General features: G+C 26.0%; 5 protein-coding genes and 1 long non-coding RNA gene across 9 annotated transcripts; 3 read left to right on the forward strand and 3 right to left on the reverse strand.

Annotated features, from left to right (window-relative positions):
• Window positions 1-18,378: 18,378 nt before the first annotated feature.
• LOC129976718 (uncharacterized) lies at window positions 18,379-22,508 on the forward strand. The gene is made up of 2 exons (XR_008785180.1): window positions 18,379-18,628; window positions 22,317-22,508. It is a non-coding gene; the product is annotated as an uncharacterized LOC129976718 (long non-coding RNA).
• Window positions 22,509-35,113: 12,605 nt separating this feature from the next.
• On the reverse strand, window positions 35,114-51,771 carry LOC129975780 (galactosylgalactosylxylosylprotein 3-beta-glucuronosyltransferase I-like). Its single transcript, XM_056088995.1, has 7 exons — window positions 51,614-51,771; window positions 49,160-49,274; window positions 48,867-48,940; window positions 46,390-46,575; window positions 43,384-43,665; window positions 41,192-41,482; window positions 35,114-35,320 (listed from the first exon to the last, which is right to left on the reverse strand). The coding sequence occupies exons 2-7, from the start codon at window positions 49,245-49,247 to the stop codon at window positions 35,231-35,233; spliced, it is 1,011 nt and encodes a 336-aa protein (XP_055944970.1). The 5' UTR covers window positions 49,248-49,274; window positions 51,614-51,771; the 3' UTR covers window positions 35,114-35,230.
• Window positions 51,772-51,865: 94 nt separating this feature from the next.
• Window positions 51,866-64,929, forward strand: LOC129976695 (transcription initiation factor TFIID subunit 10-like). Of its 3 annotated transcripts, XM_056090402.1 has the most exons (6): window positions 53,621-53,885; window positions 55,164-55,308; window positions 55,422-55,486; window positions 60,616-60,724; window positions 61,946-62,066; window positions 64,409-64,929. In XM_056090402.1, exons 1-5 carry the CDS (start codon window positions 53,839-53,841, stop codon window positions 62,033-62,035), a joined length of 456 nt encoding a protein of 151 aa, XP_055946377.1. In that variant the 5' UTR covers window positions 53,621-53,838; the 3' UTR covers window positions 62,036-62,066; window positions 64,409-64,929. The 3 variants fall into 3 exon arrangements, with proteins under 3 accessions (XP_055946378.1, XP_055946377.1, XP_055946376.1); XM_056090403.1 differs by lacking the exons at window positions 53,621-53,885; window positions 64,409-64,929 and adding an exon at window positions 51,866-52,030 and having other exon boundaries at window positions 61,946-62,249; XM_056090401.1 differs by lacking the exon at window positions 64,409-64,929 and having other exon boundaries at window positions 53,623-53,885; window positions 61,946-62,255.
• Window positions 64,930-65,739: 810 nt separating this feature from the next.
• On the reverse strand, window positions 65,740-87,079 carry LOC129976494 (centrosomal protein of 104 kDa-like). Its single transcript, XM_056090101.1, has 23 exons — window positions 86,884-87,079; window positions 83,798-83,889; window positions 82,910-82,991; window positions 81,848-81,986; window positions 81,660-81,731; window positions 81,514-81,539; window positions 80,478-80,587; window positions 79,542-79,597; window positions 78,720-78,875; window positions 78,588-78,642; window positions 78,390-78,507; window positions 77,264-77,396; window positions 76,248-76,415; window positions 75,298-75,359; window positions 73,199-73,271; window positions 72,998-73,063; window positions 72,119-72,243; window positions 70,500-70,713; window positions 69,687-69,796; window positions 69,373-69,481; window positions 69,048-69,186; window positions 67,414-67,560; window positions 65,740-66,316 (listed from the first exon to the last, which is right to left on the reverse strand). Exons 1-23 carry the CDS (start codon window positions 86,994-86,996, stop codon window positions 66,288-66,290), a joined length of 2,394 nt encoding a protein of 797 aa, XP_055946076.1. The 5' UTR covers window positions 86,997-87,079; the 3' UTR covers window positions 65,740-66,287.
• Window positions 87,080-87,337: 258 nt separating this feature from the next.
• Window positions 87,338-95,371, forward strand: LOC129975722 (mediator of RNA polymerase II transcription subunit 6-like). Its single transcript, XM_056088899.1, has 8 exons — window positions 87,338-87,685; window positions 90,255-90,414; window positions 90,500-90,591; window positions 91,177-91,259; window positions 91,340-91,379; window positions 93,402-93,470; window positions 94,320-94,451; window positions 94,798-95,371. The coding sequence occupies exons 1-8, from the start codon at window positions 87,631-87,633 to the stop codon at window positions 95,088-95,090; spliced, it is 924 nt and encodes a 307-aa protein (XP_055944874.1). The 5' UTR covers window positions 87,338-87,630; the 3' UTR covers window positions 95,091-95,371.
• Window positions 95,372-104,445: 9,074 nt separating this feature from the next.
• Window positions 104,446-120,510, reverse strand: LOC129975999 (ena/VASP-like protein). Of its 2 annotated transcripts, none has more exons than XM_056089324.1 (11): window positions 120,304-120,510; window positions 116,785-116,950; window positions 115,952-116,123; window positions 114,893-114,983; window positions 113,055-113,119; window positions 111,987-112,294; window positions 109,756-109,847; window positions 108,452-108,476; window positions 107,565-107,680; window positions 106,949-107,076; window positions 104,446-105,131 (listed from the first exon to the last, which is right to left on the reverse strand). In XM_056089324.1, the coding sequence occupies exons 1-11, from the start codon at window positions 120,306-120,308 to the stop codon at window positions 105,103-105,105; spliced, it is 1,197 nt and encodes a 398-aa protein (XP_055945299.1). In that variant the 5' UTR covers window positions 120,309-120,510; the 3' UTR covers window positions 104,446-105,102. The 2 variants fall into 2 exon arrangements, with proteins under 2 accessions (XP_055945299.1, XP_055945298.1); XM_056089323.1 differs by having other exon boundaries at window positions 104,447-105,131; window positions 115,940-116,123.
• Window positions 120,511-127,043: the final 6,533 nt, after the last annotated feature.

The following is a 127,043-nucleotide window of genomic DNA, read 5'->3' on the forward strand; positions in this document are numbered from 1 at the left end:
AATATGTCGTCTTAGTATTAAAATGAATGCAATTGATACATCTGTAAATTTTATCGATGCTGTTACAATTAAAGCAATAGAAATGGAAGATTTATTAGAAGAATGGGACAACGACATTGCTGAGTCCATGCTATCTATTGACACTGGAGAAAACGAAAAACAATCGGAATGGCCCGAGTTACCTTCCCTTCCATTAGAAAAAATTTACTCCTTCCTAAGCCGTGCAGATCAGATAAATCTGTCGCAGGTGTGTCGTAAATGGTCTGAAGGATACGGTTCACCATCTGTGTGGAAAACATTTCGATTCTATTTGACAGATTCAGAGTTGTCGATGGACACCTGTCCCGAAATCAAATTTTCTCGAAAATACAGCAGCATGTTCCGGCATGTAGAAATCGTTTGCAGAAGAATTAATCTGCAATTGATTGACACTTCATGGAGACAACTAAAAGTATTCTTGGACATCTTGACCACCAACTCGCAACTTCTCACAATCAAGTTCCGAAATTTGGGTAACTACCTTCGACAGTTGGACACTCCAATCTATGATGACATATTTAGAGCCATTGCCAGTCTATTGGGATCGCAGCATCTTCTGAAAAGGTTGGAGTTCCATGAGTGTTTCTTTCGATTCCAAGAAGGTGTTGAGCTTCTGAAAGACATAACTGAAAACAGTAGGGAGTCCTTAACGCATCTCGTACTTCGTGGATTTATTCATGAAGACCCCATGGACCATGAACAGGATTCTAACGTTGCACAAAGCCTGCCTACATTCGTAAGTCAAAGATTTCCAAGGTTAACAACATTTGAAACAGACTATTCATTGATTTTCGACAATATGTTTGCACGCCAGTCTGCTGCTGTAGATGCATTGAAAAACTGTCAGATGCGATCCCTTTCGAAAATAATCTTGCATTGCGATGGTTTCAGACAGTCACATTTTCAAGGGTTAACCTCAGTTGCATGGAGTTTTTTGAAACAATTATGCCCGGATCTTCAAGTGGAATTGTATTTTCTGCCTGGTTCCCAATCACGGAGAGAGATGGAATTTTTCATTCTGCCAGAAATGCCAATTACGCTGCTGGATTACAGATTGGATCGACTGCATGGCTCTTCCATCATAGAAATCGATACGTTATTCAATCATCTTCTTGCATGCAAGGTCAACGATCATCTGGTTTCTTTATATTTAGTATGGATGATGCCTATCCATGACTTAGCCTCCACTTTCATTCCATTCTTTCAGGCTTGTTCGAAATTGAAATGCTTGCAGCTCTTCACGGTATTTCCAGCCAATGGTATTGATCTTTTGATGAGATCTTGGCTCGAAAATCGACCTGAGTCTCTGGAAGAAGTACTTATATCTATTTCAAACGTGAGAAACGAAGATGAATATATGAGCTTGATGACCTTAGCTGATGAATATGTTCCTCTCTTACAAGTGTTAGGATTAAATGCATTTCTGATTTTAGATCATGGTTGGCGATAAGAGAAATCATTTTTAAGAAACCGTAACTTGTGAGCTGCAGCCAATTAGCAAGCAGTAAGTTACTCGTATTATCTGAATCATTCATATTCACATTCAATAACATTTTTAGATTAATGAATGATTAATTAAATGACGTTAGAATTGTACTTAAAATTATATATAATACTATATCAATGAATAAGATTTATAATTTCATCGTGCCAGTGTTTAAAATAATAAATATATATAAATGACTTTCATTTCAATAAATATTTTTCGAATTTTTTATGCATGTTGATATTAATTTTATTAATTTTAATATACATATATGTAATAAAATAGAGCATACATTTTTTGCGCATCAGATTTATTACAGTTTTTTGTGCTTTCTTATTTAGTTCAATTACATTATCAATTGGGGCTCATCTGTTCATCATATATTCAATTTGACGCGTTTTAAATATTTATTAGGCATAACGGGATGCAAATAATGTATCCTTATTATTTGGCAACTTTTTGATTTGCTTCTTAATTTATTTTGCCAGTTTTTACATCCATAATCTTTTAATTAGCACTCTTATACTTTTAGATGCATTTTTATTGCTTACTAGACGCCTTTGGCGACCTGCCGGTTCGCCAGTCTTAATGGAAATGATTAATTTGCAATTAATATAATAATATTTTTTTAGTGAAACGAAGTATTTTTTTATGATATGATTACTGAAAACAGAGTCGCTGAGCATTTAAACCTTATGGGCACTAAAGAATTATCTTTCTTAATTTATGTACTATCTCAAGAATTTGTCAATAAGATTTTCTCAGATTCATCATGATCAGATCGATTAATTAACGATGTTTAATTTTAAACGCACCAAACACTAAGAAAATAAACAGAGTCGTTTAAAATAATTGGTCGAAAACAGGTTAAAAATAACTACTTAAAAAACGATGTACTTAAAATTATAAGCATATACAAAAAATATATAACTAACATAAATACAATTTAATTACAAAAGCATTCAACTAACCTAAAAATAATTGAAATCAAGTGCCGAATCCGTTGAAAATAGTTATCAACAATAAGAACACAATGCGCATGCGTAAATTTTCAACGCCAGTTATGGTAACGCACATGCGTAAATTTTTCTACGCGAGTTGGGATAACGTATGCAGATTAGAAATTTTTAATTTCCTTTATTCTGTTTTATTTTAATTCAAAAGTACTTCAGAATGAATCTGAAAGATCGATTAATTAACAATTTTTAATTTTGTTGTTTCTTATGGCACTTGCCAGGGACAAGGCCGCTGATTTAAGCCAGAAGGAGGAGCGCCTCTTGTTTCTATCGTAGCGCCATCTAGGGCCAAGAGAACGTCTTAGCTACACACACGTCACAACACTTTTTACGGACTTCATTAACGCAACCACAGATCGTAATTTAGACCAGAATCAGAGAACGATCGCCCCTGATCCGGTACCCCAGTGGTATTACTCTCGACATGGAGGACTTCGTGACCACGACAGATTTAACGCGCGTCAGCCACCAAGCACAAGGGGAATCTTCGGCCGGCGGGGTTCGAACTGGCAACCCAAGGGACGCTCTACCAACCAGGCTATCCCGGCCTCATTATTAATTTTTAATTTTAATTTGCCGCTTGTAAACGGCAATTCTCTTCGACTGCTTAATGCAGCAAGTCTCCGCGTTATGGAGATATCCCTAGTTGTTAAATCATCTGGGTCAGATCCTGTTTGCTCTGCGCGGCAGAAGACGATATTTCAACATGACACAAATTTGAGATCTGGTAATTTATCCCTAAATTCAATCGGAACTCGGCAATCAATTCAACTTCTAAAGCGATATTTTTAATTTTAAATGCATCAAACATAAAGAAAATAAACAGAATCGTTTGAAATAATTGGCCGAAAAATGTTAAGCCTATTATTAGAGTGGGAAAAAAAACCCGAAGTCTTACTCATTTGGTGGTGGGGAAATAAAGATTTTTTTGGCCTGGAAAGTTAGTTTTAATTAATAATTAAGATTCTAATTAAAAATTCAAAAAAAGGGACTCCAGGTGCCCATTTCCGACCTCCAAGGTATACATATACCAAATTTGGTAGCTGTATGTCAAATGACCTGGCCTGTAGAGCGCCAACACACACACATTGAGCTTTATTATAAGTATAGATAAAAAATTTGCCAATGTGGATTATACTATATCTCTTCCTAACTGGGATGAAATGGCAAGACTAATGAAGAACTACAAATAATCTTTGTTCTTGGAAGCGACGTGAAGCTTCCTTTAGATCTTTCTTAGGAAACTAATTTGCCATCTGAATGAGATCCGCAACACCAAGGAGCAATATTTTGTCGCATTCTTACCAAGCACGATAAAATCGAGCCAACCATTCAAATTCTCGCCAATAATCCATCATCTTGTATAACTAGCTATATGATATCAAACAACTTTTTGGATTGCAACAAAAAATTGAGGATATTACATTCAACAAGAAATCGACCAAAAGTAATTCGTCAAGGGATGGAATCTTTACTTCCAACATATCAGGTTCATGCTCAAGACCCTATTCATAATCTGGTAAACTTCTTAACTGGTAAACTGAACCCGCTCGTAATCTTTTACTTAATTTTGATTGGATTCAAATAACTGATTATTTCTATTGTAGTTTTATTTTTTAAATTGATTCACTGATGAATTTCAACTTTTAATTGTGATGGTCAATAATTGCATTTTACTCTTAGTATTATTCTTCAGTACATCTATGAAAAGCATCGAATTTAATATTAATTATCATGGGAGAACATGATGTTGATATTGGTTTGGTTGGAGTTTTTGAAGCCTCAAAATATACGGGTAGAAAGCTGGCTATTTATCGCTTTTGACGCCTCAATTTTTCTCTTTAGTTAGTTAGAAAAGGTCACATTTGGCGGTTTATCGCTAAAAAGTTGCAATTTGGACCGGATTCTCCTATCTGGCCAATAAATGGCAGGATCATGAGAAGTTATATCTTGAAGAAGCACAGAGAAGAAAATAGAAATGAACACGAAACAGTTAGGGGTGATATCGAAAGCTATATATATATATATATATATATATATATATATATATATAGAGAGAGAGAGAGAGAGAGAAATTTCTTTTAATTTTCAATTTTTTTAACTGGCATACAAAGTTTTGGAGATCGAGCAATTTTGAGATGGTCAAAAACGATTGTTTTTCTAAATGTTGGTGATTGAGAAATATGAGTCATGTGAGAACATGTTTTTCCATCTGATTGATACCACATGACTTTAAAAAAAATAATGTTCTCACGTGATAACTTGAAATTTGCAACAGCAGATTCCAATTTTTTATTTCATTTTCTTTCCTTCAATATATGTATTAAATATATAACAAAATATCTAAAGTAAATGTTAATTTATGAACATATTCTATAATGAATTCCACCGTTTGTCGGGAAAAATCATTAATTTTTTTTCAAAATTAAGCCACAAAAAGTTTAATATTTTGATACATATCAAATATTCTGGAATGCTTACAAAAATGTATTTTCTTTAATGATTAATTTATAATTGTAAATAAGTATTTTCAACCATCTGTATTCCAAATAAGAGAAAAGATGTCATAAGAGAATTCATTTTACAAAAATTTGTGAATTCTAAAATAAAATTTCAGCTGAATTTTCAAACCGGTTTTGAGGTTAAAATGATTTTCCTATTAATTTTAGAAACGCACAAATGCAGTTATACTTTATTTAATAATTGTAGGCTATTCAAAATTTAAGAATGATGCTTTGGGTGACAAATTTCTCTAAAACCTGCATTTTGGTGCAGATGAAGCTGATGTACAGTGGCTCAAATAATTGAGTGTACACCTTAATTTTACTTGATAAATCCGGCATCCAATGTAATTAAAAAAAATTACTTAGAAGTGCAAACATGTTTTTATTTTTACACATAAGAAAAGGTTCAATAACAAATTTAATAATAATTTTAAAAATAATTTAAATTTAATAATAGTTTAATAACACATAATAGATTTGGGTTTAGATAGAAATTTCATTTTGCAGCAGTACAACGACCCCAAACAGAATGCACGTAACGTCAAAATGTGGTGCCTTTTTCATTGTGAACAGCAGTTACACAACTACCACAATTCGCCAACATCAATGTTATTGAATATCTGTGTCACACTCGAAAGAGTGGTCCAAAAACACAAAATTAGAAACAAAACTCATTTAAAACAAGTGTTGCTAGAAGAATGGGGTAAAATATCTTGAGAAACCACCAAAAATTGGTCAAATTGAATTGATACCATGATGTTTAGAGGCCATTATAAAAGCCAAAAGACATGCTATTAAATACTGACACTTTCTTTCTATGCAAGATATTACAAAAATTTCATTGGAGTATTCGCAATTTCTTGAAACAAAAATCTGCATATGTTTATTTAAAATGCTTCTGAAACATTTCACTTTAAAAGCTTTTCGTTGATTTTTCGTTATTTTTACTTTAAATTAAACAAATTGTTATGTGTAAAAATAAAACCATGCTTGCACTTCTCGGTAATGTGTTATTTATATTGAAAATCGGGTTTATCAAGTGAAAGTAACGTGTACTCTCAATTGTTTGAGATTCAAGATTTTTATTGTACTGTATTGTAGATAGTTCAAACAATATGGATTTAATCAAGTAAAAAGGTAAGAGACAACTGATATTTTTATATCTATTAATTTTGTAATAATCATAAAAATTTAATAAAAACTTTCTTTATAAGTAAAATCTTTTTTAATAGAAACTATTTGATAATGGAACTCATATTTCTTACTAGCTTTCAGTTTATACACACTTATATGATCATAAGAAAAACAACTTTTATTATCAACGACTAAAAGGATATTTTTCAGGATGGTATAAATGTTAAAAATATAATTATTATAATCATTATCAAAATTCATTGCAGACTTGTTTATGTGATAAAATATATTCATTAAAATAGTTATTAGAAATTTTTATGCAATCTTTTATTATTAAAACTTTGAGCATAAATATTTCTCTTCGGTGAATTTATATTCCATCGCCGCAGTGTATAAACAACGAAACAAACAAAACCCCTCTTCAGGAAATTCGGAAATTCCTTGTGACGTGGAAGAGTAGAGATAAAAAAAGAACATTGGTCTATTGCCTTATGTTTCCATGGAAACCACCCTCGTTCGTGCACATAGCGGTTGCCAAAATGCATATCTTTGTTTTTGTTTTTTATTTTACTCCTTCATCCTCTGGATAATAAATGTCGTTTTGTTTATTTTTAAAAGAATCATTTAGAATTTCTGAAGAAAACTCTTGAAATGAATAGTTGTGCATTATGCATAAACTATTATCTAATCTGGTTTTTAAAAAGGGAATTGAAAAATTAATTAATCTCAGTTCTATTTCATAAAAAATTACATAGAAAAAAAGCTTATATCTCGTTTCTACGTAATGATTAAATTAGCCATTTCATATTTTTGTAACACATGATTTAAAAAAAAAAAATTGGAAAAAATTGAAACTGTAAAGATAAAATAAGAAGTATTTAATATAAATAAAAGAAAAATCCTTTCTTTAATTTTTTCGTATTTTTTTCATTAAATATTTCGTAACACTTAACTGAAGACTTATTTTACCTATATGGTATGCAATTAAACATTTTAAATTACCACCAATTAAAAAAATATCTAATTAGCATTTAAAATTTCCATTCTTTTAAAATATTATCACTTTGTCACTGATAATATGTTAATTAGATAATTTTAATGCTTTTTGGCGAAGTTTTTAAAATTATTAGCCAAAGAAAATAATTTTTTTTATATTTTACAATTTTTTAAAATATGTGTTCACAATGATGTCAGTTTGATGGCCATGCTGATTTTTTATAATTTCTCGAAATGTTATGCAGGATTCTAACAACATTTAAATAAGTTTACTAATATTTTCACTTGGATGAGTTCTTGCACTCAAGTAAATGGATGAAATGATTAAAAACTTAAGTAATTTAATTCGAATAATATGAATGAAGCTTGTAAATTCTTGTATGTTTGACTGTTTTTGTATATTTTCTTAACACATTGAATCAAATTGATTATTTATAAAAAAAACTTGTTCTTTCTGTGGACGGGGGGGGGGGGGGTAGGGAGGGGGGGGGGGGAGAGAGAATTGTCTTCTGAATAATATCTGTACTTTTGGAACTTGATTCCAAAAAAGACTAGTTGTACACTGAAAATCCTTATATACTTTAAGTCTGTTGTACGACAAATGAAACTGAAATTAAATGAAACTAGTCCAGGTGTTTTCCTTGGCCTCTGCACCATGTTCAAAATTCCAATATATGTCCTAAAATGTGCTAAATTTCAAAATCTATTCTAGATTTGAAAATTTAATGCTAATTTAAATAAAATAAAGTTGGCATGTTTTGTCCAAATTTAGGTATTGATCGATTATTTTGTTGTAAAGGAGACGAACCAAATTTCATCCATCTTTGGTATTTTGTGTTTGCTTACACAAAAATAAGTCCAAATCTGGTTTGAAGCACTGAGAGGGGGGGGGTGATATAATCCTCTAAGTTGCAAAAATCTTAAGGTCAATTATTTTTAAATATATAGAACACTATTTTTACTTCGTCAAAGGGAAAATAAAAGAAAATGTAGCCTAAAATATATTTTTGAGATGGGCACAAATAATAATAAATAATGAAACCTTAATGTAATGTTTTGCTACCAATAAGCATTTTATATATTTTTGTGGTCCATTTATTACTATCAGTAAGATTGCTTAATAAACCCCTATTCAATAATAGAAACTAGTTTTGATTCTAATTTTTATGCCGGAGATTCTATTTCTCAAAACAATTTACACGCGTGGGAACATACAAATTTGCACATCTTTATAGTCATAATCATTACATCAAACATAAATATCAAAAGCACTCATTTAACCCTTTAAAGGGCCATTTTTTTCTAGTCATATTATGTTAAAATATTTTTAGGCTTGAAATTAGAATAAGAAAAGATATTCATTTAGCTTATTATATAAATTTAATTTGATTCATTAATTAATTTGGTTAATTAATAACAAAGTAACAAATCAAGACACATCATTAAGTAACACATCATTAAGTAAGTAAGTTAAATTAAGTAACAAATCAAGACACATCATTTTGTGTGAGATAAAGAAAGAACTGAAGCATCTAAGTTTCTATCTTTCTAAAAAAATTTGTCAGAACTTACGCCAACCTACATAATTTCATACAAATATTGATAAATGTGGTGGGAAGCATACTTCCCACGGTCCTAGAAAGGGTTTTCAATACTGCATGCACTATAACACAATTTTATTCTTATTTAACTAGTATCATTGTATTAAAACACTAGTCACTTTTAGTGATCATTTAGTTTGCCGGGAATATTGGTTATATTTAATTTCAGTTAAATCACTGACATAATTTAATGTCCATGATTTTAACCGTGTTATTTTACTTGTCTTTCACATGTTCTGTTCATTATGCACATGAACCTTTCTATTGGAGACCAATCCATGATATCATAGGTGCGATAAAAAATAGAAATGTGCGGTTCATTCGTCTTCTAAATTTCATGATAACTTCACTTCTTGTAAACTTTTTACACATAATCCTTTTTTAAGCTTTCAACACTGAAAGAAAATCGCGCACTCTTATATTTGATAGCAATAAAAGGCGTTGAACTTCAGAACAACACTGTAATATGTTGTTGGAAATTGGACAAAAAAAAATATTTAAAAAATGTTACTGAATTTCAGGGTCAATTCGCACGACTGTTTAATTGATATCACTCAAAAGACAATTTTCAAAATCTTTAAATGGTGTAAAATTTATTTTTGTGCTAGTTTTCCAGATAAAAACTTCAAAAAAAAAGCGCCAAAATTTTGTTTAACTTTTTTAATAAATCAAAATTCCAATTTAAATTTTCAAAAATCGTTCTGAGATGTTCACTCCCATAATGCGTAATAGTGAATAAAATTTGGAAGCTCTTGGACCTATACAGATTCAAAGTACGCGTACAGACACACACACTTCTTCTTTATTACTTGTAGAAATAAGAAGACAGTAGTAGAATCGCGGGATGACTCGTGGCATAATGATTTGTAACTTCTCACATTGGATCAGTCGGGTTTCGCGGAAGAAAATCTTTAAACTCATATGGGAAAAATTAATTAAAATTCAATGAATAAAGATATTTTGAATTTTCTTCCATGAAATTAGCGAAAAATGTTTGAGTAACCACCTTAAAACATTTGGAGTGATCCCCCCAAAACTTTCTCGAATATTCTCTAATAAAGCTGATATCCCAGAGAATGCTTTGCTTAGCATTCGCATACAACAATGACGGAATATTAATTTTTTGTGTGAATTTAGCACTTTTTTAAAATTCTATCCTGTCGTCTTTGGCGATTAATCTCTGGCTAGAGGTTAATAGTATTTGGAAATCGAATAATCGTGGGTTAGACGCGTTTTTCCCAACCGATTGAAATAAAAACTTCACACTGACTTGTAGTCATAAAACCACGTATCAAGTTTGAAATATATACGTTATTACGTTTTTGTATTATCACGCTTACATGTTTCTGAAAGTATACACTAAAAGACGACTAACTCCTTGTTGAATTTGACTCAAAATTTAATTGGTGTCTACAATGTAGATCTTAAATCTGTGTACCGAATCTTATCTGTCTAGCTCTCTTCGTTTTGTTTTTATCATATTAACTTATATTCGAACGTTGCCATCCATAAATACGAATTCTGCGCCCATGGCGGCCCGAAACAAACGTACATGTTGTTCCACAATGATGTCCCGATAGATTTGGCCTGCCATGGTTTCAATTTGAATATGCAGGTCAGTTCTGGAACCCAGAATAAATCCTCCCCATACGAGCAATCCTACACTACCGTAACGGTGTCGTTCAATGATGTTTTCTTGGTGGTAACGGGTACCTAGCGCTCTCCATATGAAAGTCCGGCGAGAATCAGACTGCAAGCCAAACTTGGACTCGTCGGAAAACATCACACAAGCCCACTGTTGCGGTGTCCATAATTCATGCTCTTTACTCCAGGCTAACAGCAGGCGACAGTGAGTTGCAGTAAGTGGAACACATCTGACAGGCCTACGAGCATATCGACCAATCTGTTCTAAGCGTCTGTACACGGTCTGCCTTGAAGCTGTCGTACCAGTGGCTGAAGACAGCTGACGAGACAGGTCTGATGCTATGCGCTGTCTGTTTCTTTTGGCAGTAACTGCCAAATACCGGTCCTCATTCGGCGTTGTAACTCGGGGGAGACCTGAGCTGTAGCGTCTACTCATATTACCATCATCTTGGAATTGTTGCCAAAGCCTGGAGATGACACTCTGGACGATTCCAACTTCCTCGGATACTTCCAGCTGGGTACGCCCACATTCCAGACGGCCGATAATTCTACCACGTAAAAAAATTATCCAAATGCGTCCTTTGTGTCATATCTATGCGGTTATTGCACTGAAAGGCTTATAAAGCGCTTGCGAACAATCTTACTTCTTTGCCTGTATTCCTTACACATCACTCTCTTATACTCTCGTCATTGTGACGTCCTATCAGTGTCATCTGGTGGCTTCCTGCAATTTGCATATGATTTTTGAAGATGTGTGTAGTCCTTTTACGGCTGATATATGTATTTTAGAGTTCAATTTCCGCGTGACTCTGAATTATCCTTAATTTAGGGACATGAGTGTATACAACAGAAAAGAAAAGCAGTCTTTAAAAATCGATGCACTTCAAAAATGTTTCACCATTACATTAATTCTGAAGTTAAATTTTAATAACATGAGCAACAAAATTTTATCAATTCTATTAAAAACATGAAATTGTTGAAATGTTTAAATCTAATAAACATCAGAAAATAAACGAATCCTCATATTTTAATCATCAATAATGGAAAAAAAACTAGATAAATTATTTGGAACAATAATAAAAAACGATTGGTTGATTTATATAGTTATAGTGGAATATGTTGTTGTGAAATAAGTTTGTAAATGTTTTTAAAAATTAATTAAAAATAGGCATAAAATTATTGGTATCAATGTAAAGAGTTTAAAAAAACTTTAATTTGATTTAAATATCATTTTTGTGTTGCAGCATTTTCAGAAATATCAAAATTTCGCTTAATTTTTATTAATTAAATCTATAATTAAATTTTTTCAAATTGTTCAGAAATTGCTCATGTTCACTTTACAAAGTATATATATATAAAATTTTGGTAGTTTTCAATCAAGCTGCTTGGCCGAAAACGCACATACACGCACGTACTTTCATCTTCATTATTAATAGAGACTACTTGAAACCAACGGGAGTGGTTATCCCGAAACTTTCTAGCATTACTCTCTAATACACTTCTCATGCCAGAGAATGTTTTATATGGCATTGGCGTACAATAGTTACGAAATATTAACTTTTGGCGTGAATTTAGCATTTTTACTGAATCTATTGTATCATCCTTTGATAATTATTTGGCATGAGTTAATAGTATCCAGAAATCGTATTTATGCTTTAGACACGTTTTTCTCAACCGATTGAAACAAAAGTTTGGCACAAGACTTCACTTGCAATCCCTAAATTTCATATCAAATTTGATATATTTAAGTCATTGGGTTTTTGAATTATCGCGTTGACATGGCTCTAAAAGTACAGACCAAGAGACAGTCAACTTATCTTGCGATTTGGCTGAAAATTTCACATGTGTCTACACTACAGATGTTAATTCTGTATACCAAATTTTATCTATCTAGATCTCTTCGTTTTGTAGTTGTCGAATTAACTTATATTCGAACAGCCGGGTAAACGGACTTCCTCTGATCAGATTTTACAGAATTGAACAGATCTGAACAGAATTGCGTGAATGAAGTCCGCCCCGTAAAACGGGTTGTGACGTGTGAGCAGCTAAGTCGTTCTCGTGGCCCTAGATGGCGCTACTATAGAAACAGGAGGCGCTCCCCCTCAGGCTTAAATCAGCTGTCTTCGAACAGCGTGCTTGTCCATGGCAAGTGCCATAAGAAACAACAGATTTTACTCAAAATCTGATAGAAATCTGCAACTGCGGTGTAAAGACCGTATACCTAATTTTAACCGTCTATCTCAAAGCGTTTTGTGTTATCTTTGTCAGAGATAGACGAGCGTTTTCTAAAAATATGTTTTTCGATCTCAGGGAGGTCTGAACGTGGAGATTCGTCAAAATCTCGAATTCGAATTCTTTGATGGTGCAAAGATTATATACCAAATTTCAATCGTCTAACTCGAGTTTTTGAGCTATATTTGTCACAGACAGACAGGCATGAAATTTTTCAAAAACGGGCTTTTCGAACTCAGTGTATTTCGATAAGGCATGGATATTCGTAAAAATATCGAGTTCGAATGTTTTTGCAATTACTATATTTTTCCCATACTAAATATGAGAAAGTAAAAATGTAAACTAAAACGCACATAGCAGCTGTTGGGATACGTTCAAATGAAAACATCAATGTCAATCGGAACGCACGCAATGCGTGTGATTTCCTTTTTCGCTCTTAAAAAATAATTGAACTAACTTGAAATCAACGAGTACGCACATGCGCCATTCATACTTTACAGTTGCTTTATGCTCCCCGTTACCCGCGATGTCTCACTTTGATTTTCATAGTTGTTCTAATCAATAGTTATTCATAAAAAAACCAATCGCGAAATTTGACACGGGATTTTATATTTTCTTTCTCTTTATTTTAAATATTTACTTTAAATGCATTGCATTTAACCAGTATCGATTCTTCAAAATCAAACAATCAAAAATTGTTTAAGAATTGATAAAACCTGATATGCTGAAGCCTTTGATAAAAGGTAACATTTAACTCACAGGTTTAAGTAATGGAAGATAAAAACATATTTCCCCCTAAATATAGGATTTTGGGGAATTTCTATAAATATTCCCTAAATCATCAATCATCAATATACGAAGTGTCATATTCATCAATTCATTTTTACTGTCTCATATACGTAGTATAGCGAAAGTATAGTAATCGTCAAAAAATTCGAACTCGAGATTTTGGCGAATTTCCAGCTGTCTGAGTACGAAAAACATATTTTTAAAAAATGTCCGTCTGTCTGTGACAAGATAACTAAAAAAAAAAAAAAAAAAACTCTGAGCTAGACGGCTGAAATTTAATATTTGCTCTTTACACAAAATCTGTAGATTTCTATGAAATTTTGAACAAAATCTGTTCAGAAGTCCGTATGTTTGGCTGTTCGAATATAACACTATAATTACAAAATGCTGTTATCTAAATAGATAAAATTCAGTACACAATTAACATCGATAGTGTAGGTTTGCCTGTGAAGTTTTGAGCTAAATCCAACTACGGGGTGATTGTTTGTCAGTCTGTATTTTCAGAAACATGTAAACGTAATAATTCAAAAACGCTATGATTTAAATATGTATTTGATATGGAATTGTGTGACTACAAGCGAAATTTGTCAAACTTTTGTTTCAATTAGCTGAGAAAAATGTTGGATGCTATTAACGCATGCTAGTGATTAATCGCCAAATAACTCGCCAAAGATGGCACGATAAATTCATTAAAAATGCTAAATTCTCGCCAAAAACTGATATTTCGAAATTGTTGTAACTCAGTGCCATGTAAAACGTTTTCTGGTATAAAATATATATTAGGGAGTATGCGAGAAAATTTTGGGGAGACCACAACCGTTGGTTTGCTATCTGATATACGAGGTACACAAAGAATGATTGCGATCATCAGAAAGTTTTGATGTTTCTCCTCATTTTAGATCTCTCTGCATCCGAAAAACTCATTTTTGGCATCATGACTATCTGTCTGCCTGCAAATGCGATAAATCAAAAAGCCTTTGAGCTAGGCGAATGAAATTTGGTACATAATTTTCACACCAAACTTGCAGATTCCTGTCAAATTTGTAAAGAAATCCATTATAAGAAAGTCTATCTTTCCGGCTGTCCGAGTAAAAGTAAAAACGATTACTAGAATACGCAAAGAGTTAGACAGATAAAATTTGGTACGCAGGTTTGGCATTTATAATTTAGATCTGTATCAAACTTGAAACCAAATACGTCAAAGAGTTGACTTTCTATAGATTTGTATGCATAATAATTTAACAACTTAGGTAAATGGAATTTAATATGTGATGCAATTATAATTTTATATCAAAATTTAGTTTCAATCGGCCGAAAAGAGGCATTTAAAATACATGTTCGAATTTTGGATAAGTGTATAAACTGAATGCTAATAATTAATAGCTAGAGATCGCCCGCTAGATTTACGCCAATGATCTATATTTCATATCTGTTATCCCTTGTCAAGACCCTTGCATACCACGCAAGGGTGCACATGTGACGGTATGAAATAGAATCTTTGTGTGTACGTTGCTTTAGTTAAGATCATATTTAATATAAAATTTAGTCAGGTAATGCATTAATTGAAGTTGTAAAGAACAAGAAGAAAGTTGTTCAAAATGAACATCTTCGAAACCTACACAAAATTGCCTTCTTTTAATGACACTTGGGATAGGCGAGCAAATATTATACAAGGATTGCCTTTGTGAATTCGTTACCAAAATTCTACAGGACGCGTATTGACAAAGCCAATCTATCTCTTAATGCCAATCAAAACTGATCGAAGATATCGATCACCATTCAGCATGCTGTTTATAAAATGGAATCAACCAAATAATTTCTAAAAATAGAAATATATTTATAGAAAACTACCAATGATGATGAACTTCTTGTAGGAAAATGGATTTTACCATTTCAAAAAATATAGTTTTGAAAATTAATGTTTCTATCTCAAGTAAAGTAACATTCATCATTCCAAATTGCATTTCTTAGATAAGAAAGTTTTGATTTTATCTCAAGTAGGGATCAATTGTAAAATTCTAGATGTAACTGTTATCTTGGCAATGGTTCTTTGGTTGCATAATATTGAATTTAGTACTGAATGTTCATAAACTAGAATGACAGTAATTTGAAAAATAAAGCAAACTATCAATTTTTCATCATATTCCTCTCTGGTAAAGTAAGGATTCGGTAGTTTTTAATCGCTACACACACTTCCTAGAAGGATGTCAGGAATTCTGTAAACAAAGTTTGTATTATTCTACAGCTAGACCACCATTATGATTGCATACAGCATAAACAGTCAGCATTTTTAATTGTTACTTATTACTGAAATGTATCATTCTGTTAGAAAGTACACAAATGCGAACAAAGAACTTTATTTTCTTGCTCATCATTCCTATACTTCTCTCAGTTATCTTAGATGTTCAATTTCTCATCCCTTCTTTATGAAGTCGAAGTTGCGACTGTCTAGCTAATATGTGTGATTAGCAAATTTCTTTGAAATCGTGACAAGTATTTAAGTTTATCTATTATACATGTATTTAAGTATTACATTTTTCTGAATAAATTTGCATTTCTAAAAGAATTTTTTTCCTATTTAAATTTGGGACTAATCTCCCTAATTTTAAAAATGAGTATATCTTTACAAATTTTATAAATAAAAAGGGGATATTTTTGTGCATAGATGAATGTAAGAGAAACATTTCAGTGATTAACACTTTTACACTATGGGAGGTATAAAATTTAATATTTTTTTTTAACTTTTTACTATCAACCTCTATAGAAACTAAGGTATTTTCATACATTACTTACATTACATGATGAAACTTTGTAATGGGAAGTATGTGCCTGTGTGCAAGATTTAGAGAAATAGAGGCTTGTTACATTTCTTTTGGATACCCTGTAAAAGTTAATGCACCAAAACCGAGTTCTAAAGTGGTTAGAAGTTTAAAGAAAAAGTTCCAGCTAATTTGCGCCTTATTTAATTGACCATAGTTCAAAATTATGAGCTCTGCACCAAAATAGCATTCATGTAGCTTCTAAATGGAACTTTAATCTAACTATTATAAATTAGTAACATGTGAGTTTAAACAATTTGCAACTTTTTTTTTTTTACGAAAAAAAAACAAAAAAAAAAAGGTTGTAATGTGAAGTTCCCACACATGATTCCATTCACACTTTACAGTCTTTTTCAATATTTGGCATTTTTTTTTTTATTGAACGACATTCGTAGGACAAAAATATCAGTTTTGAAATACCTTCCCTCCCACACCGGGGAGGAGATGCCACGAGTATACTGATGAGAAGTCACCGGGTTAGTGGCGTCATTCTCCATATCCAGCGGACATAGTAATATCGTAGAAGTGAGTTGCTTCTGTTGCAGCAAAGAGATGTACATCCTATGAAGGGGTTACACCGTGACTGGAGATGATCCTCACTATTCTAATCTGATTTTCCGATTCATGCTGCCTCTGGGACAATTATTCTACTACCTGCGGCGTTTTGGTGATGTTTCAACAAAATCCTTTTTCTCTAGATTTCAATAATGGGAGAAAATTACACGATTAAATATTTGCTGGAGAAAATGGAAGCATTATAAAGGAAAATTTAAAAACGGTGTAAAATTTATCTTATCGCGGGGAATGTCAAAAGTTGCTTTGATTTTTAATTAATTAGGATTCTAATTAGAAAATTTTTAAATTCCTTGGAGGAACTCATTTTTATGCAGCTAGAGGTGCGATTTGATAGAATTCAATTCATTTATCAAAATATTGTATCCACTTCAAATTTAATTTCCACTTAAAATATGATAACTTCCGTTTAAGATGAATAACTTCTGACTTAAAGTGATTTTGTGGAAAATCACTAATAAAGATGATGGATATTCAGAAATATGGAACTTTTTTAATGTCGGACTAAGCATTCTCACGTCACATTCAGTGTATCGAATGTGACAATTAAAATTGCAAAATTTCTTTTATATTTTCAAGAAGGTACAGATTTTATTAAATATTAAATAAATGGAAAGTTAAAGAAAATGGATCGCACAAATCTTATCGAAAGTCTTTTCATTTAAAGAGGACTCCAGAAGCAATGAGTTTCGAAATTTTCAGTATATAATGTCTGGATTTGCGAAAACTACTGTAAAAGCTGATTTCTATTTTCATAAGAAGTAACATTACATTCATTTAATCAGCACAAAAGTAAATGTGTTTGATGCCACAATTTTCATTTTTTTAACATTATTTACAATTAGTTCTCTCTTATAGATGTTTATTATTTAAATTTAATCATAAGAGCTGCATTCTGTAATCATTATACTATTTATTAAATGACTGACGATTTAGAGCGAATATTATACTATATCGTTTCCAATATTATTAATAGAAAGCAGTGCGCACACCAGATCTGATAAATGTCCGAAGAATTTTGATAGACGGATTTGTCATCAATTTTGATTACAATGAAATCGGAATTAATGTGGTCTAAAATCGGGGAAGAAATTCAAAATATTTTTCATATAAATGTACATGCCCTCCAACAAGATAAACTTTTTTATGTACTTTAATCGGTTTTGGGGAAAACATTGTTAGAAATCAATAAAATGTATTCTATTATTACAAAATACCCAACGACATTTTTCGGCATTCAGAGTATCGAACCACTTGATGCGGATTTACCATGTATAATGCTGACTCGGTACGCTCTATTAGGAGCATAGTCTTTTATTCAGAAAAATTTCCAAGACTTAGTTCTATACCAAAATCCTTTAATTCAGATATTTTAGAGCGCTAGCTATTTTAACTTAAAGATCTAAATAAAAGAGATCTCAAAAATTAATTGAGGTCGATATTAATTTGAGGAGGATTCGCTCTGTTTCATTTCAAAATTTGTAAATACTGTAGGACATGGTGTAAAATTGTCGAATCTCATTTGAAGAGATTAGTTGGCAAATTATATAATTATTTTCTGAATTTCTGAGAAAAAGCTTAAAATTTTGTTTCACTGTTTTGTAAATCAGTTTTGGTTTTAATGAGCAAATGAAATTTATTCTGCGCGTTTTACTTTTTACTTATTTTTTCTTCTTTACTCACTTTTTTTTAAAGTTACAAAAATCAACTGAAATGAAGAAACGATTGATATTGATGTTTTTCAAGAAAGGTTAATAAATAGAAAGTAGAGAATGGTCAGCATTCTATGAATTAGGTAACAATATTATATAATTTGTATTGAAAATTAATATATATAGTTTTTATTATCAGGAAACAGAAATATCATTTATTCCTAATTCTATAAGTATTTAGCATTTTTTATGGCTTAATTAAGTTTTTGTTAGATCATTACTATCTTGAATAAAAATTTTCTCATTTCAACATTTGGAATCATGGATATAATGATTTACATATAATTTTTCAAAATGTATTTTTTTATTCTGACAGCATTTATTATAATGTAATGAGATTTAATTTTTAAAAATATGTTATTTTTAGAAAAACTTACATACTTGAGATCGTTTTAATAAAAACCTAATTAATCGAATGATCACTAACTTCCAAAGAAAGAAAATTTTTCAAAGTTATGGTCAGATTTGCGATTTGATTTTTATTTTAAAATCTTTTTTATCCTTATTGTATGGATATTTCTTATTAATATAAGCATTTTAAAATGCAAACGCATAGTAATATAAGTCATGATCTAACTAATATGAGTTCTGTCTGTAATGTAAATTGAACAAAACCTAAGATTAGGGTATAGCCTTTTTTCCGAGATTGTGAGCATTTATAAAATGGCCACCTTCTATAGCTTTCAAATGTAATTTTCGGGATTATCGTATTTAGTGAGTTAACGCTTGAAAAGAATTTAGCTTTTGAAAAAGTATTGTAATCTTGGGTTCAATTAATTAATAATATAAATATTTGAGGATTCTTAGAATTAACTAAGAAAAAATGTTGTCTAACAAGTTCTTTTTTTATAACATTTAAAAAAAAGCCATAGTGTACCTTGTTGATCTGATAATTTTATTCAAAATGCCTTCGCATTCTATGCATGCATGTCGAATTCAGAAATGTAAGAGTAAATTTATTTCAGAAGTAATATTCTGTTACCAAAGCGTCAGTGCTGCCGTTGTTTTGTTATCACTAACATTCATAGCTAAAATTTTGCAGTTTTTGTTTAAGGTTCTGTCTGCAGGAAAATACCATTAAAATAATTAGAAAATGTTGAATAACTAGAAAAAAAATATGTAAATGTATTTACACAAATATCAAAATACTGAATCTGAAGCAATTTTTAAGCTACTTAATTAAAATAAAATCTCAGGGTATAGAAATTTATTTCTGAAGAAAAAACAGGTATCAGATTTGGGAATACTTTTGGTTATTTTCAGAACTTTGAACAATTTGTTATAAATTTTTTTATCGCTTTTAAATTAGGAAATATTATTTCATACTTTGGTTGAATATTATTTAAGTTTAGACTGATACTTAAAATTTATACAAATAGATGAAGTTTGAAAAGAGAAAACATTGGATTTTTTCAAATTATAAATCTTGAATTCATTTTAAAGGATAGAATTTGGCACATGATACAATAGGTATATAAGTGAATAAATTAGCAATAATAAAGTTTATATTATTAGAAGAGCTAACTTTATTCTCTAGAAAAATTTCATAATAAAAATTGAATTTTTCTTAATGTAACCCTCCGAAGGTCATTAGAACTTAGATACTTTTAAATTTTTTAAGCTTCCAGTAATTATAATCTCTCCCATATTCTAAAAATAACTTGGTTTTGAATGCCTGATTTGCATTTAAAGTTCATTAAAGGTTTTTTAAAATTATCTTGTATTGCCTTTACAATAAATTCTTAGATAAATAAACATATATTGCTCATTATTCATATACTGTAATTTGCAATAATTTCCTATTCTTTCAAAGTATTTGAATCCCTGACAATTGCATTATAATTAATGAAATTGACTTTTAAACTATTGATCTGAAATGATGAGTCAATCTCGTCGTGAAGTTTCTTGCTTATACTGACAATGACCAGCTGAACTTGCCAGGAATTGAGAATTGATGCTTTGTATGAAAATAATCTATAAATTTCAATATCAATCCTTTCTTTTGAAACTAAGAGATTAATTAAAAATTACAAGTTAATGACTTCATTACAGACTTTTATGCTTATGATGGCTTTAGAAAAAAATCTTATAAAATTAAACATGTTTTATTGTAAAATTGTAAATTGTAACTATTATGTAGATTCAATTAAAATCCTCATATTAAATTTGAATGTAGGTTTCTACATAACTTTCCAAATGATAGTGTTATTACAGTTTTGTTCTGAAATTCATTACAGTACCTTTTATGTTATATTAATTGTGAATTAAGAGAATTTGAGAACAAAGAAAATGCATTGCAATTTTTAATTTGGCCGAGATGTATGATGAAGAAGCCTGACCAATTCATAATAAATATAAGGCTGTAATTTATTCCTTAAGGCCTTATATTTATTATGAATGTATTTGCCAATTAATTTCAAATACATTCAAATTATTATTAGAAATGTTCAATAGATTATAATTATACATCCAAAGCGTTTGTCAATTTAAATTATCACTAACTGCAGTGATCTTTGAGATTAGATACTATTGTGATGTTAAGTACATTTAAATCTTTGCTTTACAAGTATTGAAAAAATAGTCCTTAGTTTAAAATAATGTTAAGGAAATATTAAATAGTTATCACATCTTGCTTATAATTTCACTCTTATTTTGTTTTTACAAGAATAAAGCTGTTATTTAAAATTGCATTAGTTATTCCTTATTTTAATTTTATTTATACAATTTTGTTCGTTTTCTTTTTCTGTAAAAAGAAAAAAAGTAATAATAACATTTCAACAGATTTTTTTTTTTTTTATTGAACACTTTATATAATATTTTGTGTTTGTAATAAATTTGTTAAATTTTTGTGTTTGTACCAGTTTAGATTTTGTATGCTTATTTTGTTTTAAATCAGCAATTACAAAATGTATTTAAAGCTGATTTTTCAAAAAAAAAATCAAATCTTGCTTCAAAATATGTTATTAAGAATTATAAAATTGTTTTTTAAAGTTTAATTAAGAATTATAAGATTGATTTTAGTCTTAAAATTAATATAAAAAATGTCATTATTGTTTTTAAAAAATGCCATTCTATATCAGTTATAAATTTAGGAATAAATAATTATCATTCATGCACTTAGTCTGAAAGTAATATTATTTTTAATATTCTGTATAATAATTGCAATTTTAAACTATTGTAGTTGGCAATTTGTGCAGGCATTTCTCAAACAGATTGTAAAAGTTATGATATTCTGTTATTGTTTTATATAATTAAAGCAATTTTAATATGGCAGTTAATGTGTAAAATGCATGTTTTTAACAAATATTGAAATGATTTAGTACTTAATCTATAATTTAAAAGCATTAGCAAAATTTTCAATATATTCTTTTGCTTAATTTTTTTATTGTTTGTAAAAATTGAATTTTGTAATTAAGTTTTCCTCTTGATTTGAAATTGTTTCACACTTGTGTGCTATCATTTATAATACACTATTTCATTATTTTCGAAAAGTTATTAATTTATTGTTTTTTGGTTAAATATTATTTATTAGTGAATTTGAGTACATTAATTATAATTTCAAGATTCTTTATTATTTATAATAATTAATAATAAATTAAAGAATAAAAAGTAGAAAATAGTTGAAATAAATTTAATTTCTGCTTTTTAGTATATTAATAAAAGTTTATTTTTAAGTATTTTTTTTTTATTTTCAGTCATTGATAGTTAATGAAATACTGATGATAAGAAATGTTTGTAAAATTCAAGTGATTCTTAAACTGTTTTCCTTAGATTTTAATTGTTCATGGAGGATAATTCTCAACCTGGGAAGTTTTTGAAATACTGGTACACTTTAAGAAGATATAAGTGGGTAATTCTTTTCCCTACAGTATCATTCTCACTCATCTACTTCGATTTCACTCGCACTCTGAAGTATAAGGCTGAAAAAGCTAAGTTAGCAGCTGTAGCTTACTAAATTCTCTGGTAAGTTTTATCAGTTATCTAAACATATATGTGGAGAAGAATTTAATTTTGAGAAATATTTAATTTCATTGATAGTTTAATTTCATATGCACATTAAAAAATATGTATAAAAATATAAGATAATGTAAATATATATTAATTATAAGGTTATATAAATATTGTCTTATAATAATTATAATCTATGAAAATCTTATAAGAATTATAAGATTATATAAACATATATTAATCTTTAGATGTTTCTTAATTAACTACCTAAATGTGATAGAAAGGTGGACTCAATAACAAACAAATTTGCATAGACACATAAATTCCAGTACTTATTAATTAATGATGAAGGATTGGCATTTGTTGGTGAAAAAACAACAACAAACAAACGAGCTCTCATAGGGTTGTGACACCAATTTGGTTTTAGTGTTACATTTGACAAGTTTTGTCTTTTTCATCATTAATTAATAAGTGTCTAAATTCTTATCTCTCTTACACTAATAAAAATGCCTTTTATTATTCTAAAGGTCAATTTTATTCATATTTTTTTTTCTGAGTAGTATTTTATATAATGCTTAAGTATAATGTACTTGTTATTTAAAAAATGAATTAAGTTTAATAATTAAAGTTAATTATTAAACTTTTTTAATAATGGTTCTCTATATCCACTTTAAAGATACCTGGGTGATTTTCACTTACGCATTCCTTTCAGTTATATACAATTGTATATAAGCAAGTATTGATAAAATAACCTTATTGATTTAATAAAAAAAATGTACCAACAGTATTAAGCAAAACAATGAAAATAAAATAATTATTTATGTAATTCTTTATTTTAAAAACTGCAATGTAATAAATTTAATAGTTATTATTCAACTTTCAGATTTTTCAGTAAAGTTTGATTTTTTACTACCAGTTTGCATTTCTGTTAACTTTCTGCTTTAGAGTAACCCAGTTTTCATAGGAGATATTCTATTGCTAGGATTGGTTGGAACGAGTGTAAGCCAAATAGTTAAGAATCTAATTACAAATTTAATTTGTATGCCATTTAATTAATAAATTCTAATGTATTTTTTTTAAAGTATATTTTGTAAATTACTTATCAGGTGTGTTTTTATATGTCAATTTAGGATTATAATGTTTCAGTCACAATTTATGATTATCTGAAAGTAATTTGCATAAAATATTGTACAATATCTTTTTTAAACATTTTTTAAAAATTTATATTGATAATTAACTGTGAATATTTTATATGATCAAATAAAAATCTTAATACAATTATCTTTAAAAAATTTTTAACTAATTAAATTATTTTTTGTAACAAAAGTTTAGGCAAAATAGTATTTTCTTAATTCTAATAAAATGATAGTTTAGTTCCAGCTGAAATATAAAATGTGTCTGTTAGTAATATCATAGATATCTGGGGGCACGGCAGTGCCCCCGCCAAGTCGAGCAAAAACAAGCGGCACGGCCGTACTATCCTTTTCTCGAAGCAGTTCAGGCCATTTTCAACCCCTTATAACTTCGTTGTGGATAAAACTAGAAGCCTGAATTTTCAGTAACCAAGCAGGCATTATATAAACATGGTATATTTCAAATTTCATTAAATTTGAACCAGTAGTTTAAGAATTATAACTAGTCAAAGTTTGTGAATTTTGTCACTGACTGACTGACTGACTGACTGACAGATCATCAAAACTCTAAGGCACTTCTAGCAGACATAGAAGCTTCAAATTTAGAATACAATTAGTGTTTAGTGTATAAATCAAGGAAAAACTAAAATATCCATGTAATAATGGACGGATCGATAAATTTTTCGAAGTTTCGAGCATTATCCATTTTGTCGGCAAATTCGTCGCCAAATGGTCGCCAAGTTTGTCACCAAGCTCTCGTATCACTGGCGCGGCATCCGGCAGCATCCAATACAGATTACTATAAAACGGTCTTTCATATGATGACACTATTCTCGCTGGGAAAAATTAATTAAATCTCAAAATTACAGGTTTCTAACAATATCTAATTTGAAATAATTCAATTTGAAGCTGTGGAAGCTGCAAACACAATGGGTGACTTTCAGAAAATCAAAAAAGAGTCTTCGATATGATCACAAATAAAATGGACACAACCGATAATAACGCTGACGTTTTACGCTGTTTTGTGAGTGGAACTGGTGGCACTGGAAAGAGCTTTTTAATAAAAACTCTGAAAATTTGGGTTAAGACTTATTTAAACAAAAAAAGTGGCAGTTAGTACTCCAACAGGAATAGCTGACTATACATAGAATAGATTGACTATACATAGACTATTGCAACTGCCTGTAAAACACAAGCAAATACCGAAGTACAAACAACTTTCTGATGAAGTGCTCCTCCTGAGATCAGATTTGAAAGAAGTAGTGTTGTTTATAATAGACGAAGTGTCGATGATATCCAATGTTTAACATATATTTACTTACGCTTATCTGAAATATTCAACACAAGAGACGATCAGAATGGGTAGTTTGGAAAAAAACATCTTGTAGTTTTCGGAGATCTCTTACAGCGTCCGCCGGTAAGAGAAAAGTCACCTTTTGAAAAACTCTCAACTGCTGAAACTAACAAGTTATTAGGTTCCCTCAGTGTACCGAATCTGTGGACTGAACTGTTCATATACGATGAACTTACAATTAACATGGAACAGCTCAATGATTTTGACTTTGTTGAAATGCTAAATAGAATAAGATTAGGTGTGACTACACAAAAAGACCGCGACTTACTCTCGACTAGATTAATAACTCTCAAATCCAGTTCAAATGAAAACAGATTAATTGAAATAATTGAACCCCTCTCGAAACTTCCTGATGATATCGTTTGCTTATTATCTACAAAAAACATGTGTCAACAATTAAATACTGCAATGCTTAAATCTCTTCTACATCCCAAAATAAAACTTACAGCTGTAGATAGCATAAATTTCCCCAGATACCTAACAAAAAGAGCTCGTGAATGCATAAAAAAATATGAAGACAATGCTTCTATGACTGCAGGCCTGGAAGAGAAAATAATTATAAAAATAGGAGCAAAAGTCATGTTAAGGCGAAATATTGACGTGAGTCTTGGTTTAGTTAATGATTCTATCGGTATAGTGCAAAGAGTAAAGGTTGATCAGGAAAATACAAAAAATAATTAAGAAAATATACATTGCATTTAATAAAGAACATGTTTACGAGCTTAGTCCGGTCAAAACTAAATTTGAAATTATTAATAGACCTTATGTTCATCGCGAACCGTTTCCCATATGTATAGCCTATGCTATAACTATACACAAAAGTCACGGTCTGAGTCTAAATAATGCACTGATGGATATTGGTTCTGCAGCGTTCACATCCGGTCAAGCTTACGTGGCACTTCCGAGAGTTACAAGTGTGGACGGCTTGCAAAATCAAAAAAGTATCTAGAACTATCAGATTTTTTATAGGCAGTTTTCTAATGCTATTTATGCATATATATCAGGTGCTCTTTATTATTTATATTCAAAAACTAATGTGGAAAATAATTTTTAAATAATGTTTTGCATGTTAAAAAAAAATCTTGATCATACTTCGGAACTTTAAAAGCTAAATACCAATAAAATTCTTGATTTTTTTTCAAATAAATTTTTAACATATAAATCAGCCACTTCCTTTATATATGGAAAAAGATATTTGAAATATGAATTATTCTCTTTTTTCAACAATTAAGTTTATATGAAATAAATAATGCCATCAAAAACATAACTTGTAAAAAAACCAAGTCTCGCAACTCAGCTCTTCTATCGTAAAAAGTTGTGAGATCCATGTAATACCAAGTCGGTCTATTTATTCAGTCCCTACTTAAGGGTCCTTCTGTCTTAAGTTATTACGTAATTAGCTAACCTAACAACATCTTATGGCAACCATATCAATATTAAAAATCTTTTATGGTTTAAATAAATAGATTGACTTGGCAATCGCACTAAACAATCTAATTTAATATAATATGTTAATGTAATCTAATTTAATGTAAAGATACATTGTGTTTTCATGCGATGGCCAAGTCAATCTATTTATTTAAACCACAAAAGATTTTTTATATTGATATGGTCACTATAAGATGTTGTTAGGTTAGCTAATTACGTAATAACTTAAGACAGAAGGACCCTTAAGTAGGGACTGAATAAATAGACCGACTTGGTATTACATGGATCTCACAACTTTTTACGATAGAAGAGCTGAGTTGCGAGACTTGGTTTTTTTACAAGTTATGTTTTTGATGGCATTATTTATTTCATATAAACTTAATTGTTGAAAAAAGAGAATAATTCATATTTCAAATATCTTTTTCCATATATAAAGGAAGTGGCTGATTTATATGTTAAAAATTTATTTGAAAAAAAATCAAGAATTTTATTGGTATTTAGCTTTTAAAGTTCCGAAGTATGATCAAGATTTTTTTTTAACATGCAAAACATTATTTAAAAATTATTTTCCACATTAGTTTTTGAATATAAATAATAAAGAGCACCTGATATATATGCATAAACAGCATTAGAAAACTGCCTATAAAAAATCTGATAGTTCTAGATACTTTTTTGATTTTGCAAGCCTTCAAATGAAATTCTTTAATATAAGATTTTTTTTTTGTTTCAAAATTAGAGTAATTGTCCATACAGATGTTAACTAGCATTTTTATGTTAATGTGTTTATTTTAGTATAAAATAAAATGTTTTATAATTTTCTTTTATTTTCAGTTTGATATTTTTCTTAAATCATCGTTTTAATTATTTCATAATTTATAAATTTGAAAATTATTTAATTTCAGTTGGTTAACTGATACTAATTTTTTTTTCCTTTGTACTTTTGGATTACTTTGCCAGCCATATAAATTCCTGGGTAATAGCACTAAGCATAATAGTTGTATGTAATAATGAATATGATTTTCTCCTTAAAAGTGTAAAATCATCATAATATTTAACATTCAGCTGGGCACTTGTCATATTAATTAAAAAGTGATTTTGTACCAACATTTGTACTTAACTATATAATGAAAAAATATTCTTTTTTTTTTCCTCTGCTTTTTCAGATTACTAAAAATGCTAATTCCTTTCGGTAAAAAAAAAAAAAAAAAAAAAAAAAAAAAAACCTATGTTTGAGTGCTGGGTGTTTAAAATGATTTTTTTCACTACATAAGTCAACCTGTATCTTTCTAATTGTTTCCTATTGCAGTTATTCAATTAATTCATATTCATAACAGTAGAGGTTGTGGCAGAAAGCAATAAAATAATTGTAATATGCCCCCATGTTACACAAAAACAATAAAATAATTGTCTTTTTTCATCTCTTAACTTTAGGATGAAAGAGACATCACCAAATTTAATTTTACCTCTTCCGCAACTTTGTCAAAAGTTTTATTAAATTGGTAGATATTCAGCATTTTGATGTGCAAAAGTTTGGGTGCATTGATATACAAGTGGTGGCCAAAAGTGTGGACATTTTTTGAAAGTTTCATGTTTTCCAAATTTGCGTACTTGTAGAATATATTAATTTTCACTTTAATACAAATGTTTATATATCAAATTGAAGGTAATTTTTTGTAGAATTTAATAACAAAAACAGTATTATAATATCTGTATTACAAAAAAAAGTTACGCTCATTTTAGTAGAACAAACAAACACAAATAGTTTTGAATAATGACGTGTTTTGCAATAAAAGCGTACTAGCCAATCACAAACACTGTTCTGAGGACCCCATCAAATGTCTGTAACTATAGTTTAGGTTATTTGGTATGTACATCGAAACTGTCCTGGAACCAAAATTGATACTTTCCATCAGGGATTTCTTCCCCAACAAATCACCATTTATTTTTCAGCAGAATTCAGCTCCATGCCACACAGCAAAAGTATGCAAAGCATGGTTTCAAAATAAAGGCATAGATGTATTACCATGGCCAGGAAACAGTCCTAATCTCAATCCAATTGAAAATTTGCGGCAACGTTTGAACAGCTATATGTATAATTTGGTAAATTACCAAAATAGATTTAAAAATATTTTGATCACCATGTTTTAATATTTGCATATTATGTTTAAATATGCAATTTGTTGCTGAATCTAGAAAAATGACTTTACAGAATATTATCATTGCACAGTTTATTAGATTTAAAGCAGGTAATAACATTTTAATATTTTAATACATGATTTTTCATGCTTATTAATTTTTTATCAAATAGGTATTGTGTAATCCTATTTTACAGGATAAAAAAAAAAAATTAAAATGCTAATCAAGTGGATGAGCATAATGAAATACATGAAAGATTAAAAATATTATTGCATGTAATATCTACTTCCTGGAAAGAAACACACCTCTAGTATGAGAGAGAGAAGTTTTGCATAAGATAGGAGGTATTCAGTTTCTCCATATCTGTAATAATATCTCCATATCCATATTAATAGTAATGAGACCACTTACAATGGTATCATTACCATTAATGTGCTACAGCCAACAACTGTAACTTTCTTTTTAAGGTTCATTGTATAGGATACTTATAATGATGTTTCTTTCTTCTGGCTTTTAGTTATTGCATTATCTGATACAATTCAGTTTGTTTTTTAATTTTTTTTCCTGTACATGCATATAATAAGCAAGACATTTACTCCTTTTGATTACATTTAATTAGATGCACTTGAAAATGTAATGGCAAAAAGACTCAATTGAAAGTAGTTTGATTTTTTAAAATTATTATAATGAAAGTGCAATTAAAAATTATATCAAAGCACTAATACAAAAACTATCTTAGGATTTAATTGTTTTACTGAAAATGAAAGTTGTACATTATGAATTTCTTTTTTCAAAGGAAATAATTTATTATTAATGAAACTAGGGTTTTTTGGGTATTTTAATAGTTTATGAAAAAATGTTGACTGATATTAGGACTGATATTCATAAGCAACAAAAACTAAAGACTTTTATTTATTTTTCAATGTGCATAAGCTGTTCTATTTTTTTTAAAATCTTTAGTGAGATCTTTAATTACAGTTATTATTGAATATGAAACTTGCAGATTTTTAGACAGTATAAGGTAACCTTTTATAAATATTTCATAAAACAAAATTTCAAAATAACCTATCACTAGCGAAAACGAAATGGGAATTTGAATTATACAGTTGTAGACTCTACTTCAAAAATTTTATTATTAAAATTTGTGAGCATTTTGTATGTTACTATTAAAAAATAAATTTATTTCTTATTACAGCATATTGTAAAATGAGTAAAAAATAAACAAATAATCTTTTAGAGTGTGTTTAAAACTTTATTTTAAAAATAGGACAATTTTTTAAAAATTAAAATGTTAAGCTGATTAAAAATTGACATTTTCACCATTTAAAATGGTATTATTGAAAGTGATAAATAAATGAAATTAACTTAATTGTAATGCAATTTCATCAGTATTTTTCCCCCTTCCTCAAGCCTTGACTACTTCAAAGAAAATGCACAAAATTCAACTTTTAATAAGTTGTAAGTCTTGAGGAAAGATTCAGATTAATGAAATCTCTAAAATAATGTAATTTTATCTAAAACATTGCATTTATCAATTTGTAATATTACCCTATTATATTTTCATAAAACTGATTGATGAAATATATGAATTTCTCAAAGTAATACATTTTATTTCTTAATAAAATTTATTAATCTTTCCAGAAAAATGGTGAGTACCAGTTTCCTTGTGAAAAGATACTGGGTGTTTGTTTTACCAGTCGCTGGCTTCTTTTTTGGAAAATATCTAGATGATTCAGAAACTGCAAGAATGTCAGATTTCCGTAATACAAGCAAATTTTATGGTGCAAATCGTAAAGAAGGGGATCCTTCTCCTTGGGATGCTTATATAAAATAAGCTATATATATGCTGTTGTGAAGTAGAATGAATAAACCATGATTTATTTCAAAAATTGTAGTTTGTGAGTTGTAAATAAAAAAATGTTACAAAACTGTTAAATGATTTTTTTTAATTTGCAAACTTAAAATTTATAATTAATAAGCTTCTTTGCATTCTGTTAAATGATATATTTTTTAAATGTGTGAATAGATATTTTTACTAACATGCAGCAAAGATATATTATAATCTACTAATTTAAACAATGACCTTTTTTTAGATTGGAATATTTAATTTGCTCTTGCTTTTATTTACTCCATTGTTACTTAATGCTGTAAAGTGCTGAAATCCTTCTGAGAATGTTTAATGTGTAACTTTCTGTAATGAATGGTCATCTGATTAATTACTGCCTTTCTTCAGCAATCTAGCATTCTTTATAATAAATTTTTAATTCTAATTTTAAATTGTATATAAAATTATAGACAGAGAATATCGCGTACAAGGTAATGAATTTCTTTTATTTTAATGCTGTGATTTGTTAAAGAGTACCCTTACCAAATCTTCTCTACCATAGCAATTATCTTGGTTCATTTCTAATCTTTGAAGCAATATATTTGGTCATTCATTGTTCAAGGAAAAAATAATAATAATAATTTGAAGTCGTCATAAATGTTACCAAAATAGGAATTAATATATTTAATGCAGTACATTCCAAATTCAAAATGAAGTCTTATATCCTAAAAAAATTTCCACTTAACAAACACAAAAGAATGTTGATCAAAATTTCAATGCTTACTAATGTTACTTGTTATAAATAATGGATTTGATTTATTCAAATGATTCTTATAAGATGCCAGAAATGTTCAGATTCTGATATATATTGGTACACTTTTAGGGAATTAAATTCTTTAAACATAAAACCCATAAGAAAGAAGAAACCTTGAAAGTAACCTTAAAGAGTATTGTGACTTTTTGAAATTTCATTATCATAAGAAGAGATGAATGAATCATTATCATATCATAAGAAGCTGATCAATGTTGCTAACAGCAACATTAATGAAATTTTTGGAAATGTTTCACTTTTCAAAAAACAGAGTACACCTGCTCTCAACACAAAATTGCAATGATGCCATATCTTTATATATTAAATATAATAATGATACTTTCTCAAGGCAACAGTAATACTGAGAGAGGATTTCCAATAAATAAAGATTGTTTATGGAAGAATATAAAATAATAAATGTTCATTACAAAAATAATTTTTTTATGACAGCATTCAAGCAAATAGTGAAATAAATAATTTTAAAGAGTTAAAACAATTCATAAGTGAGAATTTATTAAGCCAAATGTGAAGAGTTTAAAGGAAAAAAAGAAAGAAAAAACAATGCAAAACTTTGAAAAGAAAAAAAATAAAAAATAAAGAGAATTAAAAGCAGAAGGGGAAAAAAAAAAAAAAAGAGTTCTAAGAGCTGAGGAAGAAATTCCAAGCCTCAAAGGTTTGCAAAAATACAGTTTGAAACTTATTAATTCACTTAAAGTAAGATTATTTTTTTTATTATTACTTTAATAATTCATATTTCAATTGTGAAATTATTAATTGATTATTATTTTTATATTTTAATTATAATGGGTAAGAATTTGTTAGTTATCTTTAAATTAGGATTTTACATCTAATAATATTTGTAATAAAAATAAAAAGATTATTTATTTATATTAAAATGTTATTAAATTGTATTCAATTACATTAAAATATTTTTATTCATTTATAAAAGCATAAGATTTTGATTAGAGGAAATAATTTATGATATGTTAAAGAAAAAAGATTGACAGTAATATTTTACAGTTTCTTTTGCATGAATCATTGCTAAGATATATATTATTAGGTGCGTATATTTGTACTATTTTTATATTTATGCCATGCAATTCTGATATTTAAGCAAAAAGCACAATTAGTCATTGAACTGTTTTACAATTTTTTGCAAAGATCACAATAACCTTTATATTAAAAAAAGTAACCCTTATGTTGCAAAGAGTAGTTTTAATGTTTATGCAGTTTTAGAAAAGTATTTTATTAAAATTTCCAGTATTTTTTTCGTATGACAAAAGTAATATGTTTTTTTAATAATCTTTATAGGGTGTTCATTTTTAAAAAATTAAATTTCATGGAAATGCATTTTTTGATGTTTAATTACTCAAAATATTTTTAATAATGTGTATTATATATATACAGTGATCCTGAAAAGAGAGGAAATTAATATAATTAGCAGTCATAAGTCAGAGAAATGTTGCAAGTTTGGACTGGGAAATTTTTTCACAGCTTCTATAACCCCCCTGTAATAGGGGAAGCATTATTATTAATCAGTTCAATATAAGGTACAATGTTCCCAGTTGATCTGATATTTAGTACTAATTCTTCCATTTCTGAAACAATATGTTCTTTTTAGTGCAATACAATACTTTCCATCTGATTAGAAAATTCTTAAGTTTGTTTTTTAAAAAGCAACATTATAATTTTCATTGTTTGTAAAATTTATATTCTAAGGCATGCACAAATTGCTAAGAATAAAGGCAATAATATTGCTTATTTAGTATCCCTAAACTTCTGAAATAATAGGCCCAATTCTATCTTTTTTTACTTTGTAAATATTCAAATTTGAACATGTTGGAACAAAAATATATTGAATAAAACAAACCATATGTATTGATAAATAAAAATTAATATAGAACAAGGCTTACATCTACATGATTTGTAACTTTTTAATTTCAAAATTGAGACATTCCCGATTTATAAATTTTTATTCTGCAACAAGCAAATCGGAAGGAGACATTTTTTATTTCTTTTTAAACCAGGAGTAGGCAATTTTTTTTTTTATAAAACTGTGGACAAAAGAATTGTTTAAAAATTCTTTAATAATAATACAATGAATGAAATTCTTATATTTCTAAAACGTATATTTCACTATAAATGTAACATTTCTATAGCTAAAAATTTTCTTTGGTATTATTATAAAATCTGTAAATTGCCCAGATAAAACCTCAAAGCAAACTATTGTGGACTGTACTTAATCCACTGAAACATTGCTGTCATTCTTGTATCCAAGTAGATGTCACATGCTTTCATATAATCAAATATTATATAATTATATATACAAGATTTTGCATGTTCTCACCAGTATGCTTTCTGTCATAAATCATAATGGCTAATTTAATAAATTGTGCATTTCTCTATCAATTTATGAGATCAATTACAATATTCTATGTAAAATCAATATCTGATATTTTTGAATTTCTACACTTCTAAACTTGCTGATTTTTGCATTCTTTAGGTAACTATTACAGTAAATTTTTTTTTTTTCTTCGCATTTTAAAAATTGAAGAATTTAGCAGTTACTTTGAAAAAAATAATTTTTCGTAGATGATTTACATTCATTTTTTTTTTTTTTTTTTTGCATAGAATATTTAATTTAATGGGAAATAATATTTATTTAGTTGATTTTCAGTGTTGGTTCAACTAATCTTTTTAAAATATTTGATAAAAAAGTTATTGGGTTTTCATTTTGTTTTATAACATAATGAATTGTTGGCAAATAATAAATGGTAGCATTATATATATATATATACATATATAAATATATATATATATATATATATATATATATATATATATATATACATATATAAATTAAATCAATATTAAAGTTTATATACCAATTTACAGATATTTATTCAATAGAGGAAAAATTAAGAGGCTACTATTTCAGCTTTTAAACTGTAAAATAATAAAACTGAACAAAATATTTTAATATTTCTTATCCAGTATATAATTAAATAAGTTTTTTGACAAAACTTTTATTATTCACATGGATTTGTACAAGAATTTTCTCAACTATGAGTAGAAAAAAAAAAGTGTTTTAAAACTGGTTTATTAATTCAGTTAATCAAATCAATGTAAAATTATCGATCTCCTCAATGACATATTAACTTTCAAATTATTCAACCTTTTTATTTTCTTTATTTTGATATTTTTCAAACTTGAGGCTAAACATGCATCAGATTTTAAAAATATGTTTTATTTGATCCTAAAGTTCATTTCTCGAAGTTGAAATATATTAGGTCAAGTAATTACTCGCTAAAAGAACATTAATTTACTTTCACTATTATTATCTTATTCATATTTGGTTTTAAATTCCTTTGTAAGACCTAACAACTTTATTTGTAACTTTGTAATTTAATTTGAATCATTCTACTATTCAGAAACATCTGAACTTGTAGTTCCAGACACAGAATCATTGCTCCACAACTTATTTTGCTGATGCTGTTCCATTTTAAATCAGAAATGAATAAAAATATTATAGCTTCAGCATATATAGTTATTAATTATTTTTGATATTAATATTATCAAATCTTATTTCTAAAATTGTTTTTGAAATAAAAAAAATCACAAAATTAAATTTGTTTGGGAGAATCTTTATATTTATTAACAATACAAATACACACAACAAATATCACATTTATTAACAATAGAAGACATTCACATTACATTATTTTTTAAGAAATGATATGATTGACAGCTCTTAAAATTACTGAGTATATAAATATTTTTTTTAATTTAAGTTATTAAATTTAAATAACAATTTAGATACTTTAAATAAAATACATTTATTTTTTTCAACAAAATAATAGAATCTATATAATTCATATTAAGAATAGATTAAAACATAAGAATGAATAACAATTACTACAAACTAGTGTTTATGCTGTTCTTTGCTATTCTAAGATATTATCAGATCTATTTCACAGCTATATTTACAGAATATGATAATATGTACAAATGTTTATTTACAATATTATCTGTCAATGAGATATTGAAGTATTATACTTCCATATGGAGATTGGATGGTACAGAAAGTTTCCATTCTTGTTTCAATTTCGGATATTCTGTTCTTGTATGCCATACTAATACCTATGAGGGGATTAAAAAATAATAATTTAGTAGACATTTATTTCAGAATCGGAATTTTGTGCAATAAATTTGATATAACAATAAGGAAAAAAAAATTATGAAGCATATACATATTTATATTACTATCTACAATCTAAAAACTTTGATATGCATTAAAAATGTATATTAAATTTATGAAAATGAATATTTTACCAGAAATAAAAAAAAATACAAGAAATAATTTAAAATCTAAATATATTTTTCATAATTGAATGTTTTTCAACTGTTAACTGTTTTAAATCGTTAATTAAACTGCTTTTTTTAAATGAATGGTTTGTGCACTATTAAATAAATATTTTTCATAAACTAATTTTTCTTGAAATATAATTAAAGGCTGTCATCATAATATATGGTCAATGCCATGCTCATTGAAATACAAATATCATTACAAATCAATATGTTCTTTCCTTTTAAATTTTTAATGCATTAATTTGCAATGAATTTAAACATCTTGTTTGAAATTATTATAATATATATATATTCCAAAATTGTATGGATGCAGCAGTGAGATTTACTTGATATGCTGTATTTAAAAAATTTCCCATTTCAGATACATTATGACCATCAAAAACTATCAGAAGTTGCTATAAGAATTGTAAAAGTTGAAATTTTAATTTTAGGGAGAGTAACCTATTAATTAGATTTGTTTTAAATGTTTAGTATGAAATCCAATCATCTAAAGTTTTCTGCTTTCCGAATAAAATTCCTTAAACCATAATTGCTTATTGTAAATATTATGCCAAATTAAATTGCTGATTAAAACTTCAATAAACTATTAAAAGAATCATAATCATTTTCAACTGAATGTGACATTCAAAATGGTGAATTTAAAAAAATAATAGGGTGAAAGAGCAAAATATCCTTGATTCAAAGTTGGCAAAGAAGCAAAATGGCATTCGGCCATATAACTATATAAAATTTTAAAGCAGAACATACATCATTAATTTAACTGATCTGATAAAATTCTGATATTTCAGTTTTTATTAATACAAAAGATTTTTTTTATTTATCTTTGTATTATAATCATTTGTTTCAATTCATTATTTAAGACCAAATTCTGTTATTAAAAATGTTTATTTCAACAATTCTGATAAATAGAAATCTTTATTATTATTTTACATTCAAACTAATACATTGAGGTAATAAGTATTAATAAGTAAACTTTTAAATATTCAGAAATTTTCTAATTTGAAATATGAAGTGCATTTATAGAAAATGTAATCTAAGTTTGCAATTTTTTTTTAATAACACAGTTCTTTGAAAAGCACTTATTTTGTAGAAAAAAATTGATTAACTACATTAAAAAGATAAATTAATATAATTTTTTAAACTATGTTTTATTTTAAGTTATTTCAAAAATAAACAAATGCTATAACAAATTCATAATATAATAATAAATTAAATTCATTTTATGAAGGAATGGATTCTACAATATGAACCATAAATAATTAGGTGTGTGAATATATAAATACACGAACAAAGATAAGATTAAAATTTTTATTTATTACCAATATTTTAAAAGATAATTGAGAGTTTTTAATAATTATTAGATTTATTTTTCATTTCAAGTATACTGATGAAAATTCAATATCATTTATTACCTTTCATATAAAAAGAAATCTAAGTTTTTAAAATTGAATAAACCATGTGAATATGGAAAAAGAAACAGATTTCGAATCCAAAGTAATGCTATATATTTTAAAAAATAAAATGCTTAAATAAAGAAGCATGAGGCAATATGCTAATACAAATTATTGTACTAATCTAAACTAAGAGAAAAATTGGATACTATAGAACACAGCATTTTTGAAATATGATTTTACTCAAATATTATTTGACTAATTAGCCAAACAAAGTAAACTTTCCTAATATCTCACATTTCTTGAAAAGTAATGAGACCTCCAGATCAAAATTTAAATTCAGTTAATATTTTTAAATGAAATAGAAAGAATTCTCTGATTTGGTTTACTTTGAAAAAGGCCCAAGAAATAAAAGCTCACTGCAAACATAATAATTTAGATTTGAAAAAAAATTATTTGGTTAAAATATTTTCAAAAATAAAGATATTCACCCAACTGGATCACCAGCAAAATGACAGTGAGCCATATTAAGAATGTCACTGATACCAAATAGAAGAGTGTAAAGGGAAAAACTCCCCTAAAGGGCATTACTCTGTAATAGTTAATTAGACATCATAAATAACAGGGAAAGCTGTGTTCAACAAGACACTCCATAACTAAATTTAAAATCATCTTATCAAGAGTACGCAAATCCAGAAAAATTAAAAATTTTAATAAACAAATGCACCATTAAAAACTAATGAAGGAAGGACATTTGGTGGAAATGGTATATCTATAATACATTCAGCTCCGAATAATAGTATGCATATAATATCCAATGAATAATATCAAAGATGAAAATAAAGAAGTAAAATGCAATGAAGAAATAAAGTTAGACAAATGGAGCTAGTATGTTTCTTAAATGAAAGTTGCAATGAAATAATCACAAAGATAGAATTATAAAACAGAAGTTATAAATACATCAAAGCTAAAAGCAAGTAATCTAAAATAACAGAATTTTCAAAATAAATATGAACTATAAAACAAGATAGAAATACATTTTCAAACAAAGTTCTGAAAATGAAAATAACTAGTTAAAAAGAAAAAAGATCTGTGTCAATAATATTTGATAATAATGTCTCAGAAAATAATATTTAAAATATATCATGCTATATTTTTGATACATTTTAATAAAGGCATCATTTTAAATATAAATTATTAAAAATTTTAGGAACTCAATATTATTTTTATGTTTATTTCATTTACAAGGGCACCAACTTTTCAAACCTCATAGCTATATTATATGGGAGTTACATATGTACAATAATAATAATAAAAAACAACAACATTGAAATGAAAACCATAGGTGCCCTGATTATTCAATGGTAATTAATTAAAAAACAATTTTGAATAATACAAAACACAGTGCAAACAATGGGAACAGAATATAGTATGCAAAATTGAAGAGTTTTTGTTTCTAACTAAGAATAAAAAAAATTCCAATTACACACGACAAAAGAAGAAAAAAATTGTTTTAAATTTGCGTAAAAATCCTCCCTCCCTCCTCTAACTTCAAATGCAAATCTCACCATGTCTGTCTCTGTGCTGTAACATATAATATATATTATATATATGCTACAATATAGTGTTCATTAAAAAAATCATATAAAATAATTTAATAAATAACATTAAAAAATTAAAAATCCTTTTAAAAAAGAAGGCAAAATGTGTGATGCTCAATAAAACCGATTTAAAGTTACTAAATTGGTATATATATATTTTCTAAGATAAAAAGCAAAGCAATTTTTCCAGAACTTTAATAACATTTTGAATGGCCAAGTTTAGTATTGTTTCAGCCAAAAATCCAAGATTATGATAAGGCTTTTTTAACACAATTTTGTTTCTATATTTTTAACAGTTATCAAGGATATTTTTTAGCATTTGCTCCATTAAAACTTCATAAGATTTTTCAAAAACTTTTAAAGAAATATAATAATAAATTTTATTTCAATAAGAAATGAATTAAAGTGAAAAAAGAAAGGAATAATTAAGATTTTTATAGTTTGTCCATCTTGAAATTATCCCTTTAAATTTGATACATAAATAAATACTCGCATTCTATTAACTTGAAATTTTGATTTCTTATTAAAATGTATTCATTTATTGAATTCTTAAAAAAAGATTCCCTAGTATATTAAGTAAACAGAATTCAGCATAGGAATTTTGCTTCTCTATTTTTAATATCATTGGCAAATATTCCAATTTTGGCATTTTAAATGAATTTTCATCACATTCACATTAAGATTTAAATTTTAGAGGATATTGCAAATTCAAAATGGAATCAATTCTTGTTTACTAAACACATTAAATGAGCAGCAGCAATTTCATTTTGGAATACTTTGCACAGTTTCTGGAGGAAAAAGAAAAAAGTTTAAGGGCAGTGTAAGGTAATATGCAATTAATTGTTAATGATATGCATTATTACTTTCGTCATGCAACAGTTATATAATGTGAATTGGCACCGTATAGAGGGAATGCACAGAAGGAGGAGAGCTAATGAAAAGTTTTTAAATAATGTTATGAATCTGTAATATTAATTCTCTATAAAGTTAGTCTCATAGTAAAAAGGAGAACATTTACAGATATTTTAATATATACTGAATGAAGGAAAAGTCAGTCATTAGGTGAATGGACATGTTAGTAAACATTGGTGACAAAAATGAAGGTTCTAGAGTATACAAAAATTTTAGTGATAATACTAGAGAATTTAATACCCTGTTCTGGAGATTATAGAAAGTGGTAATTGTAGAGAACTTTCTAGTTCACTCTGAATGCTTTGTGGTGTTATGTGCATTTAACAGCAATTTGCTGTTTGTGTTATGTTCTTGATTTCTGAAAATGCTTTCAAGCTTATATTTTCATACTGTTTTGATACCTGTGTTCCTTGTTTTCTGGTAGAATAAAACACCATTTTCTATTATTGTGTTTGTTCGACTTTTCAATGCAATGGATCAATTTTTGCAACAATATAGATTAATTATTTGTGAAGGGAATCATAAAGACCAAGATATGCATAAGTGATTAAATGACAACATCATGATGCTTTGGAGTTTTGCAGTGTGATAAAGTGGTCACGGTCATCTGCATATCATAATTTGGAATAGCAATTATACATTGTAAGTTTAAGGAAAGATTAAAATTAATGAAACTAGGTTAGACAAAACTCCAGTATCATGAAATTTGGTACAATTATTAGGTTAATTGATATAATTAATTGAAAAATAATATTTTGAATATTTATGGGGGAATAGAAAACTTTAATGGAATTATGCTGCATGTGCCTTTTACTATGAGGATTGAATTAACTATTTTAATTAGTTATTTTTGAAAAAATTCAAAAAATTTCATGTGTAGCTTATTGTAGTTATCTAAGGCCGAAACAGAAATAATTTAGAAAGACTTTAATCCACCAGAGTAATGGTGTTAGAGAAATCTTAGTCTTTTTCCAGAGGGAAAATTAGCATAAATATTATCAAATGCAGCCCTAGATCTTTTCCTAGAACTGGGTGCAGCAGGATCATATGCTAGCAGTTGAAATAACTCATTACAAATATGAGGTAATTTTTTAAAAAACTTTAACAAACTCCGAAACAGGTTCAATTTGGAGGTCATCTTGAAGTATTAGAAATTAAATAAATCAATATATTGAGTAAAAAAAAACAGGTTTACCAAATATGACTATTACAAATAAACATAAAATGAAGATTCTTCTGATACACACACACACGTTAAATATGTGAAAAAATACCAGAAAATATCACTCAAGAATTAACTTTTATTTACAGGTAATAAGGATGCTGTATTAACAGATTTTTCCCCTTTTGTTTATAAATATGCCACAACCATTGAATTAATCATTCATTAAGAATTCCTCTCTTAGCAGCTCTTACCTGTGGTTTATTCTTTATAAATTGTATATTCTTTTACTTCCCTATCATTACATTATTTCATTATTAATGAAAGATATTTGCTCAGGTTATAATGGTTAATTAAAAAAAATATACTGATAGGAACTACAAATCTTATATTCTAATGACATGAAAAATGGAGAAGCACATTTTGTTTCTGCTCTAATATTCCTGTCTCAAGAATTATCAAAGAGATTTCTTCCATCCATAATGCAATGATTATAAAATAATAATATGTATTTCAAAAGGGAAAAGAAAATCGACTATATTTCCATAAATAAATAAAAACTAAAGAGAATGTTTACCTTAGTACAATTATCTGCTTTTGGCTCTAATTGGTCAACTCGGATTAGATCTTTCAAAAGTTTGCTTTCTTGGTATCCACGTGGTACTGAAAGACTGAATGCAGCTTCCGGATGATCAAGTATTAATTTTAGATTGACAGCAAAGCCAGCCATGTCAAGCGGAAAAGGACGATCTTTTTTCCACAAGGTATTCCATCCAACCACTTTTCCATTCTTTACAATTGGCTTCTCCACCATTAAACCTCCAACCAATCCAACTGGCCAAACAGAAACAGTTTTGGTATACCGCATCTGTAATATAAAAGTTTTTTACATTACTTTGAAGCACAGAATATTACAATAATTTATTAAAAAAATTATATACATGTAAGGTTTATGTTTGATTTTTAAATATAGTCAAAATGAAAGTAGTAAAATCAGAAAAACAAGGTGAGTATAATTAATTTTATAAATTTTTTATCTAAATTTAAATTATATATAATTTAAATATATATATCATTTATCTCTTGATAAAACAGAAAATAAGTATAATTTGTCCTATATCAGTTCATTTTTTTCTGCTGCAGATAAACAAAACAAATTCAGGAAATTAAAAAAATCAAAGAAAAAAATACTTGGATCATTTTTATCTTAAGCTAACAAGAAATGCTTAAGTAATGCTTTCAAAATAATTGTTAAAAAAGTTAATAGAATTAATGTAGGAATTTCAAATTTCAGTTTCTTAAATTTCTCTAAAGTGACCGTATTTTAAAAATTTCCTAAAATTACATAAATTATATCAGAGGCAAAAAATTAATTTCTTTAAAATGACTATTGCTTTTTTTTCTTTATGAGGGTGCACTTTTTTTTTAATAATCAGAATGCATATGGGAAAAAATCCTCCAAAACAACACAAAATATTGAAAATTTGCTGCCTTAAATTTTAAAATTCAGGTTTTGAGATATAATATGTTCATGTTGTTCATATGTTTGAGATATCAGGTTTTGAAAATTTACAACTGCATGTGTAATAAATTTAATGATAACAAGCACAATAGATTGGTTTTACTACAGACATAAATACTTCCATTTATAAGTATAGATTACAGTTTCTTTATTCTATTTTGTTTTTCAACAAAAGAATACTACTTTTTCTACTTAAAAGAATGAGACTGTGAAAAACTTTTGACTCAGAAGAAACTACGAAAAATCTTTGCATTAAAAAAATGTTGTGAGTATAAAATGTTTAAAAGACCCTGATTTAGCATAATGCTTGACTCAGTAGGACAATATATAATGGAATGCTTGCTTTACTACAGAACTTGATCCGTTCAATTGTAAATTACTAAAACTTGACTATACTTTTTAAGAAATATTCTATGCATAATTATTTGAAATAATATATATCTTAAATAAAATATCCTAAAATTATCAATGAAGTGATAGTTTTTAATATACGAGCTAATATTTTTCAAAATAATTCATCAATCACATTCCATATTTACTTTTATTGAATACTAGCTTATATACTTAGTGTTTCTTGCAATGAAAATATCACATATCAAATTAGCAGCTTATGATTGTTTAGAGTTAATTTATTCAAGAAACTAAAAATATTTTCAATATTAACACTAGGCAGAGTGCAAATGTGTACAAGAATAGAATGCAATTTTTAAGCATATAACATTTTTAATGCTAAAAAGTACATACATCTTCATTTTATTAATATATATATATATATAATTACAGAAGATAAACTCTTTATGTACTATATCAGATGCATCAAACAGCATTGAAATCTTCTGGAATCTCAAAAAAGAAAAAAAAAGCATATAAGCTTATTACCCCATCATACCCCAAAAAATATTAATAGCTTTAAAAAATGATACAAAATTTAATTAAACTTTGTAATAGCAATGTGGCAACAAATAAATGATTTAAAGTATTTATAATATTTCTATCCAATACAAATGGTGGATAAAATGGTTAATGATAAAATAATCTTTTCTAATTATGGAAACATGTTTAATTCATGAAAATTATTCATTTAATTAATTAACAATAAATTAAACCTTTTTTTAATTCTTTATAGTTTCTGTGAGAATAATTTGACAAATTTTCTTTTATTTGTTTGGATTTCTACTATGTACAATTATTTATAAATTTTTCTTCATTATATTAATTTTATTTATAGATTCAAGAACAAATCATACCTCTTCAAAAAGATCTAAATCATATGTATTGTCATCATCTGCAAAATACACAACTCCCTTTTCATCTGGGTGCACATGTTTACGAATCCAGCTGAGACCCAAATTGCGTTGCAATACACCTCTTGGTTTCAGCCAGTTAGGATCCTCCTTTGTCATTTTCATAGCAGGAGGTGTGGGAACATTTAAATGAGTAAATGGCAGACGAGACTTAGATAAAAAGTTTGTGACTAGAGCCGTCTTATTTTCTGCATCTTCTACAACTATCCAATGGATATTTGTAACCTAATGAAAAACAAAGAATTTAATTCTTTTATTGATAAAAAAAAATACAAGCACATAAAAATGAAATAAAAGCAACTGTTTAAAAGACATTAACTGAAAGAAAGAAATTCAACATAAGAAATAACTGACAGAGTTAATTTATTGTCATTAGTAAACAAGACATCTTAATAAGTAAAATATTTTTATTAAATCTTATGTTTTGGTTAATATTCTGTTGAATACAAAGAGAATCAGTTAAGCAATGTAAGATATTTTCCATTTCTGCTTTTCTATAGAACGATTTATGAAAAGCTCCAACCAAGTTGAAAGTTGGATCAGGCAAATCATAATATATCAATTTCTCATATTGTACAAAAATTTACTTGTGCATGTGAGTGATGTTAAAAGAAATCAAAATAGATTCAAACACAGTTTACAAAACCAATCTATTAAGCAATAAATACTTAATTTTATAAAAGAAACAAATCTTTGAATACAATGAATGTTAATGCAGAAAAATCCAATATCATATCACATATGAAGCAAATAAGTTATCAGTTCTCTCATGAAATTGTGATCCTAATGAATTACTTATCTATTTTAACTATCCCATACATTAAATGTAAGCATACATCCATACAAATCCAATCCATTTTCCCTATATTTTAATTAGAATGAATAATGATGGCTCATGTAGCCCACTTTACACAAAACTCTATAACATTTATACATAATACTTCCACTTAAAAAAATTATTTGTTTGGGTGCTCGATCCACACTTAAAGTTTGCCAGAAATTCTTCAAATCATATTGTAAAAATATATAATATTCTTATAAAATGACACTTTTACTAGTTATTGTTAAATTTTATAAAGTTTGTTTGCATTCATTGCAGATCTGTTAAAAGCAACAATACTTATAAAAAAATTTAATGCAGATGTTACTTGTATGAGAATTTAAAGGAAGTTCCTGTTTGAATTCATAATGAATATTCTTATTCTCTCTCTTACACACACACACACACACTCATGCAAAAAAACTTTTTTTTGTCTACTAGCAGATAATACAAGTTTTTCCTAATAATAAAGGAGAATATGTATGTTGTCATTCTACAGCATAGACCATTTGACCTAAAGCTACCAAATTAGGCACGCATATACTTTGGAAGGTGGAAATGAGCAGCTCAGTGCATTTTTTTTTTTGAAATTTTATTTAGAATTTTAATGAATAAAAAATTAAGCATTTGTACATAACTTCAAAACATAAATGCACAAAAATAAATTTATGCAGTTTTAAAATTTATTTAAAAAAATGTCTTTTTATAAGTATCATTTTAATAACTGTGCAAAATTTCCTTGAATTATATAAAAAATTTTAAATAATATTCAACCAATACATTTCACAAATGTATTGAAATGTAAGCTAATTTAATTGTTTCATCAAATATATAATTGGTATTTTTTCCCCATTATTGAAAATTAAGGAAAAAGAATTCTGTTTTATATCTGAGTAATTTATGTAAGAAAGGACAGTGAAGTTATTTTAGTGCCATAAAAATTAAAAGATAGATGGACCATACAGTTAAGTTTTTAATAGCATTATGGAACTGGTTTTCATTAGAAAGGTTCATGTACACTAAGTTCATATATAAAAGATTTAAAATAACAATTTTAATATCTGACATTTTAATATTAATATTAAAACTTTAATTTAATTTAATATTAAAACTAATATTCTCAGTGAATCAACTGGTCACTGAAAGTGACTAATAAGAAATAATGGAACAATGAATGACAAAATAGTTTTAGGACTTATACAAAATATACTAAACAAATATATAATATACAAAATATACTTATACGGAATATACTAACTTATACAAAATATTTTTTTAAAAATGCATTCCTGTTTAGCTGCATGGCAATATATTTGAGCACAGTTCCTTAGAAAATTTATATAAGAAAGATAATGAGTATTATTCAAATGAGTACTATGAAGTAATAAAGTACATAAAGGTATATCAAAAGTCTTCAAATGATTTGAAAATGCTATAGTTCAGCAATCATTCATCAGGGGTAAATAACATACAAATTGATGAAAATTATCAAACTTTGTTTTACTATCCTAAGGGGTCATCTAGGAAACCTTGGAAGGCACAGCAAGTCTCTGCTAACTGATGAGATAATATTGTTCAAGGAAAATATTCATGCTAATTTCAAAGTTACAAGTTACAAAATTGGTTCTTGCCATAATATAAGTGTATAGAGAAGCTTTCATGCTTCAACAGACAGAACACAGCCTGGCAAGTAGTTAGAAGTTAGATGATTCAAAAGTGAAGATCTTTCAAAATGCTGAAATTCTAGTCTATAAGGCTAAAGACTTGGTATTTCAAATCTGGCTATATTATTTTGTGCATGCTTGTGTATTTGGCGAGAATGTAAGAATACATCAAGAATTGTGTTTGAGTACCTGCAATGGGCTCAGAACACGAATCACAGCTGTTATATTAAATGATACTAGCTATGTTCCAAAATTGAAATCAGATCATGGATTGCTAAATGTGTGTAGTTTTTGAAGGAAGAGGAAATAGCATGTTCTTGAATTGAGTTTTATTTCAGATCTATTTCTGCAGACTATATCTATTTTTAAATTTATTAAATATTAAATTATTTTGATCAGATACAATAAATTATGTATTTTGAAGTTTAAAAAGATAAAAAAAAAAGTAGTTAAAATCTGACTTACCAATAGAATAGTATGAGATAGTCTTGTAAGTTCTGCTTTTTGAACAGGTCTTGCATAAGTAGGTGTTATCATAAAAATCTTAGGTTTGCTGCCATAGGCATTTACAGTTTTTTCAAAAATTTTTAAAAGCTTTATACATTGTGGTTCACCTTTCGCTATCTCAAAAACTCTCAGAAGCAAATAATTCTACAAAAATAAAAAGGAAAAAAAGAAAGAAGTAAGAACAAACGATTAACAATAACATCGTTTCACATAATATCAGGTTTACAATAGGATTCTTTAAACTGTGGGAACACAATCATGATTACTCAGAAAATATTATGACCTTAAATTTCTCTCATTGAACCAATATCTTTTAGATTCTTCAACATTTGCAAGCAAATGCTGTTAAAAAAATAATAAAATTTTCTAAAAATTAATTTTAATTGATTTCTTTTTATTCATTATAAATTATCTTATCTGTTGATATTCTGAATTCACTGATGCAAATAAGAGATCCCTAAGTATAAATTTAATTTAATAAATCACCAGCAATTATAACTGCAAGTTTGCCCAATCCAGATTACAAATATTGGATTGCAAATTACCATTAAGACAACAGGCAATCTTGTAATAATGTTTCAAGTGTTCAGAAATAAAAAAGAATAGAATGTTACTTATTAGAAAGTTGAAATTTAGTTTCTTTAAAATTCCTTCCAATATCATAAGGCAAATTATTCACAGCAGCTGCAATTCCATATGCTCTGCTATTTAAGCAATAAACAAATGACAGATGCATTATTAAATTATAATAAATTTTAACTTAGAATATTGTATGTCTATTATCTAAGAAAAAATAATGCTGTGCCACATTATTTGAATTTATCTTAACATAAAAATGATTATTGACTCTCTCCACATCATGCTACGTTGCAAACTTTATAATCGATTATATGCAAGCAATACCCCAATCTAGCCAGAGGCCATATGCGAAAAATTTAACATAAAACAGCATTTTGTATTTCAGTAATTAGGAAGATTTACCTTCCTTCTAGTATTATCATAGAGAGATAAAGCATTTATGTTAATCCACTGCAGTGCAGTGTTCCACTACATGGAACACCTTTTGCTCATTTCTAAAATTGTTAAATTCAACTATAAATGAAAAAATAGGCTTAAGATTTAATTTTAACCTTATTTTTAATAACAGATGACAATTTAAATCAAGCTGATCCATAATTTTTTTAGCTATAACTCATTATGTAAATGCAAGGAATTTTCTTAATTTGTTTATCTAGTATAATTGGAAAAAAAAATTTCAATATTACTTTGTTGGCTATAAATTATTCTATAAATTTTTACTTTTTAATAAACTATAAAATATATATATTATAGCTTATTTTTTTATTTTAAATATAACAGTAAATTTTTTTATTGTGAATTATCTGTACTGAAAATGGAACGGAGAGATCAACTAAGTCTTTCCAAAACACTAAAGATGCTTCAAGCATTGCCGTCCAATAGTGAATCTGAGCATGGCTCCTTGTGGTGCACCTTGGATCAAGCTAAATCTGGTAAACAAGCATAAAATAGTCTTTTTTTTTATTCAAATGCTAGAGATTTTACTTATTCCAATGCTTCACTGCAATGGAACACCCACAAAATCAAAGCGATTAGTACATTCATGAAATTTAACTTGTGCACTCCTATAGACCTAAATAGGTTATTTGAGTTTCTTTTTAAAGTTAAAATTTAAAGGGTAGTATGCTGAAAAAGGATAAATCATATTCACATTTTGTCTAAACTTATTTGCTATTAATCAAACTGTTAAGGCAAGGTTTGGAAAAATGCATGCTTTCTAACACAATACCATTATTTGATATGCTAATTCAATCCCTTAAATACATTAATCAATTCCTTAAAATGACTCTGATTTTAAATGGAAAAGAAAGAGCAATTAATTATGAATCTTAAATCATGATGCAATAAATCACCAATAAATATGCAATTAAAAGATAACTGATAAAAATAAATTCATATTCCTTGCATATAATTTCTAAAATAAGAGTTAGGTTTGTATAACACCACATTTTTAAAGTTGAAATTTAAAAATGTCGAAATTTTTAAGCATGCCAAGTAATTTTAAACAATAGTCATTTGACAAAAAAAAAAAAAAAAAAAAAAATGCCTGAACTGACAGCTAGCACTTAAACTTTGATATTATTGCAAGACAAATAGATTTCACTAAGATGACAAATTTAATATAAGTAAGGTTCATGAACATGGTAGATCTTCAGTGGAGTAGGATCACAAATTTATGATCTTTAAGATTTTAACAAATCCTTAAGTCTCCATTTCTTAGGTCTTTAAAAACAGAGGATGCAAAGTATGGATAAAATTCTCAATATATTAGAACTTAGAAATACAATAATTAGTATGAACATAGATTATGTAAAATATAGTTGATATTTATGAAGTTTTAACACTTATTAACTTACCTGTTCTTTTTGGCACAAAGATTGCACATTTGTAGGAACATACTTGGCAGCATGCCAGCATGTGTTGAAAACAACTGAAATACAATTTAATAGAGGTGCAAGTTGTAAACACATTTAATAACAATATAAACAAAGAAAAAAAAACCTATTTTCTTTGCTTAACAGCAAATTGAAAGCATTTAAAAATTTCATCTCTATGAAATAACTTATGAATTATGTAACTGGTTTTTTACATGCAAAAATAATACAGAATTTTTGATGTCTCATGTTTCTAAATTAATGAAAAAACTTACCAAATTGCATTGTCAGCCAGATTGCTGTTATGGTACAAAAAATAAGTACAAACAGTTGCAATGAAGACATTCTTGAAAAGCGACTCATTCTTTGTTTTCTTTAAACATTCTCTTTCTGAAATTAGGTTAAATCTGGTTCAAAGTAAATACATTATAAATGAAAAATTGTTAGAATAAATTACACAAACAAGACATAGATTGTATATAAACCAATGCATGTCAAGGCATGTGGAACGTCATACAGCATTATATATTTTGAGCACATTCCTTATTAATATATTTCCTGATTACAAATTATACGTATTTGTGGCGCAGTATTCTAAAAATTGCTTTTTTTTTTCTTTCAATTTTGACTTTTTTTCTTGCAACAAATATTGCATTATAACCTTATGCTGTCTTAACATAAATTACTTTATTGCTATCATAACATCTCATAGTCTATCCTTATTTATTATCCAGACACCAGACATGAAACTAAACAAGCAATTTTTAAAAAAAAAAAAACTATTTGCTTTTAGTTCTTATATTTATATCTAATGAATAGAATAATAATTTTTCAGCTAGAAAAGTTAGTATTTGTGGAAGAATAATATTTTCTACAGAAAGCATTCACTAAATCCTTATCATTTTCAATGAGAGTCTTTCAAGTTAATGTAAACAATTAGTTTCACAGAATATCAGAATATAAATAAGTAATTTTTTTATTCAATTTTTGAACCAGGTTGTCTAAAAGAAATATTTATTCATGTCTCAATTCAATGAAATATTCAAAATATGTTTTGCTTTTTCAAGATTTCATGTATGGCAACTTGTACTATGTCAGAAGCTTTATATAAACTATTTTCCTCTCTCCTCTCCTTCTTTTGCATGCTAAACAAAAATTTATCTTAAAATTTAATATTTTAAGATTGAATTCTTTCACTAATAACTTTTTTGTATAATTATAGTTTTGTTAAAATCAAATCACGACTCCCACACAATATTGGCATAAAATACAAATATGTTTGAAAGTTTTGAATTTGTGTATACAAGAAATATGCAAGAATATGATGATACATGTATATGATGTGTAGGCAATACAGTAAAGTGGTTAATGTTAAAAGAAGAAACAGAAAACTTTCAACTATTCCAAAAACATGTTAGCTAAGTTGAAATATGCTAATGATGGAACATAGAAGAATAGAAAATATAATCCTTCAGTATTGCCAATGTTTATCTATTTGAATAAATAAGCTTACAAATATAATAAAAAATAATTCCATTATAATAAGAAAGAGAAATTCAAAGTTAAAAGAACACAAAATAATTTGATGCATATAATTTTGATAGAAAATAATAAAAAATTATTAAAATTTAAATCCTATATTTTTTTTATTTATGCTTTTAAAAATATATCTCCCCAGTACTATATTAAAGTTATTCTGATTTTCAATTCATATGCAAAAACTAAACACTGCTTTTGTAATTCAGTTTCAAATCATGGATGAATGACATCTGATTATAACTTAAATAATACAATAACAATTGTTGGAGTTGCATTACAATGAAAAATACAATGACAAATCATATTTTTTTAAAAATTATGCTGATAATAAGAATTAATTCCATGCAACTGAAAAGAATTTTTTTAAAAAAATTTAAGGTTATGTAAAAATTATTTTTGACCATTAATATTTTTATAATAGACTGATACAAAACATCACAATTTTATTCATTTAAAAAATTACATTTCTAAATAAACTTTCTAAAAATTGCTACAAAGAGTCCAATCCCATCTTCTCAACCATATTTTAGCCAAATTTGAAGATGTATATCTAATAATCTATACAATAAAAACAGGCACACAAATTCACTTTAATTATTAGAGAAGATTGCTCATATGAAATCATCAAAATAAATAATAAATTTTTTTGTCTTCAACCTGCATAAGTTTTAGTTTTCTTTCACATAGAGCTAATTTTGAAGTTGCAAAATACGTTAGCAGTCAAGTATAACTTTATAATGAACATGTCCTTATTGCAAACAAATAAAGTATGCCCTTTTTTATCATGGAAATTGGAAAAACATTCATTTTAAAAACTATTGGCTTGAACAATCATAGTAAACATATATTTATCAAACTTCAGCCACCAGATATTTCGATACATCTTCTGTAAAACAGTGCTAAATTTAATAGGGAAATGAAATTATTTTCATAGTAATTACAGCTTCACAAAAATAGGATAAAAAAGGGGGTTATGAAATTCCCATACGTTAATCTTTGGGAACACGGCCATGGCTTTTGCAACGTATAAAAATTGTCTGCTACGGTACCTGCGATTCCAATGCACTATTGACGGAGAGGTTTTCTCAAGTAATGTAAATTTTAGTGAATAGAATTTGTTCTACACAAAAGTCATTGGCTTTACGAAGAAAATCTTCAAAACAAATTATTCATAATAGAAATATACTCACAAATAGCGACTTTAATTTCAGGAATCAAATAAATGAACGGAACATATAAATATTATCAAGTCATGTAAAAAATATCAGAGCAATGCTCTGTTTCGTTCCCCAGCCGGCTTTCCATAAATGATTACAGATTTGTTTACAAAACTCACCGATAGAAAGCAGAAATAAAAATAGCTGTTGCCATTACAAACAAAGTAATAGCAGCATTGTCACATTCCCAACGTTCAGTTTTCGGATTCGGTTCTTCTGAACGGGTTAAACTGAACGTCTATCAATTGTGTATCAGAACATCTTCCATACTTGTAAATTGCATGAACATATTTAGTGTTATTGCTTTTAAATTCATTTGCATTCTTAAGTAATATTGTGTTGTTTTTATTTGAGTTATTGAAGGGTTTCCATATCGTGTTGTTGTTTATGGTGAGCAATTAAATCCTTTGATATTTTGCATCATCTTAAATTTTATTCCAAATATATATTTTTTTTGTTTTCTGTACGTTTTATTGATTTCGAAATGACATATCATGAAGTACATCATGTTTTAATTCTGATTCATAAATTAATAAGCTAACTGAAAAATGAATTTTTATTTTATATGAAAATAAAAACCTATGTGTTAATTTTACTATAATGGTATGGTGGTACAAATTCCAATTAATCATTAAATTAATGAGAGAAAAATGTTGACTCATTTTTGTAAAGGGGAAAAAATTTAATGCTACTGAATAAATTTGATTGTTATGAATTCTTCTTTCACATTTATGTTGGAATGGAATCATCATGGAATTTATTTTACCATTTATTGTGGATTTCTTCAGAAAGTTTATTTCTATTTTATTCATAACATTAATTTTCTTATCAAATTAGAAAATGTAATACAGAGGTTATGAAACATACTAACATCCATTCTTTCAATTCAGATGACTTCACTTATGTCAACCATTCATGTTAACAAGCAAATCTTTGTTAAATTTATGGGGTGTGGTTTAAATTTATTGAAACATTTAAAGTTATCCATAAATTTCTATCCATTTCATTATTTGTAATTTTAAAGAATTTTCTCAAAAAATGTGAAATATTTTTGTTTCAAAGCTAATCCTATGCTTAATTTTATTAAAAATAAATGTCTGTCTTTGTTTAAATATGTATCTATTAATTTGAAATATTTCTTGTTCATCAGTTTTTTTTTAATAAACTGAAAAGGAGGGAAGGGGACATAAAAGAGACTGTGGCATTGAGTCTATAAATAAAGAAGCTGTCATCTATCAATTCTCCTGTCCTTAGCTATTTCTTTCTTCTAATTATAGCCATTTTATTTAATAATTAAAGTAGCTTTACAAGTTTTAAATGAAAGAATTTTTTTTTTATAAATGTCTCGTTAATGTCTACTGTTGTATATTATTTTTTATTCCTATCATCAAAAAGAATGATATCCATAGTTATTTGCAAATTTGAATTATATTCATTATAATTAAGTCAAAATTATTCAATAGACAGTCTTTTAATTATTTTGCAGACTTTATTTTTACAAATGGATGAAAAAATCTGTTTAACTTTTAAGAAAATAAATTGATTAAATATTTTATCAAGAATAATTTTTTTTAGCTTGATTATTCTCAACTGAGAGCAGAACTAAGCTGGCTAATCTTTCTTACCCTATATTGCTTTGCAAATAGTTTGATGTTAATATCACTATAATGAGGGTCCTTTTACTTATAACATATTTTGTGAATTGTGATTAAATACAAGGAATGAAGATTTTAGTCCTAAGATTATTTATTTACACATTTGGCTAATGGGACACAACATGATACCACTTGTAAACATATAAAATGTATCATTATCATCTTTTTTATTTTTCTGATGTTTTTTTTTTTTCTCTCTGGTGAATTCTTCTCTGCCTTCTCTCTCACTTCCTTCCTTCCTGGTGATTAATTTTTTTACTAGGCTTTCAGAAGGTCATTGGATCATAGCAGTATCTTACAATCACTTTGGGAAATTATTGTTCAAATTTAGTTGCTGTCATAGGAAGCAAGTACTTGATTCATGCTATACATACATTAAAAAAAAAAAAATCATTGAAGTTAAACTGTGATTTGTTATTGCCAATTTCGTTAATCCTTTGATATGCGAGAGTTGGGAAGAATGGGACTGCTACATCTTTATCTATTTCTAATTTCTTCATTAGAAAGAGCCTTTTCTTGATCCTAATTATTACACCAAATATAATGTTATTTGTGTTTAAAACAGAAAATTGGATTTTCATGCCTCGGAAGTAAATATGAATTTTTATTTTTCTTTCAATTTTATTATTTATAAAATAAAAGTATTTTAATTGTATAATAAGCTCATTACTTAAATTAAAAGTCAAATTAAGTTTAAATGTAGCATTCTTTATGTGGTATGTATTTTAAAAGAAAATTCTGCAGAGGAAGGAATGGCCATCAATTAGAGAAAAATATGACAAGCTCGATAACATATCAATAGATTTTCTAAGTAGCTAAGTATGCTAGTGATTAAAGTTTTTAATTTTGCTTAATGGTGTTTAATGAAATGTTGATGTGCTACAATAAATAGCAAGTTGATGATTTTAAATGTATTAAAATATATATTGATATGCATTATTATGTTATACAATACATATATATGCAAATATGTATTTTAAATAATAGCAATAATATACTACAATAAAAAAGCTGGGCTTCTGTCAACCAAAACAAAAAGCATAAAACAAAATTCCACTTTTTCTTTCAAATATTTACAAAAGAGCATCAATATCTAAACATGTTTTGCCTAGCAAATAAAAACATGTTTTATGTGGGTGGATTCAAGGTTTCAAGAACTTATTCCACCAATAATTATTTACTTATGCTTGTAGATTTGATAGATACATCATCCAAGGTCTATGGATGGAGATCAGATTTACTTATATTTGTTGAATATGGAAGATGATTGCCATTATAGACCCCCTTTTTTTTTCATTTGAGTTTTTGTGTAGTTTTAAATCAAATCAATCAAACAAAAAAAAATAATAAATAAATGAGCTATAAGGATTTCATTGACATGAATTTGGTTTACATAGGGTGGTTTGAATATTAATGTGAATATGTAGAGGACATTTTAACTTAATGTTTTAATTTTTCATTATAAACATTAATTTTCATGTCAAAATATTAATTATGTTATTGATCTCATATATATAATTATTACCTGTTGCTGTAATGAATATTGATTTTCATGGCAATGGTAAAATTATTCCCGCCCATTCCCTTCACACATTTTCTTTATAATCTTTGAATCTCATTTTTTTAATGTTATTTTACAATGCTGATATTATGTATTTGTAGTTATTTTTCTTTGTCTTCTGAGTCCTGTTTTATAAACTGGTATGTTTCATTTTTGTCTTAGGTAGATTTACAAGACTGTAGAAAACTTGTTGATTTATATGAATTTGATTTTTTCAAAATTATTATTGAAGATTAAACTATAATAGATTTATTTTTATGGCAGAGTAATATATAAGTAGAGAATTCATAGCTTATATTAATTCCAGAATAATGGATCCATATGCTGAAGAAACTAAACCTGCAGGATCTGCTTCTACAAATGGCTTACAACCTAAACCATCATCAAATCAAGCCTCAAATGGAGAATCATTATCAGAATTTGTCTCTCAATTAGACAATTATCCATCATCTGTAAGTAGAAGCAAGCTGTCATTAAATTTGTTTTGAAAATTTATGAGTTTAAAATTGTATATTTCAATTAAATTATTTCATCTGTATATTTAAATTTTTTTTAAAATATTCAGATACCAGATTCTGTTGCTTCTTTCTTCATGCAGTCTGCTGGACTTCCAACTCCTGATCCAAGAATGTAAGCTAATTTTTAAAATATATATCGTAAGAATGTTAGCTAATTTTTTAAATATATATTCAAGATTGTAAGTTAATTTTTAAAATATATATCCAAGATTGTAAGCTAATTTTTAAAATATATAGCTTACCTTTGATTTTATCTGGGTGTAGTGTTAATAGCAAGTACTTGTAAGACATATGTATTGTTTTGAAAATTGATTTAGCAAATATCTATAATTTTAAAATAACTTTTAAGTAAATTCTCAATTTATGAAAATAATCTTTAAATTGTAATGGTATTCCAAATCTGTTTAAAGTAAAGTTGTCATTTCTTTTTATACATTAATAATAAGTTTTCATATTTTTAAATTATAAAAGTATCTAATATGGATGATCATATTGCGTTCATATAAGTTTTATTAGAAATGAATCATATTACTATATATGCTTTGGCAGGAGCAATTCTATTATTACTTCAAATCTATATTTATGTTATTTATTGTTAATCGTTTTAATGATTTAAAAAGTTGCAGTTAACTTGAAAAGTTTTAAATAAAGATAAAAAAGTTTTTCAAAAATTTATTTAAGAGCACCAGTGTCTTTAAACATGTTTTGTTATTCTATATTTTTGTTAATACTTGTATCTTATAAAGTATGAAGTTATTCTCTAGATCATTCTGTATCATTTCACATAAAAAAATATATATTTTTTCTATATAAAATCATGTTTACAGTTTAATTTAAGTTAAAGGAAATTCCTACTGTAAATATAATTATTATATATTAAATAATGAAAAATGAAGCTATATTATGAAAGTTATTGAAACTTTTGCCACTCTAAATGAAAAAGAATTAATAATTTCATTTTTTTTATATAAAAGTACCAAGAATATAGTAGAAAAAGCACCTAGAAAGTGAAGAATATATTGAATAGTAACATATTGCGATCAATGGAAATGATAGTAAAAGAAAATAAAAGTTTTCACAATGTGCAGTATCAAAATCAGCTCTTGTTTGGTATGTCCAAACCATAAATCATTGAATGAAAAGGATATCAAAATATATTTTTTTATTTTTTTTCGAACCTTATCCCATTCCTCCTCCATATGTATCCCGTATCTCCCTCATATAAGGGAGGTACAGGATAAAAAGAATGTTATATTTTTTAACTATGCAAATAAAAACTAGTTGTTTATATTTTGCTGTTGCATTTTTGAAAATTTAAAGAACACATTATTGGATTTTTATAAGCTGTCCTCTTGGTTAATTTAAACTAATGAAGGAATAGAAAAGTACGAAAACTGCCCTACTCCTCCCAACTCTTCTCTATGCTCTCTCTATGCATTGTCTGACATCTTTCATTCATTTCTTTAGTCAGGTGAACTAACAGCATTTACTTTAGTTGCACATGATTTCTGTATTTTCACTGGCAACTTTTCTGATTAAATTATTAAATTTCATTTAATTATTAATTTTTTTATTTGAATTCAAATAAATAAGCTCCTAGCAATAAATTTTTTCGCTTCATTTATGACTTGATAATCAGTGAAGATAAAAATTTCTAATGATCCTTAATAAATTGATAATTGTTTCAAATTAAAAAATTCTGCCTTTGTTAAAATAACTAATTAATAATTTATTGTCAGATACAGATGATGTAATATGGTGCAACATGGATTGCATGTTTCATTAATGTCTTCATTTAAAATTTGTGTGTCTTTTTAATGCTCTGCGAATGGCAAAAGGTGATTCTAATTTCCTGAAAGTTGCTGCTTATTTCTTGATTCTTTACTTTCTGCTTGATGTTTAAAGTAATGAATCTGTGGCAAAGTTTTTGATTAGTTAATCTTTATACTATGGTGAATGCTTTGGAGTAATCTACATGAAAATAAAACAGTAACCATCTTTTAGGCTAATTTGCTCCTGATAGGAACTATCATTAATTCATCTTTGACTTTCCAATGCTCTGTAAATGAGATAAATAGTCTAAACAATTCAGTATTTTTAATTAAAAATCATTGAAATGTCCCGGACAGTTTCAGCCTGGATTCTTAGAATAAATATTGAATACTCTTCTTTTGTTTCTGAGAGAGATGTCTTAGGAATAAAAAAAGAAATATTCAGTATTTTCTATGTTGGTATTATTTACAATACTTACAATATGCTAGATATTGTATGCAATATATAGTATGTTGTCTTCTATATTAAGATTAATATAGTATCATTATGTGCATTTTATAATATGCAAAAAAGGGCAATTTTTATATTATCCTTTATGTTTTGTTTGACCTACAAAGCTTCTCTTATATATTTTTTTATTTATTAATTATAGTCATAATAACTTATTTTTAACAATAATTCATCCTTTGCAAATTAGTTAAAATTTAATTTTAATTTATATTTATTGTAAATTGTTTTTGTGTTTATTGGCTCATAATTTATATTCATTGTAAATTATTTTGTATTTATTGCATTGATAAATAAATGCATGGATTTGATGCATTTATAAAATGTCTCCATGAAAAAGTAAGGTATATGTTGAACTTAAGTTACAGATTGAGTTAAAGGCTTAAGCCTGTATTAGACATAGCTTTTATATGGAAAGAAAGGTTGATCTCTCAGATCGCATGATCTTTTTTTTTTTTTTTTTTTTCTGTTTACAATATTTTAATTTTTAAAATATATTTATTTTGCATGTATTATTTTATATCCAAAATGTTGAAAAATTGCCTCCCAATATTTATTATAATATTTTGTTGTAATTTTAAATGGCTTGGATTATACTTTTTAGAAATGATCATAAACTAAAAAATAATGTTCTAGGATTGGTCTTGACAGATTTAGATGATTGATCTCTATTTTCAAAAAGATTCCAATCATTGCATTATGTTCACTTTGTGTTAAACAATAACAATGGTATATAACTTAAAACATATAGATCTGCACTTATAAAAGTGCTTGTTGTGTCTACAGTGTCTAGACAAATCTGTTCAATACACCTTAAAACCAAAATCTAAAAGTTTAATTTAAAGTTTGTTTGTTTTAAAATTCAGTGCTATGTATTGTTTTGAATGATAGTTCTTTGAATGTATTTTCACATATATAGTACCATTTTTAATAGGAGGCAGGGGGAATCTGTGTGCCATAAAAAATAACAGATAATTGTCATTCTAAAGAATTTAGTTTTGCACCTGAGATATAATTTATTGAAACTTTGAGAACTTTCTTAAGATTATATACTTTTTCCAAAATATTTTAAAACTGGATTTAAGTTCCTATATCTTACAATGTGGTTCTGTTATATATATTCGATATTTTTTTTCTGGGATTATTTGATCATTTCTTAATAATTTAAAACAAAAACAAACAAAATATCTTTTTAGGACTTTTTATTGTTTTCTGATATGTTGAAAGATTTTCTTTGCTTAGGAGCTTTAAGGGACAAATTTGAGAAATCAAGAATTAAGAGAATTATTTTATATAGTTTAAATACTAATTACATCATTTGTAACTAACTACCCTTCTAATTTCTCTCTCTCTCTCTCTTTCTTGCAGAATCTCCCTCAATTTTTAGTTATTTTAAAAATAATTTTACTATCCATACTTCATTGAGTGATATCATTATTAAAAAAAAAAACCCCTAAATATTTGAAATTACTTTTTTTTACTTCATTTTTTTATACCTTTGTTCATATCATAGGCAATGTTGTGTGGGTTTTGTAAATATAATATAAAAAGGAAAAAGAACTTGCAACTTTAGTGGGATAATCTGAGAGATCAGTGTAGTATTTTCTCTTGTTTGTCAATGGAGGATTACAAACAAATCTTCATAATATGCCCTCTTTGGCATTCTATGAAAATATTTAGAAAAGTTCAAAATAATTGTCAAATAGTTTCAAAGAAAGCAAAATGTACTCAAGTAGTCTGAAAAATCACCTGTGCCTAATAGAGAGTTAAAGTCAAATTTGAAAGTTTATGGAGAAATTTTTCAAGCAAAATGTGTAAGAATTCTACAAATAATCCCACAATTTATTTATCTACTTATTTCCAGTTATAGAAAAGTGCCAAATTATATGAAATGTTTTCAGTTCAACCTAACAATTTCTTTTTATGAAATTTTTACATTATCTTTACAAAAAAAAAGAAAAAAAGAAAAAATACTGCAATAATAAAGCTGCTTTTAAAATTTGGAGATAAATGTGCTCTAAAAAGTTAACATATGTATACTGAAATCATAATAATTTTTTTTAACTCTCAGATCTTCTTTTGTCTGAAAATTGAATCTGAAATCCGATCAAAACTGATTGTAAAAAAATTATATTAAATGATTTTGAACAATGTTTTATATCAATCTGAATCAAGAAGAAACTAAAATAACAAACATAATTTATTATAAGTTTATTCTATCAATTCTTAATTTACTCTGAAGTATAACTTGGACACTAATTTGTTTACAATTTTTTAAAATTAATGTCTATAGGGGTTGCATGTGAATAGTGGTGGTAGGTTTTAAAAAAATGAAATAAAAATAATTTTTTCTTTAAGTAGAGAATTTTTTCTCTTCATCAAGCAATGCTCAATTATAGTCTTAAATTCTTTCTGGAACTTAATTAATACATTAACTTAATTTATTATAATCTTATTTTCTCTTATATTTTATAGCAAACATATAGTTAAAAACTATCCAGTTAAACTGCATATTCATTTAAGATAAAATAGTAGTTTTCAGCTTCTAATGTATTAAGATGAATTAATCATTAAAATTGAAAATTTCAATGAAAGTCTGATTTGATATCTGTATAGTATTTTAGTATTTTTTCAATATATTTATAATCTTATGAAATAGGATTTAATCTAAATTCTTTTATGAACAATTTAGCTTGCTTAATCAATGAAAAATATTTGTCTCATTTTTAACTGGCATTTAGTTTATTATTATAACAAAATAATATTGTGGTACAAAATCCAAGAAATTCGATTTTTTTATTATTCTTTTGTGGAACTATCTATTTTTAAAACAAACTAATAATTTTAAATCACAGTCATAAAATAAAATTAATAAAGTTTACAAAGTCATGATTGAATTTATTTTTACAAAAAAAAGACTTAAATGCTATTAATTTAATGAATGTCTTTCTTTTTTTCCAGCCTTAGACTGATATCAATTGCTGCTCATAAATTTGTAATTGATATTGCAAATGATGCAATGCAACATTCAAAAGCTAAAGTTACAGACCAGGCGGAAAGAACAAAAAGAGTAAGTTCCATAATTATTGTTTCTAAGATATTTTTGTAAATTTGGATAAAATCAATAATTGTAAATATTTTTGTAGCATTATATATGGCATAGAATGGTGTAGCATAGTATTTGTTATGAAGCAAGTACATTTTCAGATTTCATTTAGGAAGAAAGTAAAGTTTTAAAATATAATAGAATAAGATCTACTATAAATAACTTCTTCTACTTAAATTTATAAATCTTAAAGATCTGCATAATTAAGATGAAATCTCATTAATTAATTTTCTGCAAGTAATCTGCATAAAAATAGAATCGTTCAAAAATAAGATTCAAGAAAAGAGCAATCTTTGTTTAAAAGATTTAATTGCTAAATTAAAATATGATAATAATAATTTGATGCAACAAATAATTTGAATTGTTTGAGTTTTTAAAAGGGCTGCACAGTTGACAATAGTTTTTTTTATTCAATAATTTTGTCAAAGTTTAGGAATTTGGTATAACAAGGATATGTTTACTGAAACGTTTGAAGAATGTATCTGTTAATCATAAAAGTGGCATTTGTGATAAAAAATTTCTAGTAATACTCTTAGGTTTATTTAAGTAATGCTAGGTGTAAAAAACCAAATTTAGATAGCTGTGATAAATTACTTTGGAGGTCAAAATGCAAGTGTGCTTTAAATTCATTTCTAGAATTTATGCCTATGAACGCTACTTATTCTGAACATGATTCGCCCAGCAAATATCATTAGAATAAACATTATAATATTTAATTTCTTAGAATGAACTCTGTTTTCCATTAAGATTAAAAGATTTGTTGATCAATGCCCCAATGAATAATATTGTGGCCTATCATTGTGATAAGCAAAAGTTGCTATTCAATGGGGAGGAATGACATTAAGATAATCCAACATTCTACTAACTCCCCCCCCCCCCTCTTTAAAGGAATCACATATTTTAAAAGAAATTTAATACATCCTATTATGATACATTAACATTTTTTCCTTGCAATTTGTTTGTAATTAAGCAATTCAATTTAATTGTAGAATTTATAATAATTGGCTTGAAATCTGTGAAATTCATCATTTAATTGATTTAAATTGCTGCTCTGCAGTTTTATTTTAGCATACTTGACTAATTCCATTGAATCTGTATCTTTGAATATTATATTTAAAAATTCCTTTTTTTTATGGAATGAATATTTAATAGGTCAATTTTTTTCTAACTAAATATTTGTTTCAGAGCAAAGGACCTGTTCTAACCATGGATGATCTTTCTGCATCTTTAGCTGACCGGGGTATCAACGTTAAGAAGCCCCCATATTCAAAGTAATAGAAGGGGGAGAAAAAACAATAATGTGATAGTATCTTTTTGTGCATATTTTTTGAAAGAATCTCCTATTGATACTTATGCTATAAAAAAATAAATATAACTACTAGTTTTAAAATTAGAATATCTTTATCTTCTGTGATATGTATTTTTCCATTTTTATATTGTTAAAAATAATTTATGAATTCATATTCTTGCTTGCATATATATATATATATATATGTGAAAATAAAATTTATTTCTAAGTCATTTCTTATGTTTAATGTATATGGTTTATTTTACTTATATTACAAGCTCGGTATAAGATTTATTTATTTATTAAAAAGTATCTTGAACAAATTAAGTGTTTAAATGCTATTATTTATGAATTTTACATCATTTTCTTATTTGCTCATTATCAAGTAATTTATTTTGTTGGTCTTTTTGTATTTGAAATGGTATGTTTTCCTAAACCTATTTTTAAAGAATCTATAAATATATAGAAAGAATTAAACTTGGAAGATAATAATACTTTATTGCTAGAATGTATTCCAATTACAAATAGGCTATTTTATATAAATAAACTCATTTTATATAAGACGTAATATGAAATTACTATTGTGAGAATTGTTCATTTTTTTAAAATCATATAATTAATATAAAATACTCTTTTGGCATCTTTACTAAGGTACATAAAAATATATGTTCACAAGTTTAGGATGTTTCTTTATTGCAGTAGTTCAAGAAAATCGTAATAATATGTAGCATTCACATTTTATTAATATTTTTCAACTGTAAGGATTCTAATAAACCTACATTCTTAGACTTATTTACATTAAGAAGTTTATGAATTATTAGTAGTTTAAACCTTTATGAAGCAAAGGGTTATCTTCGATTAAAAGAGGTTTCTGTCTACACTAACCTTCAATTTTTATATTTAAATAATCATTTCTTAAGGAAGTCACATTAAATCTGTTTCATAGTAAATAATTACAATATTACTAGTGTCCTTTGGCAACCAATTTGTTCATCCTCGTATTCATTTTTTAGGTTGTTAAATATTAATGTGGAATACATATTTTTTAAAAAAAAAATTTCTTATTATTTTATAAGACCAAAACATATGAAATTAACTGAATAAAGTAGAACAAACTAACACATTAAAATGAAGGGGAAAAAACACCTATAGGCTACAAAATAAAAGTGGCTGCAAAAACCAAAAACCTTTCGGTATTAATGTTCAAAGAAAGCATTTTTTAATCTTAATTTTAACATTGACAAAAGTACATTATTTAAAATTTTGATGGCTGACATGGATATTTTCATAACATTAAAAAATTTATTTAAAAAACAACATTTACTGAAGTGAAATTAATGTCATTAAAAAGATTTCTAGTTTTAAGGTAATCCAAAGACCATTTTTGTGAGTCAATAGTTTTGGATCAATAATTTTCTATTTTTACACTTGATTCATCTTTACTTGATGCCTATTTCTTAATATTTTTTTTTTTCATCTCCTTTCTTTGAAGTGAGTAAAGTTTTTAGTCAACTATCCAGAGCATTTTTAATAATATTCTGCAGCTTCATTAATTGCAAAGCATTGAACTGAATGTAACTGAAAAAACATTCACTGAAGCAATTCCAAACATTCATATATGATTTGTTTACTGTTGTTGATTCACTATTGCCATTTGATTTCTATGCTACATACATTAGTATTATATATATATATGCAATTAAAAATTAGTAAATAAAATATTTGAGAATCATGGTTTCTGCTAATGTCCATTTCTTGAAAAATTATGAAGATGATTATAATAGCCCCAAACCACCTGGCAATTGATTTGAAAGAGAAACATAAAATCTAACTTATCTGAGAGATTGTTCACCCTTAACAGATGGTTAATATCATTTAGAAAGAATTTATATCAACAATAGGTGAAGACAGTAAAATAAAATTTGAATCAGCCTTGAATCTTATAGATATGCATTTTACATTTTATCTCTAAAACGTATAATTTGAGAAAATTTTTCTTGACCTTTCACATTTTAAATAATCTTGTGAACCTCATTAGATTCATATTTCATTAATATCTATAAAATGTACCTAACTATTATTCAAGTAGTCATGTGTCTCCGTTTGTCATATCTTAATATTGCTTCATGTAATTATTTATCTTGTTCTAAATTCAGCAAATATATTTTTCAGTAAGCCTATTAATTGCAGTTTTATACTTTGAGTCTTTCCTTTAAGTACAGTAGTTTTTGCCCTTTCACAAATATTTTATACAGTCCATTCTTTTCAGTTGCTCATTCTCTGACTTAGTAGTTTTTCTTTAGGTTAGTTTGGTAATTTTTTTAATGAATAGAAATATTATTGTCCTTAGTGAAATTAATGCCGTATTTTTTGTAGTATTATTAATCGGCTGCAATGGGACCTGATGGACATGATGCTTGGTTAATGTTTCTACCAATTGGTGTAGTATACAAGTTTAGAGAAATATGTTGCTCTCATCATATGACCATAATTCTGAATTATGAGGTTCATTTTGTTATGTAGCTTTAAAAATAAGATATTAATACAACTAAACTTATAGCACTGTGAATTGCTACTTATGTCAGAAAAACTCTTATTGGTCGTCACAAATTGTTGGGGGTGTTGATCTTAAGTTTTGGTTTGTATTGGTTTTTGTTTTATATTTCAATATCTATTCTGATGAATGAATGTAAGTCTGGCAAACATAAAATATGTTATCAAAAGTTGGTTGTTTTCATGTTCTTATGGTATTAGAAAAGTGGAATATTGTCATGTTTAATCTTATTTCAAAAGTTAACAGATCCATCCATAATACCTTTCATGTAGCTTTAAAATGTATGTCTGTATGCCAAATTTATCAATACCTAGATAATGAAATTTTTGATTATCTACTGCTTCTTTTAAGCAAATTTCATCATAATTATAAGAAATGTTAATAAAATATTTTGCATTGATTTTTTAGAATTGTAATATTGTCTCAAATTTATCAAAAAATATGAGTTTATTTTTAAATGAAATTAATGTAAAGTTGTACACATCTAAAATTTATAATGTGAAGCAGTTTTAAAAAGTGAAATTAAATGCATGTTTTTTGAAAATAACTAGATTTATATTAATTTTGATAACATAATTTTTATGGTTTAGAATAACAAATTAAAACTTATTCAGGTTAAGCAATATAGATTGTATTAAAAAGTAAGATATAGTTACTGGTGCAGTACTAGTTATTAAAATGAAAAGGTTTCAAAAGTCATTTTAAAAAATAAACCAAGATCTAAAATTGTAAAAGTTTTTTGAAACATTATCTTTGTTAATTAAAAAGTCAGAACGCTGTTTATTTCCAGGATAATGCTATAAAATTAAACACCACTAAAAAGTTACATAAAATGCTACTTAACTAAGTTTTAAATTTACAAAAAAATTTAGATACCATCAAAATATTATAAACTTTTAGATTTATAAGAAATAGCTTTTCTTCATTTAAATGTAGTTGATTGTATTTAAAGAGTTGCTCTTGCTTTAATAATGAATTAATTTGTGTACTATTAAGTTATAAATATAACTATTTAATGAAACAGATTATAACTGATGAAAAATAATTTGTTGAATTCTTGTATGATTAATATTTTAATATCATCAAAAGAATACTAAAAATATTTCTCTAACTCTTTTGAGAAGTATAATTTATTATATGATAAAAATACAATTTTAAATGCATACAGAGAATAATGTTAAAATGATCGATATAAAATTTGCATTTTGTTGTTATAAGGTTTGACAAATAAATCAGCTCTAAAATCACATTTTTCAGTTCTTAATATATTCACACATCTAAAAGTTGCAGAAGCTTAATATCATTTGATAGAGTGGATATGGCCTAGCATTAGTATGAGTACCATATTATGATATTTATAAATAAAAAAATCTTTAAAAGTAGTTTAATTTTCTCTTCATTCCATAATGACTAGAGATAACAATTGAAAAAATCCAGCATTTAATTGCAATTTTTGAAAGTATCATGGTACATATCAATCCTTAATATATAAAAACACTGAAAGATAGTAAAAATATCCAAATGCATAGAATATAAAACTGAACATTTTGTGTTGTGTATTTTAAAAGCTATTCATGAAAGTTTAATATTAAAGTATTCTGAAAATTATTGAATTAAAGTATTGCATAGTTTCTTGTTTCTTGAAAAATAATCGCAGAACATGTAAGATATCTTTTTGATTAGTCTTATTTTTTTCCTTTCTTCTTTAAGATACCTATAAGAAATCCAATTGCATTATGGCAGAAAGAATGGTTTAAAGAAAGGAGCAATGAAACAATTGCATTGTCTTTAAAATATAAGCTAGCATTGCTTTGAAAAATAATATGCACATTACTATTAAAATCAAAATTAGAATCAATGTATAAATATGCATTGTGTATTGAATGAGAATTATTACAAGTTCCAAGCACTAAAATCCAAGAAGCTTTTTCTTTTTAAAGATACACACACACAAGCAGAAAAAAAAAGTTGTATTTCTAAATATTTTTCTAATTTATGTATATAGATATGTTTTGTAACAAATATACTTATTTCTTTGACTTGAAAAATTCCTTGGGTTTCAGACTAAAAGTAATTTGAAAATTTATTGCATAGACATTAAATTGTAATTTTTTTAATGTGTACAAAAAGTATCATAATCAAAACAAATGTTAGCTATATGATCATTATTCACCAATTTCTGTTATGAAATACTGTAAAGGGGGCGAATTTCTCTTTGCAATATTTCATGTTTTGTTTATTGTTTAATATTCATGAACAAAAGTTACTTTTGCTGAAATTTAGAAGTTTATGTGGATACCTTTGAAATATAAAGCATTCATTCTAAAGAAGTTTTAATTCATTTTCATGAATTAATGCATTTTTATTTTAGAACATGAAAATTTTGTGTTATTTTATAATTTTAACTAGGATATCTTCACATAAATTGTTTTAGGCTCTCTGTTTATAAAAAAAGTATCTGGAAAGCATCTATTTTCTTCGTATTTACATAAAAATATTACTTGATTATATACCAGAAGTTACTAAATTTAATGAATTGCTATTTTTTAACAATTTTTAATGCCTTTTACTGCATTAAATAAATGAGCATTTTAATTCAACATAAATGCTAAAATCTCTTTCATATAATTGAAAAATGTTTTTCTTATCAATACATCCATAAAATTTTGTATTCCTCAAAATTTGTCTTGTTGATTATCATGTTAAATAAATATCTTTTAAAATATAGTCTAAATAATAATTTAATACATGAAATGAAATCACACAATCTCTCTCCTTTAAAGGTTAATGCTAGAAATACCCGATACTTACGTTTCTTAGAATTTTTTTTATCTTTTCGTCTGGGATTGAAGTCGCAAGCACTTTCCCCCATCAAATGACTTCTCCATCCTTGCTCACCTGGATCAATATTTTTATGGCAAAGTGGACAGTGGTTTGCTTCACTGCCAGATTTGGCCACTGAAAAAAAAAATCAAAGAAATTTAAAGAATTGGTTGGAAAATACATATCTTCTGTATCTATTTCAAAAAGCAGTTAATATGTGAAGTGAAAACTAAGAAAGTTCTCAACTGACAGTAAATATCTGGTTTTACTTAAAAGTTTAAAACTCAGATAAGCAAAATTTTTACTTTCTAATATATAATATATACAAAGAGAAAATATTGTAATTGCCAAAAAATTCAACTTTAAGATTTGAAGAATACTCGCATTCTAGACTTCATATAGCCCCCCCCCCTCCCACTGTAAGGAATTAAATTTTATTTTATGTTTGTGAAACATGGTAATTCAAAAATGGATGAATTTTAATGCATGATATTCATGTAAATTTGTGTTTAATTTGAATTAAATACATTAATATTTGTGTGTGTATATGAATTTAAAAAGCAACTAGCAAAAAAATAGTACTTAGTAATCAATCTTGACATCAAAACTATAAAATTTATATCAAATGTCAGATCCAATCTCAGTTTCCAGAGGTAAGAGGCTCAATATTCATTCTTGATTCCCTTCATTCTACTACAAAAGTAAGCTCAAAACATGCTGTATTGTGCAAGTATACCAGAAAGTCAAAAGGAACATTCTTGGTGGTGGTTTGGAGGAACTATTAATTTTACACCAGTATCATAAAATTTTACTGAATTTTGTATAAATATCAAAACTAAATTTAAAGTAAATATATTGTTTTTAAAGTTTGAAATGATTTTCTTACTTTTTTAAAAATAGAAATAAACGAATATAATTGTACTGAATTTAAACAAAATATTATTCAAAAATCATTAAATGAGAAAAGAACAGATAACTTCAGAAGAAAACTAGTACAGAATTGGGGTTTCAAATGGCACATATAATTGACTACCATAAAAAAAAGTTTCTAACTAAATTAGTTGTTATGCTTCCAAGTAACTCATAAAAATGAGCAGTATTTTAAATCGGAGAAGAAGGAGGAACATAATGGAGTAAACATTGAAAAGACTGTTAAGCAGTCGGATCTAAATCCTGCAGAAAACTTTACATTATCATTTTTGTACTCCAAAGTAATGCTTATTTATGCATATTCAGTTCAAGTGAAATATCTTCAATCATTTCCTGCTATATTTCCAAATTTTGCAGTATTTGGAAAACAACAATTCTAACCGAACTTTGGCATGAGAAAGATGGTATAAAAATGGTTCTCAGAAGATTTTTGGAGTTTTACTTAATATCTTGCTGCTATAAATGTCTTGAATCATGGTAAAAATGTTTGAGTTGCGATAACCTTTGCCATTCCAAATCCATTAGCTCTCTATGTATTGAAAGATTCTTTAACACATTTTTTGCTTTATTAAAGGATGAAACTTTTGTATAAAATTTGAGCTTAATAAATTAATTAATAATAACAGAGATTTTTTATCTAGAGGACATTTTTTTCAGCAATTTCACTTATAAAAAAAAGACATAAAACTTACTTGTACACATTCTGATTTTTATGTGGTTATCATAATTGAGAGATGGAATTGCTTCCAAGCAAAGAGGGCACTGCTTGTACTGACTTCTTGATTCACATTCTTCAAGGAGATGCTCAGTCAAACTAGCAATCTCCACAATCTTAAATAAATAAATTATAAAAATGTGAGAAAACAATGTATAAAAATGAAAGAAATTTAGAGAAAAGTTGTTATTGTCAGCTGTCTTTGACAAAACATTGAGAATATTGACATTTAGTGAATATCTTACCCATAAACAGCTATTAAAATTTATAGAGTACTTAGAAAAGGTAGAAATATTAATTACCTGCTTACAATTGGAACAACGAATCAGCATGGGACATTCTTTGTCATAATGTTCATCCAGTCCTTCAGAAGTGAACTTATCATTCTTTTCTTCACAGAATATACATGTTCTGAAAAAGTATGGCAAGAACCCCATTTTAAGTATCTCATTTACAAAAAAATTATTATTATGATTATTTTTATATTTAATTATAACTTACAAATCTATTAAAATTATTTTATTACACATATTTCTAAGGATCTTGTATCATGTTCGTATATCTCATATTCTTTTCATATATCTAAAATGCAAAATATTTTGATTTAAGAACTTACTTCATTAATGACAGTTCATCAATTGGTAACTGTTTCACTGGTGGAGCTAAACCTTGATTTGAAGTATTTACTAAAGCATCTTGAGTTGGTTTCTCTTTGATGCCCGATTTCTTTATACACAGAAAAAGATAATTTCACAGAAATTAATTACAAATGGTTTTAATAATTATTTTAAATGAATGTAATATAGTTTATAAAATAACAACCCTTCACTGAATAATTTTGACAAAAAATGTATGCATAAAAAACTTATGAGTGAATCTATTACAAAACAAATGGAGGCATGCAAATGCGATATTAAATAATATATATATATATATATATATGTGTGTGTGTGTATATATATATATATATATATTTAAAAAGCCATTTAGTTGTATAAATGACATTAAACTCGTAACGCTTCAAAACGTAATGTAATTATTAAGTATGTTAAAATAAAAGATATTTTTTATTTAACAAGATTTTATTCCATGTACTAATTTCATATATTTTCCATGAATTCATATTCCATATATCCATTTTATATTATTAATGCTATAAATAATAAAAGCAAATACTTGTGTCTTTTTACTTAATCTATTTTCATTTTTAAGAGTTTGATTTCATTAATATACATATTCTATCCTTTGCTGCTTGTCTGCTTATAAGTTAGCAATTTGTCTGAATTCTGAGACTTCTCCCTTGTTAGCAATAGCTGCCTAGCCTAAATATATGGTCAAAATGACATGTTTCTTTTAATACTAGTTGCTTACACAATCATTTCTATAAACTTACATTGGGAAACAAAGGTATTTCCTCGAATTTGCTTACTTGCTTGTCAATTTTATCAAAAGCTTGCAAGAGTCTTCTGTGCATTATGTTTCTCTTTGAGGCAGCAGAGTCAAATGGAATATGCTTTCTAACTTTTGGCCCTTCTTGCTCATAAAGATATAAGATGATACGTTCCACAGCCCCTCTAACAGAAGATGCTGGGTGTTGAAGAGCATCCACCAAGAAAGGCATTATTTTGGACAAGCTCAAAATACTACAAAAATTTGTAAGGAAAAGCAAAATTGAATCTTATGTGAAAACATCAGATATTTGTGTGTGTTTTTAAAATTTCATAACATACATTAACTAGATACCTCATTCATTTATTTACTATACTTTAAAAACCTATTTAATGCCTGTTCACAGGGATTCTCATTGGGATAAGAATGTATTGGCATATAAAGGGTATAAATTTAAAATAAAAACATGTATAATATCATATAATTATAAATAAAAAAAATTTTAGTTTCCTGAATGAAAAAAAAATCTCTCTACAAAGATATTATTATCTTTTAATATGAAAAACATTTTAATGAAAAATGTTTCATATTCTTCTCTTCAGTAATTACTTTCTATCACAAGTAGGGAAATTGTAAAAATGAACACTGTATATACAATGTATATTTCAAGAAAAAAATTAGGATTACATAAAAAAAAATTATTTGGTATATATGTTATGTTTCTTATTATTTTCTAATTTTTAATATACTTATTAAAAATTATTCTGAAAGAATTTCTCTAAATTGTTTCTAGTGTTTTTTTTTCTATTTATTGCTTTTTTATTTGGAAAAAGAAAAAAAAGGTTAAATAAGCAGACTTTTTAAATATCTGGATATTCCAATACTGATCTCGATAATCCAGTTTGAATATAATCATAAATAGGCCTATGTCATTTCATTGATGTTTTTAAAAAATATTTTTTTTATTTGCTTATTAAAATTTAAAAAAGTATTTCTCTTCCTTACATGTCATAAACAAGGTGTAAAAATTTGATTTTAAAGTATGTTTATAAATTAAAAGTTATATTTTATGTATGTAATGCTATGATTTATATTGAATCTTATCAATAAAAATTAAAAGATAAATGAAAAAAATAGAAGGAGAAGTTTCATTTGCATAAAAACATTTCATACACAAAATTCTCAATATTAAAAGTATGGCTGCAACTAAATCTATAGTAATGTCTACCTATAGTAATTTCTGCACAAATGGATTTATATGATTGATATAAGTAGTTTAAGAGGAAAAAATTTCTAATTAAAAAATATACAAGTTTAGATTTAATAATAAGATTTAAAAAACATATATCTAAAACAAACTACAAAATTTATTTATCAGAGAATGTCATCACTAAATAAATATTTCAACATAATACAATATACTTAAAAAGAAAAACATTAAGAGATTTTGTAAATTGTCATGAAATATTTCCTTTGGATATAAACTCCAAAAGATATAAATAATAAATTCTGTATATTTGCATTTAGCAATAAGTATATTTTCTAATTAGAATTATACAATTTTAAAATAAAAAAAAATCATAATAGCTCTTTTATTTCTTTCACATGATATTGCCTCAAAATGGAAAATAAAAATAAAGACAATGGAAGATCAAATACCTGTGTGATGACGGTGGATACATTTTCACCAGTTTATCCAAAAGTTCACAACGACTTTGAGCTAACCGGACATTTAACACATTCTGCAGTGGACTCAGAACATACACTGGGATTATTTGTAAATTCTATATTAAAAAATGCATCAATTGAAATTCTATTATAAGGACTTTACTAATTTATTAAACTGGATATATTTATAATTGTATTTATATATTGTTTATATAAATAAATTTATATAAGGTATATAATAAAATATATTATAAGCATATTAATTTTAATATCAGTGTTATAAATATAATTGAAGTAAGATTGATGCTTAATTATGCTTGAAACTGAATGCTGTGATGCATAATCTAGGTTCCTGACAGTATCTTGCAATCTATTTAATATTATATGATGTAAATATCTTTTATTCATAGTAGGAAAATTTCAACTCATATATATCTTTTATTTGAATGAATAAAATTTATTTATTTCTCTTACTGTAATAAAAATTAAAATGGTACTATTAGTCTTATAAATGATATTCCATGATTTTAGAACTCCATTAGCTTGGTTATCAGTATATGGAATTAATATGTGTTACAGTATGTCATCATATTGAATTAACTTTATTATATCTATGAATGTTAAAAGTTAGAAAAATAATTTGGTATGATGATTGCATCATACCATTATTCAACTGATTATTTCTTTAATTCTTTTTCAAATAAAATGAAATTCCCAATGTGGAATATTTGATTAAAAAATTCTTTTGTGATACAAAACTAAAGAAGTAATTACACTGCAAATAGAAATGGTAAATAAAATTTTTAAGAATTTATAAGTTGCAATTGTTAATTGCCACATAATTTTTGAATTGTAACATTAACAAATTACCTCTAATTCAGAATAAGGTAAGTCATTTGTTAAGTACTGCAAGGATGCATTTTTCAATCTTGGTGCCTATAAAAGTTCCAAAAACATTAATAAAATATAAATCAATGAACACTTAGGTAATAATATAAAGAAAATTTTAATTTCTTAAAATAGCAGAAATAAATAATAAATGGCAATGAATTATGAAACATTTTAACTCACCGTATCCCCTAATTTGTTAATGATTTCTGGCATACTTTTCTCAACCAAAGATGTGGCTTCTATTTTAGACACTCTATAAATTTAATTGTAAATGTAACAATTATATATGTAATACAAATTATGCCCGAGTATATTCACTACAACATATGCACTATACATTTTAAGTTGCGACACTTACAATACAAATTTAAATCGTATTAATAGAAATAGACAGTTTTCAACATAAAACTGTTTCAAGAAAATTGTTAGTATTTTTGGCAGTCAGAGGGCATTAAGATTATTTTTAACTTATTCAAAAGAAATTTTCAAAAACAAATTTGTTATACTGTTTTCCTATCCTTTCAAAAACAAATTTATTATACTGTTTTCCTATCCTTTCTTTTCATTTTTTACACCTTTTATCAACTATCTAAAAAAACATCTTCAGAAATGGAAATGTTTTCTTGTATTTCGTTTACAGCAGCAGTTATTCAGAAATGCAGCAGTTTACAGGGCTTTCAAGATTGAAATTCTTAAAAGGTCGTTTTTTTAAATATATTTTGTGATACTCCATAATTGTATAAACTTTAAGTATGAACTCAAATAAAAAGAAAATTCTTTAATGTATTTCAATTTTTTTGTTCAAAAATCAATTAAATTAAAAATATACCTATTTTTAAACTTTGAAGTTCTTTAAAAGCAATCAATCAGAATTTTCTTTGGTTGCCTTTCTTTTCTTAAATATAAAAGAAGAAAAATACTATCTACCAATTTCTACTCAGAAAGTTAATTTTAACTTTTTTGCATATTAATTTGACATATTTGGGAAATTAGAAGAAAAGCCTTACTAATAATCCTAGAGAAAATGCCGATAATTTCAATTCAGTAGGAAAAAAATCCAGAAAAAAGTAAAGTAAAAAGTCTAAGGAAAAAAAATCTCAAAGCATTAAAAAATCATTGTTATATATGAAGAAATAAACAAAAAAGTTCAAAAAACAAATCTACGATGAAGAGAAAAATATTGGTCCATGTTTTAAAAAATCTGTACGCACAATTAAAAAAAAAATTACATTTTGGATCACTATGAAAAAAACGTAGTTTTAAAAGCATAATTTTATTTTAGAATGTTAAGTTTTATTAATGATATCAAAGGTCACTAATTATTATTTTTCCTTAAAAAATAAAACATTTATGCTTCAAATTTAATGAAAGAAGACAGAATCATGAGAAATCCATATTGAATTATCTTTATTGATTGCAATATTAATAAATAATTGCCAAATCAGATCTTCTAATTTATTCATCAATCTCAAAAATTAAAATAGAAAATATATTGATCTTTTCATACTCAGTATCAATGAAGGCAGAGCACAAAATCTTAAAACAAATTTCAAATTTTAAAGATAATAATAGATTTAAAAAACGGCTTAAAAAATGGCTCATGGGAAGCCTATTATACTATTTATAATGTGGAATAGTAAAGATATTCAAAGATAACATATGAAGCTAATAATAAAAGTTTGATAATAAAGGCATTTCTCTCTTCTCTCCCCCCCCTCCTCTCTCTCTCTCTCACACACACATATCAGTTGTGTTTATACCAAGTTCAAATAAAAAAAAATATTTTGAGTATTCAAAATAATTTAATATCAAATTGATGAACATTATCTAGTTTACCAAAGCTAATTAGCATTTAATAAAATTTAAAAGTATTATTATATTATTTAATATTTTAAGTAAATAATTTTAAGTTATTTACTTTCAGTAGCTTTGCTTTTTTGGATGAAAATAAATGTGCATTTTATTCAAGCAAAAATAAGTGGCTTATAAAATTTTTAATAAAAAAGATAAAAAGAACTAAATTTATTTATTCATTTCATATTCATGTTTTAAAATTTAATTCCAATAAATTAAAAAAGCTTTCCGAAATATTAAAAAATTAAAATGATTACATAGTTTAATTATAAATACATTCCATTTATCAAAACAATGATTAACTTCATAGCAAACATACAGCTAAAAATTGTTTTGATGAATATTTTCCTTAGTAGTTCTACGTGCATAAGACGAAATTTATTCAAAAGAAATCTCAAAGAGAAATTGACATAAAGTATACTTACTGGTGTTTTGGAATAAATGACTTAAAACACATCGCTAAAATACTTAATGCAGCTGTATATATCTATTGTTTAAAAATAATTATTTGGGTTACAATTTTTTAAAATATTAACACATAATAAATACAAATGGCATAAATGTTTAAGCATTAATATCTTAATATAAAATGTTTCGTTATATAATTGCAATTTGAAATAACTTTAAAGAATTTGTCTTTAGAAAAAACATTTTCTTTTTCAGAATCTGTTCTCTTTTTAAATAATATTCCTTAGTCTACTTTTTAAAAAATTAGGAAATTAATTTTGGAAGAAATCAGAATACATTTAAAAATTGTTTAAAGAATTTTTAGCTGAAATTTTCATGTTAAGATTACACATCATTTAATGAAAGGAAAATTAAACATATTACAAACAAAATCCATAGAAGAAAAAAGTTCTCAAATTTTTCTTTTTCAATAAAAAGAAACTTAACATTAAGAGAGTTAACTTAACATTAAGAATTCTATATAAAATATATTAAATAGAATTTAGTATAAATCAATTTCTTCAGAACAAATTTATGATGATTTTGGAGTTTTTATTTAATTTCTTACTTGGAATGTCATCAATCAGTTTTTATCTTACTACTATACTTTGATTTATTCGAATCTTTTTAGAAATAAATTTTAACATTTTTGGATGCCTTGTCAATTTATTAATAAGAGAAATTAAAATTTAATATCGAATAAAAATGAATGGATACTATTGTAAAGAATTTTGACTGCTTGCATTATGTCTGTAAAGTTAAACTGCAGCTTAATTAATTCATAAATTCAATAAATAAATAAATTTATTTTCCAATTATTTCCCTGAAAATAGTAAAAACAATTGAAGCTTTATGATACACATTAAAGATTCATTTATGTAATGTGAGAGAAGAGAATTTTCAAATATGTAAATGATTAGATACTTACAGAAAATACTTTATCACATAAAGCTTTTTGTATAAGAAAAGAGGCAGCTTTCACAACATCATTTGGTGAATGTTGGTGTCCTTTTTTCTGGTATTTTTCTAAAAAACTTTGCAATTCTTTCATAGCTTCCTCTCTTCGATCGAATGATTTGGAATACATTTTTTCAACCTGTGTATTGAAAATACAAATATTTTGGATTTAAACAAGAATAGGTTGCATGCAATTTTTTTTATTGTTAATTAAACAGTTTCTTACATTAAAAACTATAAAATAAAAAATTACTAAGCAGCCAAATTACAATAAATAAATTAACATCTTTTTGGCTAAATATCCATTAAATTAAAAAAAAAAAGTAAGTCACTGGAATTAGGTAATTGGAATTATTGCCTATAACTAAGTTTTGAAAAAAATATTATCCAGTTTTTACTAATGAAGCTATCATTTAAGATAAAAGGGCAAATGACATTTTTAAGAGTTTAGATGGTTGAAGAGATGAGTTGAGAATGGTTTAAATCCGAGGGATAAAATAAATATTTCTTTAAGCAATTAAAATATCTAATGAGATGACTATTAAGTCCTTAACTGTGATATTTTCTCTTTTATCTATTTGGATTATGCTTTTTATTAGATTGATTGATTTAGAAGATATATTGTTACATTGATTCAAATCAGAATTCATTGAATACTAAGATTTTGTTGAGATGTTTAGAGATTATCTATTATTTTTGTACTGAATTCTAATGTCTAGGATGATTAATTTTTAGCTTGTAACTTTAAAAATACAATTATTCGATGCACACTGATGCTCGGCCAACACAATCAGGAGTTAACTTTAAAAATAAATTTATCCTCAATTATCTTCAATCCATTTTAAATATTTGGATCGATGTTTTTAAAAATCAAAAATTTTTAGATTGAGACAATTAAAATTCCGAAACTTTTTCTTGAAAACGTTAAGTTTATATATTAAATTTAAATTACTTAGAAACATATTGAATAGTTAAAATATTATTTACCAAAGGCTGTCCAAAGACTTCAATGGGTAATGATGCTTCTCTTCTTTCTTTTTCTGTCAATTTCCCTAAAACCAAATCATTGCCAGTTTCTACATCGCTACCAGGGAATACTGAGGGTTGCTTTTTCACTCCCCTAAATGTGCATGCATTAAATTATCTTACTTTTACTTCTTTTTAAGATATTCAAGGACAAAGTAATAAGAAGAATACATATAATGCATTAACTTTTAAATTTCCTATTTCCTTTAATTTCATATATGGTTGTGTAATTTTTTCCAAATTAAAAAAAAAATCATGTTTATTAAACTCTATAAATACCATAATAAGAAATACAATAATCCACCATCTGCCAATCAGATGCAGGTGAGGTAAAATGAATAGTAAGTGGTAAATAAAAATAAAAATTGCACAAAAAATAAATGATAATAGTCAAATCACTGTTTTGATGCTAACATTTTTAGATTATTTAGATTATGCCATAAGCAATAATTTTTAATTATTTTTAGGGGGGTTACAATATTTTAATATGCACTTGTACCAGTTTTGATTTTATTTTTTCCTAGTGAATCTTATAAAATTACCTTTCTCCAACATTTTTGACATTTAGAGTTCCAGCAAATTTGATAAACATAGGTTTCTTCTTTTCAAATAAAGAATGTATTTCTATATCTAAGTAAAATGCATACATTTTACTTTTTTATCTCATAAAATTTTCAGTACAGCAAGATAAAATTGTCCTAGTGTTAAACTTAATTATTAAATTTGTTTAGAATTTTAGGTGTTTCTTTTTTGAGAAATAAATTATGCCTTTTACAATCTATAAGGACGCAAAGTGACATAAAAAAAGAAGCTACCTATTAGGTTATATGTATTCATTGAATCTAGAAGGGCAGAACATTTTGGCATTTGAATCTTGTATAAAGCAGTTTGTAGGATATACAAAAAATTTACAAGGCTTTAGGGATAGAAATATTGGCACTAAATTTTCAGAAAATTTAAATTTTATTGAATTAAACTTTTTTATTCTAAAAATTTTTTATAATCATCTAAAACTTTTAAAATTCAAGTTAAAGATTGATTAAATCAAATATTACATTGCAACTAGAATATGTAAAAATATATTTACTTTGTTAATGCAGGTACTACATTTTCATCATGATCCAAAAAATTTCCTACCATTGGCACAAGCATCTCACTAGGTGGTTTTGAAGAACTGCTTGACTTCCCATGTTTAGATGAATGACCTTTTATACAAAAATACATTCAATCAAGAATGTAATAAAAATAATAAATAACAAAACAAATTAAATATAATAATTTATACCATTTTCAGTATAAGGAACTTGGCCATTTTCTTCATCATTTTGCTTAATTATTTTCTGTAATTAAAAAAAAAGTAAAATAAAAAATAAATTATTTATCTAATCACAATAATATAACAAAGAATAATTCATACTCCATCCATTTCCATCAAAGCAGTAATATTGAGCCTTTTATAAGTATCAAGTCGTATTTTTTCAATTTCTTCCTTTTTCAAATGAGCACGATCATAATCTTCATCTTCAACTGCTAACTCCTTTTCAATATCTAATTTTCCCAATTTTTCACCAACCTTTGGAAAGAAAGAAAATAAATTGTACATAAATAATTTTAAAATGAATTTTAAATTAATAAAAAAAATCTGAAAATGAATTAAGCACTAAAAATGGCAATAATGATTCATTTTTAATGCTTAATAGCTTTACTGAATAAATAAAATTTAATAAATACACTGTAATTTTTTTAATAAAAAAGTAATAATGTTTATAAGAAATTTTATAATTTTAATAAAGGAAAATCACAATTTGAACACAATAATTGTGTGCTATCAAATTTCAAAATAAATCATACAAATGACATCAAATGTATTCAACCTTTTTGGAGAAGGGAAATGTTTTTTATTGAACACTAATGAAATCCTCAATAAATTAAATGCCATAAAAAATTCTTATTTTATGATCATACAGTGTTTAAGGAATTGATACATTTAACAAAACCACATTTGAGTTAATGTTTATATTTTAATATCAGATAAACAGGAAATTCAAGAGACCAGAAAAATTAAATAGAATAGGAAAACAACAACAATAGAATTAGTAAAGTTCTGCTGGACAAACAAACCTCATCCATAAACATTAGCTGTTATATTTTAATTATTACACAAGGGGTATTATATTTTTATACTGAACAACATCTTTGTTTTCAGTAACTTAAAGAATTAGATTAATGATGAAAGTACCTTCATAAGCTGGTTCTGAGCATATTTTAATTTCTTTGCATATACAAATCTGTCATCTAAAAGGGAACAAAAAGATTTTCATCAGAGAATACTAGAAAGGAAATAGCTTAGCTTAATGAGCAGGGATAATTGACAATAATATGAAAATCAATTAAATCATGAGCAATAACAATACTAAGATGTTTCAAATTTTCAATCCCATAATTTTTTTACAGTCAAAAATTTAGAAAAAAAAAATACTAACAGATGATAAATATCACAAAAATGCAAAACAATTAATTTGATTTATTTTTAGGGTTAAAAGGTGTTCTAAATTTAAAATAAATTATTGTGAATCTCAAATATAAAACAACTAAAAATGCTCAATATTTCTTTACAAATTGCATTTCTACTAAATATATTTTATTAACAGATAAGATTATGCCAATATATGCTATAAAAATCTGAAAAATGTTATTCTCTTTAAAGATATGAGATATTAAATGAAATTTCTTTGAAAATGTCTCAAAAATTTTGTATTCTGATAAATTTTTATTGTTAAAATTATTTCAAATACATCATTGTCAAAATGTATTTTGCATATATTCAAATATATCAAAAGTAAAGGTAATCATGGTCATTTCTACTGTTATATTTATTGCTGGTATAATTGTTGCTTATTATTGCAAGATATGCACACATAATAATCAAAATATACTTTTGTACATGTTATAATGTGTTGTTTGTTAAGTATTAATATATATTGATATTGCTATGAATATTATAGACATTAAACATGCTTTGAAAACTTATTTAATAGATATTTCATTACCAAACAAACATTCACTACCAAAATATAAGCTTTTTGTAAAACACATAAAAAAAGCTTATAATTTAAAAAACTGATTTTATTAATTATAATAAAATAATTAAGTTTTTTTTAATCAGAAATATTACCTGAAATTGCTTTATGCTTTTTTCGGTCTAAAGCTTTGATTAATTGGGCAATTTCAACATCCACATACATATTAAAGGGCAATTCTTCTAACTGAGTAACATTTTTAACTCTGAAAAAAGTACAAATTATTTCACTAATAAAAAAACTAAGAACATTTATAGTTAACTTTCTGTACATACCCACATAGAAAAAAAAATACTAATTACAATTTGTACATTTTTATAACTAATTTTTTACCACTAAAATTCTAATTCACAAACAGAATATCACACACATAGTTTAAACATATTATTAGGCAGTAGTAAAGAAATTTAGTTATTGACTCAGTTTCTACTACTGACTCTTTATTTGATCTTAAAGCAATTAAAATGTAGTTAACTATACTATTATCAAAATGAGGTTTCCATTAGAACCTTCATACGCAAAGTCTAAAGTTCTAATAACAAGATACAGGTAACAGATATCAGATAATATCAACAATTGTTGCCTACATGATGCACATCATATGGAAAAAAGTAAAACTTACTTTTATATAAAATATTATTATATACAATGTCCACTTTTCATCTGAAACTAATTTTTTATTAAAATGAGAATATTAGCAGTACAGAAACTTTCAAACTCCATAGCTTCTAAAAAATATAGATTTTGCCAAATGATAAATAAAAACCGCCTAAAACTAAAATTTTCCAAAAGCGATAAACAAATTTTGCTAATACAAAATTTTAAACAATATGAATGGTAGCTAGGAAGCAAAACAATTGAAATGATTTAGAATATCTCTCACTTTCTTGTTCGATATTGGCAATCAAAAAGAAAGAAATAACTATTTTGATGACAGAAACATAGCTTTTAATTAATAAAAAAATAACTGTCACAAAATTTTCTTATGCTTCAGAGTATTTGTAAGTAAAATTCGAAGATTATCCGTTCAGCACTTTGGATTTTAAAGAGTCAAATTATACACAAATTTCATTTTTTGCCTTTATAATTATGTGTATGGGATTCATTTTAAATATGGCACACTCAACTTACCGATTATTAAACCCAACATCATCAGTCTGCAAGAAAAAAATATTCATTAAATATAAAAAAAATTATATTGAAAAATATATTATTGATAACAAGCAAGTAAAAATTAAAATAGAAAATACATTTAAAAATATTTCAAGAAAAGTTACCAGATATTTAGTTTTTATTGATCCACCTTCTAATATAGGTTCTCCTAAAAAATTAACTGCTATGATTCCAACCTAATAATAAAGAAAATTCATAAGCAAAATAAAATAGGTAGCAAAAATAAAATGTAAAAAATTCGTTCTAAATAAAAACAAAACATTGCAATTATTTATTTGGTGCGCATAATTACCTGATTGCAGAGGTTGAGTTTATTTATATAATTTTGATGCATTATTAATTTTGCAAACTTTGCAATTATATCCAGACGTGCCGATCTCAATTCGCGAGCCTTATAATCTGTGTTGTAGTTTTCAGAAAAAGCAATATCCCTGAAATTTTTAGATGTTAATATCAGATAATAACAACATCATTAGTGATAGATGTTAACTTTTTATTAGATAATTCGATACTTTTCCTTTAGCCGGGCTCAAATGTCGCCAATTGTGAACCAAAAGCGAATTTGGCATAAGAAATTTGGCAGAATTCTACATTATTTGGCGATTTTTCACTTGCGCCCGGCTAACGGAAAAGTGCCGATAATTCTGCTTCAATTTTAGTGTGCTTACAAAAAATTCCTGATTTTTATTTCTTAATAAAGACTAGTTTAAAAGTAGAAAGATAATAAATATTAATTAAAAAAATAGCAAGTATATTTTATGAATTTTAAACACACAAAACAATTAAAAACCCTTTTTTTTTTTTTTTTTTCAGAAATCAATATATATCTTTTTAATGTTATATGGTTAATATATCTTATATTAACATTTTATTCTTATAATAAAAAGACTTATAACTCTTATTGTAGACAACCACTTTTGCTACAATTTTTCAATAGAACAAATGTAAGATATCCTTTTTAGAAATTAAGTTATAAGATTTTATTCAGATTACATGGTTATGCTTGTTAAATTATTTGATTTGAATTACATATAATTTGTTTATATAAAAGAAATAGTAAATTTTAGTAAATGTGGCAACAAAGTAATATTTTGATATTTTTAAAAATTTCTTAGAAATCTGAAGTAGTTATAGTAAAATTACATTTCATTGAAACTTATTTTGAGTTAATCTATTAATATTAAAAGCCATCGCCTCAGTATTCATCCATATAAACCAAAAAAATTCCAAACAGAAATAATAAAAGAGAATCTTGTGCTTAAATATTTTGCAAAATTTTGCAATATGTAAAATGCATTTAAATAAATTTAAATTATAATTGATGGAACTAAAATTTAGTTATCTAACTAATTACCCTTGTTTTTCCCAAGAGACATTCTGTAGTACCTCTGGCAATCCTTTTTGTACATCACCAACATGCAACTCTAATTTAGATGCTAGATACAAAATAAATGATGTTATTTCTTGATTGATGTAGAATGAATTTATTATCAAAAATATGAATAATTCTTTCTGTTTGCACAGTAAAATAACTAAAGTACTGTTTTTTTATTTACAGATACAAGTGCCAAAATTCTTTTTTTTTTTAAATGAAGTTATTAAAAACTTAGACTAGGGCTAAATATTACTTTAGGATTATATTCTAGAGATAGGATTGAAAATTGATGTAGTGATTCTAAAGAATTTCTTTTAGTATTAATTATTAATTTATTTATATTTATTAATTTCTTTTAAATATTTAACAATGCATGAAAAAAAATATTCATTATGGTTTTAGATTTTTTCTTTTAATTAAACATTAAAATAAAAACTCTGTTTTATTTTGTTAATGATACAGCTAACTAATGTAATAAACAGAATTGGTTTTCAGAGCATACTTTAACACAATTTTTTTTTAATTAGACTTTATTCTAATATTTTTAATATTTTACTATCAGCACAGTTATTTTTTACCAGCTATATAAATGGTTTGAGTTCTGAATTACACATATTTTTTTTAATCAAATATAAAGGAAAATGAAATGTAAATTTATAAAATAACAAACAAACAAATAATAAAACTTTTAACATTTAGCTTAAAGTCATATGACCAATGCAGATGGAAACAAGTCAAACAATATTACATTCACATATTTAAAAAAAAAAAAAGAAACAGCCTATATCTTTCCTTTAAATGGCATCATCGTCCCCAAAGTAGTTTTCCCTAAGCAAAGTTTTCGGTTAAGAAGATTAAATATCTTACATATGGAAAATGGATGCGAAAGAACTTGAAACTTGCATAATCTTGCTCTTGTTTCAAGACGAATAACAATAACTTGAGGATATGAGCAAAACCTGAAAAAAAGAAAATTACTAGGAATAACAATAAAAAGACAAAATTAATGTAATGTTCATTTTTATTCATTATTTTAGTTCTTGAAATTTTTATTTATAATAAAGATGAGTGCATGTGTTTGTCTGTGTATATTAATGTTCTACAGGCTACCCCATTTGATTCAGAACTACCAAACTTGGCACATATATTCTTCTGATGGTAGAAATATGTTCCTCAGAAAAAAAAATTTCAAAGTTTTCTTAGAATCTTAATTAATTAAAATTAAGCTGACTAGATTTTCTGCAATAACTTCAGAAAATATTCCTGCACAAAAATTATTTTTATATCATCTTAAAATTAAAAAAAAAATTACTTTCCAATGATACCAGTTTTTATGCAATATAAATTTTTGTGTATTTTTAATAGTATTACAAGCATATTTTTAACAAGTATGAATATCAAGGATATTCTGAATGAATATTAAATACATCACAAATGATAATAATAAAAAAGCATAAAAATTCTGAAGAACATTAAAGCTTCTGATAAAAGATAAATTTGCAAAACAAAAAGAAAAAAATAATAGCAATCGGAATTACCATAAATATTAATATAAAAAATAATGAAAGTACAAAACCACGAAATTAAATTTCTGTCCTTAACATAAACCATGATTGGTAAAATTATTTTTTTTTTAAAAGCAATATTTACTTAATTTTGAGAAGTTTAAATTTATATTTAAAAAACTATTAACCTGAAGTAAACTGCTAAATTTAACATTGTTTTAGATTAAAATTTAGGCTGCATTCTTAAGAAATAATTGAGTGTATCCATTATTTTATGAATTTTAGTGGAGATGATAGAAAATATGAGAAACATAAGTAAAATAAACAAAGTGATATGAATTTAAAAAAATTTGTTATATGAACATTGAAGTTTAAAAATATTCCACTAAAAATGACATTATGACCGAATTAAATAAAACATTTAAATTAAAACATTAAAAATTTTAGCAATTATTAATCCCAATAAATCAGCTTATAACCAAAAGTGGCAAGTAATTTATAGTATAAATAATCCACTTCATATTAATTTTCATGATATAATTTTATTATATCATGAAGCTTTTTTTTTTTTTTGCTCATTTTTTTCTTTGAAATCAATTCATTGTAGTTACAGGATGGATCCAACAAAGAAATATAATTTAGCTATTAGAAAAATATATACAATTTATAATAAAACAATTTTGCTACTATTGGAAAAACTAAACCTTTAGAAACTTTACTATAAAATTTTCACCACTATTAATGTAATGAATAAATTATTTTTACCAGTCCTTATCAAAAACAACACAGTCACTTGTAAGAGGATGTTGCTACAAGACATCAAATATCAAAGTACTGCAATACTGATATTGCTAATAGTAAAAGGATATTTAAATAGAAAAATAAGTGGTAATCACTTAATAATAAGTCAGAACTTTAAGATAGGCATTCAACAAGTCTGAGTCAAAACTGCTCCTAAGTATCACTGGAAAAATAGAGTCTAACATTTTCAAATAATAAAATCACAAAACTTAATGTACATGCTTCTCCTCTTCGTAACTCCATGGACCAATTTCCTAAAGATATTAAAAAGTTCAAAATATTTGTGATTTCATATTGCAGAAAAAGTAAAAACTGATATCAAGATCTTAAAAGTATCTTCATAATAATGGAAAAAATTCAAAATAGCTTAAGAAATATTCTTTCATTTTATAATATAGATATTGCATTGGAAGTTTATTTCTAAATAACAAAATGGTACTTATTCTCTAGACAAGCTTTGTAATACTGAACAAATAGCTACTAAAAGATAGCAATAAAATGTGTTTTTTGCCATTTAATGAAAACTAAACAATGGTTCTCGTTAATTTATATTTTAAGCCACACATTGCTAACAGTGGAATTTTCTTTTACAAATTCACAAATACCAATTTAAACATTAAAAAGCATTTCACAATTATTAATTTAAAAGTGTGAAAATGAATATTAAGGTTCTAGTGTAGATTTGGGTGCCCCTTCGATTGGCGACAAATTTCAGTGATGAAGCACTACTTTTGGTTTCCATAATGTTTTGTTTCCATTGATGTTACTGTTGGGTTAACAACTAAAATTCCTCTGGGCATCAAAAAAATTGCCAAAAAATCAAGGGGCACCCGATTGTAAAATTTTACCAATACTAATTTGACAGAATTGCATAAAATCATTTATCTTCTAATCTAAATAAACTTTTAAAAAAAATTGCAAAATATTGGTGTGCAGTTGTCATCTGAAAAGTAAACAAATTAAGGAAATATTCATAATAATAAATCAAATATAAGGATTATGTTCATACTTTTAATATATGGCAAATTCTCAATCTTTCACACACAGACACAAAAATGAAATAGCAATATAAATCTTCTATTTATCATACAAAATTAAGGATAACACAAATAAAGATTGTTATTAAAAGAAATTTTTAAGGAGAACCGATGCCAATCTGCAAAATTCAATTGTCAGTCTTGCAGTAATAAAAATAAGCTATATAAAAATCAATAAAAGCTCATATGAAAATTTTTTTTAAAAAATTGTATTACAATCTTTAATGCATAGAATAAAAGATAATAAATATCTCATTCCAATATTTGACAAAAATGTGTACAGGTAACATGAATAATTTTAAATCTTATTTTTGTTCATAAATGAAATACTGACAAATATTGGCAAATATGAAATTAATAATATAAGGAAATTTTCATGTGTTTCTGTATCAGGTTAAGAAGTAAATATATATTTTCAACATGAAAACACATTAATTGATTCTCCTGTGGTTAGATTCTTCTTATGTAATTTCAGAGAAAATAAGTTGAAAATTTTTCTTTTATTTAATACGTAAATAAATTATGAGAGAATGAAAAATAAAACATTATTTATTTTTAAAAATAGTCAATTGCTTTTTCTTTATAAAATTAAATAAATGCACACACTAACTTCGGAGACATCCATCCTTTAGCAATAGGTCGTTGATTATTTAATTCTGCAGCGGGAAAGTTGTCATCTTCTCCTGTAACTTTGATAACTGAAAAATCAATACGTTTGATCATATTGAAGTCATAGAGAAAGTGAATTTCTCCTTCTCTGTGATTGAACTTATAGTTTTGACAGAAACATCAATATTTGTACTGTTTGTTGCTAAGCAACCGATACAGATGTTTGATGCCAATACTTTTAATAAATAATCATCTGCGTTCGTAACTTAGTTTCGTTTTTTCATTCAACAGTTTAAATACTTTTTTATACTACTTATTATAGTTTCCTCTTATTATTTATAATAATTAGTATTATTCACACTAGCAATTTCGGAACTCAACCACTGTTTATTGCTTATATTTCTTTGATTTCAAACTATTGAATTTCACTTTTTTAACTGAGTCCGTAACGCAATTTTTTGTTTACGTTTGGTGGAGCAATTTTTCAGAGGAATAGTTTATAGTTTTCAAAGGAGCATTTTTTCGTAGTGAAAGCACTCTTCAACTTCATGGGAAAATAGGAGTCTTATTCCCTAATATTTATACTAATTAGTGTGCTGTTTAACTGGAAGTCTACTTTAAGAGACTTATTTTCTTATACTAATGTGTGTGCTTTTTAACGGCACTGGAAGTCTACATTAAGGATTTGGTTAATTTTCGTGACACTTAAAAAAAAAAAAAAAATTAAATTTCTTACGGTACAGCCATTATGAATTCTGATCCTCGTTTTATAAATAATGTATCTCATGGGATACCAAAAGTCGGTGAGTTAATATATATATATATATATCTTTCCTCTCTTTCAAAATATTAAATGTAAAGTTCATTTGATTGAAGTTTAAAACTGCCCAACATAAAACTTATCTCATTAATACCATATACTTCATTTTGTTCATTATCAGTCCTGCTATAGTGTTTTATAATTCCCTCTTAGATTTAGGATCATTATAGATAAGTCTTCAAGGAAAAATATTTAAAAATTTTATGAAATTTTACTTCGAATTTAGTATAGATCTTTAGTTTGGAATCTATTATTAATACAGCAAACTTCTAGATGCTTGTCATAGTCTTTATTCTATTTCTCAAAAAGTGCTAAAAAATAAACACATAATCCCTCAGAAATTCTATCTAATAAATACTTCAAAAGAAATATAATTTTTTTGAAGTATTTATTCTTTACAAGAAATAATATCTCATTAAGTGTCTTATCTTTGTTTTACATATAGTTATATGTTGTTTAAAAATATAATCTTTATTTGCTGTTTAAAAATATAATCTTCCCAGGCAATAATAATAATAATAATAATAATTATAGAACATCTTTCAGTACTTGTGCATTTATCATATGCCAGAGTTTGCATCATATGCCAAAGATGTTATGTTACTCTAGTAACTGTGTTCATAATAACATATGATTAAACCTAAAAATATGTAGTTAATATAGTTTATACATTATTAAAGTACCATACAGGCTGACCAGAGCTTACATAAGAACCTGGGGCCCCAAGCATTTGATGATAATGGAGCTTCTCTTTATTTTCTCTTCCAACTTTAATCACTTTATTTTTTTGTTAAGGGTGAACTGCAGTGATCTTGTAGTGAGGATATCTGACCATGGTTTAAATTTACAAAATCCATTCCAATGTAGGTCTTTAATGAAAAAGTCTTTCAATAAATACCTCATTTGATGTGGGCTGTTATATGCTAGTTCTGATTTCATTTTAAAAGAACATGATATTGCACACTGTTTTTTTTTCTTTCTATTTAGAATATAACATGAAATACTTGTATTATATTTATTAGCAAATTATTTTAATATACTTTATTTTTACATTTGTTTATTTTCTGTCAGAAACAACCTTGTTTATTATACCCATTATATTACCCACATTAATTCTTTAGACCAATTACTTTAATTTAAAAACAAAATGAAATGGACAAACTTTCCTATTTCTTATTGTTACATGGATATTTTTTTTATTATTATTAATATCAACTTTGAGAATGATTATTCAATGTTAGCTACTGTTGCATAATGATGTAGTGTAAAGAACAGGAAAGCTCAATATAACAAAAATATTATATACCAATAATTTTGTTAAACCTTTGGTGCTACTAATTTTTCCATGCTGTTCTTTGAATGATGCCTTAATTAAATGTAATGAGGATAGAAATATTAACAATGTATCCTTTAGAAACTCTCATGCAAAATTCATTGCATCATCATAAATCTCTCTCTCTCTTTTTTTTTTTTTCCCCATTTACTTTTATGAGAAATTTAGGGTGAGTTAGTTTGCTTCAAGAACCTTGAAGTGGATTCATAACTTGGAACACTTTGGAGTTTTACTTTCTTCCGTCATACTGGTAATCTAGTTTAACCAGAAAACTTTCATGTAAAATACATATGTCATTAAAAAGTCAGGTTGACATAATCTGATAAATTATTGATGCATTTTCAGGTGCTTTTTTTTTATTAGAAATAAATTATATTCCTATAAAACTAAAATTTCCAATATATATATAAAGAATAATATATATATATATATATATATATATAAAATCTTTTAGATTCTAATTGATAGAATTATTTTTATATATTACTTTATTATTTCATGATGAATTTATAATAAATTAATATTTGTTAATTAACTTCTGTGTGTTTGATTGCTTGAAAATGCCATTTCAATTCTATTCTTCTACATATTGTTTTAAAATCCATGATGTACTGTATTTCTGTACAATCAATATCAAAAGTTTTTATTTCAGATGTAAACTGTTTTTGTTGCTGGAGATGAAATTTAATTTTTTATACCATACTTCTGATAAAATTAAATTCAGGCAATATTGTGTAGTAGTTGCATTAACAAGAGAAATTATTTCATGACTTTCATCCATGAAATTTTGCAATGTTTACATGCATTTTTTTTAATGCTTAGTTGTTATCAATCTATAGATCAAAAAAGTTTTATAAAAATTATTCACAAAAGCATTTCTATGATAATAATGATGATAGTGCAAAGTATTTAAAATACTTTAGTCCAGTGACCATTTATATGAAGATAATGAATAATATTAAAAAATGAGTAACATTTGCACTCTGATTTATGCAGATATATCATCAATTTTTAGTAAATATTATTATAATATTATTGTTGTTGTTATCTGTCTTATCAATAAAGATAATTACAGATGAATGGTTACATTTTTTTTTTTTTACTTAAAGAAATTTCATTTTCCCAAGATGATTAGTTTTTATTATATTATAATATATACTGGTTATGTAGAATAGCACTTTTTTTTTATCTTTCTTTTAAAAAAAATATTCTATTTCAGAAAATCCACTCAGTATATCATGGCATGATAGCACATGGATACCAATGTTGAATGGTGGCAACATTATGGATTATTTTTCAGAGCGAACCAATCCTTTTTATGATCGAACCTGCAACAATGAGAGCTTGAAAATGCAAAGGCTTGGTATTGAACATTTAAGGTAATGAGACAGATTTTCAATTGTTATAGCTTAAACAAATATTGAAGTTTACCTTACTTGCTTTTTTTGTTTATATTTTATACAGCAATATGGTTGGCTTAGAATATGTTTTATTACATGTTCAGGAACCAATTCTATATGTCATTAGGAAACAACATCGCCATTCACCTAATCAAGGTAATTTTTTATGTATTATGAGTAAGAAATAATTGTGAAAATAATGATCTATTTTAGAAGATATTAAATTGTTCTAAAAAAAGTGTATGAAATTTTGCAATTGTATTATTTTGTTAGTTGCATACTCTTGTTTTAATTTACCTCTTTTGTCTTTAAATACCTCTCATTGTTTTTGCAGTACTGAATGAGAATTAATTGCAAAATTAAATTTAGCTGCCTGATATAAAATTAAATTTAACTGTTCTTTTATATTTAATAAATACTGACTGATCTTTTAAAAAATAAGAAATAGACTAAATTGCTTGTGACGTGTAAAGAATATGCCATAAAACTGTTTTACCTCTAATTAATATTAAATAATTTCTAATTAAATTTAAAATTTCCATTTTATTTTTTACAAAATTATTCTTTTATTTAATCTCATTTTTTATTATCTTTTGTTAAATTAAAATTCTGTAGAATTGTTATCAATGAAGTTAATGATAATATTATTTAGAACTATTATATACAAAAATGATGTTTAATGCTTTTTATTTACTGTGGCATGTTGCCTGATATAAGAATTTATTTACTTTTGTTATGCAGTTACACCTTTGGCTGATTATTATATAATTGCTGGTATTGTGTATCAAGCCCCAGATTTGGCATCAGTAATTGGATCTCGAATGGTAATATGACTAAAAAAATAATTACTATTTTAAAAAGGAAATGTTTATAATAAAATAATAATAATTATTATTTATTTCAGCTCACCATGGTTCATCATTTACAGTCAGCATTTGATGAAGGTAAATTTTAGATATTGCTTTATTCTTGACTTTTGATGTATATATAAATGTGAAATTTACATTGCTTGAGTCTGATATATAAATGTGAAATATTCATTGCTTGAGTCTGAGAATATAGATATAAATTTGGCTCTATTTTTCATTTCTGTTACTAGAAACAAATATACTGTTCAGTATTTTAGCATACTATATTACTGTATAGCCAATGTGTATAAGAGCACTTCATTTAATCAAATGTGTTAGTTTTATGCCTAAAATGTTTTCTGACAACTTCATTAGTTTAAAAAATAATAATAAATAAAATAAAAGAATAGATAGATTGCTTGCATAAAATTAGAATAAACTACTGAAGTGGAACAAGAAACATATTATTTAAAAAAACATTTCTTAATAGTAAATAATTGTTTCCTATTACAGTCATTGCAAAAAATAATTTTTTATTAGTTACAAAATAAAGAAAAAAAAATGTAACTGGGCATATAATCTTTATAAAATTATATACTTATATACATATATATTGTTCCAAAAATAAGCATAAATTCTAAGCATTGTTTTAATAAAACATATTTTTAGTTGCTTATAAAGAAGTTCGGGAAAAAAACTTTTTACGTAGAAATTAAAAATTGTCTTGTATGAAACAAAAAGTATTATAGTGAACTTATTTTGCTGTGCATGTCTACATACTATGGAAAAGAAATATTTTTAACTGGCAAATGCAAAATGGGTTAAAATATAAAAAAAAGAAAGCTTTTTAAGATAAATATTTTAAATTGCATTGTTAAAAAATCTTAAATTCTCTTTACACGGGAATTATGGCCTCAATAGGAGCCCATGCGACTCCCCACCAAATCTCATTGTCATTCAATAATCCTGTATGAAGGACTGCACATGCATAGGTTTTTGTTACAACGGCCTGTGGGATTCTTACCTTGTGATAAGATTTTGTTGGTGTCACATGGTATTTTTTTATATCTAATAATTGAACTAGTGTAAATAGGGCCATAAAAATTGTAACAATGCATTCTTTTTAAATTAATTATCAAATCTGCCTATTATACTCTTAAAAGAATATTACAACCAAGAAAATACATTCCTTTGATTTAAATCTGTTATAAAGTTAGCCTGAAGCAATGAAAACAATATTAAATAATAGTAATATTTATGCCGTTTCGCATAAATATGGCAAACTGATTTTGAATATTATTGATCGAGGTTGGAGTCATTTCAAACTTACTCATACTAAGTGTAAATTAAAAGGATTTCTTTTAGGTCTGACAACATTCTTTTAGAAATGTGATTAATTGGCCAAAATTGTTTTGTTAATGAGACATGTCAAACAGAGTCCTGGAATCTCAAGTAATACTAAGCAATTATGAGTTCTATAAATTCATTGTAGATTGTACAAGTTTTAACAAACTGTGTAAAAGAACTTCCATAATTAACCCTTAAGTTCATTTTGTATAGTATACCATACATACAACTTTATATAACAATATATTAATAATATAATAACAATATATTAATAATAATAATAATATTTTTATAACGTAAAGAAGCTACCTATATACATTTTTTTTTTTTGCTTTTTTTCAAAAAAGCAATTTTGCCACGATAAGGGTTAAAAACAAAAATTTGTTTTATATAGAAAGATATAATTTTTGTTTTTACATACCAAAACAAAAACTGCAAATTTATTTTATTTTATTATTTTGAGCAATATTACTTTATATGTTGCTCATATTTTGATTTTATCTATTTATCACTGATACCAACAATCCTAATTATATTTTAACATTTCATGAAAATTACTTTCAATGTGTATAACTGCAACTGTAATGTATTATTATGAATAAGTCGTTATAGTTTTACTATAACACATAACTAAATATAGAATCTTCTTTCTTTTTTTTTATTTGACATTCCCCTATCAAACTACAATTTGTTTTTTACTCTGATAAAAAGTTAATAATTTTCTCACTGTTGCATATAAAGTAATTTGACATATGATTATTTTTGCTGTAGCTTCTTCATATTCTCATTATCATCCATCTAAAGGCTATTGGTGGGAATTTAAAGATAATGAAAAGAAAGGTTTGTATAATTTATATCATTATTTGACTAATACATAGTTTTTTATATTTTTTATATAATTTGTGTAGCATTCTATTTATTTTTTCTATTTATCTTATATTAATTAGAAAAGTTTATTTCTTTACTACTGATTCCTGTGTCATTTATGATGAATAAAAAGAGCAGAAAGAGTTGTTGATTGTCAAAAATTTGAAGTTAAGTTCTTTAAATCACACACACATCTACCTGTTCTTTAAAATTGATTTCTAATAAAGAATACTTTACTTTAAAGAATACTTTATATAAATACTTTCTCTCTGATGCTAAATTTAAAGACATCCATATTTAGCAATCAGCTATTAATCATTAAAAAAAAAGATCATTTGATTTAATTTGAAATATAATTTGAGATTAGTGCATCATTGAACTTTTTGTTAAATCTGTGTGTCATTTTATATTTAGATCTCTTTGAATGTGTAATTAAGCATTTAAGTACCATTCAGTATATATGTATGTCAATCCAAATCATTTTGGTGCATCCGATGTGTAATTTTTTATTTAATAAAAATCAAATATTATTCGCTTTATTATGGGTTTTTTTTTACAAAATTTTTTGTATATATAATTGCTTGACATTAAAAAAGAGAACTTGAGGGACTTTAAAAAATAAATTCTATAACTAATTGATGGAAATTTGTCATTCATTTTAAATACATGTTTGTTGTAATAAATGCAAAAGAAAAACAGCCAGTAATTCAAAATACAGTATCTCATATTCTGACAAAGAAAATTATTAAAGTAGGATTAGTTTGCATGGAAGTATACTTATTTTGACTTACTTTCTTTTTAAAACTGATTTGCAATTTTTAGAAAAAACGAAGACCAAAGAAGAACCTGGATCCGCTTTTCAACGACGACGAGTGGATATTCTCCTCTCAGAACTGGCAAAGAAATTTCCTCCTAAAATGCCATCTCCTCCGCAATTAGAAAAGCAAACTACTGGTAAATTACTTTCATTTTTTAACCATTAATTGTTCATTTCTGTTTTTACCTGAATGCAAACTTCTTTTTGAGTTCATTTTGATAATTTTATAAACTCATTTTTATATATGTTTTCTTCATTCATTTTACTAAACAAAACTCTTAAAAGAATATCAACTTTAGTTTCTTTATATTTTAAATATGGGAAGATAATTAACAATTTATACAAGCACATGTAAAGTTAGTTAAGAATAATACTAATTACAGCATTGTTATATTGTAATAATTAAATGATGTAACAAAAAAAAATCCTTATCAGAGTTACCATAATCCTGACCTATTTCTATCATCATTTTATGATTTTTAGCTGAAGAAACTGCTATTGCTAGTACTGTCGTTCCTAATGTTACAATTAAAACAGAGCCAAAAGATGATGTTAAAATTAAAACAGAGAAAGCTGATACTCCCCCTGCTGCAACTACCACCACCGCTACTACAGTTGCAACCAGCTCTACACCTGCAACAACAGCAATTACAGCTACACCTTCTCTTCCTCCTCCTCCCCCACCCCCGCCTCCTGTTCAAGCATCTGCTGCATCAGTTCAGGCAGCACGAAATGTCATGAAACCTCCTCCAGAAAAGAAGATGAGATTAGCATGAGACAAAGTATAAATTTGACTTGTAAATAAAATATGTTAAATATACCTTTATATTTTAAATCGGAGCTATACTCATTCTTTTTTTTTATAACATAAAGTATTGATCTAAATACAAAACTAAACTTTGTAAAAAGTATTAAATAAAGCATTAATTCATGATAAGTAATGAAGTCAGTTTGTTATTTTTGCATGATTATATTAAAAATTTCACTTTTTTTGCAATCTCGTTTGGTTTTACCCTGAATTTAAAAAACTTCATATTGTATATACTTTTTCAAAAACATTTGCCTTAAAAATCTTCCTTTGGCAAACTAAAAAACTTATTCTTGAAATTTGTAATAGATGCTGAAACTAGAAAATACTTTTTCATAAATTTTGCTATGTTGTATTATTATCTTTGTACTTATTAAATTACTTATTAAAATATTAAAAATTTAGTTAAATGACTTGTGTATCATCTGTATTCACATTTTCATATATTTATCAAAGTAAATACCAAAAAAATAATATTGGTGCTTGATCAATTTAGAATAGTGCCAACAAATTTTAATTTTATAGAATTCTTAATACATATTCTAAAAAAGGACCAATACACACAAATTCATTTTCTCACCAAAATGAAAATTTTATCGTATCTTGCCTTATGTTTTACTGCAAGTGCATTGAATTTAGTGCTAAAAAACAGTTAACAGAATTTTGCATTCCAGCTTTTAATTTAACTAATTATGAACATTTATAAGATGATCCTCAGAACAAAAAATGTAAAATTTCAATTTAAATCATGAATATTTTTAACTAGAAATGATTCTGGCCTGGGGGGGGGAGGTGTTATTTCTAGTATTCCTGATAAAATTACTGCTTTTTAAAATACTAACTGAAATTTTTATCATATGCAACTTATGTAAAAAAAAATAGTAGTTTAATAACTCAAATACTTACTTACATTAAAAAAATAATAAAGTCTCTAATAAAAAAAAGTAATTATTTAAACATTACTTTTCTTATGTCTTTTATTTACTTAGTGATCATCAAAATGTAATCTATTTTTAATAGGAAAAAAGCACAATGCTTTTCTCAATTCTTAAATGCAATTGACTTTGGGACGAACAAATAAAGCTAGGTGTATTAACTCATTTGATTTTTTGTCTTCAGATTGAAACCTAATTAGAAACTATAATTGTATGCATCATGTGAAATTCGCAGGTTTCAGTTTCTAAAGGAAGTTTTTCAGGAAGAAATTTTATCGTGCCTGGATAGTTATACACTAACTCAAACAATTCAAATGTTTTTTTAAAGTTTAATCAAGTATTTAATAATTACATATAAAATTCAAAGATTTTTCCAAACTGTTTAGCAAAGTAGAACTTGAATGAAAGCTATTACTAGAAATGTAAAAAAGCAAGTAAATAATTCATTTTCTGATGCAAAAGATTATTTCTTAGATTTATATTTTATCTGCTTATTTCAATGATTAAAATACGAATATTTCATAGGTAATACCTTATTTTTCTAAGATATATATGTAGTAAAAAAGTATCATACTCTCAAGATTAAAGGATCTTTCACCGAAAATTACAAGGTCTAGTTCCTACTATTTTTGCACTGTAGAACTTTGAAAAATGTATGAACTATGTTGTCATCATATTTTTTAATAGCACAAGTAGTTAAGTAAACTGGCATCAAATTTTGCCAAATACTTGATGTGTATTTTGGAGAAAATTATATGAGCTGCATAGGAGAGTTCACTTTTTCAAACATTTTCAATATGGCCATGAAAGTGTCAAAAATGATTCCATTCAGAATGTGTTTGGAAATGATTGAATTTTTTTCTTTTTTGAACTAATTGAATGCAACTTTAGTTACGGTTCTATCCAGCATTGTCTGATTAAAGAATTTGTATTTATGTCATTTGTGCACATTTACAATTTGTGCTGAAATTGCTCTCTGAATACAAGAAAAGAAAGTCTTCATCAAAGCTCAATCATGAATCTGATTATTCTCACCTTGGAGAACCAGCTAAACTTTTATCTTTTAGGTCAATAAAATGACCCTACATCCATGAATTGTGAGTTTCTGACTGATTTATGAAGATCAATTGCAGTTTTCAATTCAGATCCCTTTGTCTTGGCAAATAATATGTATATAATTCAAAGCTTTATTGTACAGTATTATTAGGAATCACAAATTGACACATGCAAAGGAGAGCTAAAGCTCAATATCTGCAAAGCATCTTCCTTCAGCATATTTTAGCTTTGGTGATTATAGCCCCAATACATTATTATAGCAGCTGAGTATAAACAAATTATTTATCTATTGAACTAGAAGAAATAGTTTAAATAAGTAAAAATTTTCTTTGTAAGTAAATTGGGGAACTTCATCTCTCCATTAATAAAATGAATTAAAAAAGGCACATTTTGAAAGAAAAATGAAATATTTCTTTTTTCACATACACACAAAAACAGTGGGTACAGCTTCAAAGAAACTTTCTTGCATATTTTTCTAAGGCATTTTCCCTTCATAAAAATTGTGAACTTTGAGTAAGGCCATGAATACCACAAACATTCAGAAGTTCATTTTCACAGTCTCTCATAATAGAGTGAAAAAGGGGAAAAACATTAAGATTTTTTTGTTTTTTTTAACCAAGATTCGATACGTAATTGTAGTAACAATATCACATAGCAAATTATATTTGTCTAATTAATTGAATTTACATGCATATGAATGTACAGATCCTTAAGTAGTGAATTGTTGAACGGATTGGATTTAACAGTTGATACAGATCTCCAGTTATATTCAAACAAATGAACTTCCTGTAAATTGATTTCATTCAAAATTTGTGTAAAGATCATATATCAAATTTCAACCTCTTTGACTCAAAGCATTTTTTAGTTATCATGGTCATAAAAACGTATAATTTTAAAAAAGTGTTTTTCAGACTTAAGGAGATCTGAAATATCTAAATTAAAGTAATTTCTCTTTGTGCACAAGAAAGTAAAAATGTATATTATTGAATACAAAAATAACCAGCAATAAAAACTCAAATTTCAGCTTTTAATACAAACTCATAACATTGCAAGATAATATAATAGTTTATGAATTTCAAACACAAATATGGGACATTTTTGGCTATGATACAAAGAAATTGCTTTGTTGTATACTGCCATACAGAAATCACGCAGATATTGGCTATAACATATTTACAATAAACGGCAATTCTGCATGCACACAGATGTGTCTAAATTGAATTGCAGTTTGTACATCTTCGGCAATCAAAGTAGGAACAATTCATTATGTATTGTTTCAATACATTCACACACAAAGATGCAATAAATATATAATCATCATACTGTTATAAATTTGATTATGTGTGACAATTTAACATATCTACAATATTGTGGAAGAATGCATTTGAATTTTGATAATAGTACTTCTCAGAATTCAATATATAACAAAAAAAAAAAGTTTTACAATACAATGAGTGATCAGTTAGAGATGGCTTAGATAGTTAAAATATTGGACAATGCACATATGTTCGAATGCTGAGCATCACATAGAATAAACACAAGAAGGTGCAAAGTTATGTGTATAATTTACAAAACTGCACCTTTTGCTACTATCACAGCCGTGATAACAGACAAAATTGGATAATTAGAGGCTTCTAATGCACACAATGTGCCTGATGAACAGAATTAAAAAAATATTTCAAATACATTCTCTAAAAGCAATTAACGAAATATATTTAAAAATAAATTGAATTTTAATATGTTTGAGCACATTATGTTCATCAATTGATCATACACTGTATTAAATAATCTGAATTTTGGCATACACGATTGAAAAAAAGTTTTTATAAATCTTGTATAAATAAATCTGTGCATATGATTGTCAAGAATGCAAATGCTTAATTGTGCTAAAATTCACAAGATTGACAACATAAATTTATCAAAAATGAATCTGATAATTCAATTAAAACACCAAAAATTCAATTTCATCAATGAATTCCAAAGCAATGAGATTTAAAATAATAACGTTTGGACCCAAGAAGCTGCATCATTTATTTATTATTACATTTTAATTACCCCTACTGATAATCCAAATAAGATATTCTATTCCTAACTGGCAATGATTCAATATTTATATTCACATAAAAAAAATCTTTGAAAATCTGTATTTAAAATTATTTTTTTTAAATCTCAGTTTCATTTTTTGCATATTTTATCAGTAAATAAATTGTTATCACTTATATTCATATATCTTTATATTTCCCGAAGACTTATGTTCACAGACAAATATATTAATTTAATCTGAACTTGAATAATAATAAAAAAAAAAAAAATTCCTCAATCTATATAATTAGCATTTTTTAAACATGATTAATTTACATTCAGTTTCAATGCCTTGCAAATGTCAAGAACTTCCAAACTATGCATAAATTAAGAAACCTGTTACAAGTCAAATACTTTTAATCATTAATTTAAATTTCATCTCTCCATTTCAAAAATATACTTAAATATTGTTTGATTTACTGATTCAATTACTAAATGTTTGTCATATATCAATATTAATAAAACTGGGTGGAGCCACAGAACTCTCAATTAATTCAGAAAATGTAGCGATTCTATTTTATCCAAACCAAAGTAAGAATTATTCGTATATTATGAACTTCCAGAGAAGTATTTTAGGTAGAAAAACCAATCAAAACTTTATAAACAGACATTGTTAACCTACACATTAACTGTCAATTTCTCAAATCTTTACCAAAGATATTGTCACATTTAAAAAAAAAAAATTATATGTAGTTTTATTAAAATGATGACTCTGATGATGAAGATTGCATCAGACATACATCATCTGGCACTCCCTCAACAAACTTCTGCACCTGATCAACATGATTATATCAGACCTTCAATTTCAAATATGTATCTGGCCTATATTTCATGTTAATGGCAGGACTTAAACACTGCCTTTTTTCGTCTTTTTAAAACAATCTGTCACAAAAATCCTTTATGAATTTGATTTAACAAAATACTTAATTATGTCCATTAATGGAATGAAAAAGTCAAGTTTTAAATTTGAAATGAAACATAGCTACTCTGCAAATTGAAAAAACAGGTTGTTACACATTTGCAATAAAAAAATTTGGAAAGATAATTTTGAAATTGTTTACAAAAATTGGCAATATAAAATAAAGGAAATAACAAAATTGTATGAAACAATTATTGATTAAACTTTCAAAACAAAATTTCAAAAAAATTGCAAACTTTTTTGATTTAAGTTTCATGTTGGTTTAAGAAATTAATTTATTGAAACCATACTTTAATGTCCATAATAGAAATACTAATTTCATAGATAACCTTTATATAGGAGCTGCCTTCAACTGATAAAAACAATATACATTTATCTTTCATTTAAATTTTTTAATATTAAACCTTCATAACATCCAGGAAATGTTAGGAACATATTCATAGAATTTTCATTTAGGAAGGGGTTAATCACTGCTTTGAACCATTTTCTCCAATCTGTTTTAATTCGTTTTTACAATCCTGTGTTTTCCTCATATTGCAATCAACAGAAGAATAAAAACTGTTTGCAGATCAGTTCCATGGTTTTCATTATAATTGATTTTAAATATTAGGAAAAAATCTTATATATCAGCATGGAAATTTCTAAACATAATGACATTTTGTTTATAAGTGATGCATAGTTAAAATTGAAAATAAAAATAAAAAGAGAAAATTTTACTTCCTTTTTTATAACCTTTATCATCTAACTAATTACAATGTTTCTGCTAAAATAATAGATTTACAACATCTCACGGGAAAATATATCTATAATATCAGTGATAATTACTTGATCAAATCGAAGTTGATAATAATAAAAAATGTGGAATAATAAATAATTAACTTTTTTTGTGTATGTGTGTGCCTAGACACACACATTCCAATGCAGTGTTAAAATATTCTTAAGAAATATACTTTTTCAAATTAAAAGTGTAAATACTAAACAAATAATGAGGAAAATTTTGAATGATCAACATCCATTACAATTATTTTTTTTAAATAATCTTCAAATTTTCATAAATTACATTTTAAACTATACATATAGAACAAATTAATAAAGAAACTATTTACAATCTTTTCCCTACAATCACACTTTACAGTTGCATTAAATTATCATAAACAAATAATAATAATAATAATAAGGAAGCAAAGTATTTACAATCACAGCACCAAACCAAAAGAAAAAAAATGCATTAAAAAAAAGAAGAGAAAAATAATCTCTGTCATACAAGCCAGCATAACATTTAATGTATAAATTATAAAATGACTAATTTTTCAAGATTACAATTCTACATGAAATATACAATATTCAGAAAGGTAAGAAATTCACTTCTCTTGACCTGCAAGAGTACGTAAAAAAAAAACAGAAATCTAGCACAAACAGAAAATTACATTAACTAATGACATGACCTTTGCTCTTTAATTTTATAAACATAATCATAATAATTTAATTAGTATAAAATATATATCTAAAACTACATACATGAAAAATAATTAATGGAATTCCAAACTGGTTGAGTAAAAGTAGTAATTTCAAAAAATTTCAGAGGAAATGATCTGGATTAAATGAACTTTTTAATTTCATTTGAGAGTTACTTTGTAATATATTCTTTAAAATCAAATTTTTTAAGATTTAGTGTTGCTTATCTTCAAAATGTATGTCTTTTTGCAATGCATTTCTTGAAAAGAAAATAAATAAAATTATTTTTGGACAAAGTATCATTTTATTTTTTTGCATCCTTATTCATAAAAAAAGTGCATGAATTGCAAAGTCTCAAAAATAATGCAAGACAGATAGTGCTATATAGCTGCATACTAAAATATATATATAAAAAAATTGTGATAAAATAAAAATGTACTTGAACATTCAAACTATGAAAAAATTGGAAGCAAAAATTAAAAATAAAAAGGATTATGTAGTTCACATGAATCTTAGTCTCTTTAGTGACTGAGCATCTTCCAAAAAAGAAAAAATGAATTTAAATGTGTTTGTTTTAAAAAATGGTCCATAGAATATAGAGGTTTTTTCAATGAGTAATCAAAACACGCACACACACACACACACACACACTCGCCTTTCAACATTTCTTATTATATTTTTTGAAGAAACACAAATGTATTTAAAAATGTATGCATGAATTTTCTAATGAAATATTAAACTGATAAGTTGATTACTGTTTCCCCTCCCCCACAAAAATATTAGATGTCACTGAAGTCTCACAAAACCATACAATCAAAATACAAAACAGTTCAATCTATTCAACTGGTTTTTTTCCAGAATATATTGATTTTCTTATTATTTAAAAAATACTTTGAGATTACTTCCAAAAGAAAATACAACTGACTAAAGAAAATTATAAAATTTATGCAATTAATCTGGATGCAGTTATATAATTCTGGAACAACTGTATTACTTTTTTCATTATACTCTTTTAAATTGTATCTAGTGCTTATAACTTGTAATGCAAAACTGAACAATTTCAAAAGTTGTGATTCAGAGTACTTTTATGCAATAAATTAATTCTAAAACAATACAGCATTTAAATTTTTGTTGTATTATTATGCGAGAACAGCTGTATTTCAAAATTTCGTTGATTTTAATAACACAACTGCATCCACTAATAATACATTTGGAATGTGTGTTTACATTGATTTAATTTACATTTACAAAATTAAATTAAGATTTTTAATATCCTTTTTGTAAAATAAATGCAACCTTGCAAACATTTATCTAAAAATTATTTGTAGCAAAAAATGGACCTCCCATAAAAGTTAATACACACATGCACACAAAAAAAAATGGTACGTCATAATTGTCTTTCTTTCTAGTTTAAAACAGAAAATAAAATCTTTCAAATTACATTTCATGGAATATTACCGAGAGGGGGTTGGGGTAGAGGAAAAAAAATATTCTTTTACCTTTTAAAATTCAAATTTTTTGTTCTAAATTCAAAAGGCAGGCTCTAGATCTTTAAATCTAGACAAAACAAAACTGTAAAGAATTCTTTGAAAACAAAATTTTTTTAATGTAAAATGGGTTAAAATTGAATGGAAATCAAAAACAAAAATATATAACAATAAGCATTTTACTACCCAACAGTAGGCTGTTGGATATCATTGAAAATCTAATATGGCCACTATATTATATTTTAAATGAAAAAGAAAACCACAATAATTACAAAAATTTACAATAACCTTTAAAATTAATATATGAATATTGTGAAAAATTATAGGACAATGATTATAATATCAAATTAAAATGATATTCACCCAATGTTTGATACAATATTAACATGAATGAAAAAAGGAAGGACATTGATATATCAAGATATCGTTAAAGTTTGGTATAGTAGGAAAGAAAAATCCAAAATTGCATCTCAACAAGAATTTTGTATTGTTTAAAGATAATTAATGATGATATAAAAAAATCACATAAATTATTATAGAATTTACTCCTTCAACAGTGCACAAAATGCATTCTACTACACATCACATTATTACATGAAGACATTTAAATTATTAAAAAAAAATGCATAAAAATATCAAAAATGTGCAAATATATTCATAGGATGGCATAGTTTGATTAAAAAATATGCCAATAAGTTTATAATGAATCATTATTTACTGTTGTAATTATTTTAAGCATACAAAATTAAGAACAATGAACAAATACTTCAAATTCTTTGTTGTGGTAAGAATAAACTTTGCACTATAATGGCAATTTCATTGATATATTTTTAACTCAAAGGAGAGAGACAATGAAAAAAGTATCAAAATAAATTTCTGTAAATCATTTCTTTAAAAATACATTGAATGCATTTTATAATCACATTATTTGATGAGTATTTTAAAAACATTTTTGTGTGCAAGAATTTTAAATCTAATTTGATATGAGAGATAAATGAGACATTAAGACAGAGAAGGCATACATAAATAAAATGATTGCAAGAAAAAGTTATTTGAATAATAAAAGAATATAAGTCAAAGAATTAAAATTGTTTTAGTTTGCAAATTATAAAAATTAAAAATAGAAATTAATGCCTCATAAGTAGGCTGAACATATATAGGCTAAATTTTAATAAGCAGCCACAGCAAGTTTATTCTGATAAAAATGATAAATTTAAAATTTTCGTATTTTTAAGTGAAATAAATCTTGTGATACACCACAATAGTGATGAACAAAATGCATTTAGTATATTAAGTTTTATAAATAAAAAAAAAGTGAATAAATTTGAAGCTAAGCAGTGGCTAATATTCTATTATAAACAATCACTTCAATATTAGTATTTAATAATAATAATAACATCTGTGAAAATAATGAAACTGCATAAGAAATTTTAAAACCTACAGTTTCATAACCTTAATTCGATAAAATAGAAGTAATATACAAGGATTTTGATACAAATAGTCATTATATAAAAGAATAAGATCTGTACCCATTAATTTTAAATTTCTTAAATTGTTTCATCTGACTTTTCAACTTTTGTATCAACATTACATTATATTATATAAACATATATCATGATTTTTTTTTAACATTTTGATCACATAAAAAGACAAGTGGCATAATAAAATAGATACGTTGCAAAAAGACAAAACATATATATTGCCCACTAGTATGATATAATTTCTGTACAGCATAAAATTAAATATGCAAAATTTATTTGTAAAATAAAACCCATTTCTTAAAAATGATGCATTGTAAAAGGTTCAAAACTTCAAAAAACTTTGGTGTGTAGATAAGAAAAAGAAACCCATAAAATGGAACATTTCAATCATTTTGTACACAGTGGCAAGGGTTTAGTGACATGGTAAAAATAGATACTCCTAACAACTTTGATTAACAATTTTAGAAGGTATTCAAAGTTTTATAAAACATGTTCCATGGCAAAGTCTCAAAAATATAATATGTTGGAAATGTTTTATAAATGCCTATCTTTTCAAACTTTTATTTTATCTTCTATTCATTTCCATTCTAACAGCTAAAAAAGAAAAATTAATAACATAACAATTAATATATCTGCAAAATAAAGATAATATAGATGAAAACAAAGTAAGAATAAATTCTTTTGGAAATCTATTTAATAAACACACAAAATTTCCTAACTTGACATAAAAAAAAGCCACAAAATGTGATTTTATTTTATTCAGTTTATTATGGTTTTAATAAAAGGCAGCTTTTATTCTTGGTTTAAACATAATATAGATGAATTAAACATTGCGATATACAATAAAATGTCACATTATCATTTTAGCACTTTGATTATTAAAATTTTTGTTAGGATTCAAAATAGTTCCTAATATTTTTTATATTAAAAAATATATAATTTTTTATATGAAAAACAATTAATTTCCAAATGTTATTTATTTTAAAATTTGAAATAATGCACAGAATTCCATATTAAAAAACTTAATGCCTATAAACATTTTTTTATGATAATTTTTTCTTCTCAAATAGTTGATCATTTATAAAAATTTGTTGAGCTCAATGTGTCAGTTAGTTTCAGATTAATTTTTAATAATGTCCATTAAGTCTGAGCTTAAATATATTATTCAATAGGCTTGCATCAATATACCAAAATAAAAATCATGAAGTAGCTTAATACAAATTTATTTAGTTAATACTCATTACTAGGAATAAATTACTTTGAAATAATTTCAGGATAAATCCCATTTTTACTTATATGTTTGATTATGATGAATCTCAATACATACAAATGCCATTATTTCATTAAATTATTTAAATATTTCTTAAACTAAAAAAATTTCAAAATCATACAGGAGAAACCTTTATCTAATGTAATCTTATTTGTAATGATTGAATTTTTATTGTTATATGTCATAATTTTCTATAAATCAGATTGATAACAACATAGTAATTTGAATTCTACCAATGGTATTTTTTGTAGTTTAACCTTATGAGCCCTGACTGCTTGATATTGCAATGTTTGGCAGGGGCCTGACTCAGGCGCTTTGAGGTAGTAAAATATGTTTAAATGAGTGCTCATTGAGAAATACCTTTCAGCCCTTAAACTCATTTAACTGTCTCAAAGCACCCGAGTCAGGCCCCTGTCGAATGGGGCATTATCGGTCGGTCAGGGCTCATAAGGTTGAGCACTGATTTAATTAACTGATATATTGTTTTTAAATATTCACTAAACAAAGCATTTGCATTTCATTTTCCAAATAACTAACTGTCAATGAATACAATTAAAAAATTATCAATGATAATGAAATTAAAAATGACAAAGTTTTAAAAATCATATTAAAAATGAGACAATATTAAATAACAAAACAGAAATTATTAATATTAAAATTATGAACAAATTCGATTTTTTTCATGTGGTATAAACTAGATTATAAAATGTTGCAATAATTTATAATTGTAATTACTGTACATAAATTATCATATTTTGGCTTCAAAAAATGAAGTGAAAACCTTCATGGTTTATAATGGTGTAAAATTGAAAACACCATTGCATAAAAAGCAAACCTCAAATAAAACTTGTAAATACTAACATAAATATGATCTTGTAATCAAAATTATTACATCAGAATAAAATTTATTTCGGTTGATTGAATATAAATGCATATAAAATAAAATAAAAAAATATTAAAGGACTAATTAAACCTATTAACATAAAAATTGCACACTGAAAACTTTGAATTAAAATGAAATATAGGTTAAAACTATTTAGTTTATCCAGACAAAATAAGAATTTTTTTAATATTAGTATTTTCACACAAATAAAAAGAACACTATCTTACAAAAGAAGAAAAATAAGCCCTTGGCGCTTACCATCTATTATTTCTTGTTTCACTTTATTCATTACCAATCTCACTTCTGAGACTATTTCTTGCTTAATTTTGTCTAATTGAACAGCATCCAAAACTACTGCATTCTTATTTTCTGTATCCGTATCAGTTCTGGGAAAAAATAAAGTTGATTAGATATAAACTTAAATGTATTAAGTCTTTTAAAGAGTTTTTTTTATGCAAATTGATTAATCAATGCTTAAAATTTCATAAAATAAAAAGCATTTAGTTTGTCCAAAATGAGGGAACAATGTTCCTCATATTATACAGCATTTCAAAATATCTAATATAGAAATTCTGTTCTATTTTTAATTGTATTAAAATTAACAAATGCAACAGTAGGCAATGAAAATGGGAATATTTCCAAGTGAAAACAAAATTCTTATATTTAATAAGGCTTATATACAAACAAGAAACTGCCAACAAAAAGTTATCTGTGCCTAATATGATACAAGTTTCAATGTATTCAGTTTACCACAGAAAGAGCATAGAATTTCATTACATTTAGATAGAAATCATTTAAATTGGCTGATTGTTTAAACAGACAGACTGGTATGAAGCACTGTTTTACCCCACCAGAGATAGCACAATTTTCGTACCTGTGAAGTGATTGGGGAGATTCACCACCAGAATTGATACCTGGACTACAAGCACTACCAAAACCTTGTTTATTCCAGCTTCTATTACTGTCACCACTACTGATACTTTCAGCATCCTGGATTTACAAAAAAAGTAAATTTTGAAACAGAAAGAAGAAACTATCAATTATATATAATATTAAACAAAGATATGCTGACATATTCTAGCACATTGTTTTATAAAAGACTCAGCATCATCTGTGCATTCAAATTTATTTCAAGAAGTAATCAATAAAATCCAAATGAATTTCTGAAAAAAAAAAGTGATTCAACTAGCTAGCTTATACTTACAGAATACTTGAGTGCTAAATGAATAAAATATACATGTACTGTGAAAATATGATACTTTTCATCTAATTATTACATGCAAAATATTACTATAGCAGCTTTAATAGCTAAATTAAAGAAATGGCATAATTATTACAACAAATAAGTCTGCATTTAGACTTTACTGCTCATTTTATATTAATATTAATTTTTTAAGATACTCTTGAATCATACACAATTTTACGAATCAAATTCTTTGAAACATTCATTACAGAGCAAAACAGATTATTTTGCAAAATTATATAGAAATAAGCATTAAGAACCCCTTCTTTCTTTAAAAGTAGCACTGAATAATTGAATATTATATATTTTACATAAAAAGCCAATCAAAAAAGTAAAATATATGGAAAAAAAAAGACATTTTGATGTAATAGAAAGAGTGTAAATATCTAAAAATATTTCTATTTTTCTAACATTAAACTTGCAATTACACAAAAATACACTTTTATGTCTCAGAATAAAAAAGTACCTTCTCTATTACTTTAATAAATTGAGATAAAAATAATTTTAAAGTAACTTACAATGCTGCTATCTGTCTGAGCTCGTCTGAAATTAAAAAAAAAAAAAAAAAAAAAAAAAAAAAAAAAAAAAGGGCATTAATAAATGTTTATTAATGAAATATCACTTCTTTTTATGAAAAATTACATAAAAGCCAATGACGTAAAGTTTCAATTAGAAAAAACATTGATTATACCATTTTAATAAAATTTTACATATATATATATATATATATGTGTGTGTGTGTGTATTTAAATTGAAAACATCAAAATATTCATTAAATGCATGATGCAAAAAATTTAAAGGAAACAATAAACACACGTATAAAAATTTCATTAAGAAAACAGTATAAAATATTGGTTCAAAATTAATTACAAAGAAGCATGTTATAGGAAAAAACATACTATAAAGAGGCTACAAATTTTTTTTTCTAAAAAATATTCTGTTTGAAATAAAATCTAAAGGTTTTTTTATGTTAATTTTAGTGATTAAAACTATTCTCATTCTTCTGTAATAGAGCAATGGATTACATAATGTCTGTGTGATTCAGAAAAGAATCTGCAATAGAATTTCATACATGCACAAGATGAAATTTGACACTACCAAACTAATCACTCAATCAGCTTAAAATATCAATATCACATTATGATGAATGCTTCACTTTTAAAACTAAATCTGCTGTACCAGCAAATGTAAACTTTTTCGTCAATGGAGAGTAATATACAAGTATCTTTCTTTCTTTCCTTTTTTATGAAGATAACGATAAGACAATTGTAGCAAAAATTTTACAGTTAATGTAAATAAAACTAACATTTCTGCTAAAAATAATTTATTCTCTAAAAACTAAGTACAAATCTGTAAATATTGAATAATATGCAAATTAAAGTTTATTGCATGTAGAATGGGAGAAGATATTTTGACCAAGCGTCTTAAAGAAGCCAAGGACACAAATATCAGTTCCTTTACTTCATTTTTCATAGCTAACCATAATGATGAATAGGATTTTAAAAAAAGCAATATCATATCTCAAGGTGATTTGCTATTCCCACCCTGCTGCTAAGAAATCAAGTCCTCCCACACCAACATTTCTCTAATTTCCATCAGTATCAAATATAATTAGTTAATTTTAGATATTAGATTTCAAATTGATCATTTTTAAAAAGCATGATTCATTTTCACTAAATAGTCACTTTGATAATACTATATATTCTATATATATATATATATATATATATATATATATATATATATATATATATATATATATATATATATATATAGGTTTAGCATATAATATGCATACATATTAATAATTAAGTAACTATACCTTCTTGCTAGAGTTCGAGTCATTTCATCTAGCATGTTTGCCATGCCTTTAGGAAACTGTTTAGTTTCATTTCCTGGTGTATCATTAGTTGGCTGAAAAAAATTAGCTTTTTAAAGCAATTTCACATTACAAAATCAGAACAATTTAATAAAATAAGAAAAATTATATATTTAACTAAATTAATATATATATATATATATATATATATATATATATATATATATATATATATATATATTCAATGAAAATACTAGTTGATAGAAATATGAATCACATATTGAGTTTTAAGATCTTTGCTATTAAGATCCATGTCAAATAGATATTAAAGCTCTGTCACATAGTTTGACTAAAAAATGGTGATGGAATATTTTTAATGTAATAAGATATCTCGAATTTTTTGAAAAAAATATATAAAATATTCCATAAATACAGATATAAGCAAAATGTAACTTAATATTTTTATTATTATTTTAAACATATCTTTATATCTTATAGTATGGTTATGAACAATCAGAGATAACTCATATTGAGAATATGGAGAAAGCTAAATAATGCTAAACAACCTTTGATAGGAATCTAAGAATTCAAAAATAACTGATATAGTAGGAACAGAATTGTTTTAAACACCAGCAAACAAAATTTGAGAAATGGAACTATATTTCAAAAAAAAACCAGTTGATTTAATTTCATAATATTAAGATTCACACATGCATAAATATTATTTCATTTCCCAATGATATAACTACTTGCAATGCTTCACATAATGTCACCTAATTCTTATAAAATGTGAGTATAAGATACTTTTTCATCATTAAAAACTAAAATGGTGGAAATCAAAAACAGTTAAAAAATAAATTTAATACAGCTTTTACAAATATAACTTTATTAATATACTAAAAAGAATTCATTTTAATTAATTTCCACTTTTCAGATTTTAATTCATAATTATAAATATCATGGAACTCCCCCCCCCCAAATTCAAAGCTAGATAGCACCATTCTTGTGGAATCAATAACGCAGGATGATTACTACATATGTAACAATCCAGAAAATAAGAATTTTTTTATTTGTTTCTAAGACTGACATTCTATCAACATAGAATATGTTTTTATATAAAACACTTTTTATATATTTCAGTTGATGCTGTTTCATGTGTTTATTTTGAAGCTTACCAATTTTGGTGTTAATAACTGAATTGATAATAATAATCATTTGGGTGAAATTGACTATATTTTTATGACAACAAAGGAAAAGGAAAAAGCATGTATCTCCCAGTTATTTATACTTTTCTTCCAAACATAAGAACAAAAAATATTTTATAATTGTTCTTATTGACAATTTTTCCTTCACAATTCACTTATATATATTTTTAAGCTTGTATTATTTTTAAAAAAATGTGCCGATTAATGCTGCACATCTGATTTTAAAATAATGTCAAGTGTAATTCACTCCAGTATTTGCTTGAGATTTTTCCTTGACATTTTGCCCCCATTGGAGTCATCAAAGTTTAACCTTGCTCCTAAAAAGCTCGTGATTTCTAAAATTTTACAAAGAGGCTATGAAATTTTCAACTGCATTACAGCACTATGTTGACTCATTTTGGACAAATTTTCATACTTGTTTTGAATTTCAATTTTGTATTTAGCACTCAAACCTATGCTATGTTTATCAATTGTTGGAATTTTACTAAAAAAAAAAAATGCCATCTTCTTTGTTGGACTAAATCTTTTAGACTATTGCCTAATGGGTATTTTAGGAACTAAAGAAAATGCTAAACATCACAGAAATTCAGATTCTCTTAAAGTTTCCATATTACAGGAATGGAATACATAATCTTCTAAAATTATTCATAGTCTAATTAGACAACAATAAAAAAAAACATTTAAAAAAAACAGAAAGGCAAATTGAAAACGAAAATAAAATTAAATTACTTCAAAATAAATTTCTATTCATAACATTCATTATTATAGTGTTGTGTTCATCATTTTCTATATTATATCTGTAACAAATAATCTAATATTTGTAATAATATTCAATGATTAAATTTCAAATTAAGTTATTAACAGATAATTTAAGTCTAAATATATATGCAAATGATATATTGTTGTCTAGAACACACAAATAGAGAAAATTTCAAAACTCTGAGCACATCAAGAAATAAAAAATAAATTACATAATTTAATATTTACAATTTTAATGAAGTCAAAAAGTTGATAAATCTTTTTGCTCACTTTAGTGGGTGTCTTCTTTAGCTTAGCAGTTGCAATAGCAGCAGCAAGAGAAGTTTCTGTAACCTCCTGTTCAGGATTTTGTCTCAAGTGTAATCGAGGCAGTGTTGCCAGTCCAGAGATGCTGGAATTTGAAGGTGGTGGTGGTGGTGGAGGTGGAGGGGGAGGAACTGTTGATTGAGGGGAAGGCTGTTGAGGAACTATAGACATTGGCTGCGGAGGCACAGACGAGGCAGATGATGCACGATGGTGGCTATAAGTGCTGGGAGAAGGAATGCTACCTGGCGTGCTTGGATGGCTGGAATGATTTCCTGAGAAAAAAATTAAAACAAAATGATTTTTAAAATTAAATTTGAAAAACATGGAAATATTTAAATATGCAATAAGAAAATATCACTAATAATTTTTCCCGATTATATTTCAATCTTTTTCAGTTTGTCAAGTGGAAATGCCAATGGGAAGCATCATAAATTTAATAATTTATGCATAATTTAAAATATATAGTTTAGGATTTGAAATGGCTCGTCTTATATACAGTGCCATTGCCCGTGAAAGGAGAATCGCATGATTACGTGGTCATATCCTGAAGGGGTTAAGACATTTGCCTCTAATCATCTGATACTTTTCAACATACTTTCTTAAAGTAATAAATATACCATACATTTCAAGACATTCTATACAAAAACAAAAATTCTCACATCTGAATATATCATTCCATTAAGTTAAAGAATTTTGGTGCATAATAAAAGATGTTTGATTTTAAAAATAATTTATAAAGAATGTTTCAAAATCATTACATTTTTGTGACAAATAAGGCATTTAATTTAATTATTAAAGAAATGGGATCTCCCCTCCTTCTTTTGCTGTTAGATACAAGATAAAATTTGTAAACTAAAAAAAAATATTTCACATTTTTATGAACTTAGGAATTTTTCAAAACCATCTTATTTATAGAACATAATCCATCATTTCAAATTCCTTAAGAATTTCTAAACAAAAAATTTCACCATAGGGACTGCTTTAAATTAATCAAGAATAAGCTGTAAGAAATATTACTATTTTGGTATTTACCTTGGCTACTTCTATAATGTCCATATTCTGAATTTGTTTTCCTTTCTCCATTTTCATTATTCATCCTACATTTGTACAGAGAAAGAATACAACACTTTAAATTAGAAACAACAAAATTAAAAAAATAACTACACTAAAACTCAAACACTAGATAAAGGAATAAAGATGACTCGGTTGAATTTACTTATGAAAATATAAATAAATTGATTAAAAAAAAAGGGCAAACTAACCATAACTGCTTAAACTGGTAGCATAATTAAGGCCAAACGATGTAAGTAAAATATCTTATGAAAAAATTTACTTAAATAATAGCGTTTACTTTTAAAACAATTTGTGTGTATCTATGTTCATAAATATCATACAATCTTTTTCTATCTGCAATTCTTCTTCAGCAAAATTAAATAAGATTTAACTTGAAACTTAAATTTAACAATTATACAAAAAATTTAAAATAGCAACACCAAAATAAAACTTTAATAAACAAATCATGTTAATGTTCTATTCTATTAAATGACAGACATAACCTTTCAACTCTAAAATATAATTTTATAACACTTTTCATTACAAACAGAGACAAAAAGTTCACTAATTGCTATCAAACAATCAAAATCCCTGAAAAATTACAAGACAAAATCAGATAATTTATGAATACTTAACTCAAAATTCAGAGATCAACAAATTAAGAATGGTAATTAAATATATCTATCACCATATTATAAAGTAATATATATATATATATATATATTGCATTCATGATTATATCAATTTATAAAATACTTTGAAACTAAAAAATTATATTCTTCCAATGAAATATTCAATAAATTGTCTATAAATGTGTTTAAAGCCAATTTTTTTTTTTTTTAAATAATAAGTATTATATAATAAATAACTTTAGAGAAATATAAGAACCAACAATAACACAGTAGTTTTTATGATAGAGTTGTGTTATGATTAAATAAGAAAGTGTTCAATTTTATGCAAATATCAACATAGAATATATCAATATTTGATTAACATTTTTTTAACAGATATTGAAGAAAAACTTCTTAAAATATTTTTTCTGCAAGTTTCTTATAAAAATTTTTGTGAAGCACTTTCATAGTATATTTAAAATTATTTAAATATGCAACAGTTAACTGTATTAAAGTATTTGCTTACATTAAAAATTGTTCAAAAAACCAAATATCACAAAAGTGGTTTTACTTTATTTCTTTAATATTTAAGGGGAAAAAAAAAAAAAAAACTAACATTTTTTATGGAAACTGAAATCAGAAGTTCCTTTGAATTAACTAAAAGTGAAATGGCAGGGAAGCAATTTTTAGTAATTTTAACCATATAAATGAAAATTCTTTTTAATTTATATGGTTGAAAATATATGGTTAATTTTTTTTTGTTCATTAAAATTATTTATGGCCTGTTAATTATTTTTTAATATTTAAATATTAGCCTTTTTAACGATTAAAAGTCTGGCTGGTAAAGTAAAGTTGACAGATAATAGATAAACTTCAAAACTACAATGAGATAGTCATTAAAAGAATATAAATTACTCAAATTTGATACAACATGCAATACTAGTAGCTTTTTTTTCTTCTTTCAAATTTACTTTTATAAATCTCAACCAATGCATGGACACTAACAGTTGGTGAAAATATCAGCATGTATTTACTTGCCAAAAGTATAAAATATTTAGATACATTTAAAAAGTTGTCAAAGATTATTATGAACTTCTAAAGTAGTGTTTTATGTGGGAAGGCCCAGGATGTAAATAAAAGATTCAATAGGCTCATTTGGAAAGAAATGTGTAACTATAAAATTTATATATGTTGAAAATAAATTACCATCCTCTGTATTCTGCATAATCATCTAAACTAACACCACTGTGTCCAATAGTCTGATATAGAGGCTGGGATTGAGATGAACGATGACTGGCTATTCATAAAATAAAAATATCTTATAAACTTGCAGCAATGACAATAGAACAAAAATAAGTAAAATAATCAGTTAATAAATTTGATTCATCATAATACTTTAATCACACTCTTTAAATAAAAATTATTATATATTTCATTTGTAAGAAAGACATGTAAAATAAATAGAAAAAAAAATTAATATACGAGAGAAGTAATTTTTTTTAAAAAAATATTGTAGTTTATTAAATCTGCAATATATCACATTCAGTAATTTGAAATCAATATATTAAATCATTCCGATATTTTTTTAAAGAAAATTTTATATTTTTTCAAAGAAATATTTTTATTACAAACCTCTCTCCAAGTGTTAAAAAAAATTAAGATGCATTCTTTAAAACTTTCTAATGGATTGATTTGACTACTATAGAATGCTATGAGAGACTAAACATTTAAATCATGCAATGAGTGTTTCCATCTCAGAATTACAGAATGAATTCAGGGAATTGTAAAAGCTTTCATTTTAATATAGAGTTTCATTAAAAAGAATTTCAATACCTGAAGTATAATATTAAGTTCTGATTAAATGCATCAATTACTGTTATGAATATTAGCATCACATTTAAGATTACTTAAGATTGCACTACACAAAATTTTTCAAATATGTCACTAAAGATGTTAGTTATTGTTTATAGTACATTTTTTAAGGAAGATCTGTTTAATATAAAAATAAAATATTTATTATATTTAGAATACACATTGATTTAATGATAATATGGATTTTACAGATGTAAGTATTTTTTATATAAGCATGTATTAATGAAGCATACATTAAATATGTATGGATAAGTATTACTGCATAAATATAGTATAACTATAGTAAATAAGATGTTTATTTGTCATTTATATTCATGAAATCATGTGTTAATCAAAAGGAATACAAAATGACTAGGTAAGAAAGTAGGGGAGAAAGCTTACTCATATACATACTACTGTGCCCTAGAATATCCAAAACCCTTTCCATGGCTAAAGCAAATGTTTCAGCGTCATCTCTACTAGCAAAGTTTAAACCATGTATTTGACTATTATCACGCCATTGGTGGAATGTAGGAGTATTTTGGAAATATTTTAGACCTTTCAGAATAGAACAGTTGATAACAACCTAAAATATATAATTTTTATTAAAAGTATTTTAATATAAAATAATAAATCATTCAAGTTTTGTTATTCAATACAAATTGACTTTATTAGTTGACATTTATAGCCAACATATTTTCACACATCAATTGTATTAGAAAAATATAAACATTTATATAAAAGAGGGCAAATCAGTACATTGAAGATTTTGAAAATGTAACTGAAAACAGTTATGCAATTAAAAATACTACTAAACTATTTATTGAGATTCAAAATGCACAGATTGTATAGTTACAGTATATTAAAGAAACAATTATATGTATGCAGTACGTAATTTTCAAATTATTCATTATATTAAAACAGTCTTTTATGCAATTGATTTGAGTTGATCCAAATTAACATATTAGTAAAACTAGCAAAAGTGAACTGGAAATATATAAAATTGCAGCTGCTTCCTATCGGCAAAGCAATGTTTAAATCAGGCAGTAAAATAACACTAAAATTTTGAAATAAAGCAATTTACATACTGAGAAATTAGAGGAGAAGGAGACAAATGTTTCAACATTTAAGAAGCATATTAAGATCATATATCAGGAATACATACGAAAATAAAGGATAACATTTTTCTATAGAAAAATATATATAATCAAATACGACAAAGTTTAACAAGAAGAAAAAATATGTACCTCATGGTCTTGAACCTTCCTACCAACCACACGAAATGTGTTATTTTCAACATGATGATAAATATGAACTTTGGACAAGCCACTCGATGTTCCACTTGGAACCCACTTTTTCATTTGGGAATCATACACAAGAACAGAAGCTCGTGCTGATGCTACTGATTGTTCACTATAAGAAAAAATATAATAGTAAAACATAAAAAAAATTTTAATACCAAGCATTATATGTCGAATCAGATAATTTTCTTTTCTATAAAGTAATATAGTAATTTTGCAATTATTTAAAATACAGTATGTTAATACAATCATGAAAAAATCAGAAACTGTACAAGAAAAACCACTATATATTTCAATATAAAATTCTTTCATGCTATGAACAGCTTGTCTCAATTTAAATAAAATAAGATGTGGTATTGTCAATTGAATTCATTCTGATCACATCAGTAGTTAAAATATAAAAGCAATCCTAGGTCAGGATAAAATTTATCATTTTTAAATTCAACAATATATAATTTGATTGTAAAATCTACATAATACAATGCCTATTAAAAAAACACCAGTGAAATTCTAAGAACTAAAAATGGAAAGTTTAAAAAAATGGAGTCCGAATGATTTCATTAATATTTTCATTCAAAATTTAATGCTTATTCTGTATTAAATAATATTTTTGATTTGTCATAGTGGGGAGAAAAAAGTATACAAATTTCTGGGTTTTGATTTTTCATAATATTCTTTTCCGTATATCAATAAATTTATAACCGGATAAATATACATCATTTAGCAATTCATATACCAGGATATTCTACCTAGATGGAAATTACAAAAACTGAACTTAGCCAATTTAAGAAATAAAACCTATTCCTACAAATGCAATATTTTTATATTGATTCATATGTATGTTCAAAGAATCTTGGGATAATAATTAAAAGCATTATATACATTCAAATGGGATCAGGCTACTGAAGATGCTTATTTATTCCCCCCACTTTATTAACGTAAGTACAGAAGTTAAAAGTATTAAATCTATACAAGATTTTTTTTTTGTCTAAAAAATCATGTTTACTATTATTATTTATTAGCACTAACTACTTTTCTAAACTAACTGGTGTGTATTGTTTTAATAATACCATGATAATGATGAAAGAACCTACAGATAGCAACAATCAAAATGAATTTTTATCTCTTCATTGTACCATCATTAAATTCTAGTTTTCCACACCAGAATTTGTCATGCAACCTAAAAATTGGGTTACTATCTCCGTATTAAATTTAATATGGAAGTGATAATCCTTATATGAAGGTTAATATCACCACATTAATGTCATAAATTTTTGGAGTACAGCGTTGTATTTGATGTGTACCCAATTTTTGATTTATCTGACTCAAAAATGTTAAATATGCTTTTAAACATTAAAATTACATTTTCTAAAAATTCTTCTGGTCATTTTACATAATGTTGGACAAATTTAATCTAGTATATCTGTTTGCTTTGTTGAGATAAGGCTTTCTTTCATGGGATCTATTATAAAAATTATGCTTAAAATGTTTCGGAATTTGCAGATTTCCTGAATCTTCTTTTAGTTTTCAGAGTCAATTTAACAGCATGTTTTCCAAGATAAATGCATGATTGTCTTAATATTAAAATATCATAATAAGATACCTGGTATCAAAAGATAAACTGATTTTTGAGTCAATATGCAAAAGTTGAGGATAATTTTTAAATAATTTTTTTAACAAGTATATGATCTTAAGATCTGATAAAAAAATGAAATCAGTTTAAATTTTACTCAAAAACAAAAAGATATAACTGCAAATCTGTTACAATTAGCAGGAGGAGGTGCAGGGTGGGGACTGACTAATAAATTTGAAGATTAACATGAAAATAATATTTATACCCTAATATTTTCAGAAATTACTGCCAAAAAAGGTGCTTTGTTCCTCGTCCATTTAAATTCTATTTTAAATATTTAAAAAAACACCCATAAATATGCTATAATTCACCTACAAAATATATTTATATAAAATTTAGTAATTCTAGATATAATGAGCTCACCTTCATAACATCCAACAGATATCTACATATTTTTATTATTATTACAGACAATTTAAAAAAAAAAATCCCAAATTGCTTTATTTATTGTGCCAGATAAGCATTTGAATATCATATTCTTTAAAAAGAACAATTTTATAAGTGAGGAAAGAGCATTTGCGCATTAATTTGTGTGTACATTATGTGTATTACTAGTGAACATTAGTTATGAATGAGTTATACAAATATTAGTTATAATCTTTGTTAAGTGCTGGCAGGCAATTACTATATAAATACAAAAAAAAGTAGGAATTGAAACATATTTAATTTAGAATATAGTAAAAATTTAAGATGCAAATTTTAAAGTGATCACTATTTTTTTTTAATTCAATGGAAATTCAATCTTTCAAAGGAAGAACAAATTCAAATTAATAAGATTATCAGTTTCCTTACTCATGCCTAGTTCATACAATTCCCCCTTTCCCTTCTAATGAATAGGGTCAAGTTCTTTAAATTTAAAATTTATAAAAAAAGCTAAAATTAAATATAAAAATACATTTTTTTGCAATAAATGAATTTCCTTTTTGAATTATGAAAAGTATCCCAATTTTACAGTTGATTTGTGTGCAAAATTTTTTACAGTAAAACAAACAGTGGAATCTTGTGCAAAGACAAGATATGAAATCTGCCTGCTTAAAAGATGTATAAAGATTTTTAAACATTATCAATGGTTTAATGTGCTCAATATATATGCAGTCAGTTTTGTGTAAGTGTTTTTTTTTTTTTAATGATATATCAGGTGAAACCTTTCTGGACATGAAATGGCATTTAGCAACAATGGAGTAACATACCATTCTATTTCTACTTTTAATTACAATTAGTAAGGATTAGCTTTAAAGCAATCAATAGCTTTGAAACAGGAAGAAAATTAAATGAATGCATTTTATTTAAAGACTTGAAGGAGGCATAATTTAATAAACAGTTCATTTGAAATACAATTATTATCAAAAGGAATTGATGAAGAGTTAACAAGACTTCACTAACAACCTAGATAAAGTTGATTAGTATTAACCCATATTGAAATTTATTAAATCTGAATAATTATATTAAAAGATTTTAAAGGTAATTACAAAGTAACAAAATATATAAGACAAAATAATAGAATTAATCCTTCCAAAAGTGCTTAAGACAAGTCAAGGCATTTAATATAAGCTCAGATGTCAACTGTAATGATGATGTTAAAAAAATAATGACGCAAAAAGACTACTTTAATAAAGTTAGAGAAAGCATCTGCTCACAAAAAAATGAATGAATTCATTATTAATAAGTAAACTATACAATTCTGATGCGAACATCCTCCCCTTGATACTACGTGCAATTAAATTAAAATAACAAATCAAATACAGTTCTAAGATGCTTACAGCATTTTACATAATATTTGGTCAGTTTAGAAGTTCATATATCCAAACAATAGTACAGTTATATTAACCAACCTCATTTTTGTATCGCCGCTTGAGTGAACAAATCGGCCGACTTAAGCCCCACTCGGTTAAACGAATGAATAAAGATAAGACTTCAAAAAAATGTATAGACTTTTGAATTTGACATAAAATATCATTGCAGATATACTTAAACGATAAATATGAATATAATTGTAGAACTTTCAATCACTATAAAATAAAAATAACAAAATTGTTGATACTGATATCAAAGCATGGTAGAGTTGTATATTTGCTGATTTTCAAACTTTAAAAAGAATTTTCCCCACTTCCTTTAATGCCATTGAATATTGTTACACTAGAGCTAAATTTACTATAAGAAGAGAAAAAAGATGATTCCGAGAAGTGATATTTCCATGCCATGTGGAGATCACGAGTCTCAGAATTAGACAGTGGATTAAAAAGAAAAAATTGTGAAATAGTGAAACAGATTCAACTTAAAAGTTACCTACTTTTAAAATGACAAATTTCCATGGTCCTATATAACCATTAAATTGGACAGTAACCTTCTCTAATTGAAACAATCGACAAAAGCATTTAAAAATCAAATTAACATAGACTTGTAGTTGAAGATTTCACATTGGGTCAATTTTGGGCATAATACAGAACGCAGTAGTCAAGAATATATTATATATATATATATATATATATATATATATATATATATATACAGGAAAGCTAAATGTAAGTGTGTGTACGTGCGCGTGCGCGCGTATAAATATATGTATATGATATATGAAATTTTAAAATATAATTTAAATGCTAATTAATTTTCTAATTTTTATCTTAATTTAGTCTATATTAACTTCATTCTAAAATAATTAATTTTCCTTTTTTAAGTCTGCACGTATCAAAGAAATTCCTATCAAAATGTCATTGTAAAACCACCGAAGGAAAAAAAATCGGGTTCTTTTGCTTTTTTTCCCTTGTATCGCGATGTAGATTGACCTACCTCGTCGCCTTTTTCCTGAACATAATATGTATATATACATAACATACAGACACACACGCACACACACACACACATACAAGTGAAACGATAAAAATATATTTCCAATTTTATTTTGAAAGATTATGAAAATTTTGCATTTTAAATTTATATACATCAAATAATTTCAGTGGTATATGTAGAGTGGCTTTGTCTACGACTTGCACTAACTTTTGTTGAGCAACTCCGATTTCGTATTAAAATAATGGTTCCAAGAGCTAGAAATCTTGAAATGTAATCAATATTTTCTAAAATTTAAATTGGATCTGCATTGTGAATTTTTAATAGCAATGAAGTGAAATTTTTTTTCTTTTTATCGAAAAATTTTTATATCTTTTTTTTTAATGCAAATCATGATCCCGGTAGCAATAAAACGAGTAACGAAGAGGAAAAAATAGAGCCTCTTTTGCCAGTAAGACCGTGACCTCCGAGAGATAAGGCCTGCTAGCTGTTGTAATGAGTCATCACGGCTAGGCGGACGCTCCGAGAAGGACGGAGATTAACATAACGCATAACTTGCGATGTATAGCGTTATGCTTCCTCGACAATTTTCGTCAATTCTCTAAATTATCAAATAATTGCATAGATACTAATTTAAAAATATTACTTTGTATTTAAAAAATTGACATTTAAATAATTATAATCGTGGTTTGAGAATTTCCTATATTGAATATCACCATTTCTTGACAACTTTCGTTATTAAAAAGACATTCACAGAATTATTAAATAGATGTATAATAATTGCTTATTTACAAATTATTTATTATCTGTTTGTGTAAAATAGATGTTTACATTAAATTTTCTTTGAAATGGAAACTTTTTAGTTCCCAGGAATTTTATATTTTTAAAAAAGGAAGCAAATTAATAGTAAAAGATTTACATGTAGAAAATAAAAATTGCTGTAAGCAAAAAATTTGAGTAGTAACATAATGAGATTATTCATTCATTTTTTTATATAAATATATTTTTATATAAATATTGGTTTTTAAATTTTTTACTAGAAATGTTTGTTTAAAAAATATAGCAGATCTATGAGCTGTACTTGTATAAAGAAATGACATATTTTAATTAATAAATATGAATGAATTAAGAAATTATAAAATATGAACCAGATGAAGACACATATTAGTAAACATTTATTTATTTCAACATAATAGCAAGGGAAAAAAATACAATTATTCAGAGCTCTTACATATACAAAATAGAAATACTATTAAAATGTGATTAATAAACAATTATTTTTATGTACTATATAAAAAACACAATTATTTAGAATACATATATACAAAATAGAAATATATCTGTAAGCATTTATTTATTTCAACATAATAGCAAGAAAAAAAATGCAATTATTCAGAACTCATACATATATAAAATAGAAATATTATTAAAATGTGATTAATAAACAATTATTTTTATGTACTATGTAAAAAAGGTTCATTACGATATAAAATAGGTACTATATAAAAAAGGTTCATTAAAGGTACTATATAAAAATGGAGTTCAGGTTTACACTTCAGCAGATGAATTGCTCAAGAAAAAATTCACATTTTTCAGTAAATACATCTTCTGAATTTTTGATGATAGATTCAATAATATTAATTTTGACATTCAATGAACTTGATAATCTATCACAGGGATCCTTTTCATAATAATCAAGAATATCAAATATTTGATTTATATTATTAACTTTAATTGGTAATGGGAATTGCTCATGTTTCAAAATCCTTTCTCCCATAAATGATGCATTTAAAAATAGATCATTGTTAATACTTACAGCATATGTTATGGTAGGAATGCCATCATTAACAGATAGGTGGATGAATAATATATTTTCATTCTTTTCAATAATAGTCCAAAAGGAAGAAAAGGTATGGTCTTTAATACATTTTTTTAATTCATTAAAATTAGTAAATCCAGTCTTGCTGTCATAGTTCTGTTTGGAATTTAAGCTTTCAATTATGGAACGTTCAATTTGGACTTGTTCTAATCGTTGCCTCTTTTTTGAAGGACTCTCTCGAATTAAGGATGTTGATGATGTCAAATATGTTGGCAGCCAGGAAAAATACTTGGCACAGGATTTTCTTTCAGCCCGGGCTTCTTCAGAGGAGCAGATAATGTTTCCCTAGAACTTTCATTGTAGAAAGTAGTTCTGTAAAGCACTTCACTATCTTTAAAATGTCTTTAACATACCTGAAAGAAAAAGAGAGAAAAAAATTCGCTATCATGTAGAATAACTTTTTATATTTATAAACCTACAAATCAAGAGGCATTTTTTTTTAAGTTCTAAAAATGTTTTAAACTACTGCTTAAAAATCAACTATTTTCATGCTTTATTTTTTTTAAAAATAAATTGGCCTATATTTTAAATTAACAAAATAGTGAAGCTAGGATTGAACTAAAATGAATGCATCTTAAATAAATTTTAATTAAATCAGGATGACATTAAATATTTTTACAAAAATTAAGACTGTAACTAACACAAATTATAATATTTTACACCTAAAATATTTGAAACTATTTCAAAATATTAAAATGTATTAATTATCAATGCTAATTTTTGCTACCCTTAGAATTCTATGTAATGGTAAACTCTTTTTAAAGCTTCATCAGTGGGATATCCAAAAACAGCGACTTTATTTTCTTCATCATAATTTCCACGGCAAGCTAGAACTGAGCATTTATATGGCATTTTTTAAAAAGAAAAAGTAAAGTTTATTTACCAAAAAATAAATGATTTAATTAAAGTGAAAGTTCAAATAAAGTAATGTAAATTTCTTTGTTTATCGATATTCATAGTGATATTAATCTACATTGTAGCTTTAAAAATAAAACTCACTGTCATGATTAAAAATACTTAAGAGATAATGGATGCAACTATTTAAATTGCATGTAACTAAATAGTAAATAAAAGATAAGCTTGAGATTAATTGATGTAAAAATTTAATAAACAGCTTATTTAAACAGAATTTTTATATCAAAATTATGAATAAAAATCGAATAAGTAAGAACCCTAACAGGACTATCATAGATAAACAAATGATAGTCTAAAAATCGATTCGATTTTTGACATAATTAATAGAGAATTTGTATAAATAGATTACAGTTATTTATTCTTATTTCATTAAGTTCATTTTTAATCAACGCTACATCATTGAGAGAACAAATAATATTGAAAAACTAAATCGTAATTATAATCTGTTGTTAAAACAGAACGTGATGAACAAATAGGCTTAACGGTAACAGATTCAATAACACTTTAAGTTTATATTGAGGATTGTAAAGGAAACACACTTAATTTCAATAATTTGTATCCTAAACTTGCTTTTGCATCTCACCCATTTCAATATAACACCATCTTGGATGAAGAAATAAATATAAAAATAGAAAAAAAATGAAGGCTTATAAACGCCAGCCGTCGTTCACTTCGCGCAGAAAACGTGCAGAGTGACGATTGTTAATCGGCTTCTCGATCGACTAGCAGTGATGACTCATGCAGGAGCGAATGGTAGAGCCAGCAGGCCTTGTCTCTAGGAGGTCACGGTAAGACACAAAATGGAAACAAAACTTTAGTGCGTTAATCACACTTTTTAAAGTCAAATATGTTGAAGGAGAAGGGGTAGAAAACTTGATAACCTATCCTGGGCGTCATTTACAATTGTGACGAGAATAAGAATGAAAACATCTTCTGATGCCCTCCCAAGTTATTTTACATTATTAAACTTTTAAGGGAAAATAAATAAATGATTGTTGAGGGCAGCACAGTGCAAGCCGACGGCACATGAAATTCGACAAAACGCATAAAGTTTTAATTATCGTCCTACAGATTGGGCATAAGTGCCGGATTTATACACTTCTTAATAAGCTGTTATTCACACCTGCATTTTTAGCGGCAGGTATTTTGTCAGAATGCATAGAATATTTATAAACTTTGAAAAATGTTGGAAAAAATATTATTTTAAAATTTTGGTTTGCTATATTGAGACAGTGTAAAATATGAGTCTTTTGCTATATTAATCAGTATTCAGTTCCGATATTGTAAAATATATTTTTCTCAAGTTCTAAACAACTCATTCTCGGTATTCAACAATTTAGATCCCAATACTATAAATATTATCAAAATTCTAATTAAATATAAGAGTATGAAAAAAAAAATGCTAAACTGCTTTCTACATCAATTCTTCATCGTCCTTGTAATTTATTAATTTTTTTCACAATTTCAAATTTTGCAATTTGATGTTAAAGCGGAAGCAGTTTCATTAGCAACCAAGATTTGCTATTAGAATAAATTAAAGAACTTAGGCTCAAAAGCAATAGCTTTTAAATATGCTTGACATTAAAAAATATTATTATCATGAAACTAGATACTTTTTCTTTTTGTCTTTGATGTAATTTATAAAAATCAAAACTTCAATATTAAGAAAAAATTAAAATAAAATCCACTGTAAATCAAAAATTGCTTAGGAAAATTCTTGATAATTTGCTTCAATATAAGGATTTTGGTATGTTCTATTTTCAACAAAAGGTGAATGAAAAATTTTTCAAAAGCAAAATTTGTTATTTCAATACTAGTTAATTATTTAATGTTATTGTTTTTAATTTTTTATTTACTTTTCTTTCAATTTCTAACATTAATTTTTCTACTTTTAATAAATAACGGCCAAACAAAAACATTTCGCTAATTTTTATATTTTTAATTAGAAAATTTATATTATATTACTAGCCGCTTTTGGCGACCAGCTTGTTCGCCAATCTTAATGTTCGTTTAAATTTTAATAATTAAATATTTTACGCAATTCCTACTTTAATAGATTCTTCATCAAAGTAATTTAAAACTTCAAATTTTGATAGTCATATAATTCACTCATAATATTGTATTATAAAGGCCTTCAGTCATAACGTAATATGTATCGCTCTAATTTTCTGTCAGCTCCCGTAGAATTTATGCTTTAAATTAAAGTGGGAAAGAATTAATATGCAATTAATATAATAATATTTTTTACTGAAACAAAGCATTTTTTATAATATGATTACTGTTAATAGAGTCACTCAGCGTTTAAACTTTATGGGCACTAAAGAATATCTTTCTTAATTTATGTAATACCTCAAGAATTTGTCAACAAAATTTTCTCAGATTCACCATGAGCAGATCGATTAATTAACAATGTTTAATTTTAAATGTATCAAACACTAAGAAAATAAAATGAATCGTTTAAAATAATCGGTCGAGAACAGGTTTAAAAGAACTACTTAAAAAACGATGTACTTAAAACTATAAGCATATACAAAAAATATATAACTAACATAAATACAATTTAATTACAAAAACATGCAATTAACCTAAAAATAATTTAAATCAAGAATCATCCGTTGATAATATTGTCAACAATCAGAATACAATGCGCATGCGTGAATTTTCAACGCCAGTTACGGTAACGCAAATGCGTGAATTTTTCTACGCCAGTTGGGGTAACGCTATTCAGATTAGACATTTTTAATTTCCTTTATTCTGTGTTATTTAAATTCAAAAGTACTTCAGAATGAATCTGAAAGATCGATTAATTAACAATGTTTAATTTTAAATGCATCAAACATTAAGAAAATAAACAGAATCGTTTGAAACAATCGGCCGAAAAATGTTAACCCTAGCCTCATTACTGTTGGGAAGAAAAAAAACTGAAGCCTTACTCATTTGGCGGTGGGGAAAATGGAAGATTTTTCGGCTGGAAAGTTAGTTTATAATTAA

Source organism: Argiope bruennichi, chromosome 7 (assembly GCF_947563725.1).
Source record: "Argiope bruennichi chromosome 7, qqArgBrue1.1, whole genome shotgun sequence".
NCBI lineage: Eukaryota > Metazoa > Arthropoda > Arachnida > Araneae > Araneidae > Argiope > Argiope bruennichi.

Excerpts from the sequence above, each read along its gene's own strand:
- LOC129975780 (XM_056088995.1), bottom strand. The coding sequence starts at position 49,247 with ATGAGTCGCTTTTCAAGAATGTCTTCATTGCAACTGTTTGTACTTATT. Across the intron at positions 43,666-46,389 it reads TATCTCATACTATTCTATTG|GTTACAAATATCCATTGGAT; the intron begins GTAAGTCAGATT and ends GTTTTTCATTAG. Across the intron at positions 41,483-43,383 it reads ATTTAGATCTTTTTGAAGAG|ATGCGGTATACCAAAACTGT; the intron begins GTATGATTTGTT and ends TTTATATTACAG.
- LOC129976494 (XM_056090101.1), bottom strand. The coding sequence starts at position 86,996 with ATGATCAAACGTATTGATTTTTCAGTTATCAAAGTTACAGGAGAAGAT. Across the intron at positions 83,890-86,883 it reads AAAGGATGGATGTCTCCGAA|GTTTTGCTCATATCCTCAAG; the intron begins GTTAGTGTGTGC and ends TCTTTTTTTCAG. Across the intron at positions 78,508-78,587 it reads AGTTCCTTATACTGAAAATG|GTCATTCATCTAAACATGGG; the intron begins GTATAAATTATT and ends TTTGTATAAAAG.
- LOC129975999 (XM_056089323.1), bottom strand. Across the intron at positions 116,124-116,784 it reads GGAAGGTTCAAGACCATGAG|GTTGTTATCAACTGTTCTAT; the intron begins GTACATATTTTT and ends TATATATTTTAG. Across the intron at positions 109,848-111,986 it reads TAAAGAAGACACCCACTAAA|CCAACTAATGATACACCAGG; the intron begins GTGAGCAAAAAG and ends AATTTTTTTCAG.
- LOC129976695 (XM_056090402.1), top strand. The coding sequence starts at position 53,839 with ATGTTATTTGTGTTTAAAACAGAAAATTGGATTTTCATGCCTCGGAA. Across the intron at positions 53,886-55,163 it reads TGGATTTTCATGCCTCGGAA|AATAATGGATCCATATGCTG; the intron begins GTAAATATGAAT and ends TATTAATTCCAG. Across the intron at positions 55,309-55,421 it reads TAGACAATTATCCATCATCT|ATACCAGATTCTGTTGCTTC; the intron begins GTAAGTAGAAGC and ends TAAAATATTCAG.
- LOC129975722 (XM_056088899.1), top strand. The coding sequence starts at position 87,631 with ATGAATTCTGATCCTCGTTTTATAAATAATGTATCTCATGGGATACCA. Across the intron at positions 91,380-93,401 it reads ACAGTCAGCATTTGATGAAG|CTTCTTCATATTCTCATTAT; the intron begins GTAAATTTTAGA and ends TTTTTGCTGTAG. Across the intron at positions 94,452-94,797 it reads ATTAGAAAAGCAAACTACTG|CTGAAGAAACTGCTATTGCT; the intron begins GTAAATTACTTT and ends TATGATTTTTAG.